The 144,179-nt window shown below is 36.2% G+C and overlaps 3 protein-coding genes across 9 annotated transcripts in view; 2 read left to right on the top strand and 1 right to left on the bottom strand.

Moving 5' to 3' along the window:
- Positions 1-38,815: 38,815 nt before the first annotated feature.
- ccser2a (coiled-coil serine-rich protein 2a) lies at positions 38,816-99,600 on the bottom strand. Of its 5 annotated transcripts, XM_056476456.1 has the most exons (13): positions 98,955-99,600; positions 81,154-82,279; positions 78,584-78,866; positions 78,160-78,368; positions 67,749-67,848; positions 65,415-65,520; positions 63,346-63,514; positions 63,095-63,160; positions 60,385-60,483; positions 57,908-58,018; positions 53,243-53,324; positions 50,532-50,571; positions 42,704-42,853 (listed from the first exon to the last, which is right to left on the bottom strand). In XM_056476456.1, the coding sequence occupies exons 2-13, from the start codon at positions 82,243-82,245 to the stop codon at positions 42,793-42,795; spliced, it is 2,418 nt and encodes an 805-aa protein (XP_056332431.1). In that variant the 5' UTR covers positions 82,246-82,279; positions 98,955-99,600; the 3' UTR covers positions 42,704-42,792. The 5 variants fall into 5 exon arrangements, with proteins under 5 accessions (XP_056332429.1, XP_056332430.1, XP_056332432.1 ...); XM_056476457.1 differs by lacking the exon at positions 50,532-50,571 and having other exon boundaries at positions 42,671-42,853; XM_056476454.1 differs by lacking the exons at positions 50,532-50,571; positions 53,243-53,324 and having other exon boundaries at positions 38,816-42,853.
- A 5,483-nt stretch (positions 99,601-105,083) lies between these two features.
- On the top strand, positions 105,084-115,789 carry sparcl2 (SPARC-like 2). 3 transcript variants are annotated; one of them, XM_056477314.1, is made up of 9 exons: positions 105,084-105,149; positions 106,044-106,129; positions 109,469-109,541; positions 109,675-109,786; positions 111,457-111,575; positions 111,652-111,806; positions 114,929-115,041; positions 115,426-115,520; positions 115,632-115,789. In XM_056477314.1, exons 2-9 carry the CDS (start codon positions 106,070-106,072, stop codon positions 115,682-115,684), a joined length of 780 nt encoding a protein of 259 aa, XP_056333289.1. In that variant the 5' UTR covers positions 105,084-105,149; positions 106,044-106,069; the 3' UTR covers positions 115,685-115,789. The 3 variants fall into 3 exon arrangements, with proteins under 3 accessions (XP_056333289.1, XP_056333290.1, XP_056333288.1); XM_056477315.1 differs by lacking the exon at positions 105,084-105,149 and adding an exon at positions 105,156-105,254; XM_056477313.1 differs by lacking the exon at positions 105,084-105,149 and adding an exon at positions 105,323-105,422.
- Positions 115,790-133,669: 17,880 nt separating this feature from the next.
- Positions 133,670-144,179, top strand: part of ndnfl (neuron-derived neurotrophic factor, like) — a 17,666-nt gene continuing 7,156 nt past the window's right edge. The window contains exons 1-2 of the mRNA XM_056477703.1: positions 133,670-133,967; positions 141,195-141,392. Coding sequence (XP_056333678.1) covers positions 141,232-141,392 — 161 coding nt within the window. The 5' untranslated portion in view covers positions 133,670-133,967; positions 141,195-141,231. The remainder of the gene's footprint in view (positions 133,968-141,194; positions 141,393-144,179) is intronic.

The following is a 144,179-nucleotide window of genomic DNA, read 5'->3' as shown; positions in this document are numbered from 1 at the left end:
AAGTTGCTATAAATTTTGCCAGATGGGAGACAGATTGCTTTTGTGACTTAATTATTTTTATACCACAACAGCCACATTGCCTTCACTGTAATAAATTCCCTGAATTTCACAACATGTTACTGTTATTTTTCACAGTAAATTACATTAGTGTCACTTTCCAGGATTTAACTGTTAAATTTTACGTATTCAGAATTTTATTGTGAAATTAGGGCAGGCATCATGATTACAGCAAATTACTGTAAAAATTGCTCTTTCTCTTGCACCTTAGTTATAGGTAAAGCGCAGATATTCACAATTTTCCACAGATATCTGTAGATGTTTAGCCCATCATTGAGTCTATGTATCTACTTGTGTAAATGTGTGTAAAATTATATTTATTTAGTTTTTTAATTAATTTCACTAATGTTTTTGTGATATAATAATAGTAATATGAAAATGTCCATATGATTTATTTACAATACAGTTTGTAAAGTAATATTCTTTTACTTTAATAAACGTTTAGTAGTTATATTATATGAGAGACTTGCTTTGTTTACCAAATAAAGTGGATCTAATTGTATTTGCATTGTAAACATTAAGTAAAAGTTTAAAATATATTATTTTTTATTTCATATATTAAGCTTTTAGGTATGATACTCCTAAAACCATTCTGCATAAATCCGCAGATTTTTTACAAAATTCTCCGCAAAAATAGCACAAAATGTCCACAGATTCTGTCTGACCCTAGTAACTTTTATGCTAGTACATGCTTTTTTGATATTTAGAAATATTTACAGAAATATTGTTATTATGAAGTACCTCACAGTAATTTACAGTGAATTTATGTACAGTGCCTTACTGTGAAAGTAATGCAATTATTAACCAGTAATTTACTGTAAATTTAAGGTCAAATATTTTACAGTGTTGTATTGACACTTAAAGTTTGCACACTTGAAATGTGTTTCCAGAAATGATTTTTCACAGCAGTTCAAAAGAAGAGCAATTTTGGTTCACCAAAGAACCTTTCACTGAATAATTCTTTAAAGAAAGATCTTTTTATTGTGTGTTGAATAATTTCTACAAATTGCAAAGGTTCTAGATCTACTGAAGACAGCAAAGAACAGTTATTTTCAAGAGCAACTCATATTTACATATATATTCAGTACACTCACCAGCCACTTTAATAGGTACACCTAGCAAGTGCTGAGATCAAAGCTTCTGATCCATGTTGCCATGAATGAATCTCACAGTCGGCAGCACATCCATAATGCAAATCTGCCTTTCCACCACATCCCAAAGGTGTATTATTGGATTCAGATCTGGTGACTGCAGAGGCCATTTGAATATAGTCAAGTCAATGTCATGTTCAAAAGGTTTTAAACGAGCAGCAATACTTAGTTAGGCTGTAGTGCCCACACATTTTTAAGATAAAGGGGCCCAAAATGTGCCAATATGCCAGTTTGAACTGCTAATACAAAACATGATGATCATTGCTTTCATGTTGTGTAATGCGTGAGTGTATACATACCTGTTTGATGCACATTGTAAGAATATAAAGTCTATGAAAATCTACTAAAAAAAATAATAATAATCTAGAAACCCAGGTTAAAGTATAGCGAATGATGTGTGGCTGACAAGGGTCCTAAAGATTAAAGGCTGGGCACACACCACAAGATAATCAGATTGTTTTTTGAGCCGATTTCTCCCCTTCCGACAATCCTAGGTTATATACTGATTATCTTGGTGGTCCTAAAGATTATCTTATTAGATTTTCCTGTGGTGTGAGGTGTTACGGTTTGCGAGCCTACAACATTTTTATTTTGTCACTCTCAGATCGCAAACCGTAGGTTGAATATTTACAATTCATGATCATCACGGATCCTGATGTGTGGGGGGAAGCCCTAGAACCAACGTGCATATGAGCTGGGGATTATAACATGAAACCAAACAACAGCCAATCAGAAGGCAAGCTTACAGAAGATGGAATCATAACAGACATATGAGCAGAGTCATATGGCGCAGTACAAAGTGAAATGGATATAGACAGCAGAGATAGAGGATCAGCTTGTTGATTTGATTTGAGACTTGAATGTTTAGTTGCAACATAGGCTCATTCTGAAAACAAAGCCCTATACTGTATACGCGAAGAGATTGCGAATTATGTAGCCAGAGCTACATATGGCTGCATTTAGTCCTTAAAATTAACGATACAGAGGCGATATGATGCCGTTCCTTTTCTTGCTTACCAGCTGACAGCTCACCTCCCTATGGACAGCTTTCTCACTGTTACCAGTTTGTCCGGTAGCTCGACATCAAACTTGAGACGCAGAGCGGAGTTAACCACGTCGATGGGGTTTGAGTCCAGTGAAGTTTGGTTCCAGAAAGCAGGTAAAACAAAAACTAAACAATAAAAAAACAAGTAAATAACAGGGTGAGAATGTGGTAAAATCTGAAAACGTGGTAAAAATTAGGAGGCTTTTCTTTTTCTGCATTGCTTTTTAAAATACTGCGGTTGGGTTTAGGGAAGTGGGTGGGCGCTGATCAATCTTTGCTTTTTAAAACACTATTGGTTGTTTTTAGTGAAGGGGGAGGGTGGGGATATCGGTCGGTTGGTCAGTCAGTAAATCAGTCAGTCGACAGTGACCTCTGGTGGATTTACATGAGAAGAGCGGGCGTGAATGGCACTCGTGAGAGAAATTTGAGATCTGAAAAAGAGTACACAGCAGCCTCTGGTGGATTTACAAAAACAAAAACTGCAAAAAATGTACCCCCTGGGACGTGTTTTGCTCTCTCCAGAAATGTATATAGGAGTATGTAATGTTGGGCAGTAGCGTCGCTACAAGTAGTGACGATATTAGATTAACTACATTTCTCAGTAGCATGGCATTTTTAATCAAATAGTTTTTCAGTAGCGAAGCTATATTTTTTAGTCAAGTAGCGCAGTAGCATCCACAAAAGCTACATTTACCAATCACAGATCAATAAGTGATGGCACCGACATTCACGGAGTTGTGAGGCCAGTGTCTAGACGATGTAAATCCATATGAAAGTAAATCCATATGATGGCAAGAATGATCAACAACAAACTTTTTAGTGTGTTACTGCCACCTCTCGTTCCAGTCAGTGACATGGCCAACAATATAGGCTAACACAAGAAATTTGCTTGATGGAAAGATGAATGAGGGGGAGGAGTTTTTTCTAAAGCAGGATTCCTCATACATATATATATATATATATATATATATATATATATATATATATATATATATATATATATATATATATATATATATATATATATATATATTTTTTTTTTTTTTTTTTTTTTTTTTTTTTTTTTTTTTTTTCCTTTAATAATGGCCATTAAATTTCAGAAATTTACTGTAAAATAACAGGGGTTGAATTACAGACATTTACTAGAAATTTTAATTTAAGTAAATTTCTGTCATTTAATGTCCATTATTTTACAGTACATTTCTGAAATTAACAGCCGTTAACAGAAATTAAGCCATTTACAGTGGATAATCTGCTTCTGTTTAGTACAGCATATTATTTGCAGTAAGGTGGCGCAGTAGGTAGTGCTGTCGCCTCACTGCAAGAAGGTCGTTGGTTCGAGCCTCGGCTGGGTCAGTTGGCGTTTCTATGTGGAGTTTGCATGTTCGCGTGGGTTTCCTCCGAGTGCTCTGGTTTCCCCCACAGTCCAAAGACATGTGGTACAGGTGAATTGGGTAGGCTAAATTGTCCGTAGTGATTGTGTGTGAATGGGTGTGTGTGGATGTTTCCCAGAGATGGGTTGTGGCCAGAAGGGCATCTGCTGTGTAAACCATGTGCTGGATAAGTTGGCGGTTCATTCCGCTGTGGAGATCGACCCCGGATTAAAAAAGGGACTAAGCTAAATGGAAAATGAATGAATTATTTGCAGTAAATAATTGAACTGAACAATTCTGCCTCTAGTTTTATTGATCACTAACATATGATTGACTTGGATTTATGTTGCTTCGATATAAAAATGAAAATTACAAAAATAGCTTAGATGTAGCCAAGCTATTTTTGCCAAGTAACTTTTAGCCTAGCTTGCTACATCTCCCAGAGGGTAGCTTTTAGTGTAGTTTAGTTACATTTTAAGTAGTGTAGCGAATAGCGTAGCTCACTACATTTTCCAAGTAGCTTGCCTAACACTGGGGATATGTAATCAGAATAAGCCTGGATTGTTTATTTGTTTAGATATCCGCCATGTTTATTCTCAATGAGAGATTTTGTGAGACTGTATTCACACTCTGGTTGAATAATTGTAATATCACACTATTGTAGGATTATTTTGAACATAAATCTTTTAGTTTATACCCAGCCTAAAGCCAAAATCTGTACGCAATCTTCTCTCATGTATATTTTGCTTCGTTGTGATTGTGACTATATAAACAAAATGCTTTAAAGATAAAAGGCATGCATCCCCTATGATTCCCATTTCTTAACAACAACTACTGTAAGCACTTCAAACTCATAATTAGGACTTCAGATAGCATGTGATGCCTCTGTTCCATGCTATCTTTAATGTCTCCTACTCCTCAGTACTCCAGTAGTGCTTTTCTGAGAGAATTTCATCTGAATACTGTCAGAGCGCCAGTGCGGCACAGCATGGGATCTCCTTGAATCCTCTCAGTCTCTCCTAGGGGTGGGCAACTCCTGGAGCAATACTGCCCCAGATAGAGGAGACCTCCGCTGTGATGATGGAGGAGATGACACCTGGGAGGACTCTGCGTATTCATATCTGACAGACACTCCTCAGACCACATTCATTTACTCTCATTCATCCTGCTGGGACTGGAGGATAGGGGGTGTTTGTGCATGGGATCGCATAAATTTGTGGGCCTATCTGGAAGCACTGGTGTATGAAACACTATGGTGGTGAGAGAACGTCCCTGTAGTTCTTAATATGTTGGTCAATGCCTCTTCCTCAAACGAAGCATTCAAAGCTGGACAAGCTGAATTGGCTGCATTAAAGTGTTTATCCACTTTTACGAAGTGCTTAAAATCATTAAAGATTAAAATGCTTACTGGACCAGTTGTTAGAAAGCCAGTTTTCTGTCTAAGTGCTAGAAATTATCCAGTAAGTATTTGTGTTTGGGTTTAATACCCACCTAAACATAGTCATCTTGGCTAAAACAAGGTTATAGTAGAAATGAAACTAATAAGCATCAAGTTAACAGGAATGAATGACTTCAAATGTTAAGTCTCTCTAATCTATTTGATGACTACTAGTACATTTTCACTGATAGACCAAATTTTGCATTGTTTTAGCCAGGATGACTATATTTAGATCTAATTAACAGAAAATTGCTTGGTGGGTACATGAAAATTAGTCAGAGAATTGCAAATGTAAGCTGTGACTGTTCACTTTCTTTCTTGATCCTTATTCTTTCTTGCTTTTATTCATTTTTTCTTTGTTTCTTCTTTGTTTATTTTCCTTTTTTTTCTTCCATTCATTCTCACTGAATTTGATTTATTCTATTTCCATTTCCTGCTTTTTTAATACCTCCCCCCTCCTTATCCCAATGTAATATAATGTATTGTGATGTGTGTATTTATGTAGCGCATTTACCGTGTATGGCCATACACCCAAAGTGCTTTACAATCATGAGGGGGGTCTCTCCACACTACTACCAGTGTGCAGCATCCACTTGGATGATGCGACGGCAGCCACAGGACAACGGTGCCAGTGCGCTCACCATACACCAGCTTTAGGTGGAGTAGAGAGACAGTGACAGAGCCCTTTCAGTGGATGGAGATGATAGGGAGGCCATGATGGGTAGAGCCAATGGAGAGAATTTTTCCAGGACACCGGGGTTACACCCCTTTTCTTTACAAAAAGTGCCATGGGATTTTTAATAACCACAGAAAGTCAGGACCTCGGTTTAATGTCTCATCCAAATGACAGCATCCACTAATAGTATGGTGTCCCTTTCACTATACTGGGGCATTAGGACTGGCGCCCTCTGCTGGCCTTACTAACACCACTTCCAAAAGCTACATAGTTTTCGCATGTGGTCTCCCATCCAGATACTGACCAGGCCACGCTTAGCTTCAGTGAATAACTGGCCTTGGGCTGCAGGGTGATATAGCTCTGGTATTACCACACAAATTTTCCTTTCTTCATATTTCTTTTATATCATGAAGTAACCATTTTGAAAAGAAGAAAAAAGAATGAAACAAATCTATAAAACATGGATTTTTGTATTACTTTAAATTATGCAGTAATAATAACTGTAATAAACAAAAAATGTAATATAACAAATACACTGAGAATGTGAGCGTGTTTTTCTCTAAAACATTTCTAGTGGCATCTGTAGTAATGCATGATTTTCTGTGAGTAATGCTACAGGTTACAAAATCTAATCACATGGATTTCTTCTCCATTATCTAATGCCTCAAATAATGCAGGATGGACTGAACAATTGTATACTGAAAGAATCCAATAAGGTCATTAGGTTTTCTCAGTGCAAAATGCCTCAGAAGTTTGTAAGTTCTACTTGCTTTGTGTTAACACTCTTTTGTGACCAAAACTTTGAAAACGGTACGCAAAGATAAGAAAAACCAATACAGTATACTGTCAATAGACACTAAGTACAGCTGTTTACTTAATCAGCCAATCACATGGCAGCAACTCTGTCTTAAAAGGGTGTTTTCACAAAAAAGTAAGGAAAGTGGGTGTGTCCAGCAATGAAAGAGGGAAGGATTTGCATGAAAAGGGGAGTTTCATTACGTGCAGCAACCCAAACACAGACACAAAAGAGATGGACAGCGGTTCAGTGAGCAGCATTTACAGCGGATCTGAGAGCTGTGTGGATGTGGAGGATTTCTCTCCACCAGATTACCCTCAGTCACATTATCTGGTTGATGACAGTGCAGGACCACTGCCTTATCATATTTAACCTTTCAACACAAACATGCTCGTGAATGCTGGAGAAAGTGAAGATGATCCTGACAAGGCGAATATTGAAGTCTCTAAATGGTGGTTATAATTCCTAACTTTGTTGAAATAAACAAATAACTAATAAATACTGTACGCCATTGTGCCTGCCACAAATACTGCATTGCACTGAAAAAATTGGAATGTTGTAATCTTAGCATGCTACTTCTATTGTGATAACATCGGTCTGGCACCCAACCTTACACCCCGCACTTCGGGTTCAGAGGATGGATGTAACTGTTGTACAACCATTTAAAAAGACACAGAACAAAGCATTTTCAGTCTATAATATTGTAGTAATATTACTGTAAACTACGTCGTAACTTCAGTCTTTTCACTAAGGAATGTCTTCAAAAACTGAAAGAGTACTGCTGACGATACTAACTGACTTTACCATCTGGAGAAATATAATCAACGGTCGTTGATCGTACGCTTACCAAATCCGTAAAGACAGGACAATCAACACGAACTGGAACCATGTCTTTTTTAAAAAGAAGATGATTGGCAAATCCGGATTTCACTATTTCCAAATTCGAAAAGCTCTCTAGAAAAAAAAAACCTTTTGTCATGTGTTAGCAGACCACTGTAATCCACACATGTGGATCCTCATGCCAGCTGTGCTTTCATCGCGGGGAAATGGAAAGAAAACTTTTGTTTTGACACATTTAAAAACGGAACACTGATGACCCATTTCTCTGAACAATTCTTCTTCTTCTAATTCGTTTGAAGTATGGTTGGCAACATAACGTGGCATCTCTCTGAACACTGTAACAGATAAAAAGAGTCTTCGAAGCTATATTGTGCATAATAATGAAGTTGAATTTCATTCACAATACAGCGCGCTGATTGGTTCGAAATAAGTCTTTTTCATGAATTATTGCTGAAAACTCAATGACATCCCTTTTTACTGGCCGGTAAACATCCAATCTCCATGCTGGAATTTACACAATGATCTTATTGTCCGTGACGCAGCTTCAAAATTTCTTTTCAAACCGGTAGAACGAGTTTGCTCAAAACAACGCAAAAACAATCAATTTTCACTTTTTAGTCAAATACAGTATACGTGTGCTAATAGTGTTTTTAGAAACATGGGAAAGATATATGACTGTCAACATCTCGAAAATTGGGTTTTTGGTGTTTCGTGACCCATTAAGCATGTAGGTCACAGCGAGCATCAGAATGGGCAAAAAGGTGATTTTTTTAAACATATATATAAAGTGTTACCTATATAAATATAACTCTAAAGTGTTACATTTTCTGACAATATAAGAGCAACAAGGAAACAAGCATGCAGGGTAAACAGCTTAGAAAGGTCAGGAGACCAAACAGAGGAAGAGGTGGAAGAGGTCAAGGATATAGGCAAGTTTCAGATTAAATAAAGATTACTCTGGATTATGCTCTCAGTCAGGACTTACACTGGCTAAGTTGGGTCAAAAGGTGCACCGAAAAACTGGAAGAACAACACCAATGCACTTGTACACATCCACACAAAATCTCTCAATTTAGTTTCTTTTTTGTATGAATTTTACATTATACAGAAAATATACTTGAGTTTACAGTAACAAACTGTGTAATATATACAGGATATTGGCATTTGTTTATATCTAAATCTAATCTGTTGTTGGCCATTTGTAAAGTGTAAAGTTCAATATTTTGAATTTCTTGCAATAAATATTTTACATACATTAATATGCAAAATTATGCTGTTAAAAATGATAATAAATATGTGATAAAGAAAATGTTTGGATGTTTTCAGTCATTGTCATCAAACCTTTAGTCAATTAAGAAATACTGACAAAGGACACTTTTCTAATGACAACATATCCAAGCGGGTGGCAAGGTGGCTCAGTGGTTATCACTGCCGCCTGACAGCCAGAAGGTCACTGGATTGAGTCGCGACTATACCAGTTGACATTTCTGTGAGGAGTGTGCATGTTCTCCCCGTTTTGGCATGAGTTTCCTTCGGGTGTTCTGGCTTCCCCCAAAGTCCAAAGAATTGGATTAAATAAATTGGCCATAGTGTATGAGTGTGTGTGTGAATGAAAGTGTGTATAGGTGTTTCCCACTACTTGGTTGCAACTGGAAGGGCATTCACTGTGTAAAACATATGCTGGAATAGTTGGCAGTTCATTCCACTGTGGTGACCCCTGATAAATAAAGGACTAAGCCATAGGAAGATAAAAGAATGAATATATCCAAGCACTTTGTCTTGTTGGAGAACATTGACTCCACAACTAACAGTTTGCAAATGTGAAGGTGGACCTTATAAATGTTCTGAACTGAGAAATGATCTAAAAGCCAGCTTCTAAATGACGTATTATAAATCAATGTCAGACAAGATAGATTGAAAGAGAAGTGTTTATTCAGCATTTAGTGTACTATAGCCTGCTAAAATTTCACTGGCTGTTTCATTTCTAAAGGACAGGTTTCATTTTTTGTCTCAGTTTCAGCCTTCATTTTAAAAATACAACCATCACAGCGGCATACAGTCACACCATTAGGGCCACTTTTACTGTGCTGTCAGCCAGTCTGCTCAAGGGGCCATCTGGATTCAGTGACGGACCCCATCACCTATAAAGCCCATTACAGCAGGCAGAAGCAGCCGCATGCAGAGTGAGATATCGATTAGTCATGTCCTAGCATGAGATTTACAGGAAACCTATCTACAGCTGTCTGCTTCCGCTCAGCGATGCCCAAAATGAGATTCTGTCTAGGGGAGGTTCAGTCAACACCTGGGCCATCCCGGATCCGTAGGGGTGGAGGAAGTGGATGTTTCACCATCACAGCACAGGGCTCAGGGGCTCTGACACATAAATGGGTGACAGGGTTCAGGCTCACTGGTGAGTTTGCCGTCTGTCATGGGTTTGGGGAGTGTTAAATGATCAGAGAGGAGAAAAGCTCAGCGGTTGGTTATTTTTGGTGTTTATCAGATGGCTGAATCACTTCACAGGGAGCCTGAGAGCAACTGTGCTGTCTGTCTCTCGCTGGCTCATATAAGTCTGCCACAAACACCCTCTGAGACTAAAAAGATATTTCAGATATGCGGAAAGAGCTGAAAGCACTAAATGTCATATTCTACGACTATCTGCTGAATTCTCCATATTTTTCTGCATCATGTGTAAATGTAAATAAAGATACATATATCTGAGAGGGACAGCAAGAGGAACATTTCAGAAGTTCCTGTCACAGTATACGGGCAGGTTTTGGTGGATGGGTGGATGGATGGATAGAAGGATGGAGATCTAACAGATACTACATGGATGGATGGATGGATGAATGGATGGATGACAAAGATACTATGGATGGATGATGGATGGATGGATGGATGGATGGATGGATGGATGGATGGATGGATGGGCGGGCTGTTGGGTGGATAGGTGGGTCAGTGTTTGGACAGATGGGTGCGTTGGAAGGGTATATGGATAGGCAGATGGATGGATGGATGGATGGATGGATGGGTGATTGGTGCATGGTTGGATGGATGGATGGATGGATAGATGGATGGATGGATGGATGGATGGGCAGGCGGGTGGGTGGGTGGGTTGCTGGGTGGATACGTGGGTGGGCGGGTGGGCGGTTGTGTGGATGGAGGGGTGGGTTGGAAGGGAATATTGATGGGCAAATGGGCGGGCGGATGGAAGGACAGATGGACGAATGGATGGATCGATGGATGAATGGGTGGTTGGATGGATGGATGGAAGGTGGGTGGGTGTGTGGATGGATGGATGAGTGGGTTAAAAGATTATATTGATGGGTGAATGGGCGGACAGATGGGTGGATGGGGATGAATGGGTGGGTTGGTGGATGGATGGGTGCATGAATAAGTGGGTGTGTGGGTCAGTGAGTTGGTTGGTTGTAAGGTTATATGGATGCGTGGATGGATAGATGGATGGATGGATGGATGAGTGGATGGGTGCATTGGAAGGGTATATGGATGGATGGATGGATGGATGGATGGATGGATGGATGGATGGATGGATGGATGGATGGATGGATGGACAGACAGACGGACGGACGCATGGATGGATGGATGGTGGGTGGGTAGGATGGAAAAGATTAAATAAATATATGATATTATATTCTTTAGAGTGACAGATCATTGTAAAGGCATCTTTGTTCAAACTATAGATATCAAGGCATTTTTAGCTGATTGTTATTGGCTCTATGAAGTCAGATCCTTTATGTCAGCTGTTATACAGTGTCTAGGTTTACAGTGTGCAATTTTTAATGTTGCAATTAATAGTTAATGCAATAGTTAATGCAATTTTTTTAATTGTTGCTTGTCAGATCTAGAACAACTAAACAGAACAGCACAATCCCAACACTTGTTTATATACAGTATATATACATTTGGCCATAGGAGGGCATAGGAGAAATGGTCGTGCCCAACCGAGCCTGGTTTCTCTCAAGGTTTTTAATTCTTTAATTTCGCCAATTGGCAAAGTTTTTTCCTCACCGCCGTCACCACTGGCTTGCATGGTTCGGGACCTGTAGAGCTGTGCATCGATGTATTTGCTCTTCAGTGTTTGGACTCCCAGTAGTGAATATTAAACCACACTGAACTGAGCTAAACTGAACTGAACTCAAACTGAAAACTGAATTGTTTTAATTTACTATAATCTTCTATGTAAAGCTGCTTTGACACAATCTACATGGTAAAAGCGCTATACAAATGAAGGTGAATTGATATGAATTGAATGTACTGTAAGGAACAGGTTGGACTTTCTTTAGGTGCACCAAGACTGAGAATATAAAATGTTATTGGGTTGGGACTAGGTAAAGCAGATAAATATTAGCTACATACAGTACATAAAATGTGTCCTAAATATGTTTAAAACATCTGTCATGAAAAGTTATGAAGCCACTGACTAAATTGTCATAACAAATTAGCGGAGACTATTTCAGTTTTAGACTTAAATAATAATGTTAAAACTGGCTAATGTGAAATCTATGTGTTTGCATACAGTCTTTCATTTGAGTGTTTATTATGAATAGCAATGGAATTAAATAATCAGGCTCTGTTGTTGATTCTAGCCTTTATTATAATAAGAAGTATACAGTTAGCGTAGATTGTAAGAACAGTTTCATTAAGATTTGCAAAGAAATATGTGCATTTGTCAGAACAATTAGAACCAAGCATGTAACTTACTCAGAATCTTAGTTGATCTATCAAAAGGATTTGTCAATGAACATATCAGTGCCCTCAAAATGGCAATAGGTTTATTCACAAAGAAGATAGTCAAAATACTTAGTCACTTTGTCAATACTGTAACAGTGTTTGTTACAGTAACTCTGTTTGTATTTCCTGATATAGCAACAGCTTAGATGCCAGCTACTGGGTTGAAATGCAAAAGCTGTACTTGTAGGTTATATGTCCATTTCAAAAGTAAAAATTTACACACTGTATGTGGGATATTGATTAATAGAGACTGCATAGGGTTCATGGTTATTTTCATTAGTGGTAAATCAAAAGACACATGAAATATGTCATTGTGGTGCAGAAAAAGAAATATAGGCACAAAGGTAAACATGCAAATGTAGAAAAGCAATCACATATTAGGAAGAACTTCCCTTCTGCATGCAGCACAGTATATGAGGAATTGCAGTGCATTAGGTCTACACCTCTTCACATGACATTCCGTCAGGGCACTGATTCTCATCTACATCACAACCTTCACCATTCTAAAGCCACGATTGACAACATGGTCTTTAGTGGCCCTTCTTTCATTTGATATGCCTCTATGTCCCTGAACCACTCTGTTTTGCCTCTGTACCCTTCCACTATTCATTCTTTCTATTCTTCTTCCGCCTCTCTGCTGTTGACCCTGATCTTTTCAATAAATGTTCATCCATTGTCTGAATCTGTAACTCATGTGTTGTCCTCTGTCTATGTGCTTCTAATTGAAGATGCACCTTTGAGCTATTTCATAGAACTGGTTTATCTTTAGATGATAGACATTCCCTTCAAAATGTCAAGATTCACCCACACAATTCATGGCAAACTCCCAAAAAGCCTAATAGAAATTAACTAAAACTTTCTTCACAGTTTATGATAATTAGATCAACCATTTTGCGATTAAAGACATAGGGCCCTATCATACACCCGGCGCAAGACGTGTTTAGTGCGATTTTTGGCTATTTTCAGCACAACACTAATTTTGACATTTTGCACCATGTTATTTAAATAACATATCCATTTGCGCCACTTTGTGGACTTATGGGTGTTCCAGTCTAAAAAGGAGACGTGTTAAGGCGCATTGTTGGCGCATTGCTGTTCTGAAGAATTGAAATAGACTGCACCATTGACCAACTAAAACCTGGTATAAAGTCTAGAGTGCATAAATTATATACCTATGCAGGTCCAAAACGCTTAAACATTGCTTACACAGGATGTACAGCGATACACAAATATCTTTACATATGAAATAAAAGATTAAAATGTTACAAAAATTATTATTTTCTACATGAATATAAAAAACACTGCCTCTATGCTTTCTTCATCTCAGGGGGCTTTTTTTCAGTTTATTCATGACAGTTTGCTTTTGTATAATGTTATTATTATTAGCAGTATTATTTATTATATGCATATTTATTTTTGTTTTATAAAACAAGTTTAGATTTGTCCACCTGTCAGGTTTTGGACCATATGGGGCATAAGAATTGGACGTGTGTTTGGATATAACTCAGTTTTTTGACCACACCGTTAATATTGTTCATTTATTTTATTATCTGGAAATTAGAACTGAATTTAGAAATGATAATTTCTAAATTAAATTAAACATGTAGACATCGTTTCCTTGTCCACAAAAGTAAAGGAGTAAAGTAAAGGGTAAAATTTAAATAAAGAGAAAGTAAAGAGGCCGAATGGAGGAGGCTCGTTCTTTATCCTCGTGTTGCAGATGGTTTGTTTATTGGTTTTCTCACTAGTGAAGCGTTAATTTTTTCCTCTTACAAAGTACACCATGTAAATAGCAAATGTGCCATGGTGCGACACAACTGACAATGGGAGATGAGACTCTGATTGGTTTAATGAACATTATGCTCAAAACACACAAATAACTCATTAAGAGAATAAGCACAACCCTGTTACACCATGCGCCAGGGCCAGTGCTTAATTTGAAAATTGCGAGGTCCCGGAACAGATCGGGGTACCTGATCCGGCATGTTACCAGAGGAGGGAGAGGTGTCGTGCAGACGAAAGTGAAGGCTGGGGAGGGGGAGTGGTTGGGGTGTGGCGGATGAAAGTGAAGAGCAGAGGGTGGAAGGGGGTTGTAGCGGATGAAAGAGAAGCTCAGTAAAATGAGGAGCCGGATCAGATTTCAGGGGTGCCGGATTCGGATCTGGCTTGTTCCGGCACAAATTAAGCCTTGACCAGGGTGCAAAGTGTATTTTTCCATCCTTAAAATAGTAAACGTGGATTCGGACAGCACCCTTAATGCTAGACTTTGCACCTAGATCATTAAAATAGAGCCCTTAATGTGCAATGAACTGTTTTTAGGGGTTAAACTGTGACACCTGTTCATTTTGAGCAACATGATGATATGGATGATGTAGCCAACCATAATATATACTGTAAGTAATCAGTAGCAGTAGCAGTTTTAAAATGCATTAAAGTGACTGAGAAAAACTGCATTGCTTCATTTATTTAAAGATTTTATTAAAAATAAAAAATAAAAAATAAAAGCTTTTGTTGCTGTATTTTGCAACCAAAAAACCTACCAAACCATGACCTCAGAACAAAAGTATGTACATCTTTTGTGAACCGAATAGACAGACAGACACTCAGTGAAAGAGCAGAAGAAGCTACAATGCTCCTATCATGTGGATTACAGTGACTGCACATTTGTACAGACCAAAGCTTTACAGCAGTGATAAAAAAGAAAATCAGAAGAGTGTTAGCCTGTCATTATCACACACCCTGGATGTGTGTAGAGTCTTTTATAAACTCTTATTGATCTGTACAGAAGTGCTCAGGGACAGGGAGTTTTTCAGCGGCAGGGACCCGTTTCTGTGGCACTTCTGAATGCCCTGCCTGCCGTTTGATCTCTCACTTTGAATCCTCCAGCTGAAGCTGCTAATTGGGGGCCAAGCGTTCGATTATAGTGGGCTCAGAGGAGAACTGTGGGCTTGGAGGGTTTCGTTGTCTTCGTCTATGCAACTTCTGTTCACTTTATTGGCTCAGCTGTTTATAGAAATGATGGAGGTTTGTTTTTATGGAGAAACCGGCACTTGTGTTGTGTCTTGCTTTCCAGATCATTCTAGTCACTAACATTCCTTTTTGAAGATTTCCCTTTAAGACACTTTTAAGCTGCATCTACTGTTTCAGGTCAATAGTAGCTATAAATTCACCACACTAGAAGCCTTTGAAATGGTAAAAAAATGTATTTATCAAAGTCTCTCTGTGAGGGGGAGGCAATCTACTGTATATCTTTAATAGAGTCAAACTCACTCAGCCAAACACTGGCAATTCATCAAAACCATACAGAGGTTTATGACTGTGATGAAAAAAACACATTTATTCACACTGATAACTCTCTCAAAAGATAATCAAATTTCACTTTCGCTATTTGTCTTCCAAACGCTCCATAATAATAATAAAAAATACAATTGCTATGAAATAATGAATGACTATTCAAACATTGATATCAAAAAATGAAAGGAATAAACAAATATTAAATGATTAATATTAAAATGATTAGCATTCTAGATTATTGTTTCAGTCCTGTTGTTTTCATATTTATATATTAATTATATATTAATAATAATAATTCCTTACATTTATACAGCACATTTCTAGACATTTAAAGCACTTTAAAAGGTTTGGGAAGGTGTCACCTCATGCACCACCAGTTTGAATAAAGCCAATTATTATATGGGGATGGTTAGTCGGCCATGATGGACAGAGGTCAGTGGGCAAATTTGACCAAAGAACATACACTGTAAAAAGTCAATCTGTGGCCTTGTAGATTTCATAAAATGTAATATGTACACTTTATTTAATACAATTCATTTCCTGTTTTCAGGTCATGTTTTTGCTTTAAAATTAATTTTTAAAAAATCTAATCAATTTTATTATAAGAATTTAGCTATTATTTTGAATCATTTAAAAAAGAGAATATATTGATTAAATCCAACGTAATTAAAATGAGCATTTTCAAATTCACAATATTTTTCTGTTACAACGATCATAACACTAAACGATTTCAAAGTCAGAGGAACATGTCAGAATGTCTAGCTGAGGAAAGGCTGCCCTCGCCGGATACACAATTACTGATTGCCCATCGTCACCTGGAGGCATCTCCGCAATTGTCAAAGGACATTTTAAAATACTTTATTCTTATTGTTAAAGTCAGATATTTGTCATATTTTCGTTGGTAAAGAAAAAAAGAAAATTGCGATTTGCACTTGTTCTGTTCTGTTCACTATTTATGGCATATTATATGACGTATTGTCTATTATGAGATTGTTGTTAATCTGTTTTGTGGCTCCACACTGCAGAACAGGCTCCACTAATTTGAGCTAAATTTAATTAATTATTAAATCATACTTGTTTAATTTAATTAATAATATTGCTTATAATCTGTTACCTCAGTTTCATTGTGTAGATCTAGAGTATTATTATTTTTTAGAGCTGATGAACAGGCTCCACAAAATTTGTGTTAAATCAAAATAAAAACATTGAGTATTATACATTAACATTGTGTTGGTTTTTCTGTTCAGTTAAATCAATATTTTTGTTTAAATATAGCTTATTTGCTTATAAGTACTGCTTGCAGTTACTCGTTTTAAATGACTAATTTTAAATAAGCCAATTTAATTAGTTGTTACTCAATGCATATTTGTTAAATGTAATTAATAATATTGCTCAATTTTATTGAGTAGATATAGGGTATTATTTTTTACAGTGTAGGACATCCTGTGACTTTTATTGACCACAGAGAGTTAGGACTACAGTTTAATGTCTCATCCGACAGACGGTCATCAGTAGGCCCATCAATATACTGGTGCATTAACACCTCTTGTGGCAGCAACATATATGAGGACTCCCATCTGACAAATCACAGCCCTGCTTAGCTTCAGTGGTAGGCCATGTGAGAGCTACAGACTGCTATCTGCTGGCCTCTTTGAAGACAGGCAATACCTCAAGTGTGTATTATCTTTTAATAATTTAAAGGAGCAAAGTTAATTTGAAGGTTTCCACACTGTTCAGATGTTTTAATCAGGACATTTATCAGGTTTTTGTTCTTAAACAGCTCCTTTGTGTAAAAACAGTTTCTAGAAATCGTTTTTCTTTCTGTTTTGTATATATGTTGTAGTCGAAATTATTCAGCATCGTGATCTGGAACTGTAATGAGGCCAAGACCTGCCTGAAACTAGTTTTGCTGTACGGTTCTCTTAAAATAAAGGCACACCTTAGAATGTTCATCAGGCAGTCAGAATCAAGTATTCAGCAGCCCTATTGCATAAATACAATTATATAAATTTAAACTTTGACAACTGTGCTGGCCCATCCTGGTAGAGCACTTGTGTATGTATGTGACATGGCCACTCTGTTGCCTGGCTGCCAGTTTCATGTTTTTCAATTCATGTTTATTTCTACAGCGCTTTTACAATGTAGATTGTGTCAAAGCAGCTTAACATAGACATTCTAGTAAACTGAAACTGTGTCAGTCCAGTTTTCAGAGTTGAAGTTCGGTTTAGTTCAGTTCATTGTGGTTTAATTTTCACTGCTGAAAGTTCAAACACTGAAAAGCAAACTCATAAATGCACAGCGCCACAAGTCCCGAACCAAGCAAGACAGTGGCAACAGTGGCAGGGAACAAAACTTCACCAATTGACGAAAGAGAAGGAAAAAAAAACTCAAGAGACCATTTCTCCTCTGGTCAAACTTCTTGTGCAGAGCAGCAGTCTGTCGCAGGCTGGAGAACACTGGATGTCCATTGTGGAGAAACTGCAAGTGTGAGGTCACTGGCAAGTGTTCAGACTGACCCACAGTTTCATCAACGCTTAAAGTATATAGCAAACTGTGCAGGATTGGCACGGAATGAAATAGTTAAGCAAACAGAAGTGTTCGACCCGATAGTGGAAAGAGGCTTGTGTGGTCTCAAGAACACAGATGTGTGCTTCTGCAGTGAAATCAACCAACTTGTGAATATGCACAAAATATTTGTGAAGAGATAGCTAACATGTATTACTATGAGCTGTTCCATGCCCATGTCATTTACATGCACACACATCAACTTTCTCACGTGTGCACTCTTTCTCTGCCTCTTGGAGATCGGACGTGCTGTAGCTGACAAAAAATTCATTGTCATTGTCATTGTTAAATTCATGATGCAAATGTCATTTGCATCATGAATTTAAAATCATTTAATGCAGAGCAATCCAATGAGTATACCTTACTTATATAATGTCTAGCTCTGTAAAAGATTCTGCACAGTTTTAAGAGTCAAAAAGTTTCTTTTGCACTCTGTATTTATTACCTACAGGCCAAAGTCATAGGTTACATCATTACTTTTGCAATGTTAAACTGCCATACACCTACCTGAGAAAACAGAGAACTCTTTGTAAAGATAGTGTGAGTCTAAGTTGATCATTACATCCAAAAAGATGTAATAAACTTCTAACATGTACTGTATGAACATGCTACCACCATAAAAGCCCATTAAAGCAAAAAAAACTAAATCAGCAACTCTTACAATCCACAATTTAAAGTATAACTTACAATTACTGGAGTATAGACTAAAGTGCAACAGAGCATATATAGAAATTGACCAGTTCTGAAACGCAAGCCAAGTGTGCTCAAGAGGAACCTGGTTGCTGGATTAATGCCATTGATTATCCAGAAACCTATAATCGGATCAAACTACAGAGCTAATCTACAATCCATAAATGACCAACCTGATATAAAGGCACTGTGTGAGTTTCTGCTCGTTTTAGCTGTGAATGCTAATGAATGGTACTGCAGACCTCCTTGTTCGAAACCATCAAAGCCTCCTGCAGAGAATTTTTTTCCTTGAACAACAGTGAATGATTATGTGCTTTTAGGTGCTTTAGAAGAAGAACCAAGTGGCAAGGAAAAATGGAAACATAAACAGGCAAAAGTTTTGTCTGTAGGGGTTTTTGCCACAGGCTTTGTAATCCGCCTTTGGCAAGTGCAGGGAAGCTATGATTAAACAGAAGCTCGCTGTGCACTTCTGAAACACAAGGAGAAAGAACTAAAGAGAGGCGAAACTAATTATAAGTAAAGAATAGCTTTGGTAAACTATGAGAAAGTAAGAGCTCCCGAGGACAGAACAAACATTTAAGAGGTACAGACTCAAATATCCTGGTTGCTCAGAAAGGGCCTTGGAGGAAAGTGAATTACAGTTACACTTTTAAAAGATCTACAAAATGTGTTGTAATTGTAAAACAGAAAACTCCATCAATCAATCAAAATACAAAAAAGAACAATTCTGCCATTATTTTCCTCACCTGCTTCATGCTGTTTCTAAAATCCTGATTTTCTTTTGTGGCACCCAAAATGAAAAATTCTGAATACTGATATGGTCACTGTTTCGCTAATAAGGCGCAAAAGCAATATAAACCAATGCAAAAAGTCGCTTATGAATCAAATACAGCAGCCAACAAATCTCTAACAAATCTCTCATGAATTATCCAAGGAGAACTAGGTCTGACTTCTAATCAATAATGACTTCATTTTTGGTTTGTTTTTCACACAAAGCAACCATAAGATTACAGAAGACTTGCAATGCAGCAAAAGGACCACTTTTATGGTACTGTTTTAAAGTTTTAAACATCCCAGTCCCATACATTGCCTTCACAGTTTTTTGTTCTGTGGAAGAAAAACAGAAAGGCATACAATGTTGGAATGATTTCAGGAGGATTGTTTCTGGAAAAAAAGTAATTTTAACATTCTTATTCAGTTTTCTACTATATTTATTTATTTATGTCATGTTAGGGCAAAAGATGTATGAGAACCATAAATATTGATCTCTTTCAGTTTTTTTTTTCAAACAATAAACTTACACCCTGTCTGACTGAGTTATTTGAATCAGTGAATCATAACTAAAAACCCACTCTGACCACATCAATTGAATCAGTAAGTTGAATCAGTAAGTTGACTTAAAAACATTCAACTGGATAAAATCATGAATGAATCATTAAATGTGGTTTGCAGACTAATTTAATAGTTATCTGAAAAATCTGCTATTTCGTGAATCGGACACCAATATTGTGTCTCAGAGCAGATAATAATTTAATATAATAATTTCTCCAGTTCAAAATAATGAGAACAATGTTTTTTTATTTAGAGCAGAAAAAAAAGAACATTATTTAACCAGAAATCTTAAAACCTGTGAAGATAGGTAAAAATATTCTGAAATATACTTAAGTACAGTAACAAAGTGAAAAATACATGCTAATGCGTCCACTAATGCTCTACTAAAAGTAATTACAAATTATTTCCTATAACTTTAAATTCACTGGTATTTTATGTTTATTTGCACTTTCAAATTGCAGTATGGAATCTTGATCTCTGCTGTTGTGGACAATTTTACTCTAAGGTTTAACCAAGTGATTTTATTGACGTTGTAATAATTTGAAACAATTTATATACAAAAAGGACACAACAATACAGTATTCAGTATACAATAATAAACAGATATGAATTAAACCGGTGTTTCTCAACCATGTTCCTGGAGGACCACCAGCTCTGTCTCCTTAATCAAACACGCCTGATTCAGATCATGAGTTCATTAGCAGAGACTAAAAGACCTGTAATGGGTGTAAAGACAAATGAGACATCCAAAACATGCAGTGCTGGTGGTCCTCCAGGAACGTGGTTGAGAAACACTGCTTTAATTCATATCTGTTTATTATTGTACACTGAATACTGTATTGTTGTGTCCTTTATGTATATAAATTGTTTCAAATTATTACAATGTCAATAAAATCACTTGGTTAAACCTTAGAGTAAAATTGTCCACAAAAGCAGAGATCAAGGTTCCAAAATGCAATTTGAATTAAAGTAAGTTCAACTTCAATGATTGTCAGAGAAGAGATTAAAGTCCCATAACGCAATTCATGCGCATAAATAATCTGAAAAAAGCCATCAATCACAAACTTGTGATTGAAAATGTTCAATTACAGAATGAAGAATGTGTGGAGTGCAGCAATGTGACCAAGACAGGACATCGCACTCTAAAATATAAATAGTATAATAGCGCAGTAGTATTAAATAGTACAACGGCAAGATGGAATGATTATAATTTAAACTGTTGGTACAGAAAATTTATTGTGATTTGTAGGTGATGTTGCCACAGCAGTGATTGTTATGCTTCTGTTTCCTACTAACTCATTTTCTAATTGGACATTGTTCAGATCTACATGACAATCTGCAATGCATGTTTGTTCTCACATTACAGGATTTCAGATTGTGTTGGATATTTGCATCATTTTCAGGATCGTGAGACCCTAACATTCTTCCAAACATTTTCAGAAAATCTAATTAGATAATTGGTTAAACCATCAAAATAATCAGGACTTTGCTTTTTCAGGACTGTCAGGAGGGAATTGGCAAGTGTCATGTAGCTACAAATTTACATTAGCTGCCATAGTACAAAAATATGATTCCTAACATGATCAATTTCTATAATAAAAAACACTTAATTATATTTAATGGTTGCAGTTGCATGTCTATTTCTTAATATGAATACATAGTGGGGGGGGGGGGGGGGGGGGGTACTTTAAGACAGGCTTTAGATTGGATATCAGGACCATAAACTGGGGTGCAGAAATGATGTCAGGACAAGGAAGAATAATCTGACATGGCTGTGTTTAAAAGTAATAATATTCTAAATAATGTTCAGTGTTAAGAGCCAAGGTTAACTCACTCCTAGCAGCCGATTAACTTGCATTTTCTGAACATCCACAGTTTCAGCTAAAATCTTCTTTAAAGTTCTGTCAACTACATCTTGGATGGGCTGAAGATGAGAAGTAAATGTTTATTTTTAGGTGAACTCTCCATTTAAGCCTTTTTGTTTTGTCAATAAATGGTAATAAATGGGGGGAATGGCAAAGCCTTGTGTTTTTAAACTAGCATAGAAAAGTGATGCACAGTTAGTGGACAGTGAATAAATTAGAGCTCTTTAAATATTTGCACCACTGCAAATCCTCCGAGGTTTCCGGCAACAGTGATTTTAAATAAATAACCAACTCCCACACATATTTACACACCATGCAGCCACCAATTTAATAAAAATCTCTTCAGTTGAAACTAATTTCAGGAGATTTCCTGCCAAGCAAAACAGTCAATTTTTCATCCTCAGTGAAATGAGTAGACTATATCCTGTATGTAGCTAAACTGTAAATGCAACTGCAAAGATGCTGATTGAAATCTGTTGATTTGATTCTCCACGCTTCAAATCAGATTTTCATACCATTTTGCACCTCAAATGATCTGCGGCTCACTAACTGTCAAGCAGAAGACAGATGGTTTCATTTCTAGTGCACTTCAATATGAACTTCACATAAAAACTCAATTGAGAAGTTGGGTTGGTGTTATGTTTTTGGAGGCTTTGGTTCACTGAATTGATTTCATCCTCCTGTTCTGCTCCCCTTCACATCTGTGTTGTTGTATTTACTCATGGAGGGCATGACTGAATATCACAAATTGTTTTCAGGGCATTGTTAAGAAACATGAGTGTCGAATTTGAATAAAACGGCTCTTTCGCACTACACCATTCTCTCCACTTGTTTGGTCACTGAATGAAACCAATTCAGCTCTGTCGAGGTAGTGGATTATACCTGTGCGCTGTGGTTTTGTGATTTTATTTTTTCTTTTAATTCATTTTGCCTGGAGCAGAATCCATCCCTCAGCAAAATGCCGGAGGGAGACTGTGTGTCTCTTAAAGAGAGCAAACTGAGCAAGCGCAAATAAACTTCATCAGCACAGCCAGTAATTCCATCCCAGCTAGAATAATACGATTACCCTCTGATTCTTCTTAATAACCATGAGTTAGTAAGTGATGAATGAGAAATTATGTCTCACATAACCTCTGTGTATGTTATTATAGTGTCACTGATTCAGATATATCTATTCTCAAATGCGGTTGTTATGGATGTGCAGTTGAGTTTGTATTATTTTAACCCTCACTAGACCTTTACGAGTCATTTTCAATCCAACCGATGCCTTGAGCTGATACAATATTACACTATATCCTTTTTGAAAGGAAAAGCTTGTTGATTGTTTTATTTTTTTTTTAAAAGAAAGACTAAAAGCTGATGATTAGACAAGCTGTGCATGTTTGATATTGAATTTTGCTAAATTGTTTATCGTCTTAAAGGATTTGCTAGATTTGTTCACAAAAACAGCCTTACAACAACACATAATCCCAGTTTCCAAGTTAAGTCTGTAAAAGAGAGGAAAAGGTGCATCGCAGACAATCATCAATCATTTGTTATTCATCCAAATTTTTGATTGGAGCTTATGACCACTAAAATATTCATTCAAAGGTTACTGATGGACAAAAGAGCATTAATGTTTCATCAAACACTGATGCAAACTGACTTTAACAATGACGGCTGATTCGTCAAGGATTAATCTGACAAAACAGCCATTAAAAATAGATCATCCGACAGAAATACAGAGGTAATCATTAATAACTCACTATCAATAAAGGATGAGACATGGCAGCGAAGGTTGTTTGTGTGCTTTTCAAATATTTATATGCTGTATAAATGATTTACTCATTCAAATATGTAGTTTTCAAACCTAAGACAGCCGTCTAGATCAATATTTTTCATCTGGTTTTACTTTAAGACAGGCTTTACATTGGACATCAGGAGCATAAACTGTGGTGCAGAAATGACAACAGAACAAGGAAGAATAATCCGACATGGCTGTGTTTAAAAGTAATAATGTTCTAAATAATGTCCAGTGTTAAGAGCCAAGGTTAATTCACTCCTGGCAGCCGATTGACTTCACCAAGGACAGTTTCAGCTAAAATCTTCTTTCAACTACTTCTTGGATGGCCTGAAGATAAGAAGCGAATGTTTAATTTTAGGTGAACTCTCCATTTAAGCCTTTTTGTTTTGTCTTGACTGTGCGTGATGACTTAATGTTTTTAACAATTCCATTCTGCTGTTCTCATTTGCATATTTGTATTTTGCACTCCATTGTTTCATTGCGACCCACCATTGACAACTGCTGTTCTAAAATTCATCAGGCTTGAACTCCTAAAGACCCTGAATTCACAATGAATAAAAGCACTCAGCTGCGTGTACGACATATTTTAGACATCAAGTATGTTGGTCTAGAACGGCACAGGTTACTAATCTACAAAACAAAGGCATCTGGCAAACTGCCATGTCGTAAGAAAGAAACATTCAGCCTGTGTGTATTTTTTAACATGATGGCATAGCACTTGACTGAATACATACAGCAAGTTTAGAGGTGGGACTATACTGAGACAGATTTGGAACAAAATAGTGGTTAAAGCTTAGGGCTGGTAAACATGAGATTGCAAGTCTGATCCCTACAGGGAATCCGCTTGTCCTGTTGAACTGTACTTGGATAAACAAAAATGTTATAAATAGGATTACTCCTGACTCAGATATGATCTTTAGAAAACATCACAAATTCTGAGGAAAAATGGATCTAGTGCCTTAGTTACAGCAGTATAGTAATATACGGTTAGGCCTGTTTCAACTGTGACAACACAATTTCACCCCTGAAATTCTTATTCACTCTTAAATACTCATGTTATAATATTCTCTTTTAAATACTCATTCACACTGAGCTTCTAAAAACCCACAGGAATGGGTTTTAAAAAAGCGCAACGTAGCGCAAGGTCTACGTGCCTTGATATTTTGAACAATGGTGTAATCATGGAACCATTAGAAATTGGAAAACAATATTATCTTGTTAATATAATACTTAAAAGTCTTACAATATAAGACTTTTAAGATGTAAATACTGTCACTTGACAGATTCACAAGACATCGGTGAGCAAATCAAGGTAAAGGCAGGAGTAGCTCGACTAGTATATTCAGTATTGAGCTCTATTGTGTTATAAATAGGATTGTTTGTGTTTTTACTATAATAAGTTGATTATAAAATGTTAAATAATTACACTGCATCATCATTTAATATGTTTTAAGATCTTTTTTTTTTGTTATTTTTACATAATAAGCAAACAAATGAGCAAATTTTAGGGTGCTTTCACACTAGCACTTTTGGACCACACCCGAGTTTGTTTGACGTCAGATTTCGGTACGTTTAGCTAGTGTAAACAGTGTCTTTTTTACTTGGGTGCACACCTACAAACCGTACCCGGGTCTGCCTGAAAAAGGGGGTCTGCGGTGCGGTGTGGTGCGGTGCGGTGCGGTGCGGTGCGGTGTGGTGCGGTGCGGTGCGGTTCGCGTGAACTCTGCTCCGGTTCACTTATGGTGTGAATGCAATCGTACCAAATAATGTAACTGAACTGCCAACTGTACAACAAACTATCGTTTTCATAATGTTCATTCGTGTGTGTGTGTTTGTGTGTCTGTGTATCACGTACTGTACCTTGGTGACAAGTGGGACTGAGCCAGGGCAAACACAGTGACAACATCTGTATTACGTGATGTTCTGAATGTTTATAATATTGTTGCAGCAGACAGACATGAGTCGCTTTCTGTATGTTCATTCATTCATTCACCATTTATTAATCTGGGGTCACCACAGCGGAATGAACCGTCAACTTATCCAGCATATGTTTTACGCAGAGAATGCCCTTCCAGCTGCAACCTATTACTGGGAAACATCCATACACATTACGAACAATTTAGCTTACCCAATTCACCTATACCATGTCTTTGGACTTGTGGGGGAAACTGGAGCACCCGGAGGAAACTCATGCAAACATGTGGAGAACATGCAAACTTCACACAGAAATTTCAACTGTCCCAGCCAGGGCTCAAACCAGCGACCCTCTTGCTGTGAGGCGATTGTGCTAACCATTGCACCACCGTGCTGCTGCTTTCTGTATGTTCAAAATCAAAAGATTCCATAAAAGCAGAACGACCGCAATGTGCGGACGTCTTTCCATTTTGCCGCTTTGCTTTCATGTCCGTCACCTAGCAAAAGCTGTACACACAACAGCAGCTCGATGACGCAATCGTACCGGAGTTCAGAAGGAAAAAAGACGGTGTGAACACAAACCAACCAAGGACAATCAAACATGGGTACGGTCCAGGCAATTGAACCAAGTGTGAAAGCACCCTTAATGTAATAGGGTTTGGTATATTTAACTTCCACCCACAGCCCTCAATCAAGTTTGGTTTTTGGCTCTTTATAAGAAAAAGTCTGGGCACCCCTGCACTTGAAGATACATCATTTGTGACTCGATGTCTAGACATAACCACAATGAGCATCTACTTCGCAATGAGATAACAGTAAATAAAACTGTTGTCATGCCAACTTTCTACTCTAAAAAACCTTGCAAAGCTTGCCACGCCTCCAAACTCTTCTGATTGGCGCACTGCTATCGGATCTGCCAGTAATGAGCAGCGCTTCAAACGATGCGAGATGTGTGCGTGGTCAAACACATCCATCAAGTGTGTGTTTACATTGAAATACAATAAAAAAGTAGCATGTTGGAAAGAAAAATGCATTACGACTCTTTACAGTGTGAGAGCTGGAGCTCTGATAAGAAAGTTAAGTAATTTCTGGGGTACTACAGTACATTGAGCATTACATTAACAGTCCATAAGTTGTAAAAGTTTCAAGGAGTGCTCCACTGAAACATTTTGTTAACTTTGTTACATAAAATAAACAGGGTTAATTTAGTCTTTTTTACTGTGTTTGAGAGCAAAACTAAGTATATTGTAATTAAAATAATAATATTGCAATCAAAAGTCTTATCAAAACTGTTTTAAATGTTTAAAAGTTATGTTATTTATTCTCTGTTCTGCTGTTATTTTTTTGCAGATCTAATTTTTTTCTTTTTTCTTTTGAATCCAAGAGATGTTGCATCTCTATTTGGCAATATCTACCTGCCAGGATGAAAGGTCACTCTACTGGTCACTCTTGATTTAAGTCACAATTTGTAATTACATACACTGTGGTAACCACAAATGATCTGACACCTTATGCAGTTGGTATTCACAAATTTTGATCATGTAAAATTAAAGCGAACAATGACTTGTTGTTGCATTTGCCAATTTTCACCAAACCACATGAGAAAGAGTCTTACATTGTGTTCATGCCTGAAAAGCTGCTTTACAAATCACAGAGCATTCTCTTCAAGTGTTTGCTCAGATTTATGTAGTGATTAAAGTGGAAATGTGGTTCCGCAATTTTAGGTATTTTCATTATAAGATTTTTTTTTCTAACAATGATCTGGCAACACAAATGAGTCAAGACTAATAACTGTATTAGGAATATAAGTTTTGACTTGAATCTTTAATGCAACATTAAGGTCTATATACCAGTGACAAGAAGTGACTTTTTAAAGCAGAAAGATATTTCATTCATTAATCAAAGATGTCAAGTAAAAAGCAACAGCGTGTACATTTAAAAGTTGCCAGAAATAGATAATCAGACCATCACAAAGGATTTTTTAATGATTATTTTATTAGCTTTTTTTTCTGTACTTTCAACATACAGTTTTTTACAATAAAAACAGGTTCAAGACCTCCATGGAGTTGGCCCCACACTCAACACAAAATGTCAGTAAAATGGTCTCATCCATTCGTGCTGCAAAAATATTTGTTTGTGCTGGTTTGGTTTCTGAGATATTAAAATAATATTTTTAGGTCATTCAGCGGTCACGCAGCTCCTCCACATGCTTCAAATTCACCCCAAAGAGTCTCATTCATTTGTGCTTCATTTGTGCCCGTGAAATTTCCATTTGTGCTGTTTCTGTTATTAAAATATTATCTTAACATCTCAAAAACCAAAACAGCACAAACAAAACATTCACCGGCAACGAACAAGACTATTCTGGATACAATTGGAGCATGTCGGACGGCTGATGACGTCATCATCCAAAATTCAATGTGTAATATTGTAACATTCACTGGCACAAATGAACGGGACTATTTTGGATAAATTTGGAGCATGTCATGGGGCTGGTGATGTCATCGGCCATAACTAAATGTGTAGTATCTTATTAACAGAAGCACAAATGGAACTTTCATCGGCACAAACCAGCACAAATGAAGCACAAATGAATGAGAATCTTTGGGGGGCTGCGTGACCACTGAATGACCTAAAAATATTATTTTAATATCTCAAAAACCAAACCAGCACAAATGGAGCACAAACAAAAGAGACTATTTTGCAGAAGTTTTGTGTTGGGTGGAGGGCAATTTACCTACTTTTCAATGGGCTTTGATTTTATAGCAAAACATGAATGACAATATAAAATTACGATTTACTTTCATGTTTTAGTCAAGTTAATTTTGCATCAGATATAATGTGATTTTCAGTAAACAAGACCCATAATCATCAGCTTTAGAGAGTGATTCAAGAACAATTTACTTAGCATAGCAATAGAGTGCAGACACTGAAGTTGTGTTGCAATAAATTACCATAAATGTAGAAAATAAACTATTTTAACATACTACCATCATTTTAGTTCTGTTTCCACCTATTGTCAATCCATTACATGTGGGTTTTGTTTGAATTTTTTAATTCAGTATCTCCTTGTATTTGTGTATTTAATATAATGTGTGTAATAATTCTCATTTCATTTGGTACCTGCTGCTCTGTTTCCAATTGTTTGGATTGTTTAGATGTTGTATCAAAGGAATTTATAGTGTTTTTTAGGGGGGAGTTACCAATATTGTAAACATTAAATTGGTGGTCCAGAGTGTATTTTTAAGGCTTGGCTGTGTTTATAAGATGCAAAAGCTAAAAACTGAACTACACTGTTCCAATTTACTATGACCTTTTATGTGAAGCTGCTTTGACACAATCTACATTGTAAAAGCGCTATACAAATAAAGGTGAATTGAATTGAATTGAATTGAAAGCAATATGCACACAATATTGTAAACATTAAAGGGGTGGTCCAGAGTGTATTTTTAAGGTTTGCTGTGTTTATAAGATGCAAAGCTAAAAACTGAACTACACTGTTCCAATTTACTATGACCTTGAAAGCATTGAATTAAATTGAAAGCAATATGCACACATTCTTCATTTTTTTTTTTTTAAATCACGTGATTTTTTCATATATCTTACTTTAATTATATACTGCTACTCAGTTAACATGAAAATGACTGTCATATTTTCTATTTCCTCCAGAAGCCTGCCCTCAAGAGGCTCTGATTAGTTGGCTGTACAAATACTGTCAGCGTAGCCGTGTCAGTGTGAGCCTGAAGAGGACATAGCTGAACCTCACGCCTGCTCTCTAAAATAGAATCTGATATGTGTCTTTCATATATATATTCGGGTTATAAGCATGTGTAAGTAATATGAAACGTTAACATATCTTTTGCGAGTTCATTATTTGAGAAGCAGCCGCATAGAGAGACACTGCACGCGCTGCTAAAGATTGTGGGTGTTTACAGGGGGTTGACGGATAAATATGAATTCTTAGCGAAATTGTTAACGCTGCCAAAAAGCATTTCCCATCGTTTACATCCTAGTTTTTGTCCTTGCTACAACATACCATTAACGCTAGAAACTGTGCATGTAAATGATCAATTTTAACTAATAAAAATACTTACAGGTCGTGGCTCACGATCCACAGCTTCTGCTATTATGATTGGAGCAGCTCTTCTTTGAGGAGTTTTTAGCCAAATCCAGCACTGAACTGGGAGAGATTATGGAAGCTGTCCTTTGTCAAATGCTAGCTATATTTTGTATAATTCTCTGGAACATAAACAAAATTAAATTGTAAGCACTTCTCTCTTTGTGTCGTGTCCTTTGGAAGCCCAAATACAGAAACAGAAGAAGCTCTGTGGAAATAGCAGCGTTTGGACGGCATTTTAGCTTTCTCTTCTATAATATTACAACGCCTTTGACCACGCCCCTTCACTGCGCATTTGTGAATGCGCCCCTGCTGAATGTGCATAACCTGAAGCGTTTGGGATCTCACCAGCCCGGATGTATTTTTTTGTAGTCCCCAAACTTTGTTTGCTGTAGGCTTTGCTAAGCTAACACTGTAAATGCCAATGTCTCCCTTTGCATTGAACTTGGAGCGTTTTACATTCAGTGAAGTTGTTTATGTTTACACATCTACATTACACATCAACCAAAGTTTAAAATATGATATCATAATGGACCACCCCTTTAATTAACCAGTTCCTGAACTGCATTACTGTCATTCTCAAATCTACTCACATACCCTCTTATGTACCTGAATACTTTAATATCACTACTGTATATGAGTACTTTTTGCCTTATATTACATAAATACTATGAATTCGTACAATCTACTCAGCTCACTACTGTTTTTTGGTCTACTACAGAAGTAGAAGTTTAACAAATAGCTGTTGCCATTAAGATTGTGTAGACACCTCATGAAATTTTTGTTTCTGCGGTTGACACTGTCTGAATTTTTCAGCAGTTAATTTGCTTGTTGAATGAGGCTGTCACTCCCATGAACTACTGAACTGTGTGTGTACACAACAGGATTAAACACTAAAAGGTGAACTGACAAACAAATTTAGCTTCAGTGCATAGAGTCCATTATCATGTGCCTTTACAAAAGCTTCTTCAAAAACATGTTTTCTACTTGGCTCAGCATCTGAAGTGTGGGAAAAAAATGTTAAAATGTAATAACCCTTTAAAATGGATATCGTAAGGTGTCCAGGCTTCATGAGGTTTATATAAAAAAAAAAGCTTTGCTCATGTTGACCTCCTTGAGAATGTTTGCAGGACAGCAAAACCTTGTTGAATGAGCATTGAACACAGAGCTGTGAGTGCTGTCTGACCTCTGTGCAGCATGTATGATGGGTTTAAGTGCTCACTCCAGTGATTGCATGGTGATGAAGAACAGGGGTTCAAGAGGGGCATGTCTGAGTGCTTGATACTGTTCTTGTGTTCCTCTTTTAGGACAGGACGGGACAGCCTTCAAGCAAGACGATATGCATTGTATTTTTAAACATTTTATGAGTGCATGTGGACAAATAAAAAACCTCAGCATTCGCTATTGACTAATTCATGCTGTATACAAAATAAAACACTGTAAAAAATGCTGGTTCACAGTTGCATCAACACAAAATTATTAAGTTAACTCCTTTTTTTTTTACAAATTTAAGTAGATTTAACAGAAAACAATGAAGCTGTCTCTAAAAAAATGTAAAGAATTTTGTTTCAGCTCACTCTATACAAACAGTTTGAACAAGTAAAACGCTTTGTGTGTGTGTGATAAATAAATGGAAAAGCCTGCATATCCTGAAATTTTTTTAAAGCAATATTTCACGCAAGACTAAAAATTACCGCATCATTTACACTCCCTTATGTGGTTTTAAACCTTTATTAGGATATTTCCTCTGTTCTTTACAAAGGAAGATATTTTGAAGAATGCTGGCTGTTGGGAGCCATCGACTTTCATATCAGAAAGCAATTACAATGAAAGTCAATTGATGATCTTTTATGTTCAACAGAAGACAGAAACTCAAAAGGTTTTGAACAACTGACAGGTGAGTAAATAATGACAGAATTTTTATTTAGGTGAACCATCCTTTTAAGGCCATACCATTCTTAAATTGTACCTTAAGCTGTTCCCTATGTTTAATATGCGTTTCCCCAAATTATTCTTATTTATGCATACATTCTGTGAGACAAACTTTCATAAGGTTGGTCTGGAACACACTTTATAGGCTATACAGCACCTCATGACTACTGACAGCTCACTCCACTAGTGGCCACTACTGTGCAAAAAACTATTTTCTAAGTCTACGGTATATGAATCTAACTCTTTAAGTTGTAATACACCCAGTGTTTAATTAGGCTAATTGAAAAGTTGGCCTGCAAAGATTAAACTTGACATTACGCTGATAAGTGTTAAACTTGTAGGTTTATTTAAAGAGAATGATTGGAAGTTTGGTGGCAGCAACAGCACTAAATGAAAAGAAGGCACGTATGTGCATATTTAATCAGAGACAACTACCTTGACAGAATTTGCACCATCACCACCACTTATAATAATAATAATAACAATTATAATAAAAACAATAACACAGCTTTAAAACGTTTTTGATATAACATTGTTGAGAATAACGACCCCCTCAGCCCTGAAATTCTGCTTCCTGCTGCTTCTTTTTCTTTTCTTTTTTTCTTTTTACACTACCGGTCAAAAGTTTTGGGTCAGTAGGATTTTTTTTCCTGTTTATTTTATCCTTATTTCATCAAAAAAACAGTACAAAGTGTAAAATTGTGAAATGTTATTGCACTAATAACGGTTTAAAAGTAGTTTATAATTTAATCATTTATTCCAGTGAATTTAAAGATTTTCAGAGATGATCCTTCAGAAAACACTCTAAAATCAATTATTATTCTTATAATTATTATTATTAATAATATTATTATTAATGGTAATACTATTAAAAGCAATAATGACTGGTGGAATAATTACATTTGAAACTACACACAATAAGAAAGCAAATATAAAAAATTTAATAAATATTTAACAATTTTGTTACATTTAAAAAATGAAAAATAAAAACTGGCCCCAAACTATTACGGGTAGTGTACATTTTATGTGTTGCTTGCTGCTTGTGGGACAAATGCTAATCTTTTGGCCTAATACATATTTTACAGTGTTTTGTTCACATTTTCCAAAGACATGTTTCTTGTCTTCCTTGGAAAAAAAAATGAAAAACACATTTTGCTTAACAGCTGCTAATCTCATTGCTAAAAACTTATCTCGTTAAATATTCTCCCCTTACACATAGAACCTGTTGAGGACATCCAAAGTAAAATTGAACACAATCCTCATTTAAAAGTGAATACTCTGCATATTAATAAATGATATACAAAATAAAAAAGTTGCAAGAGCGGACTGGATCTGAATTAAACTGTTCCTGACAGTTCTACCATCCATATCCAAGAATTCAGCCCCACAGCAGTGCCAGCACCTCGTAAATTTGCATGTTCAATTCAATTCAACTCATGTTTATTTCTATAGCGTTTTTACAATGTGGATTGTGTCAAAGCAGCTTAACAGAAAAGTTCTAGTCAATTGAAACTGTGTCAGTCCAGTTTTCAGAGTTGAATGTAAGGATAACTTATTCAATCTCTTTAAGGTACACAGTAGTCAGAATTTTAAGTGGATCAAAAATGTTTTTCAAAATTGTTCGATTACAAGAATGGGTGTTGTTCAATACTTTCAGGACAATTTTGATTAAATGTTTTGATCCACTTCAAACGTTGACTATGTGTAGTTTATTTATAAACAAATTTTGGGTGGATCACATGCTTATGATTGACCATGGCTAGTCCCACATTAGCTATCACACCATTTACGAACCCAAACATACAATAAATAACCAGATATTCTCACGTTAGCCATCTTTATATTGAAGAATCCCCCATCCACCCCTACTCCTCCCCCCGTTTCCTAGATTAATCCAGGATAGGGCGGCACAGCAGCTAAGTGGTCAGCACTGTTGCTTCACACCAAGAATGTCACTGGTTCCAGTTCCAGCTGGGCCAGTTTGCGTTTCTGTGCGGAGTTTACTTGTTCTCCCCGTGCTCATGTGGGTTTCCCCTGGGTACTCCGGTTTCCTCCCACAAACATGCGGTATAAGTGAGTTGAATATACCAAATTTGCACCATATATGAGCATTTAGTACTAAGATTTCAATGCATAAACTCTGACAATCAAAAAATAAGCCAAAAGAACAAATTCAGAGGAGCTCACAAGACCTCCCCTTTCTCCCGTTGAAATGTGAGGGAGCCCCGGGATTGAGGATCTTCAGAGCTCAGGGCTCTCTGCAAGGGCAGCTTAGCGAATACATTATTAATCATGTGAACTCTTGAATATAGTTTGGGGAACATGTCTAGAAATGGTATACTTTTTGTTAAGATGGTCTTTGTAGCCGGAGACAACATTATCAGGAAATAGTTGATTAGACACGTGAGTGTAATGTCGATACGTCAGTGTTTATTTAGCAAATGTGTTTCAATCTCCCATTACTCTCATTAAACCTTTTTCTCACAAGTTCAAAACCACCTCAAGCAAACTTAAAAACACAGAGTGATGAAAACCCAGCTAGTGTTGTTCCTTCTCTCTCCTCAATCTTCCCAACGTTCCCCTCTGCAGAGCTTCATAACTGGGAAATTAAAATACCGCCAGTGCCATTGTTTTGGACTGAAGTAAACAAATGAACATGCAGAAAAACAAACACGCTCCAGAGGTCCGGATAATCACAGACAACAATTATGTAATTCATTTCTTTCACACTGCTTTCTCCAATCTCTTCTTTGTCTCTCTTTCTCACATACACACACACTTACCCAATTTATCCAGTCAAGAGACTATTAGACACGCTGAGCACCGACTACAAAGACACCCATCAACTTTCTTGACCTCTAGAGTACAGTATTGGAGGGGCAGATGTGGTCAGAAGGTCAACACTTTGCTTGGCACGAATCCACATGAGCCATACATTCAATTCCGATCAGTGCAACAATAGCAATCAGTGTCGTACTTGAAGTTAACCTTCCTAGACTCAACTTCAAAGCCAAATACACTTCAAACGCACATATACACTCTCTTAATGGCTGACCGAGCAGCCCAATCTCACCTAAGCAGGGCCCTCTGACATTTCCTAGTAGATCAAAAGAGAAAACAACTTCACCTATTGAAAAAAATCTACTGTGAAAAAATAAAATGTATATAAAAAAATAAAAGTCTCTAACTTTTTCCGAGTAGGGGATGCAGAGGCAGTTCCCAACAGAAGATTCAGGCTGTATGTCAAAAGCGGTAGTGTATAGCCCTGAAGCGCTGCAGGGAATTGGAGGACGCAGCATCTTCAGTTCAGTGCACTGAGAAACGAGAATGAGTCGCTGGCAGCAGCAGCAGCGCGGCTTCTCTGAATCTCTGCCCTTCAGCGAATCTTCACACCATCATCAACGCCCTGAGAGTAGATACAGGCTGACAGCAGTGAGACATCGGAGACAGACAAAAGCACATGTCTTTCTTTCTATCCATCTATACTGTCTGGAAATACAATGGCAACCACATGGCAACAGAAACACCCTCAGTCTGTATATGAATTTACATTGCTCGGACTGTCAGTCCAAATCCCTTACTAATTGGAATCTGATCTAAATGGTTAACTGAATCCGTAGTCTATCAATGACAGCAACAACAGAGATTTTGAACTCATAATCTATTAATGACAGCAACAACAGGGATTGCAGTGTTAACTTACATTTTGACATCATGCTACAATTTTACTGGAATACATTTGGCAGTGGCAGAAACATAGTTTGCACACACAAGATTGTGTGAGCGTGTGTTGCCATATTCACTATCATCAACATTTAAAGAGGTTTGGACAAGCCTGATTAGCAGCATGTTGTCAACTTCCACTCAACTTCTACTTCACAACAACATAATTTTTCATAATCAGATACTAGATTGTTTATGCTTTACATCAGGGGTGTCCAAATTCGGTCCTGGAGGGCCGGTGTCTTGCATATTTTGGTTTCAACCCCAATTAAACACACCTGAAGCAGCTAATCAAGCTCTTTCTAGGTATACTAGAAACTTTCAGGGAGGTGTGTTGAAGGAAGTTGGAGCTAAACTATGCAGGACTGAGTTTGGACACCCCTGCTTTACGTGGTATTGGAAACCTATTAATGCTAAAAAGCTGTGCATTGTTTCTGCATGTGTTTGTTTAGTTACATATAAATACAGTGCTTAGCATATATAAGTACACCCCTCACGAATCTATCTTTTAAATTCATATTTTAATAGGAAGCTATACAATATTATATTTGTGCATATGCATTAGATTAGTCAGTACTGAAGCCAAATCTGGAGCTTATCTAACCAAATAACTTACAATAACGGTCCAAAAACTAGTACATCCAAATTTATATGTTATTGAAATATATTAAATATAAATTTTAATAAGAGGAAAAATCAAGAGAAGCAAAAAAAAGAGAATTTTAGTTGAAATTTTGTAGACTTGCTTGAATTTAATTGTATTATCTTTCAATTTCTAAATATGTTTGGTGACTAAAATATTATTTGAATAAATATATCTGTCTAATAAATCTGTTTTGCTTAAATGCACCAAAATACATTGCCTATATTCACTGAGATTATTGACTTGGATTATTAAACACATATTGAGGCAAGTGTAATGCTCATGGTTTCGTAAGTCTCTGTCAACTTACAATTTGACAACATACTGTAAACACGAACTTTATTTCCAAAGCGGCTCTATGGTTCACTTCACTATAACAAGATGGTCGGATCATGACACAAATAAACTCAGTGTCTTCAATACAAACAAGCCTAAATAAAATCTAAACAGGTTGGGTTCAATATTAGTTTTCATTTTAATATATGAACAAAAAAAAGACTATAGTGAAAATTATTCTAACTGAATATTCAGGCTACGTTTCTTTAATCAACACTTAATTTAAAAATCTGAGACCAATAGATTTTAAAGATGTTTTAAATCACTTCAATACTGCCAGTTTGTGCCAATAGCTATTGTTAAACAAGTATGTTAACTTAAAACGTGTTATCTGCAAAAAATATTTGGTGGGCGTCATGGTGGCACAGTGGGTAGCACAATCACCTCATAGCAAGGTTGCTGGTTTGACCCCCGGCTGGGTCAGTTGGTATATCTGTGAAGTTTGCATGTTCTCCCTGTGTTTGCATGGACCCACAGTCCAAAGTCATGCGGTATTGGTTAATTGAATAAGCTCAGTGGAGTATATGAGTGTTTCCCAGTGTTGGATTGCGGCTGTAAGGCCATCCGCTGCGTAAAACATATTCTGGATAAGTTGGCAGTTCATTCTCCTGTGGTGACCACTGATTAATAAAGGGACTAGGATGAAAAAAAATGTATGAAGATATTTGGTGCACACTTCAGGTATGCATTTGGATAAGTTTGTGTAATTCTATTTATTAAACGTGTTGAATAATTTGCAAACCATTATCATAGATGTCGTGTTCAGATGTTAATGAAATAAAAAATAAACTAATGAACAGCTTTTAAAATGGAAGGACAGAACAGTTGTTCTCTGAGCAGAAATGGAAAACCTGGAGTGAATCCTCAGCGGAGAGATTATACACCCTCCAGAAATAAAGGTACCGCATCTGTCACTGGGGCAGTGCTTTTTCAAAAGGTACAAATTTGTACCTGAAGGGTTCATAATGGTACCTCATAGGTACCTTTTAGATACATTTGGGTAATAAGAGGCCCCTCTGAGGTACCAATGTGGATTTTTTTGGGTAAAAATATGTATCTTTTGAAAAGGTACTGCCCCAGTGACAACTCCTGTACCTTTATTTCTAATAGAGTACAAAACCTCTTTTACCCTTTAAACATTTATTACAAGAACAGCCAAGAACACAGCTATTGGCGGAAATTTGTTATAGATTTCCTGCAATTAAAGTAAATGCATCATATTGAAAGAATTTTAATCCATGACAAAGAATTCGTTCCTAAAATTGTAATTTTACTATATACAATTAATCTTTTAATAAAATGTGTTGAATTTGAGTTCCAAGATTTAAGTCAGCTGGCATTTCTGTATAGAGTTTGCATGTTCTCCCCGTGTTCACGTGGGTTTCCTCAAGGTGTTCTGATTTCCCCCACAGCCCAAACACATGCATAATAGGTGAATTTATTAAACTAAATTAACCATAGTGTATGAGTGTAAATGAGAGTACAGATGTTTTCCAGTACTGGGTTGCAGCCGATAGGGCATTCGCTGCGTAAAAACATATGCTGGAATAGTTCATTCCGCTGTGGTGACCCCTGATAAATAAAGGCGCTAAGCAGAAGGAAAATGAATGAATGAGTTCCAAGATTTCAAATAATTGTACACGTGTGTTGATTACCAAATGTAACTATTAAAATAAACAGAAAATATAGCCTACCAGTACATTATATTTGCTTCTGTAACACAATTACCAACCCAGACAATACACACTTTTCAAACTACTAAAAACATCAATAAAAACGTCAATATGCTAAACTGTACATTTAAATGATCAGCATTAAAAGTTGTGAAAGCAAAGATCAGGTTCCCATAATGCAAGTCAAAATCGTAAACACTATAAACACCCTTGAATCATGAGTTACTGGCAGTTTCTATTAATCTGTGATGATTTTTACATTGTACACATCTCCAAGATTGCCTCTGGGACTGACCTGAAATGCCTCTATCCATCCAACCATTAATACCCTAGAACAAACTAGGAACTGTTTAGAAATGTAACGACACCTAAACCATCTTCAAAATCAACACAGACGTTTGCCAAAGCAAACTTTTCTTGTTAGAACTGAAATCATTGTGGTAAAAAATAACTATAGACTGTTTACAATGTCTCGGCTGTAACCACAAAATAAAACTGGAGAAATATCATTACATTCCTTTGTATACCCATCTAAAGTTGAGAAAACAAAGCTGAAAGTTTTCTTCAGTGCTGAAGTTCAGGGCTTATTTATCTTTATATTGTCATTGCTGTTTATACACACAGTCGTTGGGACACACTCTAAGAATATTAGACAATTCTTCCACTATGAGGGGATTTACAGTATAATGAACAGGTTGGCATAAAGCAGCTCTGAATATAATGCATTAGGATCTGCAAAGTGTCAAATACAGCAGGATACAGCTGCAATAAGACACACAAATGAATCCTCTGATAAAGGAAAAAATTCACCAGAAAGCATGAATCATACTTCTTCACTTTATTAAAGTATCACACCTTCCACTGAACCAGGACACACAAGGACAAAACATTAAGATGCACAAAAAAAAGAAGTTGCCACAATAAAATGATAGCAAATCAACAGATCAGGTCAAAAAAACAAACAAAAAAGAAAAATTACCAATACCTCCGTCATGGAGGTTGAAACGGGTCATTTAAAGTGCTTGAATTCATTCCTCTGTTAGTACACATCTTTTCTGTGAACACAAACAGGTTGGCAGCTGTTATTTTCATGAAGCTATAATGGAGCGGTGGTTGTTTTCTAATAATGCCACATACAATGGGGTCACAACAGGTGAAAAAACATGGCAAGACATGAAGTCTGTGGAAAATATATATATTTATTTTTTTTAAAGGATGGCAAGTGCCCTTTTTCTTTAAACATTTTCATGCTAGGTAAAAAATATCCCAGTGAATAGGAAACGCACACATGGGCAGCAAGTCATACATGTAAATGTTTTTTATACCAGGTCTTTGTATGAGTGCATTTATTTGAGTTATTCGGAAAACGGACAGCTAGTGTTTTAATTGCGCTTTTAACTTGTTTTTGATGAAGGGTTTTCACATTGCAGGACTGCAGCAGTTATTTGTTAATGGCATCTTTGTGTCTGCAGATATTCTTGAGAGTCTTTTAACAGTATGAACAGAATTTTGAACATTTTATATCAACTTTTTTCTTTATTCAGTGAATGTTTATGTGATCCAAAACATGCTGTTTAACTTTTAATCAGACTGGGTTTTTTTTCTCACCATCATCGCATGGGCAAAGACATTTTGTAAAAAGACAGAAGGGTAATAATTTCAAACACATTTTTTTGGTTTCAATTTTAAATTCCAATTAAACCATGTCTTTAGGGATGTTACTTTTCTTTTTACATTTCTGTCTTATTAATCAACTAATGAAAGAGAAGATGCTCCTGGCTGTAAACGGGCACCTCATTGACACCAGCGATTCACCTCTGCCCATGACGGACAGAATCAATGTACTTCTGTGACTTTAAATTAGCAAGTCTACAGTGGGACCTCTCCTCCTGCACACGTACACGGGCACAATGAGAGACAGAAAGTGAGAGAGAAACACAAACAAAGTGTCTCCAGAGCATTACAAAACAAGCCCTCCATTGATTTTCTGCTTAGTATAACCACAGAGCTGGGTGAGAGCGAACGACACACACACACACACAAATATCCTTCTATTGATTTTCTTTAGTTGGTTTTAGACATGGCTACCCATCTCTGCTTAAGGTGTGTCCAGAAGTATGTGGCCCACGTGAGATTGCGGTGTAAAACCCAAAACCCCTCATGTGGTGAGAAGATGGCAGTAAATCATTTTCATTTCAGACTGAAGTTTTGCGGGGAAGCTATAAGGTGAAGTTCTTGTATATACTGATAAGTACATACACTCTGATACATATATATTGCACACAAGCACTAAGGAGGACTTGAAGCGGGATTTGAAATCATAATATGGAAAATGTATGTGCTTCCATGCAGTTGATCTTGTTGTATATCTGTATATTAGTGAGTATTATGTATCAAGGCATGCCAAAAGCACAAAAACTCACATTTGACCAATATTTGAAAAGATAAGAAGAGTTATGAAAAACTCTGCAAACAAATGCTCTTCTTACTTCGATTTTTTGTCTTGTTTCTAATCCAAATATCTAAAAATTCTTAAATCAAGAAGAATTTTTTAGCAAGCAAAACATATTGTCTTGTTTCAAGATATTATGGCAAAATTAAGAAAGTTTTTCCTTAAAACAAGCAAAATAATCTGCCAATGGGGTAAGCAATCTTATGTCAAAAGGAAAAACTAAATTATTTTGCTTACCCCATTGGCTGATTATTTTGCTTGTTTAAAAGGAAAAACTCACTTAATATTGGCATTTTATTTCTCAAAACAAGACTTAAGTTTTTCTTACCTCCAAAGTGCTTCTTGATATAAGAATTTTTAGATATTTGGACTAGAAAAAAGACAAAAAATGTAAGTAAGAAACGCATTTTTTGCAGTGCTCCCTAAAGAAAAATCATCCTGAATATCCAAGAAAACATCTACTGTGGCCAATATGGACATCAAAAGCAACTTGCACTGGACAAACAGTCCAAAGCATCTATCTTCAGAATTTTAACTAAAATATTACCATGTGTCTTTAATAATTCATGTCTCGCAGAGCCAAAAAATAGTTAGTGCAACAACATTTCCAAAAACTAAGAACTTCATCAAGTGTGTACATCAAGTGTTGCACATTTAAAGTATCTCAGCAAGAGTGTTTCTCTGCCAAAGACAAGGCAAACAAGTTCCTGCAGAATTGAAACAGACCGAACAGCCTAATAAAGGCAACTGTAAACATCTTTATAGCGTATAAATAATTTAAAAGCCTCATAACAGTTGTGTGCGTGACTAATGAGAGGTGAAAAAGCAAGTTAAAACTCTAAGCATGCCATAATCCATAATCAACAAAAAGAACCTCGTTGATACAGGAGGCATGAGGTTTAAATGAAAATCTGCTGAAGCCAAGGTGAAAATAAAGGAAGCGCAGACAGCAGAATGTGTGCTCTCCTGCCAAAACACTGTGTCTGTAGGTCATAGAGACTTGTTGCACTGACAAACAAGATGAACGAATGAGGGGGAAAAAACAATAACCGAGAGCCTGGACTGGTTTATGTGGTGAACTCAGATGTGGATGTGAAATGAAGCATGAACTAATACACAAACACACCAAATCTCAGCAGAATGACAGCTTTTCCTGTGAAAATTGAAGAGGAGACTTGAGTCATGTGATGTACTGACTCACTCCATTCTTAAGACAGGCTCTAGGAGGCTGCGTAGACAATAATATGTGTTTTGCAGTAAAACCTCAGGAGGTCGGTGATGTAAATGTCAGATTCACCCACTAAATGAGTGGGCGTCCAGAGGGCACGGCGCAAGGGAAAACATCCAGACAATGAGGGTCTCAAATAAGCTCCACAGGCAGTCAATGGCACTGCACACACGTTGTCTTTGACGTTTGTTTAGCATCAATAAAACAAAGACTAATCTGCTGCGTTTTCTCTGCTTTTCAGCCTGAATTTCTGTCCATCTTCATTTGTCAATTCATTATGGTGAATATGGAAGATGAGTGGTGAAGTGGAATGAAGATCAATGACTTTTAGGTGCAATGCTTCTGTGCAACAGAAGACTGATTGTGACACTTTTTTGTTGCATAGTTAGAAGCAAAACTTTAGCTGCTTTAGCTTAAAATGTTGTCTAGCCACTAAAAACACCATCTAGTGCAAGCCGCATGTGTGATCATGCGTTTAGGGAGGTAGCCTTATCAGTGTCTATGGCTGCAGCTGACACTCAGTGGATCTTTGGCTTTGCGAGTCTTGTGGAGATACCAAGCGATACTGAAGCGTTGTGTTCTGGGTTAGCTTCTCTCCTGATTACTACTGGCCAAGCCTGGGAGGGCTGGCCATGCAGCATGATGTGGTTTTCTGCACTGAAGCATGGCAAACCTCTGGACGGAGAAGGAGGAAGCTGCTGCTGCTGGGCCTTGTAGTTCACTGAGAGTCTAGATTTTGGGTTTGACCCACTACAGCCCCCTACAGGCAGAGAAGAGAGTGTTACCCGTCTGTGTAGACGTGGAGGCTGCAGGACACGAGGGCTGAAGAGGGACAGGGGGTGAGGTGTTTGCAGCAGTTTGTTTTGATGGCTTTCTAGGGTCGATCTCGCAATCTGTTCTCCAGCCCCCGGTGAGTCACTCTCATTGATGTCTTGTATGCGAAGGTGGGTGCTAAGCAACCGACTCATCTCCTCTGGGTCAGGCAGAGATTTCGACTCCACACGAGGGTCTCTAGCAGGAGGCAGAATTGGATGGGCACAGGGGGCTGGAGGACGGGGCGCGGGTGGCTGTTCACCTTCGGTGCAGGCATCACTGCGGCCCCCTGTGGGGACTGTTCTTGCTAGTTTTTCCTGGATGAGGGGCTCGTTGGGGATGTGACTGATGGGCTGAAGTATTTGAGGCTGTGGAAGACGAAACAGAAGATTAATTACACAATAAACAATTGTGGAATCAATGATCTGCGATCAGGGGCTATGATCAGCATTTTGAACTGAAATCTCTATTTTCAAAAAGTATTAGCTTTTGGGAAAAGTATATGGGAAAATAAGAACCACACCTCCACAGCATTGCAGAGTTTTGACCAATTTAAGAAAAGACTGCAAACTGAAATTTCAAACCAAATCTTAATTAAGAGCAGCTTTTTTTACTGAGAGCAATCTTTGTTCACTAGTTCAGTTCAGAGCAAACTGCTAAAATGTGTTCCAAGTATTAAAGCCCACACTTCAGTCAAAACTAACCTGTGCTTAAACCAAGACACAACTACTAAACTAAACTACTAAACTACTAAACACATTGAAAACTTTTCAAATTGAGATTTCACTCATGAATTTGAACTTTTATATAATTTTTAAACACTTTAATGAATTTTAAACACAAACTAGAAAATGAACTAAAATCCAAAGGTTTTTTTTTGTAAATGACACAGACAGTTTGTAAAAACTGCATACAGAAAAGTATATTCATAATAAATTAATAAATATATTTTGTATTCCAAGGTGATGGGACACTTCATTTCCTACAATGCATTACTTTTGCTAAATTTGCTAAACCACTTTGGTAAGCCTTTTAAATGAAGAGGAGGAAGAACACGGCCCTGTTCTTGACTTCTTTTTAGACTGGTGTGAAAATTCAAATCCAAAAACTAAGGAGATGGTTATTGGTTTTAGAGAGAGAACACAAAGCAAAACTCATCCCACATTAATTAATGGGGAGCAAATTCAGTTAGTAACAAATTATAAATATTTGGGTGTGATGTTGGACAACAAACTTAAGTGGGATGTATGGACTGACTGTGTAAGGAATGAGCTTCAACAGAGAATGTACTTCTTAAACAAACTATTGTCTTTTATTGCTGACAACACATTGTTGATCATGTTTATAGTGCTTTTATCGAAAGTATTGCAACATTTTGTGTCATCTGTTGGTATGGAAATACTTCTGAGGTCCAGAAGAGGTCACTGGGGAAGGTGGTAGCAACAGCCAGTAAGTTTTTGGGAATAAAACTAAAGAGTATTAATAGCGTATACAAAGAAAGAGTACAAAATAAAGCTATCGTCATTGTCAATGATGAGACATCCTTTATTAAACACCTTCCAATTCGTACCATCGGGTCGTCGATATTTGTGTGTAAGAAATAGGACAAAATTATCATTTATACCACAAGCAATTTAAATTTGCTCCCCAACTAAATAAACAAATAAAGGGGACAAATAAAGTTAACTAACAATTCTGAAATGCATTGAGAACTTTATTCAGATTTCATCCCTAAATTTGAAGTTAGATTGTTTTGTTAGATTTGTAATTTACTTTTGCTAAATTACTTCAAATAATGCCACCGAGTACTTTTTCAGCACCCTTGGTACTGACATTTTTTAAAGTCTCATTTAACACATTTTAAGCAGAATCAAACCAACCATCTATGAGGTAAATCATAACATAAACTTTGGTTTTAATAAAAAAAAAAACATCTGAATAAATAAATGTACAAAAAGGACATTGTACTTAACGCATTGCCAATTACATAATCAAAGGCAGAACTATATAACTACCATCTAAACCACAGGTGTCAACTCCAGTTCCTGGAGGGCCACAGCTCTGCACAGTTTAGCTTTAACCCTAATTAAACACACCTGATCAAAATAATTGAGTCCTTCAGACTTATTTGAAACCTACATGTAAGTGCAGGGTTGAAACTAAACTGTGCAGAGCACTGGCTCTACAGGAACTGGATTTGACACCTGTGATCTAAACCTTTTGAAACATTATTTGAAGTTTATCATGAGACAATTAAATTTTAATGAATTACAAATATACAAATTCAAGCTTTCCTATAGTTGATTTATAGTTGTGTAATTTCTAGGGTATATTGAATCACAACGCTCAAGGTTTATTTCATATTACAGTTTTTCCATCAGTGATCTTTTTTTTTGGATCCGTGGGGTGAAACATAGAACTAACAAATGACTAGAAATGTGCATTTCAAACATTAAAGACAAGTAAACAGTCAGCTATAGAATAGGAACATATAAACTAATTAGCAATAGCAGCAATAATTAAAACTGTAGTAGTATTCAAAGACCTACAAGAGTAATGAAATGTAAAAAAACACTAAAATAACAGCATGTGGTAACTTTAAATGGCACCTATTTTACCCCTTTTAAAAGCTGTAAGATAAGCCTTTGGTGTCTGCAGAATGTGTCTGTAAAGTTTCAGCTCAAATAACCCATCAGATAATTTATTATAGCCTCCAGAATCTGCCCATTTTGGTGTCTGAATATGTTAATATGTTAACTGTCATCATTAAAAATCCTTAAATTCATCTTCCTGTAATTCAAAATTGAATTACTTGTGGAGAACTGCCAAATCATATTCACATGGATGAACTGAAAAGCAGGCCGAATGCTCAATTCAGAATTTTGCATGAGCCTGGTAAGATTTTTTTCAACAACAACAAAAAAAGCAATGACAAGTGATATTGCTGCTCTGTAAACACTGCCAAAGTGTTTCGAGTTATATGTGGTCAGTGAGCTGTACAGTTCCGCACAGAGTGTGACTGTAATAGGGTGGTTGCGAATGAATGAGCATGTATAGAGGTAGGTTTCAGTGAACACAACTGTGCACCAGGACACAGGCACAAGTCCTGCTTTCATTCTCATTCGCTCATTTCTTTCTCTCATATGCTGTTTCTCGAGAAAAGCCCAGTTGTACTAAAACCACAGCACCCCCCACTGGCCAGCAGTGGTTTTAATACAGCACGTTACATTTCTATTCAGCAAGAGATCATTTGTAAGGTGTGTATTATCTCCAGATGCCATCACAAAGCAATTTTATAACATGCCCGACCACACAGGGCTGAGTAAATGCCAGAATGAGAGAGTTGTAAGCATTACAATTTGAAACACTACTGGAGAGAGCCGAAAAAAACAACAGCTGAAAAACAACAACATGGTCGTTTCTCAGAATAGTGAATATGACTGCACAGCGGGTGCAAAGGAGTAAGAGTGTGAGCGGGGCTTGGTGCATGAGTGCAGTAGTGTTTGTCAGCAAATTTACTAGCGTGAGACAGTCAGACAGTCACATCCTCTGAATGACGTCACAAAATCTCTGGGGTGCAGAGACGGATGCGGACACCTGCAGATAACACATCCATAATGCAGTCACCTCTGGCTCTTAGTAAAAACAGACGAGTCTCAGGAACTGTAACCTTATAAACCCTGTGAAGACATATACAGCTCCATGCACACTGACAGTAACTGGAGTTCATCACTCCAAATTCTTATAATCTCTGACACCATTTTTCATGCTAACTTTGAGTTTAATTATGTTGACAAATTCCCTAGACTACAGTATCTATTTGCATAACATCTCAACCTTTCTGGACCAGGCCAAATTGCAACTTTGTCATTAGAAATATCCAAGTTGGTCGGCGCAATAGCCTAGTGGTTAGCGCGTCGACATATTGTGCAGTAGCACATCAGGGCGTCCTGAGTTCGAATCCCGGCTCGAGGACATTTCCCTACCCCTCTCTCTCTTTCTCTCCAACTTCGCTTCCTACCTAAATACTGTCCTATAAAATAAAAGCAAAAAGGCCAAAAACAAATCTTTAAAAAAAAAGAAATATCCAAGTTGCATTGAAAATCTAGAATCACTTTCAGTGTTATTGAGAACATGTTTTAGGAATAATTAAAGAAATAAAATTGACATCAATCAGCTGTTATACCAATAATTAATGTCAAAGTTTTACATCTAAAAAGGTTGACCATTGCTCTAAAATGCAGCTTGTAAAGCAGCATGTAAAGTATTTATATTGAACAGTACATTAGAAACTTACTTCCTAATACTGTTCCTGCAATGATGTGAGAGTAAAAAGTCCCTCAAGGTACTTTAAGAGTGATTTTATATGCTTAAGGTAAGTATATAAGGGGCCATGAAACACTAAACTGCATTTTCTAACCGACAAGTTAAGCACCCATTAATTTTAATTATAGAAGATGGCAAAAAAAAAATTTCTACTATTTTCTGTCTTAATTTTAAATCTAAAAAACAATTTTTTAAATCTATCTATTTCTATCTACTGACTTCATAGGTTATGTGGAAGCAAATACCCACAGTAATCGGTGTGGAATAAATGTTCACTATGTTCTGCGCAAAAATGTATCAGTGTGCATCTTGTGGGAAGCTTTGATGTTTTCAACTCAGTGAGTGGCAAATAAAACTATCTAAAGACAGTGTGTGTTAAATGTACTCCTCTTCTCCCTCCACATCACAGCTTAACCACGCCAACGTAGGCAGCATTTTTAAAAACCAGTGAACAAATAACAGGTGTTAAAGCAAGTTTTAGGTACAATATGAATAACCTTAACCATGGTAAAATTACTCTAATGAACGGCCTCACAGCTTTATTAAATGGCAGCAACAGCATTGTGATAAATGACACCAAAGTTCAATAAACAATCTGCACACGATAAACAATTCTACAGCCAAGTAATACAGTTCATTATACTCACTCTAGGCAGTTTGGGGGTTGCCAAGCAACATAGAAAAATGTAATACAAAATTCATCACAGGTGTGTTTATATGGGCTTCTAATTAGAATTTAGAGCTGAAAAAAATGTGTTTTATGATACAATATTAGGAACATAAAAATCAAAAACAATACAAACATGCAGAAGAACAAATAACAGCAACTAGACTCTAAAATGAAAAACAAAAAACTCAAATTGACTCCATGCTGAGCCTTTGTGGAATAATTTAAAACCTTTGTGAGGTCTAAATGGTATAAAGGGATTTCTGTATGAGTACCTGACAGCCTTCCATTAGACTGAGGCCAGAGGTTGTAGATTGAGTGTTTAAAGAATGGGGCTTAACATCAAGAAAACTGCGGGACAGTGTTTCACCTTAAAAATAGAGGACACTTTAAGTCACTATGCTAATATTAATGGAGAATTTACACATGTTTATATGTGTCTGTATAACATTTCAGTTTTTCTGCATAAGGTTTCAGTGCCATTACAGATAACAATGTGTCAAGATTCCAGGATGCTTAAAACACTAACATAAATCAGCATACTTTTGTTTCTAAAACAGAGCATGAATTCAAAGCTTTTGATGTTGTTGCAGAATAGTTGCATAGTATCCTGCTACTATTGCAAGTTAAAAACTTAACTAATTATTTAACTTTTTTTCCCTGTAAAAAAAGTTCCATGTAAAATTTATGTTTGTTTTTGATGGTGGCATAAAAGAAAATCTGAACCTTCTGCCCTAAAGGCTTAAAACAATAATAAGCTCTAAACCAAATCCATATTACAATCAAAAGACTATAATAAATCATTAATTCTTTGCACTTTTTTGCATTTCTGTATAAATAATACTGTATGAATTCAAGCTTTCCTATAGTTGCATTATAGTTGCGTAATTTCTAGGGGTATATTGAATCACAACGCTCAAGGTTCATATCATATTACAGTTTTTCCATCAGTGATCTTTTTTTTTGGATCTGTGGGGTGAAAAAAAATTGTATTTCCTCATCAAGCCTCTCACATTGAACTAACAAATGACTAAAAATGTGCATTTCAAACATTAAAGACAAGTAAACAGTCAGCTATAGAATAGGAACAAATAAACTTATTAGCAACAGCAGCAATAATTAAAACTGTAGTAGTATTTAAAGACCTACAAGAGAAATGAAATGTAAAATAACACTAAAATAACAGCATGTGGTAACTTTAAAGGGCACCTATTTTACCCCTTTTACAAAATGTAAGATAAGCCTTTTGTGTCTTCAGAATGTGTCTGTAAAGTTTCAGCTCAAATTACCCATCAGATAATTTATTATAGCCTCCGGAATCTGCTCATTTTGGTGTCTGAATACATTGTAGCTGAGTCATGCGTTACGTCAGATAAACAGCAGTGTTATTTCATGTATTCGTGGTGGAGTTTATTCAAGCCTTTCTGAAATGACGAGTCTCACACAAATGCCATTTGCAGTACACACCCACAGAGACATGATAGCGTTTACTTTACACCATGCAGTCATGGTGATTATACCAGTATACATAGCGATTTTACTCTCTTTATTACAAATATACTGTTTTAAAAACATTTTAAACGTATAAAACTTATAAAAATCACAAAGAGTTAACAACTATTTTAATCCCAGTTTATTTGCAAAAAAAAAATGTTCTGTAGACATGTGTATACATATTATAGAAACATGGCGCCTGTCAATCAATTTGGTAGGTGGAGAAAACCGCACTCCTATGTCATGTTGCGTTGAGCCTTAAATTCACTGGGATTTGGATCATGTTTTAACTTCAGGAAATGAAAAAAAAAAAAGACCAGCTATGTTTATAGCACTCCAATATGACTGTGGACACACCATACCAATAGTACACACAGATCTGTAAAAAAAGCTTACAAAAGTTTATTTTCATCATAGGTGCCGTTTAAACGTTAATGCATAGACGCAATATACCGATACAAATGGGTTTTATTGCCCATTTATATACAAGGGTATTTTAAAAATATTTTATCTCTACTGGCCTCTACAAGCCCAAGAAAACTTTTAAAACCAATTATATTTATTTATTCAAGCTGCTTTCTGCAAACGGAAGCACAGTTCTCTTTGATAGTTGTTTGATTTAAAAGTGCTTGTAATTTTTGTGATAATGAAGTATGAATCACAGATCAACTAATGTATGATCCATTACACACCTAATAATTTACAGCTATTAGCACAAATTAAAAACATTCTTATTTACTCTTGTAAAAACTCTAATTGATATGCAATTTGGTCATAAGAAAAAAAAAGAAGAAGAAAACTGTTGAGGCCCCAAAAAAGCATCAAGATTGTAAATAAAAGCAAGTAGAATCAAGTGCCTCTGAAACTAGATAACATTCAAAAGACGATTGCTGGGTATTACAACAGAGAGAGCTGTAATAAAGTCATGACTTTAATTCAGTCATTCGTCTTATTTTAAAGATTTGGCTGATGAAATGTGGCCATTCTGATAATAGAGGGGTTTTTAATATCCTGCGACTGTAGAAATGGAGGTTATAATGTGAATCCCGGAGGTGTTAACAGATCGTTTTATTTTAATTGTCCTCTAAAACTGTTCCGTGTCTCTCTGTGCAGTCACAGGACAACTGCACCGTAGGGTAATTCCCTGCTTGCGTGTGTTTGAGATAGTTAAACCCTGGTCCACCTGTGCAGACTGATGACTGTTTGGATAAAGTCTCTGGGAATGGGTGGAGAGAAGCATTGGGTCTCTCAGACACACCAGTAAACACTGCAGTTCCATCAGTGCAAAGAAAGACTTGACACAAGCACAGCAGTCATAGCCCATGAAGGCAAAGATGAAGAAACATTACGATTTATACAGGTGTTTGGGGCATGAAAAAAAATAGTCAAGAAATAAAAATTAATTCTCATGGCAACTGTATTTTTACGCACTTAAGTGTGAAAAAATGAATTCATGCTTTAGAAATAACAAAACAGGTGCAAACAAGCATGCATTGGTCATTTATTTCACATGACCATGCACATGCAAAGGTTGAAGCACTTAGTAGAGGTTACTGTACCACGCTGTGTCGCGGAAGTAATGCACAAGATGCTCCACCCCTTTCCAAGGGTATTATGGGATAGGCAGAGTGGGAGAAACAACACAGAGCACAAGTTCATCCAATTAGGAAATTGAGAAAGAGAAAGGGAAAAGACAGAGAGGAGAACATGGAAAGATGACAGAACAGACAACGTAGTGGATTAATAACAAAAGAGAAGAAAGAAAGCGGAAGACACTGAACGAAGTCTGATATCCGCTCTATATGAACACATCCTCATAAATGACCAGTGAGGCCAAATAATTAAATTGCTGCAAACAATTAGTGTGAATTTTATTTTTGTTAAATAAGTAGTATAAGAAGGGTTTGGCTCATTAGCATGGATGGGAATTGAAGTCAAAATAGCAAAGTAGTTTTTTGTTTCAAAGTAAATAATTCCTATCTCTGAATGCTTATTTGAACAGAAATGTGACAATGTCTTTTAGCAATTGTGTTTGTGACATACGCCAATGTTTAAAAGCAAACATATTTTAATATGATGGGATATCAGTAGCGATGTAGCGATTCAACATGAGTCATTTGTAAATCGATTTAAATATAACACGATTCAACCCAGTACAAATGGTGAATGAATCGCGATACATGTTTTGAACAGAAGGGGCGCTGTGTTTACAGGTGCAAGCTTGCAAACACTATCTGTGTGCAAATACTGCAAAAAGACGTTTACTTATACTAATAGAACGCATATGATGCAGCACTGTGAAAAACTACTGTCACAGATGTCTATACGCAAAATGCCCAAAGATCACTGATTATACCAGAAAGCATAGATATTCTGATATTTCTTTTAAAAATATTTGCACAGTCAAAGTTCTAGTTTGTTTGTATTAAACAGCCTTCTTTGATTTGTATTGCTATTTTTGAATTGGAATTCATTTTAAATTTGTAATGTAGCTGCAGTCAAAGTTTTATTTGTTTATATTAAAGAGTCTTCTTTAGTTTGTATTATTCACTCTTATTTGGATTTTGCTTTAAAATTCCAATTTAGTTGTTGCAGAAAAGATTTTATTTTGTAAAAAAAAAAAAAAAAAAGCATTTGAGAAAAAATATGACAGGGCTCATGTTCACCTTAAAATTGTCTCAAATAATTTTGTTAAAAAATTGTGACTAAATCGTGGATCGTGAGATTAGTATCGTGAATCGTATTGAATCGAGAGTCAGGTAAATCGTTACATCCCTAGATACCAGATAAATTATTCCTCATTTTACATGTTAAACTCAAGCTGTCCTTTTAAATAAGTGCAAAAGCAAACTTCCAGACTCATCCAAAGATAACGCACATAGACATCTATAAAGTATGCTATCTATACTGCAAGTGGACTTGATTGCTTTTGCAGCAGCTTGTGTGGTCTAACGTGTAATCTAGCTCATTCAAGCGAGATGAGGTAGAACTATAGCCACCTGTTTGTCCACTGCCGATTATATTCAAAACATTCTCTACACTACAACAATTAATTTTGCCAAAGCAAATGTAAAACAGTCAATGAGTTGAACTGCAAATATAAAAGAGCTTCTTCTTCAACAGTGAACTCTCTCCTTCTCACGTACAATCTATTACAGCTGCTTCAGACAACAAATGCTGGCTCTTCGACTGACCGCACTGGTGCACAGCAATGTGTATCCTTGAACAAACACACCTGAAGACAGAGTTGTAGCACGGCCATCTAAACACACACACAGTGTAACGGATGTTGTGGTCTAACCAGTGCAGTGACCCACCAAGACCTGTGGGAGACTCTTCAAAACTGCCCAGCAGGCATCTGCTGACTTTGTCTAACCCTCTTAAACCGCTTCACTTTCATCTGCCTCACACCACATCTCCGCTTCCCTGCTGTCATTAAACTCAAATTCTACTGGCACATCACTGGTGGAACTATATTATGTACAGTATTTATTCTAGAGATACGCCAATCTGGAATGCAGCCAGAAATTGGAATCAGCTGTCTCTGCTCTGAAAACATGATCTGCAACCAGACATTTTTATGTGTTTGTTTCAATTCAGCTGATCTCGGTTTTGTTCTTGCATACAAAACACACTGCAATGATTTAATAGTAGACAGTGTGTAACTGAGCATTAACAGAGGCCAATGACTGAACTCAGATGTACAGTACTGAACTGGCAGCTCCGACGCAACACCGGAATGGTTGAGCAACCATGAACAAATTGTTCAGCATCAATTTAAACAAATACTGATTGGGAGGTTCTATTAAAGTATCCATTAGAGGAACCACTGTTTAGATTATCTCTGAATAATCATGCCAAATACCAGCGCAGCGCTTTGTTCACTACACTAACCAATAAAACATTGTTATTCCTGAATTTTTAGTCAGCTTGTCCACTGTTTTTGTTTTGTACAGGTTTTGTGCAGCATAATTTAACAATGTTAAAAGGCAAATTATGTTTTTACATTATTTTACTTTACTTTTAAATTATAAAGATGTAATTACATAAATAAATAAAATTGATATTGGAGTCTGCCATTTTGCTTGTAAAAAAAATCAGTACTCTGCACAGGCCATGAAAAATGAAGACGGGTGCATGACTAATATTCATAAACCTGCAGAGAAGACAGCAAAGGGAACGGAAGGAAACAGCAGAGAGAAAGAGACAGAAAGAAAGCCGAACATTTTGCCAAAGGAACAGGGTCAGAGGTCAGGGGTTAATGACTCACTTTGTCGGCGTTGAGGCATGCTGGCACGAGGTACAGCCTGGTACTGGCACTGCCAGGGAGAGAGGAGAGGAGTAGGTACAGCCTGCAACACACACACAGAGAAACCGTGACGCACACACGACACCCGCACAGCTGCGCAGAGACACAAACCCCTGTGAATCTAGACAAATACGGTTTAGAAAGACAAACTCTTTCACAAGTAATCTCACGGAGAAACAGCGCACAAACATACACATTTCCTCTCAGAAGATATCCGTGTCTGAATGTCAGACTAAAAGATCAGCGAGAAGGCAAGCACACTAAAGAGACACAACGCAATATCAAAATTCCTCTATAATCTATCTGATTATTTCTTTCACGTGTTCACTAGGGAATTTTTTGAGATAAGAAGTCACATCTATTCTTAAACAGGTCTGCCTTTACTTATGAAAATTGATTGCATGATGTTTTTTTTGCCAGATAAAAGCAAGCATCAAAGTATAAAAGAAACCTGATGCACAGAAGATGAGAACAGCCTATGCAGCATGTTGTTTTTGTGGAGAAAATCTTAATTTCAATTCTTTTCATTATAAAGCAAACCTAGAAAACTCAGTATGTAAATGCTCAGTCATAATGAAGCTAAAAGCATTCATGTCTTTCTTTATTTTTTTGCCCTTGTTGTATTGTGCTCATCTGTTCAAGTATACATGAAAAAAAGCATACAGTGAATGAAAAACCGAAGGATCCTTTGGAGGAACTGCACAACATTAAGGCCAGTTTTATTCCAATTATCATGTACAGACAACTATTTGAAACTTTGAGGTCAGGAAGATATTTTTCTCTGCAAGAAAAAAATACTTTTTATTCAGCAAAGAGCAATTTTATTCTCAAATGCAAAAGAAAAAACGAATGACATGAAAAGATCCTATAAAATCTAGCTTTGAAAATAAATGCTGCTCTTCTGAACTTTTTGTTCTGAACTTTGTATTTGTGTTCTTGGACAAAGGTGTCCAAATTTCCTTTTACTTTCCAAGGTCCCAAAACCTTTTTCAAAATGATTCCTTAAGGATTATTTGGCAGTGAAGACTAAAAAAAGACTGCTGAATATTCAGCTTTGCCATTGCAAGAATAACTCAATTTAAAAGGATAGTTTTGCTGTTATTCTAACTGTAACAATTAATCACAATATTACTCTTTATACTCTTAAATCTACTTTTGCCAAAGAAATGCAGAATTTGTTTCAAAATCCTTAAAAACATTTGAACAATAATCATGTAGAATATGTTTTACAATGCATTGTGATAGTAATGTGAACTATTCAAAAAAGTTATTTAAAAAATTATGTCATTAAATTGGCTCATTACATACATACAGTTTGGTTGTGAATGAAGTACCATTATATATATATATATATATATATATATATATATATATATATATATTTTTTTTTTTTTTTTTTTTTTTTTTTTCTCCCTGCTGAAAAAAACAGCTTAAACCAGCCTAGGCTGGTTTTAGCTGGTCGACCAGCCTGGTTTTAGCTGGTCAGGCTCATAAATGACCAGCTAAAAACAAGCTAAAACCAGCTTGACATGCCTGGTTTTAGCTGGACATAGCTGGTTTTCGCTGGGCTACCAGCCTAGCAAGGCTGATCAACTGGTTTTAGCTGGTTATCTCCCAGCCTGATTATTAGACCAGTGAATTAATGAATTAGAAAAAGATAAATCAAGAATGAGTAACTCTGAAAGATAACTTTTTAGAATTGAATTGTGATTAATTGTCTATTGAACAGTAGTTAGGATGCTGGTCAAAATGGAGCTACCATCTCTAAAGGGGTAGGTCTGTGAAGTTGACTACACACAAACACTAAATTAGCTTGATTAATATAAAATAAAAATGTGGGTTTGACAAGCCATTTTTAACTTGTGTCTTTAAAACTATCTGCATTATTGGACTGACAAACCCATACATTGAGACTCTTGCGACATTATTTTAATGCACAATTAAATCCTAAATGATCAATTTTAGATTTACCTGCATCTAAACAGAGTGTAACAGCATGATTCTTCCTGTCTAAATGAATTGTTCTTTGCCAAAAAAAGCTGAAAAGTGTCCCAGTCCAAACCCTGACTCAGCAAGACTCATTAAATGAACAAGAGACAGCACATTACTGAGTATGCACTCCAATGTAGTATTCACATTAGTATGCTACTCGCAGATTTCTCCTAAAAAAAAAAGCAGTGTCGACAAGAACAACATATATTAGCTGTTTTACAAGACATGATTGCAGTAAACAAAAGATGATATGATATCTTGTACATAATTAATGTACCAGATATCATTTGCACTAGTAGGATGTTTTCCTGGATCAACATGCTTTGCTGGTTCCTGATACAGAAACCAGTGATTGCCCGCTAATTTTAGCCTTCCGTTTTGCATTAGGAAATGAGTGCATGAAAAGAAACTTGTTCCAAGGACAACAAATGAGTCCATCCAAGAATGTCACACACAGATTAGGCAGAACAAATATTTGAGTGTTTGAGTTATGGTTAAACAGACATCCATAGATTAAACATTGCGTTAATATGTTATACATTGTAGGATGCTTGCATAAAGACATTATTAACAACTGTTCACAGATAACTTTAAATTAAATTATGCAAAGTTTAATTTTAAAGGTGCATGTATATAGTTGATGCATTGATATGTTAGATTGTTCTCTGACATCTACATAATAGGTATGTGGCTTAGGCAAGTTTAAAAAACTCTCCAGAAATGTTTTATATGCTCATTTATGACCCTGGAAATCACTCCTACAATTTAAAGTTCAGTTGACCATATATGGAATGGTTGTAAATGTTAATGAGCTCTGTTCTGATGCTCAGCAGCTCATCAGTACCTGCTTTCTCATAGACACACAAACATACACAGCATTAGCCATGTTTCCATCCAAAGATGCAAATTAAATTTATGCGCAAAACTGGAATATCGCATATAAGACATGCGAATAAAGCAACGTTTCCATCCAACTAGTCAACAAGAGAACAAAATCATCACTTCCTGATTAACTGGTGCTAAATATCAACAGTATAAATGGAAATTGCTGCAGTAGAAGTTGTGTTAGTCTTTTCTTTATTTAATAATTTACTTTATTACATTTCTGGAGATAATAAATAATATAATAACGCTAATACTGAAAGGGTTACTGTGTTTTAGAATGACCAAAACAACATTTTAGATGTTTTACCATGTGCTCAGCCTGCTGGTTTGTCCATTCATACACATTTTTTCCTCACATGATCTCTTATAACAAAATCACACAACATTTTTAATGCACATACAGGAATTTGTTCAGTAAAAGTGTTTTCATTGTAGTTTATGCACATCTTTTCTTATAGAATAAAAAGTTTGTCCTACTCAGTTATGCTCAGTTTTTTTATGCGAGTTTTCAAAATTTATGTGCATCTTGCCATTTCCATAAACCACTTTTTATGAGCATATCCAAAATGCGCATAAAATAGGTGGATGGAAACGTAGCTACTGTGTACTCTAAAATACACAAAAGCAAAATATTTTTTAAAAATGTTAAACTGAGCACTGTTAACTCTTTTCAAATGAAGTGGTGATGAGGTATATTTTAGCTGTAAGAATTGAGTGAGATATCTTTCAGCCACCAGAGTAACCAATTTTGTTCATGGGTTGTGTTGTGGATGAAATTTCTATGCCAAATAATAATTATTCTCAAAAATAGAAACAGACAGAGATGTATTTTAAAGTTGGATTTTGAAGCTTGAACGTGAAAACAGAAGTACGAATTAAAATCAACCTCTGTATAAAGAGGTTTTTTTAAGTGTATTGCGTCTAAGTGTAAGTTGCCTTTTCACCCAAGAGAAATCACTGAATGATACGGCATGATGCACAGAATACCACAGAAGAAGGTCATACTGATAAAGAAAATAGTAATCCCTTTATTTTTCAAACATTAACATGCACACAAACTGAATAGCAGTCTTCTTGTCCAAGATCCTTGCTAACTTTCGTTCTCGTCCTCATTTCCACTTTCAAATTGTCATCCATCTCTTGTTACCTCCCTCACCTCTCTCTCTCCTCCCTGTAATCTCTCCTGACTCCAGTCTTTCGCCATGTGCCGTTAGCTTTGCTGATTGTGTGCCGGTCTTCAATAAGAACACGTCCCCCTGTGAACATCTCAGGCTGGGGCTGTGAAAGCTAAACCACCGGAGTGGCTGCAGCGCGGCTTCACTTAAATAGGAGATGACAATCATTCTGCACTCTCTAGTAGATGCCCGTTTTCCCCTAGCAGCGGCAAATTGGCCAAATCGGCACCTCGGCAAACGAGGCTCAGCTCAGAGCGTCCCGCGAGACTGCTGGGCTATTTCACCATGAAAAACGAACGCATTGGAGGGAAGGACAGAGGAGAGGAAAAGAACAGAAGGAATGTGTTGTCTGATTTGTCAGTCCTGACAACACATTTGCTTCCCCTTTTGTAAACAACTAGCCACCTATAAAGCACAGAGAGGTTGAGGGGGAAGCATGAAATGAAAACTACGGCTCACTAAGACATACAAAAGATACACTTGTGTTGCTGGCTTAACATTTCGGGAGAGTTTTCTGGGTGATGCAGTCAAGTAGACATGCATGTTTCTGGACAGATAGTGAGAAACGACTCACAGCAGGGTGATGATGGGGTGGTCGCCACACCGTCTGAGTGGATTTATCATGATGTGTTCTCCTCTCACCTCTGACCCCGGGCTTATGCTGATGACAGTGACATCTCACTGGCTAAAAAAAGAAAGCGATAAAAAGAAAAACAATTACGACTTTACACTTTCTGAAGACAATAAGAGAGATTTTAGCACCTTGGCAATTCAAAACTAGTCTAGAAGTAGTTTCCAAGGCATTGCTGGAAGAGATTTTTCTTCTTTTTTAATAAATATTGACTACACTGATTTTTTATGTTATGACTAAAAATCCTGTATTAATTTAACATGTGACAGCAACTACAGTAAAACTAATGCATTATTACTATTATTATTTAATCCCCAGTTACAAATAATAATAAAAAATAAAATAAATAATAATAGCATTAATGTCAAGTTTAAATAAACATTTATTTTGTTTTGTGTAATTTATTATTCAATATTCATGCCCTTTCTGAATTTCTCTGATATACACTCATCTGCAACGTTATTAGGTACACCTATCCAACTGCTTGTTAACGCAAATGTCTAATCAATCAATCAATGGCCGCAACTCAATGCATTTAGGCATGTGGACATGGTCAAGACGATCTGCTGCAGTTCAAACCAAGCATCAGAATGGGGAAGAAAAATTTTTTACGTGACTCTCAACATGGTTGTTGGTGCCAGACACACTGGTCTGAGTATTTAACTGCTAATCTACTGGGATTTTCACGCATAACCATCTCTAGGGTTTACAGAGAATGGTCAGAAAAAGAGAAAATATCCAATGAGCGACAGTCCTGTGGGTGCACATGTCTTGATGTCACAGGTCAGAGGAGAATGGCCAGACTGGTTCGAGCTGATAAAAAGGAAACAATAACTCAAATAACTAGTTGTTACAACCGAGGTATGCAGAAGAGCATCTCTGAATGCACAACACATCCAACCTTGAGGCGGATGGGCTACAGCAGCAGAAGACCACACGGGGTGCCACTCCTGTCAGCTAAGAACAGGAAGCTACAAATTGCACAGGCTCACCAAATTGGACAATAGAAGATTGGTAAAAACGTTGACTGGTCTGATGAGTCTCGATTTCTGCTGCGACATTTGGATGGTAGGGTCAGAATTTGGCATTAACGTGAAAACATGGATCCGTCCTGCCTTGTATCAACAGTTCAGGCTGCTGCTGGTGGTTTAATGGTGTGGGGTATATTTTCTTGGCACACTTGGGGCCCATTAGTACCAATTGAGCATTGGGTCTAAGTATTGTTGCAGACCATGTCCATCTCTTTATGACCAGAGTGTACCCATCTTCTGATGGCAACTTCCAGCAAGATAACGTTCCATGTCATAAAGCGCGATTCATCTCAGACGGGTTTCTTGAACATGACAATGAGTTCATTGTACTCAAATGGCCACCACAGTCACCAGATCTCAGTCCAATAGAGCACCTTTGGGATGTGGTGGAACAGGAGATTCGCATCATGAATGTGCAGCTGACAAATCTGCAGCAACTGCATGACTCTATCATGTCTATATGGACCAAAATCTCTGAGGAATATTTCAGTTCTGAAGGCAAAAGGGGGTCCAAAACAGTACTAGTAAGGTGTACCTAATAAAGTGGGAATTAATAATAATTTTCTAAATCCTTTAAACTGAAAATTCCACATGGAAGAATACTAATTTCCAAGACATTGTATTGTGCAGGAGCACCTAACAGCCAATGGAAGGGATTGGTGTCTAAAAATTTGGTAAATTCAAATAATAAATTACATTTTTTAAAATGATAATACAGAATCACAAATGTGACTTAAAATAAATAAACAAATTAGTAAATAAATGGAACAGAACTGTGTAAAGAAACAACAAGGTTGCTTAAAAGAAAACAAATACATTTAAAATGTTATTTCTCACCATCAATTTTTTCAAGGATAAATGAAATCTTATGCAAGAAAATATATAGAAGCCTTTTAAATTTTAGCACAATAATCCCTTGCGCAAAAATGGTCAGGTGTTCTATGTGAAAATAAGGTTGCTAACAGCACGTCTCTTTATCGACGTGCACAACTTGCAGCATTTTTCATGTTCTAACATAAAGAAATATCATTTGCAATCAGCATAATGCAAAAGATGTAAGTTTATTAGAGCTAATGATGTAATTGCCTACTGAGGGTGATAGTAATTGGGAGTAAAGGGTAAAGTGCACATGTTGATGATTCACCATTTGCTGTTTTTTCTTCTTGGAACAGGGAGGTTAATGAACAGCATGAGATGTGCATTTGTTCTGAGAACATCTCATCCTGATTTCATCTCATATATGCAGACATGGAGTTAGCATGACGTTAGCATCTTAAAGCAGACACTGCAGGCTCTGATTAGCCACTCATGTATTATGCATTTTCAATCAATACAAAATTGTCAAAATGAGCATGAGTGCAAATCTGTCAGGAATGGGCTAAGGCTCACCGATTCCTGATGCTGTTGATGAGTGAGCCGTGTGATGATTTTATCTTTATTTTTCAGCTCTTCTCTGAGACGAGCCACCTCCTTCATCAGCTCCTCCATCTGACAAACACAAAAAGAGTAAATATTAAAAGCATCTACAAATAATATTGAACCATATCGTCCACACATTAATAATACATGTCTACCGAATGGAAAAAGAGGTGCATAGAGCTGTTGACTTCAATTTGTAGGCCAAAAGCGAAGACTAATTTACCATGGGTCCCCACAGGAATTACTAATGGCTTTTTAGAAAAGCAGTTTGCAATTTATGAGCATAATAAGGTCTGAGGTAAACATTACTAGAGATATATTAATGTTTTGTTCTACTTCATAAATTACACACAGCTCAAAAGTGAATTCAGAAAATTGTGTGCTTTAAAAACACAGGTTGCTGCATTAGGATACATAAGTAGTTTTATTTTATGTCCCAAATTACACGTTGTTCATTTAAACTATAGACTATTTACTCTCCTGTATAGTGTACAGGTTTTATAAAATTATTATTTCAGAGCATGATAACCATAATTAAAGCTGAGACTATTGAGTGGATAAAGTGTCCAATAATCCAGTCTGGATGTATTTGAAAAAGACCTCCATTGCCTTAAAAATGACACTATTTGAAAGGACAGCCATTTGTTGTGGTGTCCGAATCCAGTTGAAGCCATCAAATGCATCTATTGAACCACTAATGCCCTTCAATAACAAGCATTCAACAAAAATTACGACTTTTGTGTAAGAGCTATGACTTGCACCTCCTGACCACTGCAAATTCTATTAGTAAAATTCCTCCCTATGTTTAGGTGTTGACGGTGTTGCCACAAAAATATATGATTTCAGGTCAGAGAAAATGAACAACTCTTAGTAGAATGTCACCATATTGACATCTCAAACTCGGTAATCATGAGACAGTATGAACACAGCTATAGTTTAAATAAGGTTGACACACACTAAAATGCATATTTTCATGTCCTAATTTACTCTCGTTTCATTCACTGCATCAAGAGCACTACATATGTGGATTAAGTTTTTCTGATATTTCTAGATAAAGGTGGTTGTGAGTGAAAACCCCAGTAAATCAAGTTCAACGTCACTTATTATATCATTTATGCAGATATTTGAAAAAAACATGCTATTGTACATTCTGGTTTATCTGAAAAACAATGCTAAAGCCCGATATTCTGCTTTGAAAATGTCTGTTGCATGCTGCAATGTTGTCTTTGTTTGATCCCTTTAACCCGCCCAATGCCAGTTTAGCCAATTATATTTCAGCAACCTGGGATTTCCTTGGTGAAAAATTGCATATTTGATTCATTCAGTCAGGAAGGCTGTCAAAGTGTGCATCCACGAACGAAAGGCGAGCTCCGGTGGACAGTAGCAGACCCCGAAATGAGACACAGATTCAGAGTTCCACCTGAGGTGGTTATGAATTAGCAAATAACATGAATATTACGAAAGTAAACATTAGCAGGTTATATTGTAAGCCTATGTCCTAACAACACACTACATGATGAGATACGCAGTGATAAGCAATTTGGCTGTTTGCACCAGACGAAACAACAGAAATTTTGGGAACACAGAATAGTGCACTTACTGCACTTCAATGAAATGGTAAGGTTTATAATCTAATTAATACATATTAAACCTCTTAAAAGTTATTAAATGTACATGCTGAATCACAGATATGTGTTGGATTGAGTCACAGTTCTAAAGTTCAATTTCAAACAGTTTATTTTATTTTATTTTCAAGATCTGAGTTGAACTATCTGCTGATGCTTTCAGTAGTTTGGTAATAAACATCTAGTAAAATGCCATTCAAACTCGCATTATTAGAATTTAACACTAAATAAAAGCACATGAGGTGTACCTGAAGTTATCATTGTCATCATTTTTTGTTTTTCAGCTGCAAGAAATAGAAGCCATTTCTAATATATAAATTTCAGGTGTTGGTTAGAACAAAAACTTCTTTTAGAATGAAAATTATGAAAAATATTAAACAAACTACTTTTATTTAGAACACGATTTAAATCACCCTTTAGGCTCAACATTCAGGCTCCCTCCTGTAGGTGTCGTCAATCTGGCTATCTGTGCTCGCGAGTGTTTTGAACCAGGAGTGCAATACCTAGTTCAACCACTGGGTGTCAAACTTACATACTGCACATTTAAAATAACCAAACTCTTTGAACTTCAGCTGATCATCACCAAGCAGTGGAGCAGGTTTACTCAAACTGCTAGTAAGTGCATGTAAAATACATATGTAAAAATTATTTGATTTAATACTTCCCTTACAATATTAAAAGATCTACATTATGTGCATTTTTACTTTTTAGTAGAAAATGCTATTAATAAAGTAAAAATGTAGAATCTCTCAATTGCTGGCTGCGCCTTTAGCCTTTACGTAACTTCTTCACAACAGGCAATCTTTAAGCACACAACATTCTCAAAGTTCATATTTTAAGATATGACTGGAATTTATGCCATCATTTATGTCATAATTTAACCTGGAAAATAAAGCAGGAAAGTCTCTTCTAGTACAAGCATTTAGCATCTGAAAACCACTTTTCTAAAAACACATTAGACATTCCTAAGGGACCTCATGCCTTGAAAATGCTAATTTCTTCTTTTTAGGACTGAACAGCTCTATTCAGGTGGGTGTTTATGGGATGTTGCGGACCTGCTGGGTTCTGCTGTCATCTTCGCTGGAATCCAAACTCTCTGGAGTAATCTCACCATCATCCATCTACATAAAATGACAATTTATTCAGGAGATGAAATGCTCATGTTTACAGTTTCTCTCTTCCTTTTATTCCCTTTCTCTCTTTTTGTTTTCCACCTACACACATACTGAAACTTGCTCAGAGGCTAACAGCTGTGTTTGCATATGTAAGTGTAAATTTGACTCTTCCGGCTGTATGTGTGTGGTACCTGCAGCAGACTCTTGAGTTTAAGCAGCTGTGATTTGACAGAGGAACAGTCTTCTGTCATGTGCTTGAGAGTGAGCTCATCTAGCGCCACTGTGTGACTGTCATGCTGAACTGCAGGATGGAGGGTTCGATGGCCTGTACGACAGGCATCGTAATGAAACCCGGCCAGCCTGAAAAAACAAGTTCAGAGTTCAGACTTAATATAATTTAGCAAAAGAAGCACAACCTCAGCAGACAAGCAACCATGTCATGAAAAATCTAATTTTCTTGATCTTTGAAATCAAAAGTGATGAAAACAGACTGGAAGCCAAAACTTTTTCTTTCTTTTATTTCTTTCAAACCTTTTGTTGCCAGCAACAAGAAGCTGACTGACATCCTTATTTACACATCAGCAATGCCCGTTTAATATGTAGGAAAATGCAGTCATTGTGAAGACATTGGCATTAAGTTGAACATACACTATAACTTGTATGTTTATTTTTTTATAATAAATGCTAATATTACTATTATATAGTAACACATATTTTAGATTAAATATATCCGTAATTGCCAAAGTGATGAGATAAACATTAACAAAGTAATTTTCATCATGTTAGCATAGAATTAAAAATGATATAGAGTTGCAATCAAAATTATTAGCCCCCATGAATTATTAGCCCCTCGTTTATTTTTTTCCCTAATTTCTGTTTAACGGAAAGAAGATTTTTTTCAACACATTTCTAAACATAATAGTTTTAATAACCCATTTTTAATAACTGATTTATTTTATCTTTGCCATGATGACAGTAAATAATATTTGACTACATATTTAAAGCTTAAAGTGACAATTAAAGCCTTAACTAGGTTAATTAGGTTAACTAGGCAGGTTAGGGTAATTAGGCAAGTTATTGTATAACGATGGTTTGTTCTGTTGACTATCAAAAAATATATAGCTCTAATGGGCTAATAATTAAAACTGCTTTTATTCTAGCCAAAATAAAACAAATACGACTTTCCCCAGAAGAAATAATATTATCAGACATATTGTGAAAATTTCCTAGCTCTGTTAAACATCATTTGGGAAATATTAAAAAAAGAAATATTGTTGTTTAATTTAGCATCCTCCTGGTACCCCTCAGTGAATTCACTTGTTTAAGGAAATTATTTGTAAGCACATAAACATCAGTTGAGTCTATATTTTCTTTCCTTGCCTAGTACTAAAATATTAAAGATATTTTAATTAACTTCTCTATTTTAAAATGGAGAGATCTAATCCTGAATGCTGAATATAGTACTCCATTTAAACTAAAATAAAGATTTTATAATGATATGATAAGAATGTAATTTAATGTTAAATTTAAAGTATTAAACATGTCACCATTTTTCTCAGAAAACAAATTTCTAAAGGTGCTGCTGATATTTCACCAGATGTTGATAACAATCAAAGAAATACATATATGAAAAACAAATCTAATTAATTTACAAATTAAGTTATGTGTAATAAATAATAAATGTGTAAAGACACAGAAAAAAAGTATCGAACACACCAAGAAAGGGAGGTGTAAAAAGGCAGTGAAAGCCCAGTCAGCAACTAAAATCTAAAGAGTTATTCAGCAACTCTCTGCCCTTCATCATTGTAAATTCAGCAGCTTGATATAGATATAAACATAACCACTGATGTAAACCCCTGCTCGATATGTAATACCCACTACCTATAGTCCAATGCACGTCAGAATTTTGCCAAGTTTGATTCAATCCTGGATTAACATCTATGTTGATCCTGGAACATCATTTTTGTTGGAAAATATAATCCATACCTATTCCCTACCCCTAAACTCAACATTAATTGTAAAATATTCCCAAAATCAGAGGTGAATAATAGTTGGATAACACATGTAGAAGCGCATAAACCAAACTCTAAGCCTAAACTTAACATAAACGGTAAACGTATCCCTTAATTCTGATTGGAATTCCAGAATAATTGTAGGACGAACATACAGTAGATGTTAATCCAGGAGCATGCCCTACTTGGTTAAAGTCATGTTGTTTATTTTCAGCTTAATAGAAAAAAGTATAATCTGACTTGTTCACCTGTTGTCATTATGAGTATGATCTGCTCCGCTCCACCTCTGCTGCCTCCTCCTCCATTGAGCCGGCCGGCCTCCCCTCTCAGAGTGCTCGAAGTGGGCCATTCCTTCTGCATACAGGGGTCAAGCTCAATCAATGACAAATAAACAAACACACAACCCCACTCACTTTCAAACGCAGTATTACACATTCAGTTAGTCTCCGAGACACAAGCTCGAAAACAGACACGCACTCCTTCGTGAAAAAAAGAAGGTCATCTTTCTCTGGGAGGTTGTGAAGCGTCCTTCCAAATGCTGAGCTCTTAGAGTTTCGACACAAAGCTCTCACACTGCCCGAGGCGAGATATCAGGGCAAACTCACAAACACACACTGAAGCATACGAAATCTTGCCGTCTCACACACAAGCACTCTCTCGATCTTTCTACACACTTCTCGCAAGCACAGAGTAAGACAGCAAGTGGAACAGACAGAAAACTAAGCTCCAAAACAGACCTGCTACATTCCTCTTGTCCTTGCTGTCCGGTTCACCGCCAGAGCCTCAAAACAGACTTGAAAAACAGTCCAAAAACTCCCTCACACGAATACAAATACCCTTAGAACTAAGAGCAGGGCTGGTCTGTTTTGACTGACAAGTCCAAAAGAAAAAAAAATCCCCAAGTTTGAAATTCCAAAGTTGTGTGAAAAGTATGTAGAAAACTTTAACAAGTTGTGTCAAAGTTCCTAAGACTTTCTCACTGGCCACTCGAGCATCTGCAAATCCAAACTTTTCCGCCCTGCTGGAACGTGGGTGTGTGTATAAATTCTGGGAACTCCCTAGGAGTTTTGACCAGATGAGACGCACACAGCTGTAAATCCCAGAGCCACGGGGCCTTCAGAAGAGAAGGGGAACTGGCGATGTTGTCGGCCGGGTCGGCATAGCCTGCAGGCAAGGTCTCCTCTCTAGTCACGAGGAACAGCGTCAAAACAGCAGGCCTTCCTGCCAGCCAAACCGACAGATCTACCATGGAAGGAATGAAGGAGGGAGGAAGACAGAGGAAAGGGGGAGGAGGTCTGAAGTCATCTATTCCCTCCTCTGGCTCTGCAACCCCTCTCACATGACTGCAGGGCATAATGCCCATGGCTATAAATACAACACACACACATACCACACACATGCGGTGTGAAACTGACTGATTCCTGCTGATGGCATAGGTCAAAATACTGAATATAAACATGACAAAGACAAAAACACAAGGAAAAACAGATGCCCAAAAGAAATGGCATCAGACTGGACGGTCCCAAACAGGAAGGGCTTGTGTGTGTCATTCTTATTTACAGAGGATGCACTTATTCATTTGAATGTCATCTGAATTCTTTTGTTTGGCTATTTCCAGGGGTGGAATTGGTCTACGTGTACCAGAGTTTAGAATCTGCAGAACCCGTAAACACCCTGTGACTCCACTTACAATTTCTAAGCACACACGCTCTCCGACTGAGAGAAAACAGGAATAAGTTTAGTATGTTTGGCACTTACTGGTTGTAATATACAAGAATTTGTTTACTTCAAAAGTTTAGGCTTAATGTTGTTGAAAGTCTTCAGCACTTCATGCTTGCATTTTAAATAGATTCAAAATACAGAAATATCCTGAAATATTATTAATTTAAAATAACTCCTTCCTATTTTAATGCATTTTAAAAAATAGTAATATTTGTCACATTAAGCATGTCACTTTAAAATTCACTTGTCCTTGCTCAATGAAAGCATTCGTTTTATTATGATTGTATTTGCCAGCTAACATGACTGTGACCTCAGCAACGTCCTCCAATGCAACATTTTTCACTATCTAAAACTATTTTTTGACATTATTAACAGATTTCTACTTTGGATAATTATACTACTATACATGCACTTCTTCTCAGATGAATGGCAGCAAACTATGACTTGGCCATCACATTCAAAGCAGTGTCTACCACTTAAATTTTGCAATAGACAATCCACAGAAGGATTCAAACTGATCAGCAAAGTATGATTTAACAGGCCAAAGGTAAATATAATGCTGATTTTATGAAAAATTCTATTCAAGTAATGTGGTTATCAAGGTTTTGTCAAATTTCTTGTTCAGAGTCATTTCTTTTCTAAAAACATCTAGAGCTGGATTTGGATTTACTCTGTTAAAAAAGTTACATATAACAACAGAATAAAACAAATACCTTACATACTAAGCAGTGTACTCAGAAATTGTCAGACGTCTTCAAAGTGTGTTGTGTTTAGTTAAAAGATAGGATAGAACGGTTTGCACAGAATAAAAATATCAGTAAAGCACATTATTGTGTGCATGTGTGTGTGCGTTTACTAACCATTGAGTAATGCTGCATCTTCTGGCAGATCTACATCAAGCATGAGGTCATCATCTTCCAGGTCACATGGGCCAGTATTATCCAGGTTGTTCAGAATGTCCTGTGCACAAGAAACAGCCAGTGAGGGAGAGGCAATGAAATAATGATTAAAAAAAAAAAACAGTATAACTCCTAAGTTCATGTTAAGATGGTCATACAAGAGTAAAAAAGGATGCACAGTCACTTGTAGATACATGAATAGAAAACAAAATATTGTTTTGCGTCGTACACGAGGAGCGTCTGATTATTTGAAAATGCAAAAGCACGCCAAGGTGAAAATCAATACACCGCAACAAAACCTCAATTTGTCCTCAGAAAGAAAATGAAAGGACGTTTCAAGCTGTGTGGCAGACACGCAAAGGGGCAGTTATCAGCTATTAGGGTGCTTTTTAATGCATTTTAAAGTGATTCTACACATTGAGTCTGGCACCAGGAGTTCAAAAGAAAATAAGCTCTTTGAAGAAAGATGTTCTCCACATTTTTATGCGCTTAAGTATTGGTAAGAAATACCATAAAACAAGGCCTCACGGCTTAGCCTTGATTTGTAGCAAGCAAAGAAATTGCTCTAATGTGACTCATCTTAAGATTCGTTCTGAAGAACCACTTTGAATTGATTTTAAGGATGGGAGTAAAACTTGAAAAAAGCATTACAGACCTGCAGCCAACAGAAGTGATATTAGCTTTAATACATCATTTACCATTTTTTTAATTATAATTAAACTATAGTTATTTTATGATTTGTGTACACAAGAAGCACTTGACAAATTTCTCGAAATTGAACTTACTCTTCTAAAAGTAGAACATCTAGAAAACAATTGTTTTTTTTAATTTATTTAGTTACTTGGCATTTAACAAATTAAAGCTGCCCTAATTGCAGAGACATCTATAAATCAATGCAGGGTTAAGTGTCTTACTGCTAATGAATCTCAGTCAACCTTCAGTTAAACGGGTCATTCCTACTTTAGCTTAAACCTGGAACTTCTTTCTTGCCAGCACAGTGATGGACCATTACTTAATTTTTCAATAGAATATTATTATCACCGACACAATGTTAAAACTGAAGACTGAATTAATAACTGCTGAAAAATCAACAAAAATAAGTTGTACTGTTAAACTGAAAAACAGTTGCTTGAATAGTATGCTTTACCTGCATTTCTAATCAAATAAAGTCAACCTTGGTAATCCTAAGAGGCTTCATTCGAAAACTAACAGACCCTTAACTTTTGAATGGCAGTGTGCAGAATATTACATAGAAATAATTAATAAAACAATAAAAATTGATTATTTGAAAAAAAAAAAAAAATCTCAAAAATACATTTTTCTGTAATAAATCTAAAATGAATAATAACAACATTAACTTTATTTTTAGAATTTTCATCTGTGTACATTTAAAAAGGAATACAACTGAAATTCAACTTGTAGAGTAGTGATCACTTTAAATAAATTAATAGAATGTCATTAAATTGTCATGACACTATTAATCTAAACAAGTTATTATAAAAATGTATTTGACAAAAAAAAAATTAAACTAGAAAGGGGTAGGCAGGAAACATAAATTGAAAAATAAATTAAAACCAGATAATTAAATTCAAGCGTGGTCAACTGGTCTGCTTTTTAATAGGTATTACAAATTGTATATAGTTATTAACACTAAATTTATAACCTTATATTGTTGTAGCTCTTTTAATTATAGCCCTAACATGAATCATATGGACAATAATTTTGTCATTTAAGTCCTTAATAGTCCAGATCATCATTCATGTTCATTACTGAAAAGCAAACCCTGGGATATTCTTCAAATAAGGCCCCTTACAGAAAAAAAGAGTGTGGAGTAAATGATGACAGAATTTTCATTTCTGGCTGAACCATCCCTTCAAGCTAAATTAAATGCATGGACTTTTCCAAATAGTGACTTTTGTGCAAATACAGTACGTTGAGAAAGTTTTCTGCATAATGGTCCATATTTCATATACAGCAGGCAGCTGTGGAAAGAGTATGAATAAGCTCTCAGCAAACTTTAGAAAACATTATCAATCATGTAACTGCGATACATTCACAGAACAAAAACATCTCTTCGAGTCATCCAAGCTGACAGCACACTCTCAAATCCCATCCATCATATGAATATGTGCTTAAACAGAGACAGGCCCTGCTCCTGGACATCAATACGCACACACACACCCTACCGACTTACAAGTGCACAAAAAGTGTATTGAAAGCAGCAAGAGTTCATACACTTCACCGACACACACAGTCTCTCAGGTTGCTCTCTCTCTGACTCTCTCTATGTATAAAGGAGCTTAGTCACGGCAGGTTGCTTCAGAGGAAATGACATTTCACTGCGCCGGGCGGCAGCTTAGACACGCAGCCCAAGCCCCATCAGCTCTCTCCTCCTGCGCTGAAAGAGCCGGAATAACGCAACCCGTTTCACACAGGCCAGCACGAATCAACCAGGAAGATCAGATTAAAGGTCTCTTTAGAGCTGGACCGGTACCGACCGAACCTCAGATAACATTTAAAAAAGGTCCTATCGGACAAGCCCAGAATCCTGATCACATTTCACACAATCTGAGCGCCGCCCCGGAGTGAAACATCATATTTGAGTGGGTAATCAAAAGGAATGCATTTGAATTCCAAAGCTACATCCAAAGCTAAATTACTTGGACACCTGGATATACTCTGAATTAGGGCTGCACAATATTGGAAAAATTGTGATATTTTTTTATTCTGATATATATATTGCAATATGAATAAAATTTCACATGCACATTGCATATGCAAAACATATAAGAAAATAAACAAAGATAAAATCAATAAAGAAAAAATACAAAGAGAAATGAAAAGAAATTAAATAAACTGTTTTATTGAACTGTATTAAGATATACCGTAATTAAATAATCAAATGTTTAATAATACTGCATAGTTTTTGATTTAGAAACAATTCAATAAAATGTATTGTTTTAATTTGTCAAAGTAACAAATGCCACAGTTTCAAATGGTTTTAAATATTTAAAAGCCTGAATGCTTTTAAAATCCTCACAGTCACAGGCCTCAAAAACACTTATGAAATGATCAATTATAATCCAAACTCAACATTGCCTATACTCACGATATGAATATTGTGAATGATCACATTGCGGTATCAATGCTGAAGTTATATATTGTACAGGAAATTTTTAATGGCCATGAAGACGAAAGGTCAATATGCATGGACCTAAAAAAGTTAACTCAAAAACTAATATAAATTAAGTTTATATAAATAAACTTTTTAGTTTAGCATGGACAAGCTCAACTGTTAGATAAAATTTTACATAAATATTTACCCCTTAAGATTGGTTTGTCCAAACTTGAACCAATTTTGAAACAACCCAGCATTTTTAGAATGTTATGTTTTTTTTTAATTAACTGCAAAGAAATTTATATTCTTTTTCAAGCACTGAATTAGTCAAAAGTGACTTGATATGTCACAAAAAATATGTTTCAGAAATACGGTTTGATCATTTAAACACAGATTGGATGAAGAAAATAATGCCTCTATATTTATCAATTAGATGATAAATTGATAATGTGTGCTAGCGATAAGATCACATCATTCACTAGTATTGTGATTCTTGAAGTGACCATTTGGTTGTGTATGGAAATTTAGGTTCACTGTTTCACACTGCTGCTTTGAACTGCATATAGAATGACAGTTGTGCCAATTTGCCTGTCTAACGGCATTGCCATTCACTTCCATATAATAATTTTTAAATGGCAAATGCACCAAAAGTGGGATAAACAGATCACAACACTGACCATTTATTATAGTAGTTCAGCTCAAAAGAAAAGAGTAAGTGCATTTCACAACACTGACCAGTTGCATATCATGACCACACTCTGGATCCCAACTCATGCTCCAGTTATTCTCAGCTCAAGCTACTGTCATATAAGAATTTCTCAGTAAAAAGTTATGTTATTAATATTATATGGATAGCACTACCAAATCAGGTGCTGCTGCCACCAGCTCTAGAACTCAGAGTCACTAGTATGAAATATTAGTCTGGAGCCAGAGATATCCTTAAAATAAAATGGCATGTTGTCATTTCTGTAGGTCTATTTAATAAGAAAAGCATCTGTCAGTAATACAGCTGAAATGGGGAAAAATGTAAATAATTATCTTGCAAGTCTATTTTAATTTCCTTAAAACTTTCTGCTTGCTCTCCTAAAATTTCAGAAAGGGGTTATAGAGATTGTTGAAAAAAAAGGTCCCACGCATCCCCGGTGCCAATGCCCGTCCATTTTAATGTATTCTTTTCACATTTCCAAGTTTCTCAGCAGCGGAAGTCATCTAAGTTGGGTAAACTTGCAGAGCAGTGACTGGGAGAGTACCACAAATAAAACAGTTTTGCATTCCAATTTGCTCAAATACAGTAGCAAAAGAAAAACACTGTAGTGTTTTCTAATAACGACAGTCAGAAGAAAGAATAAAATTCAATTTACTGTCCCATAGGCATGGGATGATAACGGTTTTCAAGGTATACCATGGTTTGGAAAAGTCAAGATTTTAAAACCACCAAAATTTTCTGTAATACCATCGCTAAGGTATATGGTAGAATTTTTATTTATTTATTTTTTTTTTACTTTTTATTGTTGTTTTTTAGGACAACAGTATCTCCGACATAAAAGATATCCAAAGACTAAATTGTAAAAGACATCTGTGTTTTTGAAACTAATGAAGACAGCAGAAGTCAAAGAGTCATTTAAATTATTTAGCCAGACATGTTTACTGCTCCAAAATACTTTAAATGTTTCTCAAAATAAAATGTATTGTGTTCAAAGGGGAAAAAAGTTTTACCCAGACATTTAAAAAGAATATATTATAGAGCAGTAATCACAATACGTGATATTTTTATCTAAGGTTATCATACCGTCAGAATCTTATACCGGCCCACGCCTACTGTCCCAGCCATAACTGCATTAGAAAGTGTTATTTGTTTTTGTAATTTAATGCAACGATGACGTAAGAACAATAATAGCTTTATAAAATGTACGTATGTGCAAAATTTTAATATTAAAAACTTAAACAAGGATTCAAAATGTGAAAATGGTCAGTTTACAATTACTTGATTTATTTGTTCTTAATTATACTATCATGAAAACATTACATACTGTATGGATAAAAAAAAGTTTCTGCCACACAAATAGATTTCAGAGTGTAGATGCCTTTGTGCATGATAAGACAGACTAACAATAATAAAATATTAATAGTGTTGTATCAAATAGCTCAGCTTTCATGAAACTTTGATCTAAGCACATTCCATATGTAGAATGAATTACTGTTGCTAATCATTAACAATAATTTATGGTTAAATATTAAGAACTGTTGTTTATATGTTGTTTAATAAATCGGTTTAATTTTTAATTAAATATAAATTATGGCTTACATCTCGAATCCCAACACACACACTACAGTTAGCGGCATCTGACATTCTAGGACAGAAAATTCAGTAACATTAATATGATGAAACAAACATTAAACCTATTTCTAAATTTGAAAACATATTAGTTAGCTTAGTTATTTCAATATCATAGTTATTTATCGGTTTAGTCTGAATCATAACAGATACATCTAGCATATGTTAATATCATGAACTCCACCACCATCTATAAAAATACAAACATAACAAGACACTTATCAGAGTAAAAGTTTCTCATCTTTCAGTTGTTGCTCCTGTCACCCTGAATGTGTGCATTAGATTCAATTTCACATACTAGGCAGAGCCTCACTAGCATCAGTGAAGGTGTGCGTTGTGCACATGTGTGAAACAACTCTCAAAAGTCATTAGGAATCACAAAGAGATTTAGCGAAATAAGAAAGTATCAATAAAGCAGTCAAAATGAATTAAAAGCTGATTAGGCAGCTTAAATATTGAAGCTAAAATTATTCAAATCCTGTTTACAGTATAACTAATGTCAGCAAACAACAAAGCTTAAACAATGCTTTATAGCTCTCAGCTAATTAATACTGAAGCAGCAGCTGATAAAAGCCCGTCTCAGAATCATTTACTGCATTGAAAACAAAGGCTTATGCACCTCCATCATTTAGCAGCTAATGAATTGGCCAGTAAATGCCTCCTGCAAGACAGACTATATTTAGAACAAACAGCTCCTAAGTCTAACAGGAGATGCACTTTGTAGAAGTAATATGGGAGATTAAACCCACTAGTATACAATAAATAAGAGAAAACCAGATACAGTCATACCAAAAACATTTACTGTGTTTCCTAAATCCATAGTGCCCCCTTGTGGACTTAAACGCAAACCATATTTGTTTTTCCTCATTTAATCATACATTTTATTTTTTATAATATAGATTTTTTAGTAATTAGAACCACCGACCTATCACAAAAATACACAAAAACAGCAGATTAAAATGAAGGATTTAAGGATTCCACACCCAGCTTGATGCTGGCAAAGAAATCTCTGTCAGTGAAAATGGGTAACAAAAATAATAATAGTAATAGTATATTTAAAACATATAAATTAATAGTAAATTTTAAGATTTTAATCCTATCTATGTGTAACCTTTTGATTTCATTTTGAAATTTGCATTGTATACTAAACCGAAGATAACTAAATTCCATATAATAATGCATTAAAATGTATTCAGACCAAAACTGTAACATTTTAGCAAAGACTTTCAAATTAGTTCCCGTTGCATAAATAATTCAAGCCACAGATTGGCATTACATCACTGGCTGAAGGTAAGATCAGATGAGATCTAAATAAAGCTCAGTCTCCATTTCAGTATCCACGAGACCACAAGAGTCTTACGTTAAAGATAGGCAAGGAACAGGGATCTAGACGGGAGGAATACAGGGTAGGGTTAATCACTCAAACACCTTGCACGTTTCAGGCACTCTGGTCATTAAGAGGAATATAACAAAATCACTTTAGTGTTCCCACTTTAAACCAAATGTCAAATTCCCTGGCATTTTCTGACTAAAAAACTGAATTTCCATGACATCTAATGAATGGAAAAACAGGCTGATGTTGTCCTTATACATTAATAATATAACATTGAAATAATATGTTAAAATAATATCATGAATATCATTTCGCAAGACTTCAATAGACACCATGTGAAGAACAACAATGGGTAATTTAGCTCAGATTTTAAAATCTCAGATTACATTTTTTTGTTGGCTGTGGCTATGAAGTGCTTCTCCCATATTTGATAGCTCAATAAGTAGTTGTTTTACAAATTTTACATTTAGCTTTTCTCACTGCTTTTTAAAAACCCAGCTCTTAAGATTTACATTATCCCAAGAAGGCAAGAAAACAGTGTAATATAAAAACAAACATGGTAAAGAACATTTTTATTTGATAAATGAAAACTAAAATTTAAAGTGACATCCCTGATATTTAGACATGGGACGATAACCTTTTTCAAGGTATACCGTGGTTTGGGAAAGTCAAGGTTTAAAACCGGCAAAATTTTCTGTTATACAGTTCCTACGGTATGTGTGCGATTTTTTATAACGTTTTGTTTTAGTTTTTTAGGACAACAGTGTCTCCAGCAGAAAATATATAGAAAGATTCGGTTTTAAATTGTAAAGAAATCTGTGTTTTTGAAACTAATGAAGATTTAAGGAATTCAAAGATTTATTTGAATTATTTAGCCTGACATGTTTCTCAAAATAAAATATATTGTGTTCAAAGGGGAAAAAGTTTTAGTTTTTTACCCAGGCAGACATTTTAAAAGAACGTATTTTAGGGCAGTACACTTACAATACTGTCAAAGTGTGATATTTTTATCCAAGGTTATCATACTGTCAGAATTCTATACCGGCCCATGCCTGCTGACATTACATGACGTAACGTAACAAAACGTAACTCCTTGTCTTTCGATGTCTAGAATAGAGCTTTTTTCAATTCTGTAACATCCCAGAAATTCCATGACCTGTGGACACAGTCTATTTCAAATCCAGAAAAGGTGCACAAGGTAATTTACTACTTTAGAAAATAGGTTTGAGCAAAGCTCAAGTATAAGCAATAACTTGATGAAACATTTTTTCAACTATAGTGAAACCACCAATGCAAAATGTCTGCAGTACCAACAGTGCACCACCAGATGTCACTCAAAGCCAAGCTCAATCTAAACCACAGCAAATTACATAAACTACACATAACATAAAATTCCATTCAACTCCCTCAGAGGAACAACCCAGTTCTGTATGACAACAATGACTCAGCCATGCTCAAACATATACATGCTGAAGTTACATAATATCTGAAGTCAATGTCAAGTTAGCGTGTGTGTGGGTACATTTGTGTGTCTGCTACAAAGGAACACTGGTATTTCAAATCTGATTATTACTGTTTGAAATCCTCTTGGTGATTAGACATCATGAATCACTGCGTAAAAACATCACAGCCTGGATCAAACACTGGAATGTTAAGTAGGGTTGTTTGTCGATCAGGAACTTTGGAAATAGCTGAGACAGAAGAGGAGCTGTTTTCAGAACGCCAGGACCTAGAAACATGACTCCTGCAGAGTCACGAGTAACAGCAACAGAGGCTAATCCTTAATTAGCAAGAAGATAATTAGCAGGATTAGGACAGAGAGATCGTGACACACACAGGCACACAAAGAAACCAGCAAACTGAATTATCTGGGACTTTTAAAAACTATAATCTTAGCAAATGTACAATACAGCTGCATGTATGAAGTAGAAATAGTTTTGGTGTGGTTAGAGATCGGATCTAATAGTGGAAAAGTAGCTTGCCCAAATCCACCAAAAATTATTATTATTATTGGCAAGCAAAAAAAAAAAAATGTTGCAGATATTATTATTAACTATTATTTGTAGTAGTAGTCAATTTAATTTTATAATATCTGTAGCTCTGTAACATCCTTTTTTGAATGCAAATAATAATTATAATAATACCAATAAAGTAGACAAAAAATATTGCTGATGTTTCTATTATTATTAATGTTTTTGGCAAATAAAACTTATTTTAAATCAGCAACAATTTAAAGGTGCTGTATGCAAGTTTTAGACTCTTCTAAAGCATAAAAATACCATAATATGTTTGCACATATTTAAGAAACATGCCATGTGAACATTCTTGTTTATTTTGTGTCTTTGTTTTGGTTCTTTAAACCCCCCCAATCCCAGTTTAGCCAATTATATTTCAGCAGCCCAGGTTGCCTGGTTGGAAACCCGCTTATTTTATTCATTCATTCATGCATTCAGAAAGACTTTTAAAGCATGCGTCCGTGACCAAAACGCAACCTCTGGTGGACAGTAACAGACTCCGAAATGAGACGCAGATTCCAGATGAGGTTATTAATTAGCAAATGATATAAATATTACAAACATAAACATTAGGTGATCAAGTTACATTGCAACCCCGTGTCCTAACAACACGCTACATGGCGAGATTTGCAGTGATAAGCAATTTGGCTGTTTCCACCAGACAAAACACGACAGCAATTTAAATATAGCAATTCAGAAGCACAGAATATGCACTCACTCACAAAATGGTAAGGTTTATAATCTAATTAATAACATTTTTATATATTTTATATTTATTTTCAATAACTTTAACATTATTTAATGTAGATGCTGAATCACTGATACAGTATGTGTTGGTTTGCATTGTTTTACAGTTTTGAAGTTCAATTTCAAACGGTTTATATTACTTTCAAGATCTGAAGTGAACTGTCTGCAGCTGCCTTCAGTAGTATGGCATAAAAAATGGCATATAAACTCACATTATTAGCATTTAACACTGAATAAAACACATGAGGTGTACCTGAGGTGATCATTGTCATTTATCCTGTTATTCACCTGTGAGAAATAGAAGCCATTTCTAACATATCAATTCGAGGAGTTGGTCAGAATAAAAACTCCTTTTAATATGGAAAATATTCCTTCTATCGAGTGGCGTTGCTTTTATATAGAACAGATTTAAATCAGCCTCGATTAAAATCGACTCGCTCCTTTTGGTCCTCAATCTGGCAACCTGTGCTTGCGTTTGTTTTGATCCAGGAATGTGATAACAGGTTTGACACCCAGTGGTTGAACTTACAAACTGCACCTTTAAGTTAGCTACTAATTATAGTTAGTAATAGTTTAGAAGTAGCAGCACTAAGTTGACATTATCATAAGTATTATTGTTAATTATTAGTATCATTTATAATTTCAACTGTTACAGTCTTTCCAGATTCACTATATCATTTCTTTTTTTTTTTTTTTTTTAATGCTCACTGTACTTTGAAGCTTTCAGACCAATGCATCTCATGTCAGTAAGTACTGCTCTTTATTTTGTTGCACATAACCTCGACACTCTGCAATCTTATTTTTGGATGTATGTGTGTACTCACGACGCTGTTGAGGTCTGACTCAAAACTGCTGCAGTGGTGCATGTGTGTGTTGTGTCCCAGTGGCTCCATGCCCTCCTCATCCCACATGTATGTCCCTCCAGAGCTGTTAGAGGGTGAGAGCTCCAGAGAAGAGACCGCATGGCGGTCCACTTCAGGGGACATGAGCGGTGGACCACGTAGTGGAGCACTCTGCATATCTGCCTTACCACCTTAAAAAAAAAAAATAATTGACACAGCAGATCGACATGCTTACCACAACAAGAGTTATCAGCCACTACATCTCAAATGGGCCATTAAAAGCAGGAATATCAATAATAAAGTATCAGACCCTTTTCTGCCATGCTTTACTCAAGATTTTAATGTTTACAAGATATTGAACTGATTGACTTTTAAATGGCAGAAATAAAAGCTATGTTGGCTATACCTGCCAGCCCAATCCCAGCCCAGTCCATGGTCTCATTCAAGAAGCTCTGCATGCGTATCCGGGTGGCTGTGGCCACAGGATTTTTGTTCTGCAGGAGACCATTTTGCGACTGGTCCCCTAGGTTTTCAAAGTCATCTAGGAACTCCTCACTGGTGTCATTTCTCTCCAGAGATGATGCAGAGGAGAGAGACATGTCCTCAGCTCCCTCCCCAGTGTAGTGAAGGGTCCCATTCAGGCTCAGCTCTGTAACAGGCTCCTCTGGGGAATCAGTAAAAGCTGAAACCTTTTCACAAACACAAAATAGAGGAAAACATTATGTTGTTATTAATTTAACTGCAGTTCAGTCATGTTTAAAATTCAGCATTGTTATTATAGCTATGCAAATATTATTATGATTAGAACAAGTACTCACAACACAGAATTTTATTTTTAATATAATTATCTGCAACAATAACTAAAAGATTAAACAATAACAAAATGGACTTTATGAAGACAATAATATTTGTATGTTACATACATCTTTAAAATTATTATTTTAATTTGTTAGTAGTAGTAGTAGTAGTAGTAGCATTAGTTGTAGTAGTATTAATAATTATAATAATAATAGTAGTAGTAACTAGTAGTATTATTAATAGCAGTAGTAGTATTAATAGTAGTAGTAGTAGTAGTAGTAGTAGAAGTAGTAGTAGCAGTAGGATTGCAACTAGTAGTAGTATTAGTAGTAGTAGTAATAATAGGGTTGTAACTAGTAGTAGTGTTAGTAGTAGTAGTAGTAGAAATAGGGTTGTAACTAATAGTAGTAGTAGTAGTAGTAGTAGTAAGGTTGTAACTAATAGTATTATTATTATTATTAGTGGTAGTAGTAGTAGTAGTAGTAGTAATAATAGTAGTGGGGTTGTAAGTAGTAGTAGTAGGGTTGTAACTAGTAGTAGTAGTGGTAGTAGGGTTGTGACTAGTAGTGGTAGTATTAGTAGTTGTATTAGCAGTAGTAGTAATAGGGTTGTAACTAGTAGTAGTAGTCTTAGTATTATTATTATTATTAGTAGTAGTAGTAGTAGTAGTAGCAGTAGTAGGGTTGTAACTAGTGGTAGTAGTAGTAGTAGTAGTAAGGTTATAAAAAGTTTTAACTTTGGTACCAATCGATACTGAAATGCATTTAATTCAATTTCCTGCTAACATATTAACACTTTTGAGCATGTTCTTAAAGTAGTAGTAGTAGGGTTGTAATTAATAGTAGTAGTAGTAGTAATAGGATTGTAACTCGTAGAAGTAGTAGTATTAGTAGGGTTGTAACTAGTAGTTGTAGTAGTAGAAGTAGGGTTGTAACTAGAAGTAGTAGTACTAGTATTATTAGTAGTAGTAGTAGTAGTAGTAGTAGTAGGGTTCTAACTAGTAGTAGTATTAATAGGGTTGTAACTCGTAGAAGTAGTAGTATTAGTAGGGTTGTAACTAGTAGTTGTAGTAGTAGAAGTAGGGTTGTAACTAGTAGAAGTAGTAGTACTAGTATTATTAGTAGTAGTAGTAGTAGTAGTAGTAGTAGTAGTAGGGTTGTAACTAGTAGTAGTATTAATAGGGTTGTAACTCGTAGAAGTAGTAGTATTAGTAGGGTTGTAACTAGTAGTTGTAGTAGTAGAAGTAGGGTTGTAACTAGTAGTAGTAGAACTAGTATAATTATGTTTATTATTATTAGTAGTAGTAGTAGTAGTAGTAGTAATAATAGGGTTGTAACTTGTAGTAGTATTAAGAGTAGTAGTAGTAGTAGTAGTGTTTTAACTAATTGTAGTATTATTATTAGTAGTAGTAGTAGTAGTAGGGTTGTAACGTAGTAGTAGTAGTAGTAGTAGAGTTGTAACTAATAGTATTGTTATTATTTTTATTATTAGTAGTAGTAGTAGGGTTGTAACATAATAGAAGTAGTAGTAGTAGTAGGGTTGTAACGTAGTAGTAGTAAGGTTGTAACTAGTAGTAGAAGTAGTAGTAATAGTAGTAGGGTTGTAAATCAACTTTGGTACCAATCAATACTGAAAGTCTATTTCTGCTAACATTTTAGCACTGTTGAGCATGTTCTTAAACACTGCTGATTGGCAACTGTGTTCACAAGCTCAACGGATAAACAGATAGACTGATTGACTCTATAGGTCATCGCTTTACCACTGTTCACAAAGCGCAAACTTAATCTTGGATGAGGATGTCTGTGCTCAATTGTTAGCAGGAAATGTCAGTATCAATTTGTACCAAAATCGATACTTTTGACATCTCTAAGTTTTTGACATCTCTGAGTTTTTGAATACATATTTTATGTTTCACTTAAAATATCAGATAATCATGAAAACAATTAACATATATGAAGGATTTATTGATTTATAGCTTGACCAATAGGTGGCAGAGTTACAAATTTTATGTTTTGTGGTCAGTGTTCGGTGACAATAATGAACCTAAAGTTTGGTATCAATATAAACATTGCAGAGAGACAGCCTCGGATGCAGTTTGGCATTATACCAGCACAATTAGTTGTAGCAGTAGTATTTTCACAGATTACTCATAGTAAATACTCAGAGTCGGACACTTACGTTTTTTGTGGCACGGTGGAGCTGCTCTGGTGTGAGCGGAGGAGTTATAATGTCACTTTCCACAGGGCTTCTCCTAACCACTGGAGGGCACTGCGGTTTGGCAGCAATTGGTCGACTTAGCCTGTAGGCTTGTAACGAGGGTTTTGTCAGCACAGAGTTAGGTAAAAGCTGCCTTTTTGTGGAATTAGGCGGCGTTAAGCTGTCTGAAGAGGGAGTCCCAGCAGGTAGTCTGTCTGTTAAGCCCTTTCCAAATCCCAGTGCCCCCAAACCAAGCATTGGTCGGCCCTTGCTGAGGATCAGTGGAGATTTGAGTCCAAGTGTTCGTGGAGGACGCAGCTGGGTATTAGCTAGTGGCTTGGCTAGCTCCACAGCCTTGTTGAAGGAGAAGGAGCGCGTCATGGGAGCAGATGTTGGCGATGGTAATTGTTTAAAGTGGGTGAAGCTCTGAGAGCGCACCATGTGGTCAGGCACGACCGAATGTTTTGAGAGGCTGTCGTTGGATTGGGATAAGCTAGAGGTGCTTCGCGAAGAGCTAGAGTTTGTCCTCGGTCGCTGGAGCCCTGAAGAGATGGCTTGCCCTGGTGAAGACCCCAGAGATGCAGTTCCATTTTGAGTTGGCTTTTGTTGGGATATGTCCTGACTTTTAGAGGTTGTCAAGATCTGAGAGTGTTTGGGCTTTGGTTTAGGACTTTGGATGGATTTAGAGGATTTGGGTACAGGTTTGGGGCTTCCACTGGATAATGACGAGGCTGACCTGCGCACTTTAAATGCAGGAGTAGAAGGGCTTTTTAACTCCTTACTTCCTGGAGACTGTAGAGACCTAGGTTCTTTCTTCTCTTCTAGTATTGTGCCTTCGAGTGGGTTTAAAGTGTCCAATGAGCCACCATTTTCCTTTTTCCATTTCATGGAAAAGGAGGAGGCTCTGACTACTCCATTTGGCCTGACAGGGGGATTCTTACCCTCTTGTGTGACCACAGCCTGGGCTGTACCATTGGGAAGGGATGATGGGGTACCACTGACAGGACGGGCACCAAATTTTGGCAGTCTGGACACCATGGGGGACTTATTGAGGACCTTCTGTTCCATCAGCATATGGCAGAGTCATGGATAAACACTAAAGAGACACCTAAAAAGAAAATAGAGACTTTTTACATTTACAGGTAGTTTACTTGAAATCCTTTGTCCTGCAATGTGATGTAAACTAAAGACGTGCGTGTTGATTTATTAATGAAATACTGCATGAAATGAAAAATCAGTTTAAGAGGAAAAAAAATGCAAGCAAAAACATAAGAGATGGAACGTTGATTTACAAGGCGCTATATTTGTATTTTGATACATGCATTGCATTGTGTTCTCTTTAGGGTTAGGGTTAAAGGAAGCAACAGAAAATTGCCACAAAAAAAATCTCACAGTGTTACTTCCGTTGTATTTCCTGTAGTATATCCTGTCTTTAACCTTTTATTTAAAAAATGGCCTAATAAACAGACCACTGATAAAATTATTATTATTATTTTTTTAAAAAGCAAAAAAAAGTGGTGGCTGGGTTTTTCTCTATTAACCTTTTTGTTATTTATATATTAACTTTTGAATGGAATAACCCTTATAAAGTCCTTTAATGATCTGACAGGAAAGTTTCACAGCATATGACATAACAGCTAATTCGGATCAGGATAGAGGATGTGTTTAAATGGCTAAGGACTGAAGCGCATGTGCCTTAAAAGTTAACTGTCCTCCTCGTGCCTGATCATGTGTAGGTGGCATTGATGTCACTGCACAAAATACACTGGTTGTTTTAAAACATTTTAACATTTTGTTCTTTTTTATTACTGAAAATTGGCTGCTGAGTATAAGAATGAATTAAATCAATGTTTTGAATTAAATTTCTTACTCTTGCATCATATAAATGTTTTTTTATTTAATAAATAAACTGAACTACAAGTTTCGATTTAATGACTGGTAAGAAATTAATTGAAGTTAAATAAATAGTTCTGAATTATTCACGCTGTAAATAAAATGTCTATAACACATAAATGCGCACACACACACACACACACAATGTGCACGTAGTGTAGGTTGCAAAACATGGAGAGGTAACGTTAGGTTAGAGAGTATCAGGAAGAAAAAGGGGAAAGTTTTCACTTCACTCTTTTCCGTATTGATTTTTTTCTGTGAATTATGTCCAAGACTCACGGGAAACCAAAACAAGTAAATTTGAGAAAGGGGAGGGGAGTTCTGGGCTAAAAGCCAAACCCTGTTCAGCTGAATGGTGCCTCTATAACGTTTCACTTTATTCTGTCCTAATCTGGTTTTATTCTCAGAAATCAGTTCATTCTTTTACACAAGCCTTGTTCTAAAAGAGAATTTCTTAAGTGGTAAAAGAAACAATAATCTATATACAACTTCATATATTAATCTATCAGAGCTTCAAAATTTGAATGAAGGGCTGGATTGTTGTTTATGACACAAATGTGAAGCATGCGTAAAAAAAAGCATTGGGAGGAATAAAGGAGTGCATGCAGTGATCTTTATTCACACACTGACCCACATTCTGTGATGAGAGATTATACTAGTAGTCACACGACAAATGGACAGGCAGAGAGAGAGAGAGAGAGAGAGAGAGACTGACAGGCTTTATAATCCTCTTCATTCTGCCAAATCAGGTCAGCCATAACACATCTCCCAAAGCCTACCCCAGCCCAACACCAGCAGTTATTTTCATATTTTTGCCAAAACCAATCATCAATGCAGAATATTATATAGATTTTTTATATCTTTGTGTGAATGTGCAGACTTCTGATTCACTGGCCTTTACAGGGAAATAACAAGAATAACAAAGTGCTCTAAACAATATAATTGTTTGCACTACAAAACTGTGTATTTATGCTCATTAAAATGATAGTTTTCAATATTAGGCAACATTACAAGCTTTTTTTACAGCTATCACTGGAAGTGAATAATAGGAATAAAAGCAAATGTTTCTTTAGAACCAAATCAGCATATTATTATTTGTAAAGTATCTTATGACACTGAAATGCATAAAAAATTATTTGAAATCGTGATAATGTCACATTATTACAGTTGTTATTGTATTTAAGATCAAATAAATTGGTTGAGCATAACACTTTTGAAATTATTAAAACAATCTTAAAAACCTAGCAGTGTATGTTTGATTATAGTAGAATATACTTTAAGCATTGATTTTGTATGCTTGATTATAATATCTGAAAGCTAAAGTTTATATGGTGTTGTTGGTGCACTAGGCATGGGCCGGTATAAGTTTCCAACGGTATGATAACCTTTTACCATTTCACAGTATCCCTGTATTGTGTTTACAACTGTAAAATAATTTCCTTTAAAATGTCTTGGTAAAAAACAACAACTTTTATAATGTTTTGAAACAGTAAACACGTCAGGCTACATAATTAAAATAAACCACTGACTTCTACTATCTTCATTAGCTTCAAAAACACAGATTTTCTTACAACACATAAAAAAAAACACTTTAAAAACCCTTTAGATATACATTAGAAACACTTTAACAATATATTTTGGTGTTTTTAACACCATGACTTTTCCAAACTGTGGTAAACCTTGAAACCAGTTATCGTCCCATGCCTTTACTTTTTAAATGATTCTTAAACACTTTGTTGCTCAGTAAAAAGCAAAAAATACAAAAAATTCTAAATAATTTCAGAGCTAGTTGATTTGGTTCGAAGCTTTGAAGACTGTGTTAAAAGATCTTAGAAAAAGACTGAACGCATCTCGACATAAATCTGCATAAATGTAAAATACATTCAAAGGGCAAAGGAGGGTAATTGCTGAAGCCTGAGGTCAGATGATGTCATAAATGAGGTTACTATGGCAACACTCCAGACCATCTGTCAACTGGTTCCTTCCCACACAAAACTCACTCGACTAGAATGAAAGTCACAGAAAAAACCTCTGCATTTTTACCTGCATCTCAAAACCCACCCACATGCAGTATACACACATCAGCAGACATCATTCTGATTCCAAAAGACATTCAGACAAGTTCTATGGGTAACTAGAACCAAAGAAGAAAAAGAGGAGTCACTTCAAATCAAACACAGCAGGATGTGATGTGATGTCTAAATGTGATTTTAAATGGACTCGGGTCTCAGCAGAAAACCCCTCCCAATGTCCTCAGACAAACTTAAACACATTGTTGTTCCTGTTAACAACTAAATGACAAAGAACTTCCAAAATCTAACAACAGTTACACCAAAATCATTCAAAATGAAAAATTAGGTCATTCTGTCACGGATAGCCCAGAAGTATACAGTAGAATACACATGGTAACAAAGGCTTTTGCATCTTATAACACAATTTTATTTCATGTAGAGTGGTAGTTTGGAATATAAATATAAGCAAATGGTATAATTACAGTACCTGACAACAAGGCAATGATGACAATGATAACAACTGAGCTGACCACCGTAACACAGAACATATCTCTATTCCTAAAGGACCAATTCACACGGAAAGTGTTTTTCCACTGAAAAACCATGTAATTGAATGGAAAAAGCTCAAGGTTATGAGGCGTGGGTTGAACCTTTTTTTTTTAATGATGTGCGAAATGATTGCAAAACAAACTCAACCCTCACACCCATCAACCACATGTTTGTATACAAGCATGTGAAAAAGCTAGTAAACTTTATTGAATTTCATGCTTTTCAGTATCATCTGAACATAATAAAATAATACATGGTCCTTGGCAGGTTTTCAAATTTGGAAGATAACAACCCAGATGAACAACATCATATGACAACTCACACCACGTCATTATTTATTTACAGCAACAAAAAAAGCCAAAGAGAAAAGCCACATAGGACACCCTATGATTCAGATGAGTGTAGATCCACTTTTAGCAGTTTTTACTTAAAGTAATGATTTTCTGTGTGATTTTCTCATCCTCTAAGATTTTTCTGGAGGAGTTTTTTGCACAGCTCTTGGCACAACCTGACATTTCAGTCAGAATGAGTCTGGACTATTGCACCTTGATTTTTCTAGCTGTTTAGCTGTTTGCATGACCCAATTTTGGCTTAGTTTTAGCTGTTGGATGGACATTGTGTTGACACACACCTGAAGGCTCCAGACCAACAAACTGCTAAAACTACTGCAATTAGCAGTGTTTGACTCATGATCTAAACCTATTTTTGCTAATGCTGAATGTTGTTGTTGCTCTAAGATTTAATATCCAAAATTTTCAGACCTGCAAATGATTAGATTTTTGTCCTGATATGGAATTTAATAGGGTGTCCAAACTTTTTCACATGACACTATATAGAAAAATATAACAGAAATGCATCTAGTCATTTTGAACTCAATTTAATTTATTCTAAAAGACTCTTATTCTAAAAGCATTTTCTCTCTTAATACTATGTACAAATATACAGGATGTATAAGTCAGTGCCTTAATTTTTCATGGACCTTTTCTGCAAAAAAAAGTATATATTAAACCTACTGACTGACAGTATAAATTTAAACAAAATATGGTTTGCAAGTTTTAGAAGGTACACTGAAAATGTGTTGCATGCAAAACTGTTGCAAACTATTTATTTGTGTTGAATTTAAAACAAACAAATAAAATGGAGCAATGTTCAACTTAATTTGTTTGTTTAAATTCAGCCCAAATAAATTGTTTACAACCACTTAACGTAAAAAAATTGAGTAAATCCAAGGAATCATCTTTGAATATTTTTTTCCAGTGTGTAGTGAATGTTACTTAAATTGTATTGTACTTTAGCTCAAAAATTAAACATTTAAATCTAAGGATTCAATCTTAAATCTGTCAAGCATTCAGAAAAAGAAAACCACCTCATCACACAAAGCTCTAAATAGTCTGTAGTAAACGCTCTGAAAAAATGTTCTATAAACCATTTACACTGTGTATGCGTCTCTTGGGTTAAGAGGTTAAGAAAGAACAAGCTGACCAATCTTTTATATATCCGAGGCAGCTAAACAGCAAACAATGTGTGTGTGTGCGTGTGTGTGTGTGTGCGTGCGTGTGTGTGTGTACAGCATGCAACGGCCCGACACTAAAATCAATTAGACTTTCTGTCGGACTGCTTCTCGGTAGTGAATCTGCCTGTCCTTATTGATGGAGGCGATCCAAAAGTGCTTATTCCTGCAGAGCACATGGTATGAAGTAAGCTGCTGTTTGACATTGCTGCTTGTTTTCTATCTTCAGCTCAGCCGGCCTCAGGTGTGCACAGGTATGGATTTGTCACAGAGAGCAGCTTACTGAGATAAGGCAGATCTGCTTGAGGGCTGGATTAAATGCATTACAGTCCAACTAAACACAGACAACAGTCTTTGTGGTGTGTCCAAATGGGCTCTCCGTCTGACAATATTTCTCAATGTATTTCTTTGCTTTGGGTTACTGTAAGCTCAGACTAACAAACTAAAGCCAATTTTCTCCAACGCACTGTGTGTTTATTCCAGACAGAGACGTATTCAAGCACCCAGACAAACATTCACAGTTATATGTCTGCAGGAGAACGATGGTCTCTGGAAGTCTGTTAATATTTGATGGGTTATATCTGTTAGTAAAATTAAAACATGATAAAATAAAAAAATTAAATATCAAACATGCATTCAGCATTGATTTCAAGTAGGGATGCTTCGATCAGGATTTTTGTGGCTGATACAGAGTATCGATTCATTGTCATGGTGATTGGCTGATACAGAGTACCGATTCTGATGCTTCAAGCTTTATAATAGATAAAGCACATTTTCAGTCCAAGTATGACACTTAAGCTTAAGATACTTAATTTAGTGTGGACATGTCATGGTCAGAAGCAACTTTACAGAACAAAACAGATTTTTTTAAAAATGGCAAGAAAAATCACTAATAAAGCTATTTGAAAACATTGCAAATCATGGAAGAGTTGTCTAATGCAGTGTTTCCCAACCCTGTTCCTGGAGGCACACCAACAGAACATATTTTGGATGTCTCCCCTATCTCACCCATTCACTTCAGGTTTTGGAGTCTCTTCTAATATTCTGGTGAGTTGATTCAGGTGTGTTGGATTAAGGAGAGCTTGAAAATGTGTACTGTTGGTGTGCCTTCAGGAACAGGGTTGGGAAACACTGGTCTAATGTCTAAATGAAGTTTGGAGTGCATATTTGATGCATAGGGAGTTAAATTGCACACCTATAAATCTATTACTTCTTTACTAAAAGGAAATAGATCCATGAACTACTGCTTACTACAATACATATTTCACAATCAATTAATTTATTAAATTATTAAATATTCAAGTAAAAAAATACCTAATATTTCTAGCCAGGATTTAATGAACTTGCAATATTGTTAAAAACAAAGAACATTCAGTTCTGATATGTAAAAAGATTTCAGTTCTTATGTGTTCTCTGCTTGTAAACATGTAAACAAACAACTGTAATGGGTTCATGAGATCGACCAGATTAGCGAGTACCAATCAAGTCATGAAATGTGATTATCAGCCAATACTGATCTCTGGCCGATCGATCGGACCATCCCTAATTTCAAGTACTTATGCTTGTTCTGCAAATCCAATTTTCAAAAGAATATCATATAGGCACTATTAAATATCAATGTTTCTCCTACCATAGTATAAGGTGGGTGCTTTCCAGGCTAGAACGCATACAGAATGCATATACTGTACATATACAATGTATTCCTCTAAATCTGACAATAATTGTATTTTAAATACAGATATAGCAGCAAATTTTGGAAAAAGACTGCATAAAATCTGAATGAAATGAAAATATACCCCCTATTCATTCACTCTAAAGTGGTTATACACATTTATGAGTTTATTTTTTATTTAAACACCTGTAACCATTGACTTTCTACTATGGGGAAGTCAATGGTGCCTATGATTTTCAGCTTTCTCAAAACTCATGAAAGTTTGGAACAAGTGAAGGGAGAGTAAATGATGACAGAACTATCATTATTAGGTGAGCATGGTTCCAATTAAACTGGTCTGTTGCAAAGTCAAAGTGATTTTTTTCTTTAAATAAGGTAAATAATAAACAGTTCAAAATAAGACCATAAAAGTTTGTTCAGATGCAAAAGGGGTTAGTCAATGAAGAGTATTCTGTTGATTATGCTAAATAACATGTAGTATGGGCTTCCAACACAAAATAAAGTCTAAGTTTTAGTTTAGTTAGAACTCCATAGAGTTGGACTTGGTCCTCATATCTGCTGGCCTAATGTATTCTAGTCTAGCAACTCTTTAGCCAGACACTCTGAATCGGGTAACATTGTGATGTTAGTTACAGTAGCCCTAAGCAAAGTCCTTCATATACTGTAGATCAATGTTGTACAATGACAAAAAGCTCAAAAGACCACAGCTGTTTGTGTATAGCCTGGGGTTGTCAGTGCTAACCCTTCCACATATACAGTAGAATATGGATTGACACAGTCATCATAAGCATAATGGTACATCAAATGACACAAATCAAATGACAATCTAACAAGATGTACCCCCAAACATTAAGCACAACAAAGAAAAAGATCAGACAGCAGATCCTTGAAAGCAATCACAGTAATGTGGGGTGGTCATTACAATGAGCATGTGGTGATTAACTGTGATTACCAGCAAAGAAAACTTACAGCAGCAAATCCTTACCCTGCTTAGTAAAGTCACTTGATCAGTATGAGCATAAAAACTACACTGTATTGCAGAGAAAAGATTAATTAGAGCATTATGAGTGACACAACAGACTATATAAATATAAGGCTCTGTGAAAACAGATCTCATAGAACAGTTCTGAGCTCGGCTGAAACTCCCTTTATTGTTTCTCAATCTCATCTTTCAGCCTAACAAACCTAATCCACTTACGTTAATGCAAAATGTCCTTCCTGTTAATGCGTGCAACAAAATAAAAGAGTTTTCAGTCAGATGACTCGGCGAGTCTCTTGTACTTTCCAAGCCACTCAACATTCACATTATGTTCTGTGTTTAATTCCCATGACCTGGTTCATAGGGACAAGAAGCAGTTTATAAAAGACACACACAGTAAGAGACAGAGAGGGATGCATTATTCAAGGTGGCCATGTTTAATGACTCAGCTCTACTCAAAAACGGGATTATAATTTACACAAAATGAAACCATAATATTTAAAATAAAATGTTTGAAACATATTATAATGTAATGTAAAAGAGGACAGAATTAATTGAATTATTTCAAACAATAACAATTTCGCTTAGAAGAAAAGAGAAATTCAGAGGTGTGCGATATTCTCTGCAACATTTCACTTCATCATGAACAACAAACAAACAAACAAACAAAAACACTTCTTTGCAAAAGCATTCACTGTGTGAAAAAGCCTATTAGAATAATGAACATTATTAAAGAAAATATTTATTTTTAAATGATTGGATTTATAAAAAGTTAGTATTGAGTGACATTTTAAACTCCTTATGGTTATTGTTTTTTCATTGCACCAATGAAAATAATTCCAAACAAAGCCAGAAAGCGAAACATTTGTGCACTTAATGTTTCATTTATTTTCAGAATTAAACTCTTTTTGGATGAATCAAGTGACTCAATAATTCAGTTGTTATCTCAAAGAACGTCACTTGCTTTTTTAAATAATTTGAATGAATGATTCAATTATTCACTCATTAAAAGAGGGATTTGGTATCACTGACTGTCAGTTTTAGTGTCATATTTATAAACCCATGACAGGCCTAAACGAGCCAATATGCCAGATACAAAAATGCATATAGAGAAATATAGTTTCATTCTTGATGTTAATGGACCCTTTCACAAACCTGTTATGATGTGTTCAACGGTCATCAGCATCTTAAATCCTTTAAAGTTTTTAATATTTAGATTTTTTTTTAAACGTATAAACATTTATATGTATTTATGTATGTAGTATATCATCTGTGCTTCAAATTACCGATTGTGCGAGGTCTCTCTCATGCAGCGTCTATGGGACAGGACAGTAAATTTGATGTAATTCTCTCCTCTGGCTGCCATCATCAGTCTCACACAATTCGTTTCTTTTTTTCTGAAAGTCTTTGTAACATCGTCATATTCTTTAATTCACTGCGCTCTAAGTTTTTCCAACTATGACAACTTCCGCTATTCTGAGAAACCCGGAAATGTGAAAAGGGTCTATAAAAAAAACTGATACTGTATATAATTTTTGTTCAATATTTTACACCTCTAACTCTCATTTTGTGCGCGTGTGTGTGTTGGGGTGGGCAGATTAAACCTAATATGTAAACAGCCCATTTGAAAGTCAAACAGGCTAAACATGACATCAACCTCAACTAAACAGAAGAGCAGACACCAAGCTGATACTGTAGCTATCCCAGACAGACTAACACACAAACAGATCTGCAAATCCCAACAGAAACAGATTTTAAAATCTCAGACACACAAGTATTCTTCCATGTAATACAACTATGGAAAACTAGGACTTCTTTGTAAGTGCTTAGTGAAGTTTACTTGATCATTGTCTTGACATGAATCCAGTTTTACACCTGACTAGAGCTGCTCCAACAACTAATCAATAAAATCGATAATTATCAATAATGAAATTCATTGTTAATGAACGCCATTATCGATAAGTGGGGATACACGGCTTCTCACGCAATGGAGGGTACATAACAATGTCTTGATATTATATATTATTCTTTATTGTTTTTATTGGTCTCTCTTGCACACATTGGTCTCTCTCGCAGACACATTCAAATAGAAATATGTTATTTATTATTTCTAATTTTAAAGTATTTCCCAACAAATTAATTATTGAAATATTCGCTAGTTGCAGCCTTACACCTGATTGAAGTATATTCCACAGAATTAGCATACATTTCTAAACTGTGATAGCATCTTTTATAGTGGCTTTTCAGAGTCTTTATGACTTCCTGTCTATATTGACTCTGTCTCAATCATACATTAAATTTTAATGACTCTCCAACCATGATGTCACACAGGCAAATAGAGGAAATACTAACAGCATATTCAAACCAGTTGAATCACATTTATGTTTCCTGTTTTATTCAAGAAAATATGCAGTCTAATCAATGCCAGATAATGACAGACACTAAAATAAGTTCTCAGTTTTCAAATTATTCACAAATTTACTCACAAACAGGGATCTGGCCTGATGATGATGATCTGTTCATACAGATACAGTCTGATTTATTCAGAGAGAAGTGTACGACAGATGCACTGCAGAGAGCTGCATGTTTAAACAGCAGCAAAAATACAAAGCCATATGCAAACACACAACAAATAGAAAGATGATATGAACATGAGGATGGGCTTTCTCTACAGACACTCCAATAATCAAGAAGCCTATGAAAAAGATATCTCAGCATCACATGAGGACACTCACACACACAAGAAAGCTGATATTCATGAGAGTATTTACAAAATAATGTGGGAGTTTCTGGGAGGCAAATCTGCTGCCACAGTTGTCATCACCAAAACATCAAAGATCGGTGTGGGAAATATCCCAACAGACAGAAACACACGCTTCGTGAGTAACTGTACTAAGTAGATCATTTAAAGATCAAGCTACATTTATTGATGCTTTTGAAACGAGTCTCTCACAAATGCTGCATTTTCTGCTCAGAAATAAAGCAGTCACATAATCACTTAAATATCAACTTTAAGACATTTTTAATATTTGATAGATAAAACGTTCAAAAGAACAGTATTTATTTGAAGATCTTAACATTATATACTTTACTGTCACTTTTAAACAATTTAATGCTGAATTACCCCAAACTTCTGACCGGCATAACATGTTTATATATTATTTAACGTTTATAAGAGATGTATTCATTTTTTTCTTAAGTTGGAATTGGATATTGTTATTTTATTGTTATAAAAATAAAACAATATTATAACATATGTTGTTAATCACTCATAACTCCCTTAATTGTATCATATTCTCACTTACGTATGACCCTCACTTAATTCTGAGCAAAACCCAAAATGGATATAAATGTCTAGAACTGTACATTATAATTTGCTGATCTCATTTAAAATGGCTGCTTTCAGTTTTACTGTCTTTAAAATTAAAATACCTGCCATCTACAACTTATAAGCCATAACATAAAAATAATTATCGAATTAACAGGTCTCAGTTTTAATCCTATTTCAATGATGCAAGTGTACAGTAATACATGCAAAACTAAACAACTAAAGTTACCACCGAACAGCTGTCTGGCGCTGAGGACAGATATTTAGCTGCCTGGATACTTCTCATAATACTAAATTACATTCACTGGAATGCAATATGAGAATCTATCTCATGGACCGGAGCTCCCAGACAGGCCTCAGGATGATCAGCTAACAGCCACTGCTGTTCTAAACACCGCTTCCAAATAATTGACGCTAGTCACGAGGACAAAACAGCTATGGGAAGAATTTTATCGGACAGTAGTTTGATAGAGGAGTTTAACTAACAGACACACAAACACACATGCTTGACAGCTGCTGAAACAGTCAACACACACACACACACATGCAAACCAGACCAATAAAGAAGAGATCCTCGCACCTGTCACGAACACACACAGTCTGTCAACACAAGTGCTAAGTGAGGACTTTTAATTTTGGGAGGGGTCCGTACTGATGCTTCTGGCTTAACGCAGTCTCGTCTGCACCTCTGACAGTTCATGGCCATTAACATCAGCACTGACTGACATCTATGCCAACTTTGTCAACAGAAAGAATGACAAGTGTAGTGGGTGGTGTGTCCACACCCCGCTGCCAAATGACAAGATGACAGATAAATGTTCATTACTAACATGATTCAGTCTTGATCCAAATGTCCAAAATAAGCCATACGCATTGTATTTTTTTCTAGATATAAGGTAGTGTGTTAGCATTAGATATGTAAGAAACTATTTTTACAGTACAAGTAAACACCTCAATACTATATTTGGTGTTTATAGATCCTTTATTGTTTATATCTGAAACTAGTTCTTATCTCAAGATGGCAGTTTTGTTACCTCTGAATGTAAAATGTAAAAGAATAGAAGAATGTAAAAGAAAAGAAAAAGAAAAAGAGCATTGCCGCAGTGTTAATGTTAGCATTGGCAATTTCAAATTTCATTAATGGCGGATGAAAGAATTATATTCACTTTGGCTGCAGTGGGAGCCATTTTGGCCTTCACTTTGAAAATGCACTAGTAAGGAGTGAGCCAATCATATTGTTGCAAAATAAGCCATTAAGGGCCAAAAAACTAAGAAGGCACTTAACATAAAAGCACCATTTGAGCTGCTAAGGAATGATATTTAGGTGGATGTGTGAATTCTGCATGAGTACCGTGTGTGTGTCATTAATCTCAATAACAAAATAAATGCACAACAAAAAATGACAGTGATGGGAGAACATCAGTTAAGAAAGCATCTGGCAATGTGGAAATGTTTGCATAAGCTTTGCGATTTAGCATTTAAGTCACTTCACTTTTTTATATAACAGTTTATATGAAAGCTTGCTTTAAAGGTGCTGTGAGTAAGTTTTTAAATAAAAAATACCATAATATGTTTGCAGATATTTAAGAAACATGCTAAGTGAACATACTTGTTTATCTGAAAAACAATGCTAAAGTCAGATATTTTGTCGTAATAGGTGTCTTTGTTTTGGTCATTTAACCCACCCAATGCCAGTTTAGCCAATTATATTTCAGCACCCCGGGTTGCCTTGGTGGAAAACTGCGTATCTCATTCAGAAATACTCTCAAAGCATGTGTCTGTGACCGAAATGCAACCTCTGGTGGACAGTAACACATTCTGAAATGAGACGCAGATTCAGAGTTTCACATAAGGTTATTAATTATCAAATAATATAAATATTACAAACGTAAACATTAGGTGAGCGGATTGTAATCTTGTGTCCTAACAACTTGCCATGTGACGAGATTTGCAGTGAAAAGCAATTTGGCTGTTTACACTAAATGAAACACGACAGCAATTTAAATACAGCCATTCAGAAGCACAGAATATGCACTCACTTACAAAATTGTAAGGCTTATAATCTAATTAATACATATTAAACCTCTTTAACATTATTAAATGCACATGCTGAATGAATCACTGATATGTGTTAGCTTGCACTGAGTCACAGTTCTAAAGTTCAATTTCAAACTGTTTATTTTATTTTCAAGATCAGAGATAAACTGCTGCTTTCATTGTATGGCAATAAACGTCTTGTAAAATGGCATTCAAACTTACATTATTAGCATTTAACCCTGAATAAAGCACGAGGTGTACCTGAGGTGATCATAGTCAGTTTTCTGTTTTTCAGCTGCAAGAAATAGAAGCCATTCCTAATATATCAATTCGAGGTGTTGGTAAGAACAAAAATTCTATCATGTGCTGTTGCTTTTATTTAGGACACGGTTTAAAACAGCCTTTAGGCTCAACAGTCAGGCTCGCTCCTGTTGGTCCTCAATCTGCCAACCCGCGCTTGTGTTTGTTTTGATCCAGGAGTGCAATATCTAGTTCATCCACTAACATACTGCAACTTTAACTCAGACGATTCAGAGTAAAAAAAAATGAAAACTGTGCTAGTATTGATTTTACAATGTTTTACAATGATTGTGCAATCTTCAATTTCATTTGATTGGAAAAAATATATTGTAAACAGTGTTGTGATGTTGGACGTTACACTCACTAAATGGACTATGCATTTTCTGTTGACTGGTTTATGAATTAATATACAGTCAATTTTAATTTCTACAGTATATTAGTGAAGTTATATAGTGAAGTTCTAATATATAATGCAATATAGAGTCTTGTTACACTTGTCTTGTTATTGTAAAATATCATAGCATCACCAGAATATTGCCAATACACAGCACTAGCTGCTGGCATGCATTAAAGTGTGCTGCAAAGCATTTTCAATCAAGGCTTAAACTAAGTAGACATCTAAGAGACATGTCTTAAGAAGGGTGATGTTACTCCAAAAGCATTATAATAATCTCTGGTAATTTCCAGGGTTGGTTGCTGAAAGACAAACCATAGAGGAAGCCATTATGTCAGAGATCAAAGTCTTTCTAGGCCTCCACAGTACATTTTCCTATAATACCCTGTGCGTTTCATCACGTGTCAGATATGCACAGGTGACAGCATCACATGTGCTCAGTGGATTTGATTACGAGCATTTAACATTCAACAAATCCCTTAAGAAACTGAAAGAAAAACATAGAAGACTCCCTTTTTCAGAAGTGAAAATGCCCTGAAATCTCTGAAAGACCCACTATAAAAATTCCCTTAATATATCACACCCGGAGAGTCCCATTAAAGGCACATTTCCATTAACATGAATGCACATTTGTGATGTACTACATTTTTTAAATTACATAAGTGAACTCAACACGCATATTTGATATGGTCCAGTGAATATATGAAAATCTATTAAGTCACACTATCCTAAGGCTGTGTTGCGTAAAGCATGTTATCTGTTCTCTCTGCTACTAAGATGGACACCGTTGAAAGAGCAGTAGCCGTCTGAGGGGCAAAGGTCATCTCTATTCTCAAAATAGCAGTTCAGTTCAACATTTGCATGAATAATGTCTGGACTGAGCTGAGCAAATGTGGAAAAATCAAACAAACCGAGCTAGGTGGGTCAATAACAACTTTATGGACCAGTAAAAACATTTCATGGTTATGCACATCATACACAGTGCAAAGTTCTTTATCCATCACACCACAAGACTGCACAGAAAAAAGTTAAACGACAACTGATATGATCATTTTGTTCTTATATTCAACATTTATGAGATAAATAAATATTTAGCAGGTCAGATCTATTAGGGAACAAATTGGGGGTGAGGATTGAGGAACCACAAATTGGTTATTATTTACTGTAGAAGTTATCTTTGTTATAGTGCTGGGAGATATGTAGGCTCACACGGAATCTGCACGCGCATAAATGCACAGATTTTCAGCCCATCATTTAGTCTATTTATGTAGTTGTGTGTAAATGTGTGTAAATTTATATTTATTCAGTTTTTAGTAATATTTTAGTAATATTACTCACTAATATAAAAACGTTTATATGATTTACTTACAATACAGATTGTGAATTAATAATTTCTGTCTTTAAGTAGATATATAGTAGATATATTATATGAGACACTTGCTTTGTTCACCAATTAAATGGATCTAATAGGATTTGAAATGTAAACATTAAATACAAGTTAAAAAAGCATTATTTTTAATTTAACATATTAAGTTTTTAGTTACGATACACCCAAAACCATTCCACATAAATCCACAGATTTTTCTCAATGTTCTGTGCAGAAATAGCAAAAAAATGCTTGCAGATTCTGTCTGGCCCTAGTGATACGGCAAAAATGCAAACTCAATAATTATTTTCCATATTGAACCATAACAATATATATTTCCATGTAAGATGTTAATGCTTTTAGATTTAAAGGTCTAAACCAACATTGTCTCAGGCCACGAAAACTAGAGGGCCCGTTAAATAACATATTTTTGGACAATAAATTTTCAGTGGCCAAAAATTCGGTACATCTCTAATATCAACACACTTCTAGATTCCGATTGTTGCACATTTCTGCTGTGTGATTGGCTCTTAGATCAATATAGAGTAAAAAAAAGTCCAGAGCTTATCATTAATATTGACATAAATGCTATCGCAATTCGATATAATATTGTTTAATGGCCAAGCCCTAATTTGTTAATTAATTTAATGATTTATTTCAAGAAAACTGGACTTAATAGTTTACCAAACAAGCTTTCTTTTGCAAATGCAGAACACCATATATTACTCTGATATTTTCTGCACTGCTATTCAAAGTATTATTGAATACTTACTAGCCAATATTTAGATGCTTTTTATTAAAAAAATTATTTACTGTAACGGTTAAGTATACTAAATAAAGTACATATATAAATACATATACAAGTATTGCATGATTTCTGTTCAAATACGTTAGGTGGAAGAAATGACTCATAAGGTTATTTTGTGACCTTCTAGCAGTGAATCAGGCTGAGAAGTACCTGACTCACTTTTACATAAATGAATGGCAAACTATTTTATTCTTTTAGTATTATTAAAAATAATTGCGTGTTGTGCTACATTTTGTAATAGTACTGAAAGCATTTAACACAATGGTGACTTGATTTGTAATGTTATTCTATCCAGGGGCGGACTTTGCCAATAAGCGAGGTAAGTAACCCGGGAAAATAGGGGGCCCCCGACTAATGTCAAGAACCTATATTAATCATCCTAAAACTAGTTTATAATTTTTTTATCATATGCTGTAAAATCTGTCTATAATCATAAAACTAAATTATTACTTATTTTCAAAACCCACAGGCCCCACAAATAGTGGAACGATCCTTCCGTACTGCACATGCAAATATTAAAATCTAATCACAAGTATGGCTAATTAACTGTACATAGGTTGTGAGCTGCTTTTTATTTGCTAATATATTGTATTTAATTTTAAGATTCTAATTTTAGGACGGTTACACTTAAAATATATTTTTCATGCAGTTCATTTAAAAAGAAACCAAATATCTATAGAGAATGAGAGTTTTTTAAGTTTCAATGGCAGGGCCCCATACCTGGAATTGCTTAGGGCCCCCAAATCACCAAGTCCGCAGCCGATTCTACCCAAATTATTATTACTTTTTTAAACATTTACATTTATATAAACGTGTTAACAGAATAAATAGTTAATGAAATAGTTGAAGAACACGAATTAGAAACAGATTCCTTCTCTTCCATCCCTGTAAGTGTGCACATAAACACTAGATTAACATTAGCTCATGTGACTCACCTGTTCGATGAAAATCAGCCGCGTCTATCCATGATGTCAACGTCAAAGCTCAAGAGTTCACGTTCAACTTTAACTCGTATTATAACACAGTCCATGGCTCGAGTAGTCAGCTGACTTATTCTATGTACAAGATCCTACAGTACTCAATGTACCCTATACAGCAAGTACGTTAATTATATCAACCAGGAAAGGCTTCCTCTTACTCAGCGCGATTATTCCAGAGCATCGATTAAAACGGTTAACTACCAACACAAACAAAACAACGGCTTTACAAGCAGTCCGAAAGCAAAAGCGCCAATACTCCTTCTTAAATATCGATATTAAGCCTTACAAACTGCGACTTTAAAGCGCGAAAGCAGCGGCAAAACAGTGATGCTGTATTGAAGTGAGACTCCATCATGATGTTTGCTGTGTTTCGTCACTCATTCCAGCATCCTCTCTTCTTCATCTGCACCTTGCTCGGTTCACTTCAGCTTCCAAATTAACGCGTCGTGAACGGTAGCAAAGCACTAAACAGCGGTTTACTCATAACGCTAAAGCAAGCTAGTGGTCTTCGCTTGTGTATCAGAAAAAAAGCGTGCGCTCAGCTTTTGGCCCGCGCCTACAAACAACCTCCCTCAACCCCACCGAGAGCAGCGACCATACTCTCGCTCTCACGCGCGCTGCAAGTGTGACTCGGTGACGTAGGACGTGATTCACAGTGCACGAGCTGCCGGGAGCGCGCGCGATTCTTGAATGACGGTGCTGACATGTGATGTGCGGCGTTTATTATGTTTTATATAAATGTAAGGATGGTTATGTTCATCATCAAACAATTGTTGTCAGCCTTATTGGATATGTCCTATATATTTGTTTATATAGATATGTGTAGTTGGATTGTGTTGGGCCTAGTTTTCCTATTTTTTTGCTTAAGTCAATAGATTGTAGGACTAGTTTCAATTAAATGTAAACATTTAGATTACTTTAAAGGATGTGTTAACATAAATATACATATACACACATTGATATTAATACACACATCATAGTAGATGGGAAGTGCTGGGCAAAGCCTAAAATGGATTTATTCCCACATAGTGCCAGTAATATCCGGTGTCTGTGGCAAAACCTGAATCCTGTTTCTTTAACTCATTCAGAAAGAAAGAGGAAGAGAGGGCTCAGTGGCAAAGTTGATGTTAATTTAACATACCCCCTATTTATTTCAGAAATGCAATTTTTTATCTTGATGTCCATTTTTATTTTTTATTTTTATTTCTTCAAAAGAACATTAAAGTCGGCGCCAATAGCCTTGTGGTTAGTGCATCGACACGTGGCGCCTAGGTGTTCACGGCGACCGAGTTCGATTCCTGGCTCGAGGTCCTTTGCCGACCCTTCCTCTATCTCTTCCCCAATACTTTCCTGTCTCTAAATCTCCACTGTCCTATTACAATAAAGGTGAAAACCCCTAAAAATAATAATTATATAAAAAAAAAGAACATTAAAAAGGTTTTTGGCTGAAACCGTGGTCCTTAATAATTCATTATTTGCAAGTACAGTTTTAAAGTAAAAAAAAATAATAATATTAAATAACAGGCTAAACAGAATCAAAACCTGTAGCTCCTGATGATACGATGATGTCTTATGAAGTGAAACATCTTGAATGGCCTCAGAGTAAATATACAGCAATGCTTTGCTTTTTTTAGGTGAACTGTCCTTTTCTGGTGGCATTTAGGCTTCTGAACTTCACCAAATAATTTAGTTATGTTTGACTTACTGTATTCTGTTAAACACAAAATAAGATATTTTATATTTTGTTTTTATTTTGTTTTCATTTTTAGTTTAACAGAAAAAAAAGAAACTCATAAAGGTTTGGAAGCACTTGATGGTAAGTAAATGGTAAGTTAATTTTCTTTTTTTGGGAGAACTATCTCTTTAAACCCTGCAATTCATTCTATGGCAGCATGGTGGCACAGTGGGTAGCACAATCGCCTCGCAGCAAGAAGGTCGCTGGTTTCAGCCTCGGCTGGGTCAGTTGGCATTTCTGTGTGGAGTTTGCATGTTCTCCCCGTGTTCGAGTGGGTTTCCTCCGGGTGCTCTGTTTTCCCCCACAGCCCAAAGACATGCGCTAGTGGTGAATTGGGTAAGCTAAATTGTCCGTATTGAATGAGTGTGAATGAGTCTGTATGAATGTTTCTCAGTGATGGGTTGCAGCTGGAAGGGCATCCGCTGCGTAAAACATATGCTGGACAAGTTGGCGGTTCATTCCACTGTGCAGACCCCAGATTAATAAAGGGACTAAGCCAAAAAGAAAATGAATGAATGAATTTATTCTGTGATGGCATTAAGATCTTCCTTAATGCATTAAATTCCCTCGACTATATATTTTTTCTTTTACAATAATCATTCATTCATTTTCTTTCAGCTTAGTCCATTTATTAATCAGGGGTCACCACAGCAGAATGAACCGCCAACTTATCCAGCATATTTTTTACACAGCGGATGCCCTTCCAGAGGTAATCCATCACTGGGAAATTTTAAATAATCTGTTTTACTTAAAAACATCACAGTATGAAGGAAAAGATCGGCTACTTTTACATCAGCACTTTAATACTTTATACCTGCTCTCGTATTACTGGCATGTTATGTGTGTCTGTTTGTAGTTTCTAGTGATTTGTGTGCCATCCAGGATCACCATGCTGAAGGTTTCCAGTGTACTTGTGCACACTTGACTCTCCAAAGCTACAACACCATTCAGTTTTTCTTCTTCCTTGATAGACAGGCAGAAACTCTAGCTCTAGTTATTAAAATTTCATCGGCTGAAAAACCTTAGAGATTTCAGAGTTTCAAAAATTGTAGACTGCAGAAGTATAAAACAGGCAACTTTTTAGCAACAAAAATGTTGTGCTTTTTGTTCTCCCAAAAATCTATAGCAGTGCTTCAGTGGGCCCACACAGCCTAAAGGCTATGGAATGATATACTTTGATGATATTTTAAGAAGAAATTCATTAAATATATAAAGATGTCATTTGCATTTCAAGATTTTTTTCATTTGAAATAGCTTCTGTAGTCTTTACATTCACACAGATTCATTTGATGAAAGGAAAGTATAAAAATAAGACTATTCTTTGGTGAAGGAAAAAACAAAAATGAGTTGTTAAAGGTATAGTTCATGCAAATATGGAACATTTTCTCACCATTTACCTAAACTGATTCCAAACCTTTGTCATTTTTTTCCTTCTGAGCAATAAAGAAGACATTTTTTTTTTTGTTGGAAACCAGTAGCCATCATCCAAAATAAATACTGTGGAATTCCATGACTATCAGCTATCAGTATTCTTCAAAATGTCTTTATACTCAATAAAGAAACTCAAACTAAATGAAAATCTTCATTTTTGAACTGTCCCTTTTGGGTGAAATGTCCACATTTACAAATTGCTTAAGCCAAATAAGGTTGCCACAGTAGACAATAATGAAAAGTACAATTAAACTAACTAAACTAACTACCAGGTACACTAGGTAAAAGCACAAAAACTCTTTTTAACTGAACTGAGATAAATAATGACATTACAGTCATGTGTAACACTGCTTTACAGCCAAAGTTGCTTCATAAGTTTAAAGATTCTGGTGAGTTCAGGTCAGTTGGGATATTTTTTTTGGTCATCTCAAATGGCAAAAAGTGTCCCAATTGACCTTATTTAAAATCTGGTCGAGCTGAAAGTTGCTACAGACTTTTATTTCAGTGTGATGATGATGATTTTTATTTTTTGCACTCCTCCTCTGATATTTCACCTATAGCAAATAAACAGTTGGGGGTGTGGTTAAGCATATTTCGCCCAAGCCATTAAACTGATGTTATCAAAGAAGTACTGCCATTCCAGAACAGAAGCAAATGGTCAGCTTTGTTTAAAGATTATAACAATAAACCTTTCCACTTATTAACTTAAAGGGATAGTTCACACAAAATGTAAAATTTTACTCCCAAACCTTTATAACTTTTTCTTTTGTTGAACACAAAAGCGTCATGATTGGGGTGTAAAATACATTTGTGTAGATGTTATAATTACTTTAAAATTTAGTTTGTTAGACTCTCACATCACAAAATATGAAAGAAAACAACACTGTACATTATTTTCAGATTTTCACAACATGTTACTGTAGTTTTTCACAATAAATTACATTAGTATTACTTTACAGGAAGTGTAAAAAAATCACAGTAATGTGTTGTATTCATAATTTTATTGTGAAATTTATCAGGTAGCATAATTACAGCAAATTATTGTAAAAAGGGCTGTATCTTTTGCATGTTATGAATTCAAACTTTTTATTTCATTCTACATAGACATTAATACAAATGCATTCAAAACTTTTATGCTAGCATTGGCATTTTTTTGATATTTAGAAATAATAGAAAATTTTCAATTTTTAGGTGCACTGTACCTTTATTTAATTTTATAAAGTTAATATGAAAAATGAAATCATTTTAAATGAACATAACTTTGTGCTTAGCCAAAATTGTAATAAACTGGAACAAAAGTAATTGATTCATAAAACCAAACACCGTTAAACACTCAAAATGATTTCAAGGTCAGGGTAAATGTCAGAATGACTAGCCAAGGAAAGCCTGCTTCACAGTAAAATATAGCTAATTCTACAAGATAATACTGTGAAATTACAGTAATGGTCTTTACTATCTGATGTGAAGTTACACTAAATGGCTGTAATTTCACAGTAATTTAATGTAACAAAACCACAGTAAATTACTGTGAACTACCTCACAGTAATTTACTCTGAATTTACATACAGTTTTTTACTGTGAAAGTAATGCAATTATTAGCCAGTAATTTACTGTAAATTGAAGGTTAAATGTTTTACAGTGTATGTTACATGTATAATTTATTCCAGGTATTTGTTGGAGGCTCCCAAATTTCCTAAGCCCCCAGCGGCTATACTTACTTAGTTTATTGGTTGAATCCGCCCCTGATTGTATGTGTATTTTGATGGATGAATGATGTTACCTGTTGTTTGTTTGTTTGTTTGTTTGTTTGTTTGTTTGTTTGTTTGTTTGTTTGTTTGTTAAACCCATGTGAACTCTGCCAAATCTTGGTGCAGGGCGCTCTTGTAAAAGAGATTTTTAATTTTAATGTGCTTTACCTGGTAAAATAAAGGTCATGATGACAGGATTTTTAGTTTTGGGTGAACTATTCCTTTAAGACTAACAATGTAACCTAGCAAAACAAACATGCAGACTTTAACTAAAATTAATCAAGACTGAACTGACTTAAACTAAATTATGATACTATCGTTTTCTGTAAAGCTGCTTCATATCTGAAATTAAATAATGCTTTATAATTTGTGACCTCGTAAAATCAACACTGTTATTTCACCGTTTACTGCAGCTTTGAAACTATATACACCGTATAAACTAGTGCTAAATATTTAAATGTGACTTCACATCTAAATTTCACCTTGGAAGTTTACAAACTAAACACCAGATGGCGCCATAGAACAACTTCATCGACTCACGCTCTCAGCGCCACCGCTGAGGGCGCCATCACTGCACAGTTGTGTTTTGTACACATAATGGGAGCCCTTGTCTCCTGTTTATGCTAAATTAATAACATATGAACAAACATGTGGAAGATCTCCCACACATGTAACAAAAACAAAAGCAGAAGTGATGAATGGCAAACAAACTGTCCTGCTGACTTCATTCATGTTGAGGTCAAAGGGCACAGAGGTCAGATGCTTTAGACGACAGGACACCACAGAAAATTATTTATGTATTGCCTACGACTATAATCAAAAGCGTTTGAAACCTCAGACGCATCAGCACCTGCAAAAGCTTGACTCACAGAAAATCAACATGCGCATGTAAACACCGTTTTCCATGAAGATTTGTGCAATATTGTGACTTCACATACACAACAGTTTTGTTTTGAAATTCAAAGCATAGTTTTCGACTCATGCCATCCGGCCCAGTGCCCTCGATTTCATGTTTATGCGCATGAGAGGGAGAGAGAGACAGAGATAAAGAGAAAGTGAGAGAGCTCTGGTTTTCATTGAGCTTGGCATTTTTCCACAGACAAAAAGATTTACAGGCCAAAGAAACAGATGGATGAGCGTAATACAGAGTAGGAGGAGAGAAAAAAGAGAGAGAGAGTTCAGGTTCACACTGTGTCTTTAGATGTTTTTCACAGCCCATGTGTACAGTAAGTGGAGGTGAGTGAGTGTGTGTGCGTCCATGCTGTTAATGGATTGCTAATTAAGGACTTCTCAGGTGAAGCCAGGAAAAGTAGGAGAGGAAATGGAGGATCGGAGTGCCAGGTAAGAGGAGAAGGTAGAAATAGTTTATCAAAAAGAGAGCAGATGAAGAGGGGGGAAAAAAGACAAACTTAAGGAGGGGCAGAGGAAAAAGAAAAGGTATGTGGCTGCCTCATATAGTGTGAGAGGGAGTACGGAAGCAGGAGAGATCATAAGAGAATAGAGACTCTGGTAAGAATTTCAACACCAATTAAATGGAAAAGCAAAAGGAATGAAAGGGTGATTCTGTCAGTACGACTGCTCTGTTAGTGTAACTCTATCTGCTCTGAGCCGTAACATACAGTAATGACTTCCTAGTGATGGGGCCACTACTTTCTACACACACACACACTTCTAATGAGCACTCCGGGGCTTATACACAATACTGAGACTACTGTGAGTTATTTAAAGAGAGGAGCGATCAGACAGAATCAGCTTTGATCCAGATTTGCGCTTTAGGGACTGTTGTCTTCATATTTATAAGTATGATATTTTACGCTTTTGATTTTTTGACATATAACGTTGATTTGATAGCATTGATGTGTTTACAGGAATGTTTTTTTTCCTGCGTTTCTCGTGTTTGCAGTGTTCATTAGTGCTGTGTTTTCTTGATGAAATGAAGAATGTCTCTCAGGATGTCCTACAGAGGATTGAAATCTTTGGGAGAAATTGATTAATTTTTAAGTGCAGTCTTCAGTCACTCGTGCTCATTCTGAGAAGTTTTAGTTTGTGAAGGAAAAACTTTACATGTCTGAGTGCATTCTGGGTGAGATCTTGAACTTTAAAAAGGCACCTGTTGAATGAATGTTACAGATCCATCAACGTCCGTTCTGTGAGCCATGCAGCTGCTCGGTCAACTGTTCTGCTTGACTGTGATGCTTCACCTTGGTGTCGTCATGGTAAGTGGTTTATAGTTGAAATAGTGAGAACATGTTGCTAATGTGCTTGCATTTTTAAAACTGTAATAAGAAAAGATTATGAAAAGCCACTTTAAAAATTATGGCAATTTGAAATGGTTATGGTAACCATGGTTATGGAAATGGTTATGGTATTGTTTTAATGAAGTTTTATGACATGAATTAAAAGCATAGTACACAAAAAAAGAGAATTCTGTCCTTGTTTTCTCTTCTTGTTTCAAACTTATTTGACTTTCATTCTTCTGTTAAAGACAAATGGAGATATTTTGAAGTAAGCTGGAAACCTTTAATCAATTACTTATGTAGTACTTGTTTTTCCTACTATGGAACTCTTCTCATCATACTATGGAATTTTCTTTTGTGTCCAACAGAAGAAAGAAAGGTTAAAGGATTTGGAACAATTATAGGGAGAGTGAATTGTGAGTAAATTCTCATTTTGGGTGAACTCCCCTTTTTTAAATGTCAAATTTAGAAAATAATTGAAGGTTTTATTTTACTGTTACATTATATCTGCTATTGTGGAATTACATACAATTTAAAGTTGATTTAAATTACCTATAGAATTCATTTCAACCTACTGAATTTACATTAAATCAACAAGTTAATTCTTGTATAACTTTTAAAAATTAAGTTGAGACACGATCAACTTATTTTAGCAACATCGAAAATTAAGCAACATAAAAACTAATGTAAAATGTCTTTTTTACAGTGATTTTATTAACATACTATAGTGATGTTTCTGAGTTAGCATTTAGTGAATCTGCTGGCAGTGGTGTAAAGTAACAAATTACAAATACTCAAAGTACTGTAACTGAGTAGTTTTTCTCAGAAATTGTAATTTACTAGGTAGTTTTAAAAATGTGTACTTTTTTACTTTCCCTTGAGTACATTTTTAGTGCTGTGTCGGTACTTTTACTCCACTACTTTCCTTCAACCTGCAGTCACTGCTTTTTTTTTTATGTCTGTGGGGATTAGAAAAATCTGTAATCCCTGTCCTGTGATTCCTGTCGCATCATAATAAAGTACCTCAAGACATGGGTGCTTTAAAATTGCAGCAAACTGTTTGGAAACGTTAAAAGTGTCCAAGAAGATGTCCAAAATCTTAACACGTTACCACTAAGACGTCTATCAGATGTTGGATTTTGGTTGCCATACCTGATGAATAAATATCAGTATTTGACATCAATATGACGTTGGTTTAAGTTGTTGGTTCAACGTTGGATTTTGGTCAGTTTCTAACACAACCTTAAACCAACCAAATATAAGCATAATAAGACATTGTTTTAGGACATCAAAATAACGTTGTCCTTAAACACTGGCTAGTCATTGAATTTTGGTCACCTGACATCACAACCTAAATCTAACCTAATATTAACATGTTATGTTATGTGCCTGCTGGGCAATAAATAAATGCACTACAGAGTGTTACGTTTACACACATCCACAAATTAGATGTAAATGCATCAGCTTTTTACAGCGCAATCCTCTACTTATGTCTACTTTTTACTCATACTTAGAGTAATTGTCACAACATATACATTTACTCTACTTGCACTGCATTTTTAGACAAGTAATGGTACTTTTACTTAAGTATGATTTCTTTAGTACTCTTTCCACCACTGTCTGTTGGTTGAATCAACTGTTAAAGTGATCAACTGGTTAAGTGAACAATTCAACAATTTGTTCAGAAACTCTGTCAACGATTGCCATCTACTGGCATTTAAACGTGGCATCATTGTGATTGGATTTAACAGAAAGAAATATTACATAGGATACTATTTGTACAAAAGACTTCATTTAAGTACAATAGAGATAGGTAATGTTTACAAGTGAGTGCAGAAAGTGAAAGCAGGAGTCTGTAAAAGACTCTTTCACACTTACTGTGCTGTAATGGTTAACAGACTACAGTAAATGTGCACATTTTGACTCTTGCTCTTCTACATGTCTTTCCCCCACTCCCTTTAAAGATATTCTTGCACACATGCTGTCGCAATATGCCTCCCATCCATCAAGTCCTAAAATGCTCAATAATTCTGCCAAATTTCTGAAGAACTCAAAGATCAAGAAAAATGAAAAAAATTGAGTCAATTGAAAAATGATTAACAGCTATTGTTTACCATAAAAGCAGTCAATTTAACAGACATCATATAACTAAGAATATCCCTTTTTTTGGTTGCCAGATAGGCCAGAACTCTGTGCTTTTGGCCATACCTTGCTTGCAGATGTTTATAATAACAGAGTTTATCAATAGGTGGTTCAGTATTTGATGTTAAAGTGTAAATTCACCCAAAACAAAGTTAATCACCCTCATGTCATTCCAATCATCTTGATTCAGACCTTCAGAATACAAATTAAGATATTTTAGATTAAATCTGAGTGCTCCCTCATTCCTCTATACAGCTTCTCAACTCATTCAAAGTCCAGAAAAATACCAAAAAAACATGCTCAAAATTGAGCATAATTGAGGATACTTTTGTGCAGACAAAAAACAAGAATATTCAACAGTTTCTTTTCCTCAGTGTCAGTATAGAGTGCATGTTCACAAAAGCATGTATACTCAAAGCAGTCAAATAAAAGCAATGTGCATCGAAAGAATATGCCACAGACATGACACATAAATGCATGCCCTAAACTGACACTGTGGAGATGAACCTGTTGAATAAAGTAGTTATTTTCATATTTTGTTCGCAGAAATTCCGACTGAACCACTGAGTAATTAATAACTTGATTTTCAATTTTGGGTGAACGAACCCTTTAATACATTCATTGCTTTATATGTAGGGGTCATTCAGACAAGTTTTTTTTTTTCATGCAGATTGAAAAGTTTAACTTAATTTAAACTGAGACAGGGCCCTCAGAACATAACATGCTGAAATACTTCAATTCATTCACTCTCTCTCACTCACTCACTCACTCGCTCACTCAGAACAAAAACATTAGTATTACAAAAAATAATGTTTCATAAAAAATGTTGAACGTTAATCAATGAATTCTGGAGGGGAGTGGATTTCAATACCTATGGAAAAAGATTAGGAAGCACAACTCTTTTCACCATAAATGTTTCTTGAGCAGCAAATCAGCACATTAGAATGATTTAAATTGCTTTAATATTTCACAAATAGAACTGTATATTGGTTCGAATAAATACAGACGTAGTAAAATTCAAGACTTCATGCTCACACCGAACATCTGACAATACTGTGTTTATCTAAAAATCTCCTATCACATGCACATGCAGTAAACACCTAAAAAGTAATGATATCAGAGACAAACCATGTGACAAAACATGTGAATGACCATGTTGTATGTTTACTTTGTAAGGGTGGAAGAGCCCAGCGTAAACAGCGGCAGGCTGAAGAGAAGTTAAGGCCATATTTGGGCAGAGTAGACCCAGGTGAGCCTGAATTATTCCATTCTATTCTTATATAATGACTTTGTTCATCATTTATTAAGTATAAAAAGCTCCAGCTTCCTCTTTCACTATTAAACTCCCTATATATTCTTATCTGTCTTTGTGTTCTCTTCAGAATCCCTATGCCAGTTGTTGAAATGTCACAGTCCTATCGGTTCCTGGTGCCAAGTAGTGAAGGAGGAGGGAGTTCTCACCCCTAAATGTGTGTGTCCAAGTACCTGCCCACGGTAAGACACACACACATGCACACCAACAAATTAATAACAATTTTCCAAGACACCTGAGCTGATTTCAGAGAAAGCTACAGTGAGCTGTACAGTGAGCCAGCGGCATGAACAGCATGGCTCAGATCTCAGTGTCATGATTAAGAACAGAATAATGACGTAACACGCTCTTTACGGCCCACAGACTCCTTGGAATCAAACCAGCAGCCCAGATATTTAACTACTGTTATATTCGCTCTGTGCACTTTAATGCCGATAAAAGCCACATGCAGAAAAGATGTGTTTGAAGACTGAAAAAAATGCTGATGCAGTTCAAAAATGTTATATTAAAACATTTCAACATTCAACTTACTTGAAAGGCATACTTAGATTTTTTACTCAAACATTTTAATATTCATTATAGCTAGATTTACTGAATTCTACACCAAATGGTGATCCATTATTAAAAAAATAAAAGTAATTTAAAAAGCATTTTAATCTAACATACACAAATATATTAATATTACTGATAAACACAACAATAGAACCCATAACAATGACAATTTTGGTTTCTAAAGGTCTCTTACGATGGTTTCATTCCAGTATTTCACTTCTCACAATGTTTGTGGATGATAAACATGCAAAAGATATTATTATATAAGCAGGGGTGAAGTCAGCAATTTTAGGCCCTATGCAGAAACATTTTCAGTGGGCCCCTTCATTCATAAAGTGAAGACGGGGTACTGGCAACTGGCGAAAGAATGGGGGTGGGGGAGATGGGGGAGGATGTTGGCCTTCGCTCTTGCACTGTTTATCCCACCACTGGCAACAACTCTGTATATAAGCGATAATAATTACAAATCTATTACTGAAATTCAATAATATTAACTTACCTCAAAAAATATTCTAGCATTAAATGCTAAAAGTGGATGGCACGGTGGCTCAGTGGTTAGTACTGTCGCCTCACAGCAAGAAGATTGCTGGTTCGAGTCCTGGCTGGGTCAGTTGGAATTTCTGTGTGGAGTTTGCATGTTCTCCCTGTGTTGGCGTGGGTTTCCTCCTGGTTCTCTGCTTTCACACACAGTCCAGAGACAGGCGCTATAGGTGAATTGAATAAGCTAAACTGGCTGTAGTGTATGAGTGTTCATGATTGAATGAGTGTGTACAGGTGTTTTTCAGTGGTAGGTTGCTGGAAGGGCATCCGCTGTGTAAAACATTTGCTGGATAAGTTGGCGGACCATTCTGTGGTGACCCCTGAAGAATAAAAGACTAAGCCGAAGGAATATAAGTGAATAGATGCTAAAAGTTCCCATTTTCTTTTCTAAATTTCTCTTCTCATAGTTTCACGCCAATAATTCACACTTTGTGGTTGTGTTTTTTATCTCTACTAACTATTTTTTATCTTTACAAGGGAGTTTTTGTGTTGTTGTTTTCTTTTTTCTATTGTTTGTGCATGCTGGCATCTGCTGAATTTGGCAAATCTTTCATAAACTGACAGATGAATTCATGCCAGTGTCTGACACAGTGCAGCCTGTGATGTCAACATCAAACGATATTAAGAGGAGCATTTTCTCTCTCAAAAAAAGAAATAAAACGGCTATTTTTAGACAATTATCTACAGTAATTACCTGCTGTCCCAAATTCTGAACATGAGCACTTTGTGATGTGTGTATGTGTTGTTTGGTTTACTGCAGGCAGAGGGCACCAGTGTGCAGCGTTTTGGGAAGGACGTACAGCAACGAGTGTCTTCTCCACAAAGAGGCCTGCCGCAAAAAACGACGCATTGGCAAGGCACATAATGGAGCTTGTCTCGGTATAAAGACAAATGCCCACTTACACGCTCATCCACCAGTAATGCTTAAGCTAATAAGATGTGGTTTCTCTTTCAGTAAGTGAGACTGGATGCTCTAAGGAAGAGTTCGGGCAGTTCCCATACCGTCTGCTGGACTGGTTCTTACTCCTCAGCCGAATGGGAGAGAGATACACACCAGCAGCACCTTCACAAAGCTGCCTCTCTCACACACAGCGAATGCAGCTCGCACAGGTGACACAAACACACAAAACTCACTACAGCAGATGCATGAATATTCTCTTGTACATACGATCACACATATACAGTAAGTTACATACTTGTATAACTATTTTCGGGGGATTTCCCATAGATGTAATAGATGATGTTTATAAAATCTATCCCCTTACCCAAAGCTTACCATTAGACGGTCCTCACAGAAACCATGCACTTTTACATTTCTAAATACTTATACTGTTCATTCATTTTCCCTCAGCTTAGTTCCTTTATTAATCAGGGGTTGCCACAGTGAAATTAACTGTCAACTTATCCAGCATATGTTTTACCCTTCCAGCTGCCACTCAGTATTGGGAAACATCTATACACACTCATTCACACACATACACTATGGACAATTTAGTTTATTCAATTCACCTATACCGCATGTCTTTCAATTGTGGGGGACACCGGAGCACTAGAGGAAACCCACACAAACACAGGGAGAACATGCAAACTCCACATAGAAATGCCAACTGGCCCAGCCAGGACTCGAACCAGCGACTTTCTTGCTGTGAGGCAACAGTGCCCACAGCAAGAATGTCAGAACCCACAATATGTCCACATAAGCTCAAACATTTCTTAGTTTTACTATACTAAGGCACATTTGGTCCACATAATGTAGAGAATTCTAGGTGCACACACACGCATTTCTTCTTATATTCCAGTGGGGACTCTCTCATAGACAGAATAATATTTCTACTGTATCACCCAACACTACCCCTAAACCCAACCTTTACAGGAAGTAATCTGCACATTTAAAAACTTCCTCATTCTATACGATTAGTAAGCATGTTTATAAGTGGAGACCTAAATTGAAGTCAACATGGTGACACAAGTTCTGATAACTCTGTGTGCATTCAGGTTTAATCACCACCAGGATATGAAAACAAAATAATAGCACACACTACTTAACTACTTTCTTATAGGTTGTTTGCAATTACGTGGTTCTGGTGATGCGAGAAATTCAGATGGAAGGCAGGAAGTAAATAACTAAATGGGATACATAGAGGAAAGTCGTTATTTTTGTGATTTATACCATATTTCAAAGGAGATATAAATAGAAAATAAGCACATATGTTGGGCATGATCCTTATATCATGAAGAGGGCAGAGTTTTCTACTGAACTAAAATATATTTGCCTGTCATCGAGGTGGTAGATACTGTATAAGCTATGTTACATTAAAAAATACTATAATAAATGCTATAGTGTTTGGAAGCATACTATAGATTGTTACTTGAATTAAACTGTCGTAGTAATTATATTGTTGCTGTGGTATGACACAACTGTAGTAATAAACTAATTAGTTTTCTATAATCACAATGCACCACAGTTTACACTAAAGTTACAGTATTTATCACAGTTTATCAGTTTACTATTCTACAGTATTCTGTAGCATTCACTAACAAAGAGTTGTACACATTACACACTTTACTATGTGATTCAAAAACATGTTTATTATAAATTACGATAATTTTCCCCCATGTGGATATCTAGCAGACATCACAAAATAACAGACAGAAGCATAAAAGTGGTCCACAATCATAACCAACATAGGCACATTCTGAAAAAGTAGCCCTATATATATACACGTTTCTGGAGATCGCTAATTATGTAGCCAGAGCCAGGGAAGAATGGTTCCAGACAGCAGGTAAGACAAAAACTGTATCCAAAAAATAAAATGAACAAGTAAATTACAGGGTGAGAATCTGAAAACATGGTAAAAATCAGGTGAGGGCTTTTCTTTTTCTGAATTGCGGTCGGGTTTAGGGAAGAGGGTGGCTGGGTCAACAGGTGCTTTTCAAAATACTGTTGGTTGGGTTTAGGGAGGGTGGGGGGATCGGCCGGTTGGTCAGTCAGTCAGTGAGTTAGGCAACAGCGGCCTCTGGTGGATTTATGTGAGAAGAGCAGGTGCGAATAGCACTCGCGAGAGATCTTTGAGATCTCAAAAAGCATACACAGCGGTCTCTGGTGGATTCACGAATTAAAAAACTGCAAAAAAAAAAAACGCTCCTGGGACGTATTTTGCTCTCTCCCGAAATGTATATAAGGGTACATATCTATAATGAGCCTGGGTTGATAAAAAGCGTCTAGTTTTGTCACAAGGGTTGCATTTCTTTTTTGTTCTGTCAATAAACTTACCAACAAACACTCACCGCTGCTGCGCATATAGACCTTAACGTTACAGTTGTTTATTCTGCCGAAACGCAGATTATTGGGATATTGCTAAACAAGACGGAGACCTCATTGCAGTGATTACATAGCAGGGTATGTCTCCTGGATTTTGTATAAGTGTGGTGTTGTTTGTATCTGATTTTTATATATCACATTAACATATTTACACACAGTTAGGCCTGTATATAATCTTTATTGGTGCTGTCAAACAAATTATTGTGTTCAAAAAATATTGTACACATGGATGTATTAGTAAAATGTTTCTTGAACTTTCCCCTCTTTATAACCAAAAACTTTTGGAAGTCTATCAAAGTTGTTCGACATTTCTTATTACGGCAATTTAAACAATTATGAACAACACAAAATATAAACATTTTGAGGTTCTTCCTGCCCTCCATCTGAATTTCATGACGACATGTGAAACCAACCTATATATTCTGTTGTTATGTTACATTGTATATATTATGTGTATGTTTAGTGCATTAAATGTAATTGTGTTGGTTTAAGAATGACTCTTGCAAAGTTCCAAACCTATTTCAGTCACAGCAAATATGATTTTCTACTTAATATTATTTCTAATTAATCACCAAATTGAGCGCCTATAGACCATTTCAATGTGGTGATGTCATTGGCCCATGAACATTTCCTGATTGTTATCAAACTATTTCATAACTGTAATAAGAGACAATTCAATCATAACTTCATGTTAAAACAGCTATCATCACATTATTTATCAATATGTGGCTCTTTTTGGGTTCTCAGAAGCTATAGAAATTAAAAATGTAAACGAGAAATACGTTGGGGCCATCGTTATTGTTTACATCTCTCAAAATGATCTATAAATACATAAATAAATGAAACTTCCTTTTTTATATAAAGTTATGAATTTGTAACAAAAGTCCTGATCTTGTCTTTACTTTTTCAGAGGAGGTTTGTTCTGCTGGATCGTAACAGGGATGGGAAGTTAAGCAGGAGGGATCTGAGAAAGCTACACTATAAGCGGATGCCGCTGGAGCACTGCGCTCAAAGATTTTTCCAGTAACCCCACACAAAGATAACGACACACACATTCACATCGCCACTGTGATTTTTTGTAATGCTTTCTCCTGTCTGACCTTCTCTGTATTTGCATAATATTCCCGCAAACCCTCCCCAGCATCCGTCTGATTATAGTACACATGCCTTCAGGATGTCACCCACTCCTCTCACTCATCCTCTTTCAATCTCTCGCTCGTCCTCTCCATCACTCACTCTCATTCATAGCTCTGAATGCTTATTGCCTTCCTACTGTTCTAATGTGAGTGCTGTCCTTTACGGCTGATGGCTTCGGAGAGAGAGACGTAGAGGGATGAAGAAATCAAAAACATGAAAGCGAAACGGTCCACTTGTAGATTTCAACAAAACACTTATGTGTGTGCGCAGGTCATGTGACAAGAACCAGAATAAGAAGGTGACCCTGAGGGAGTGGACATCCTGTCTGGTGAAGCGGTCTGAGCGCTGGTTTCAGGATTTCATGTGTAAGTCAATATTTGTTTCTGAATATGAGATTCTCATGTGTAAGCATGTGCAAACACACACGCACACACACACACACATCATTGTGTTCGTATTTTGTTTCTCTGTTACAGCCATGAAGATGGGCTCTCCAAAGCTGTGTCCGGTTCAAGACAACAATCTTTGAATTGATGTGTTTTTATATGTATATATGGGTGGAACTGTATTTTGAAGATATGATGGAACATAATCTTGATCTAGTCCACTGCCGATTATGAAAATCAGATTTTTTACAAATATTTTAAATCATATACATTTAATTGGATGGCATAACATCCACGTTGTATTTGAAAATAATGTGCTTTTATTTAATTGATTAAAAGATGTAAACAGTAATATTTTATATAGTTTTACAATTTAATATAACTGTTTTCTATTAATATTTTCTTAATATTAATTCAGGCAACACGATGGCTCAGTGGTTAACACTGTCGCCTCACAGCAAGAAGGTTGCTGATTTGAGCCTCAGCTGGGTCAGTTAGCAGTTCTATGTTCAGTTCTATGTGAAGTTTGCATGTTCTTCTCGTGTTTACGTGGGTTTCCTCCGGGTGCTCTGGTTTCCCCCAGAGTCCAAAGACATGCGGTATAGCTGAACTGGGTAAGCTTAATTATCCGTAGTGTATGTGTGTGCATGTGAGAGTGTATGGGTGTTTCCCAGTACTGGGTTGGATCTGGAAGGGCATCCGCTGTGTAAAACATATGCTGGATAAGTTGGCGATACATTCCGCTGTGGCGACCCCTAATGCATAAAGGGACTAAGCCGAAAAGAAAATGAATGAATGAATATTAATTCATTTAAAAAAAAAATGTTAAGTCTTCGATCGAGTCTGATTTCATGCTCCAGTAATATCTTCTAATTTAACCAAGGTTTTTTTTTGTAAACCATTTTTTTTTCAGAATTATTTGATTGTAAAGTTCAAAGCAACAGCATAGAAACCCTTAGATACCTTAGAAATGTCTTTACTGTCGTTTTTTCCCAGTTTAAAGTATTTTTGTTGAATTAAAGTATTAATTAACTCATTAACCCCCATTACTTTGAAGGTACTACATGTACTGTAGTATTTAAGTAACTTACATTAAATTAATCCGACCAAAAACATGAAGAAAAATCTCTTATCACTTAAAAAGTTAAAACATGGTTAACTTATTTCAATAAAAATAAGTTAAATTGACAAAAAACATTCATTTTCCATCGGCTTAAGGCTGGTTTATACTTCTGCATTGAGTAATTACCGTGAACGGCGCCTCCCTTGTGGGTTGCCATGCATTTATACTTCTGCATGCTGTTTGTGTTGCTCTGCAATAACACTTCCGAAACGCCAGCTGGCAGTAGGTTTTTATGTTCCTCTGTGTTTCTTTGCTAATGTTTTGTTTTTTCTGAATGTTACCTTAATGTACAAGTAGCTCAAACTGCAACATTTTGAACCGGCGGACGTGCAACATTTTTATTCATAAGGTAAACACAAAACAAAAGTTTTCATCTGAAGCTACTTCACCGGACTCGACACTTGTAAACACCCGCTCCAACGGATTCGCGCAGCTCTCACCCCCACCAACACTCACCAAGTTGACCAATCCCAGAGCTTGCGCTATGCGTCATTGTGACGTGTAGTGACAATAATCAATATATCGCCTTATCGTCCAGCACATGAACATGACCTCAATCATTTTTGGTGATGCGATATATATTGCGCATACATAAAAACCAATTCTAGCAACATTTAAGCTGATTGTGTAACATTTCTATCTCTATTGGAGGTGTCAGTACAGTTAAAAAAACACTTTAGTATTAACTATAACTTACTAAAGTATAGTATCATGTGTGTGTTTGACAACTGAAAATAGATCTGGTTGGAGATATTGCAGCCTCTCTTACTTTTTACCACTTGTTGTGACCATTTATTATTATTTATTTATTAAGGATATCAATTTTCACGTCACGATTCCAATGCCTGATTATTAAAATGACTATAATTAAAGAAATATTCTTAAGGATAAAATATTATGTGTTCTTTGCAAGAGTGTACTTGCTTTGTGATTCTATTATAGTGTTATTCTGGCATTATATAATGAGTGGCATTAAAATCTGGTTATAAAATGACAATAATATCGTTTGTTGCAATATACTTTGGTGCAATATATTGTACAACAAAAAATAGTTATTGTGACATGCATACTTCCAGCCACAATCCAGTACTGGGAAACACCCATGCTCACTAATTCTCACACACACACACACACACACTCATACACTATTTACCAATTTAGTTTATTCAATTTACCTATAGCGTATGTCTTTGGACAGTCGGGGAAACCAGAGCACCCGGAGGAAATCGACGCAAGACAATGTCAAAACAAAGCCCTTGAAATACAAAGATTTTTATCCCCCCCAAAAATGTGGGGGGTGAACTTATAAAAATGAGAAAATGTGTCTTATGCTGTAGTAGTTGCTTCACCCTACTGTAATTAAAGCGGGATGTAAAATGAAACATGATAAAAGTTTGAATATCTCTGTTGCCTTTTGTGGTGCTTGTGTGTGTGTGTGTGTGTGTGTGTGTGTGTGTTATGACTCGGTGCTGCAATCTAGTTAACAAAAACTGCTTTTTGAGGGACAGCGGGCATGTATCATGGATCACACAAGCAATTACTGCAGAGAGGGACAGAGACAGAGAGAGAGAGAGGGAGAGAGGGAGATTGGGCTATAACCTTAAACAGAGGGATGGAGAGCAGATTAATTGAGGGGTGGTGTTTAATAGGAGAGAGATGGAGAGAGAGATGGATGGCCCATGAGAGAGATAAAAGACTACGTGAGCAGGGATGAGAGGAATAGATAATATGGGAGAGAGACGAAGAAAGAGAAGGACACCGAAAGAGAGAGAATCTCGTAATGCACTCACAGAATGGCACGGGGAGGGGGACAAGTTACAGTAAACCATAGCAAATGGAGGAGAGAAAATAGATTGAAGCATGAAAAATGGATCAGAAAGAGAGAGAGAGAGAGAGAGACGGTGGGGGGAAGGGTGTGAGAGAAAGAGATGGAGTTGCAGAAGGGTGTGATAAAGGGTGGGAAGAGATTGTTGGATGCAGGAAAGTAACTAAATGGCGTCCCACCGCAAAGTAACTTGCCCTTCCAGTACATCATCGATGTCTTCCACTTTTCCAAACCCTAAACGCTTCTAATCATTTCTGCCAAGTGTGAAAAATTGATTCCCATCGTTTGAAAACAAGCGCATCGAGTTTTCCATGTATATATGACCCCAGGAAGTGCGGCAGAATAATCAGATCTCGTTACATTTGTAGCTTTTAAAGTGGGTTTGGTTTCCTGTAGCTGTAGTGCAGTCAAGAATCATCTCATCTGGCAGACGCTCCTGCATTGTTTTGGTTTATGGTGCGGTTTAGTATCTGTCATCGTGGTGCGTGATCATTCTGTGTTGTGACATTTTGGGGTTATGTGTTGTCTTTAATGTGTGCAGAGATTGTTTTGTGCATTTGTGTTGCTAATACGCAGTGTACTTTGCTCTTTTGTTTTCTCAGTAGAAGTTTTCATTCAGACTTGACTATCTGTCTTAAGGAATTGCATTATTGTACTGCTCTGGTCAATAGTGGCACCCTTAAATTAGCTACAGATGGTTAAAACTGCTGGTAAGAGACTCAACCGGTAAGTCATTTAGGTAATGTGTCAAACAAGTTATGTAATTTATTAGTACTTTTTGGTCATTTTATGATTTATTAATTACATATTAATATAATTTTCATAAATGTTAACTTGAAACACTGCCAGAACAAACTCCCAAATATATAGAAAGCAAGAATCTTCCAGTTCTCTACTTCATTTGTAATGCTTTGGTAACATTCATTCCTTCATTTTCCTATGGCTTAGTCTCTATTGCAGAGGTCGTCACAGTGGAATGAACTGCCAACTATTCCGGCATATGTTTTACACAGCAAATGCTCTTCTAGCCGCAACACAGTACTGAGAAGCTTTGGTTACAAATGTCTGGAATTTTATTGGCATCATACTGCACATTCTTTGTATGTGCTGATAACCATATTTTGGTTGAGGATAAATTAAATACATTTTAATTAATAAATGTTCATGTTTTGATTGCTTTTTATTGCCAACTGTGAGAGTTTTTGTACGTCACCCTTTTCTGACACACTTCAGATCATTAATGAGGTGTTTTTCCAATGTATGGTATGATGCGGTTTGGTTTAGCATGGATCATTTTTAGGGGCTTTTTCCCTGTGTTCTGTACATATTACATGGTCTAGTACAGGGGTTTGTACAAGTGGCAGTGTGCCGATTTTCTTTGGATCTTTTTCTACAAATGTTTGTTTTTGATCGAGCACCTGTCTTTGAGATTTTCTGATGTGCGCACACTTCTGTTTTTTACTAGTACAGGGGTTCCCAAACTTTTCAGCCCTCGCCCCCCAAAATAATAATGCCAGTGACTAGTGATCCCCAAATTCTTCTGTATATATTATTGACCACATAAACAAGTGCAACAGTCTAGCAACCATATCATTTTTATAGTTATTTATTTATTTGTTTAATTTAATATTAACCTCAACTAAAGAGACTAGTGGACACAATATTTTCAGCACAAGTCTATTCCACAAGTGGTTTAATTTAGGAGACCACGAAACAGAGATCTTTTTCAATATTTAGTTGTGATCTGTATTTGTTTTTAATGTATTTGATTGGCATAAAAGTGTCAGAAAGTTTAACCTGGTGCTATAAAATTAGTCTGCTGCAGCTTGTTGTTTTTTACTATTAAAAACTACTATTTTTATCTTCTGCCGGTTATGGTTAAAATGTTGTAATTTTAATAATTTAATAAAATTTGTTTGACTTTGGAAATCACCAAGCAAATCCTTGTCATTGTCCACTGATCTAGTCCATAGTACATTGGTTTAAGTATTGTTACCAAAGCACGATGTATACTTTACACACTGCTGAACACCAATTGATCCGAGAGAATTGTCAGATTCCCTATATTTAAATAGTCAGCAGCAGTCACGGCTGTATTGTTGGTTCGCATGACTAAACGTTTTTATACCACTGCAAGAAAAAGAAATCATATCATATCATATCAAATCCTGAAATGGCAGCATTGTGGTCCGCAGAAGAGGTCCAGATGTTCCTCTTGTTGTTAGCCAAGGAGCGGATGGGTTAGGGGGATGAGACAACCCAAAATCCATTGAATTTAGGAAGTCACAGTAGAGACAGTGCAATTATAGCAATAATCCTACCAATTTTAAAGGGATAATTCACCCCCCAAAAAAGAAAAATTCTGTCGTCATTTACTTGTCATCACCCTTTACTTGTTCAAAACCTCTTTGAGTTTCTTATTTTATTTTAAAAAGTGTTGGTTGCTGGCACCCATTGACTTCCATATTATTATATTTTTTCCTACTATGGAAGTCAATGTGTCCAAGTAGCCAGTACTTTCCAAAATATCTTCAACTGTGTTCAACAGCAGAAAGAAACTCATGAAGTTTGACATACAAAACCACATGAGAGAGAATAAACGATGAGGTAAATTTCATTTTTGGGTGAATGATCCCTTTAAGCGGTTCTAAACTGCAGTGGAAATGTAAACCAAGCTGAGACTTGCCAAACCATAACGTACCAGTTAAAAACGGCTGTTTTCTAACTGATTTCATTTTTGTTTCGTGTTTATTATGTTTTTAAAACAAAGGCACAACCACTCGCCCTTTTTAATATTCACCTAACCATTATCTAAACAGGGTGGCATGGTGGCTTAGTGGTTAGCGCTGTCGCCTCATAACAAGTAAGTCACTGGTTTAAGTTTTCATTTCTGTGTGGAGTTCGCATGTTGAGTGTGGAGTTTGCATGCAAGTGTATGGGTGTTTCCCAGTACTGGGTTGCGGCCGGAAGGGTATCTGCTGTGTGAAACATATGCCGGAGTAGTCAATGGTTCATTCCGCTGTGGCGACCCCAGATAAATAAGTGACTATGACCAAATCCCAATTTTGTTTTTGTACCCCTACCCCTTACCCTTAGCCCTTGAATCAGTGTGATAGGGAAGGGCTTCAAAATTTACCCCTAAGAAACAGGACACATACTTATATGTCATTGCAATCTCTTACTTTATATGAGATCAGACGATTGTGACTGCTGTAGTTATTCCAGTTGCATTACTTTTTGGTATTTATCTTCAGGAAATCACTGAAGGCAATAATATCATGTTATCATAACGATATAATGTGGCAATAAGATTGTAACTGTACTGTGTATTTACACTGTGACTATATTCATCTAAACACACGAAAACAACATTAAGCTTATACCAGACACTGTATAAAGGTCATTCCCAGCCACTAGACTTTTCTGACAGGGTATTCGAGTGTCATAGAGTGACAGAATGTTGTGTCTAAAGAGAATTGGGATGCCCCTACCCCTTCACATGAATGTGCAAAATAAGGGGTGGGGTTAAGGGGAAGGGCTAAGGGTCTACTATTGGGATTTAGGGTGCTTTTACATCTGTCATTCGGTTCATTTGGTCCGAACCAAGGGCAACAAATGATACAGTGTAGCATTTCTCTGCTGTTTTGGGTCTTTTTCACACCACACTGGTTGCTTTGGTCCGAACCAGTTGAAAAGAACCAAAATGTAGTCATGTGACAAAATCCACATCACTCATTGGCCAGATGTTATTGAGCGTATTTCCTAAACTGCTTTTCGATTTAATCAGAATTAACATGAGGGAAAATGCCAATGGAAGTCCCGCAAGTAAACAAACCGGCAGACGCAAAATGTGGCTGCACTGGCTAATTGTATCTCTGGTCATAGTATACTATATAGTTCATATACATCACTTTAGACAAACTATACATTTTGAGAGTGACGCTCAGCTGCGTCTGGAAAACAATGTTTTAATGCATTGCAAACAGCAGGAGGAGGTGTGAGGAGGTGTGAATTAATTTAGCTAAACTGCGACATGGTAATCTTCCAGAAATACCACCAACAATCCATCAGGTAATGTTCCTCTCTCTCTCTCTCTCTCTCTCTCTCTCTGTTTAAAACTGTTGGTAAAGCGCTGTTCTCCAAACCCCATAAGATGGGACAGCGCATCAGACTACAGCAGCTGGATTAGTGCAAAAGGTGCAGTACTTTTTGCGGTTGGGTCTGTTTTAGTTCGGATCATGTTCTCACCACAAACGAACAACTCCAGGGTTCGTTTGAAAGCGTACCGAGACCACCTCTTCAAGTAAGTCTCGGTACGCTTTTTTTGGTCTGCTTTTGCTGCGCACTTAAGTGCGATTGCTACATTCACACCTGCCCAAACAAACCGCACCAAGAGGAAAAATGAACTCTAGTACGATTCAACCGAACTAAAAGGAAAAGCACAAAAACTCATCCTGATTTTACTTTTATGGGTGAGCAGTCCAAACATAAATATGGATACATACTGTAGATGCCTCATTAGAGACTGCAATATGAAACTGCTGAAAACTAAAAGATGACAAGAAGAGAGACGCCTAATAGTTTATTTTAACTTATTCGACTAATATATGTTTGTTGAAAAAATAGTTTGTTGTGTCGGTGCCAATAGCCTAGTGGTTGAGTGCGCCGTCATATAGCACCAAGGTGTTCACGTGACATGAGTTTGATTCCCGGCTCGAGGTCCTATGCCGATCATTTCTCTCTCTCTGCTCCCAATGCTTTCCTTTACTGTCCTATAACATTAAAGGTGAAAACCCCTAAAAAATAATTATAAAAAAAAAAGTTTATTGTATATTAAAAAAAATATTTGTCTTTCCTGTGATCACAAAACTCAATTTCTAGCATCAAAAATGCTAGTTAAATGAAACATTGACAGAACTGAATAGAAATGTATGAATAAATCACGTTTGCTCCCTTGTTAAATGACTGTGTGCACTAATGTCAACAGAGCTTAATTTGTATTTAACCCAGAATCTCCTTTTTTTGGGGTGTGTATGTTCAGGAATGGGTCTGGTCTGCGCTTAAGAAGATGAAACCCATTTTAATGGCTCTATTTTCAGTAACATTTCAAAGCTTGGCAGATCTTTAATGAATGCCTGTGTAAGTCAGAAAGGAAAAGGAGAGAGGGAGCCTTTTTATCTGTAAAAAATGAAATGAAATGAGGTCTAGTGGGGAGACACGACCCCTGGGGTCAAATCAGGCCCCCCACAGATCTCTCGGGACCCTCCCCCTCAATCCCTCACACACACATACTATCTCATTAACAGATCTATTGTCATATGCTCTGCTTGAGACAGTGCACACACCACACACACACACACGTACACCTCATCTGTGGTCAGATCTCTAGTGTCTCTCTGAGGCCACACAGACAGATCTCCCGCTGTCGTAATGGACACAGATGCAGAAATAAGAGTTCCATATGGAATAGCTGTATGGATGAGATCATGTACACATGTCGTGCACTGAACTCCCATTGGAGCAGAGATCATAGTGACTGCATGACCTGCTGCAGCCGTGACATCACACACTGGGAGGTCAAGCCGAACTCTGGGTAACAGTAACGTGTTGATTGGTTAAAAAGACAATGCACGTGACAGCTGAAGATTTATGAGGGAATTCTTTCCCTCGTTCGTAACTGGTTTTTTCTTTTCCTTTCAATTTGAATGTGCTTCATTGGTTAAAAATACATTTAAATGAGCAGATTTTAACGTTATCTGCTCTTTAATAATGAACTTAACAAGTTAGCTTCACTATCGGAAATGATTTATTCAGACTTTAATTATTTCAGTATGTTTAGAGAACATTAAAAAGTAACATTTCCATAATTCCCCCGGTGGCACAGTGGTTAGCACTGTCGCCTCAAAGCAAGAAGGTCAGTGATTCGAGTCCCAGCTGGGTCAGTTGTCATATCTGTGTGGAGTTTACATGTACACCTCGTATTGGCGTGGGTTTCCTCCGGGTGCTCTGGTTTCCCCCACAGTCCAAAGACATGCAGGGGTGCGTTTTCAAAAACCATCATTAGCCAACTAAGGTTGCAAGTTCTGTTGTTACAAACATAGTTTGTTGATTTGGTGTTTCCCAAATCCATCGTTCCAACAAACATTCGCAAACTACATCGCAAACCGCTAGAGCTGTAGTTAAGCATTGTTCCTGGTTGTGTTCTATTACCAGTTAGCCCCCTATGCCCTATTCATTTACAACGTTCCAACATTTAAACTCGGAATGAAAAAACATTAAAGTCATCTCTCTTAGGTGTAATTTGCATTCAAAGTATTAGCAATCTTCATATTGACAGTTGCATTCCCTTCATAGTGCCCTTTTAAAACATTTATGGCATTCTAAACGCAGCCGCGGCTCAAGATAAAAGCTATAGGTAACTATTATTAAAAAGCGGAATTTACATTACATTTACATTAATGCTTTTAATTTATAGTAGGTTATTTATTAGGAAATGTGTCTGTAGCCTACAGTATATGACATGGTCCTGTTGGTTAGAACATTTCTTCAGGGGTGGAATGTGTCACAGTTGCAAAAGTAGACTTTTCAAATAAATACAAATACATTACAAATACAAATACTTGGCTGGGTCAGTTGCCATTTTTGTGTGGAGTTTGCATGTTCTCCCCGTTTTCGCATGGGTTTCCTCCGGGTGCTCCGGTTTCCCCCACAAGTCCAAAGACATGTGGTATAGGTGAATTGGGTATACTAAAACTGACCGTAGTGTATGTGTGTGTATGGATGTTTCCCAGTGATGGGTTGCAGCTGGAATGGCATCCGCTGCATTAAACATATGCTGGATAAGTTGGCAGTTCATTCCGCTGTCGCGACCCCAGATTAATAAAAGGACTAAGCCGAAAAGAAAATTAATAAATGAATGAATACATTTAAATGGTTGGAAAATAGCTGAATGCAATAATAATAATAAAAATCAAAACATATAACAGAAGATGAGTAATGTGATGCGTTGCTGACAACGGAGGTGCAGATCCAAATGCAGATTTATTAACAAGAATGGTCATGCAAGCAAAGGTCAACACAGGGGCAAACAGATGTATACAGGAAATCCAGAGTCATGGTCAGTAAACAGGCTGATGGTCAAAAGACAGAAAGCAGACAGGAATTCACAGCAAGGCAAGGCAAACGTTGTAATGTCACAAATACAGTAAACAAGACTCAGCACTGATGTGTGTGTGTGTGTGTGTGCTGTTTATAAAGTCCATCTAATCAGTTCATGAGCAGCTCCCAGCCCTGTGTGTAACCAACTGAATGAGGAACAGCTGATGGTGAGTGGTGCATGACTGGAAATGTAGTTCTTTAAAGTGGCAAATTTGTAGTTTTTTCAGTGATCTGCACAGGCTAGATCATTGGTGACCATGACAAGATGCAATTATAAATTTCAAAGGTCACATTATTCGATTAAGCTAAATTTAGTCATTATTTAGTCAGCTAAAGTTTAAATAATAACACTAGACTTCTCAAACGGTGATGTAATACTATTAAATCAAATACACTCTCTCAGCTCTCTGTCTCTCTCTCTGGAGTATATCCAGTTTTGTATGGGCAGATGGACAACTGTTTGTCATCTGCTATTAAAATGCAGACCACTATCAACAGAACACTATCACTTGTTTCTTCTTTCTGTCCTTTTTCTATGTCTGTGAGTGTTGTGTAACACAGCAGCTTGCCCTGAGCCGCAGAGGTCTTCTCATCATAACCACTCAACTGGAACGATATACTGCATTATTACTGTCTTTACAGGACTAATAGGCTGCTTTGTGACAAACCTTTAACCATGAGTATGAATAATTGATAAAAGCTAAAAAAGCAATTATTTTAATTAAAGATCTGTTTTAGGTTTGTGTGTGTGAATGCATGTTGTACAGAGAGTGAATCATCCAGCAAATATAGGGAATGAATTATTAAGAAGAACACAAGAGAACTGAAATTCTGCATGGTTGAGGGAATACAAAACAGTGAAAGAGAACGAAAGCACGAGTAAAGGAGAAAACCAGAGGAAGAGAAAGCTGGTGTGTGTGTGTGTGTGTGTGTGTGTGTGTGTGCATTCATGTACATCATGTGTGTCATTTTTTGTATTTCTGGCGAAATCCAAAAGGTTAATCAGTTATAAATCAAAACTTCAAAACCGCAGCAGTATCAGAGAGAGCCAGACTTCAGGCAGTTCAAAGAGATTTTCAAGTGGGCCAGACCCATTTAAAGCCCTCATCCAGCTCTCTAGGGGGGACAGGAGTGAGGGGCCCACCTCCAAACACCCAAAGATTTAGCACTGGCCCCATTAAAACATTACACTTTAAAATATAGATCTTTTGGGGAAGATGGTGAGACTAAAATATTATAACTGCCGATGTGGATAAATGTAAAAGCATGCAAAATCTGTTAATGCCAAAATACATGTAGAGGTGTACAGAAGGCACTTGGGAAACAAAATACTTTTTATATATAATATTACTCTCTATATTATATTACCTCTAAATATAGAGTACATTTTTTGAGTGATCTGCGAGTAAAGCCGGATTCACACTGTGCAAATTTCTCCACAACTAGATTTCAGACATTTTTCTACAGTGGGACTTTTCTTACGACGAGCGTCAAAGCAACAACCAATAGGAACACTGAACCTGATGACTCAATAAGCATGATAACTTCAAACCACTTCTGGGAAATGTCGAAAGTTTTTTTTTCTGGGTTTATTATCAAGGCATGTTATGAGTAAAACCAATGTGACAGATGTATTATATTTGCTGCAAAGAAAAAAATTCAGAATACAGCTTACTAAACATGTCATGGATTGATGATGTCAGACAGATTGATGATGTGAGTATTAAGTGTCTGTCTTTGGCACACTTTGATTTGTCGTTTTGTTATGATAACTGAGATCTGACAAGCTACAATTGTAAAGGATTACTAAAAATCGTATAGTGTGTGTCTGGTTTAAAACAGATGAATTCTCTGAATTCACAAATGGCTCTTAAACATTAGATTTAATAGTTAAATGTGTTTGACTCCAGTATATTTGATTAACGCAAAAAAAGACTAACAGGCCATGTTTCTAAAAATAAATCCAACCTAGGCTCATTCTGAAAATGTACCGCTATATACATTTCTGAAGAGCACCAAATACGACCCAGGAACTACTTTTTTGCCATTTTTGTTTTCGCGAATCCACAAGAGGCCGCTGTGTATGCTTTTTCAGATCTCAAATTTCTCTCGCAAGTGCCATTCGCCCCTCCTGTTCTTATGTAAATCCACAAGAGGCCGTTGTCAACTGACTGACTCACTGATTGACTGACCCACCCTCCTCCTTCCCTAAACCCAACCAATAGTGTTTTCAAAAGCACCAATTGCCCCACCCTACTTTCCTAAATCCAACCTACAGTTTTTAAAAAGCAATCCAGAAAAATAAAAACCCTCGCCTGATTTTTACCACGTTTTCAGATTTTACCACATTCTCACCCTGTTATTTACTTGTTTATTTGACTTTTTGGCTTCTGTTTTTGTCTTTACTGCTTTCTGGAACCATTCTTTGCTGGACTAGAACCACATTGTCGTAGTCAACTCCTCTCTGCATGTCAAGTCCGTCGACGTACATGGTGAGCCACTGGACAAACTAGTAACAGCGCAAAAGCTGTCCACACAGAGGTAAGCGGTGAGCCGGCAAGCGTGAAAAGGAATGGCATCATACTGCCACATATTGTTCATTTTAAAAATGAAATGCAGCCATATGTATTTCTGGCTACATAATTCGCGACCGCCAGAAATGTATATAGGGCTACGTTTTCAGAAGGAGCCAATGTTGAAATCATCATTAAACGTGTTCCAAAGCATTTTTAGCCAACTTCAATACAGATATTGCAGGTTCTTTTCTCAAATTTTCCAGTCATTGGTCAGTCGGTGGAGCTTAAGCATGATTTGGAGGCACAGGGTTTACTAACTGAGACACTTTGGTTGCTACAAATTGGAATCCACAGTAAGTATTACTTTACTAGTAATTTATGCAGCATTTGGGAGCAAGTGTGCTTTAATTTCTACCAATTAACTTTTGGAAAATACAAACACAGTCATTAATCCAAAGCACATTAATCCAAACCACATTAATTATGTCAAAACAGCTTAACGATTTACACAAAAATATCTTCTGTTCTGTTCATGTTTCATAGCTTGAACGTGTGCTCTGAAATGTTTTTGGACTGCTTAGAATGTCCACAAGTTGTCAATACAGAACTAGAGTGCTATTGCATGCAGACTGTTTGCACAGACCGAAAAAATGGGCTGCAAAACCACAATGCACTTTGTGGAACATGGGCTTTACAGACAGGGGGAAAAATTGCAGTCTGGGGCAGCAAGTTCTCATTGATAGAAATCAATTTCCCCTCAGCTAAAACTTAAAAAGCGTATGCATTCAGAGTAGAGGGGCACTTATATAGTATGACCAAAAGATTTAAGTATATTTAAGACTTTTTAAAACATTTTTAAAACCATTATGAATTAAGTTTTAGACTTAGAGGGCTAAATGCTAAGGATTTTTTTTTCGAAGACCCCAGTTAGAAAAGATTTTCAGTTGCTCTGTCAAAAATGATTTCTGTGTGGTAGGGTAAATTGTCCTTAGTGTATGTGTGTGAATGAGTGTGTATGGACAATTCCCAGTGATGGGTTGTGGCTGGAAGGGCACCCGCAGCGTAAAACATGTGCTAGATAAATTGATGGTTCATTCCGCTGTGGCGATCCCAGATTAATAAAGGGACTAAGCCGAAAAGAAAATGAATGAATGAATGAATGAAGTTTTATTGAGATTGGGATTGTTAGTGATTGTATAGGTGTTAATGGCCGGATTGGGTAGCTATACATGAGCAAAGGAAAATTAAGAGTTGTTAAAAGATTTAAGACTTACAACACAATATTTCAGTAGATTTAAGACTTTTAAGGCCTAAATTTAGTCTACTTGATGGTAATAAAAATAAAAAAACTGAATGCAAGCAAAAGTTTACTTTACACATCTCACCATGACCAGGCCTCACAATCCACGTTTCTCCAAACACTCTCTTTTTAGCACAAAAACTGCCTGAAGCAGAAGTTAATGAAATATAATGATCAAGGACAACATGAAACACAATCTGAAGTGTTTCTAGATGAATTTTCTCTTTTCACATTGGATTAATCATGACCAGAACAGTCCAGAACATTGTAGATTCATTAGGAATCTGGTTGTCAGTCATATCAGGTTGCTTTCGTCACTCTGCTAAGCTGCTGTCCTGATCTGAACCAAAGCCACCAATGATGAAAAATCACTTTTTACTGGCCAAACATGTCTACTGGTCAAATAACCGAGTCCTGGATGAACTCATACACACACGCACACACACACGCACACACACACACGCACACACACAAACACACAATGAGCAGATGGGTGGAGTGTTCTCATTACTTCAATAGCATTGCTGAAGCACCCATAGAATACGTTGAAAAAGGCCCAAGAGACATGCTTAACACACACACACAATGCAAATAGCTCTTTTCATTCTGCAGTGAAGGATGGACAGAATGTGAAAGAGGGGTGGAAGATGGAGAGATTGCATTGTGTGGAGGAGAGAGGCACAGTGTCGAGTTCGGGGAAAACACTTACAATTACATGTACATATTCAATCTCTCTGAGAAGAGCACTTGACCTTTAGAACAATACGTACACAAACATGCACACACCCACGCCTCAGGTGGGACTTCATGTTCTGTGATCATGTATTTATGATAAATATAAGCTGATATCAGAATATCAATTTCTGTACTTATGATTATAAAGCAACAGTGAGTTTTAAACAGGACAATGAGAACTTTCTTTTATGAAGCTCATGTTAGAAAGGTTCATATTGTTTCCATACTGTTCTTTTCATGGAAAAAACACAGATTTTGCCCTGTGATTACATTCAATTTATTTTTTGGGTTGTTCTCATAAACGCACTGTAAGAATCCTGGTTGCCTTACATTTTTAAGCTAAATCAAATTAACCTTATTAGTTTATTGAACTTAGTTTTTTTATGTTTCAGCCTTATTCCAAAATGAATTAAATTCATGTATTTCCTTTAAACTCTACACACAATACCCCATAATGACAATGTGAAAAAGATTTTTTGAAATAGTTGCAAATTTATTAAAAATAAAAAACCTGAAAAATCACATGTACATAAGTATTCACAGCCTTTGCTCAATACTTTGTTGATGCACCTTTGGCCGCAATTACAGCCTCAAATCTTTTTGAATATGATGCCACAAGCTTGGCATACCTGTCTTTGGGAATTTTTGCCCATTCCTCTTTGCAGTACCTCTCAAGCTCTATCAGGTTGTATGGGAAGCGACGGTGTACAGCCATTTTCAGAACTCTCCAGAGATGTTCAATAGGATTTAGGTCTGGGCTCTGGTTGGGCCATTCAAGGACATTCACCGAGTTTTTAATTGAGGATGTCTCTGTACATTGCTGCATTCATCTTTCCCTCTATCCTGACTAGTATTCCAGTTCCTGCTGCTGAAAAACATTCCCACAGCAGGATGCTGCCACCATCATGCTTCACTGTCGGGATGGTATTAGCCTGGTGATGAGTGGTGACTGGTTTTCTCCAAACGTAACGCCTGGCATTCACTCCAAAGGGTTCAATTTTAGTCTCATCAGACCAGAGAGTTTTGTTTCTTATGGTCTGAGAGTCCTTCAGATGCCTTTTGGCAAATTCCAGGTGGGGAGTGGCTTCTGTCTGGCCACTACCATACAGGCCTGATTGGTGAATTTCTGCACAGATGGTTGTCATTCTGTAGGGTTCTCCTCTCTCCACAGAAGAACGCTGGAGCTCAGACAGAGTGACCATCGGGTTTTTGATCCCCTCCCTGACTAAGGCCCTTCTCCCCCGATCACTCAGCTTAGATGGCTGGCCAGCTCTAGGAAAAGTCCTGGCGGTTCCAAACATCTTCCACTAACGAATGATGGAGGCCACTGTGCTCATTGGAACTTTCAGAGCAGCAGAAATTTTTCTGTAACCTTCCTCAGCCTTGTGCCTCAAGACAATCCTGTCTCAAAGGTCTACAGACAATTGTTTTGTCTTCATGCTTGGTTTGTGCTTTGACCCTGAGACTTTATACAGGTGTATGCCTTTTCAAATCATGTCCAATCAACTAAATTTACCACAGGTGAACTCCAATTAAGCTGCTGAAATATCTCAAGAATGATCAGTGGAAACAGAATGTACCTGAGCTCGATTTAGAGCTTCACTGCAAAGGCTGTGAATACTTCTGTACGTGTGATTTTTCAGGTTTTTTACTTTTAATAAATTTGCAACTATTTCAAAAAATCTTTTTTTCACATTGTCATTATGGGATATTGTGTGTAGAATTTTGAGGAAATAAATGAATTTAATCCAATTTGGAATAAGGCTGTAACATAAAAAAAATTAAGAAAAAGTAAAGCGCTATGAATACTTTCCGGATGCACTGTGCACTGTGTAAAACAGCTTGCGAAACTTAAAATATTAAGTTAAAACATGATTAACTTAGTTTAATAAGTTACAATGACTTAAAGACATATGCTGTCAAGATTTATTGATCATATATTTTTTACAGTGTGGAATTTAATATATACATATTTTATTATTATTTTTACAAATTTTAAATATTAATATTTGTTAAATAAAACCATTTTAAAAATTCATTGGTGCTTTTTTGTTAATTCTTTGCTGTTGAAATGTTTAGCAAAGTGACTTTTTTTGAAAATGTTAGTAAACTAATATTTAAAAACTATATGTTTGTATATATTTAGTTATATAAATAACATATTGTTATATAAATTGCAGTACAATTACAGTATAATTATTTTATTTTTTATTTTCTTGTTTATTTTATTCTCGTTTATGTAAAGCACTTTGAATTACCATTGTGTATGAAAAGTGTTATATAAATAAACTTGCCTTTGCCTTTTGCCTTTACAGAAATTGCAGTAATGAACTGGCAGTATTCGACTTTTTAATATAATGTTTATTTAATATTTATATAGTAATATATCATATATATTTTAATGTAGTTATTATTTAATAATGATTCAATTATTATTGAGGCGGCACAGTGGCTCAGCGGTTAGAACTGTCGCCTCACAACAAGAATGTCTCTGGTTCGAGCCCCGGTTGGGTCAGTTGTCATTTCTGTGTGGAGTTTGCATGTTCTCCCCATGTTCGCATGGATTTCTTCTGGGTGCTCTGGTTTCGCCCACAGTCTAAACACATGCTCTATAGTTGAATTAAATAAGCTAAATTGTCCATAGTGTTTGAGAGTGTTTGAGAGTGTTTGTGAATATTTGCGTATGGGTGTTTCCCAGTGGTGGGTTGCGAATGGAAGGGCCCCCGCTGTGTAAAACATATGCTGGAATAGTTGGCGGTATATTTTTCTGTGGTGACCCCTGATGAATAAAGGGACTAATCTGAAAGAAAATCAATGAATGAATTATTATTATTATTATTATAAGTAGTAGTAGTAGTATTAAGCTACTAAGTGAAAATTAAATCAGTTTATCATATAAAGTGATCATGTCATTGGATTAAACTAATCAATTAATAAATGGATCAATGATTGAGTTTGTCTGAGTTTTAGGTGAATATTAATCTAAATAAATCTCTCAGATATTAATTTGTGTTAAAAAGATGAATCAAAGTGCCAATGAATGCTTAATGCTCAATTTTCCTCTCAAAAAACGATATAGACTTTAATCTATATGTAAATAAAGGATATTTATAGACATTTGCATTGAAATATGACCTTAAGGTGTCTTTAAAAAATGTTTTATTAGTATTAATAAATGATTACTTTCCTACTTTTCTCCATTTTTTTCTGTTTATAGTGAAGTTCTTGGTTTGGCTTTCTATGAGAACGAATGGGAAATGATCTTTAGCATGATCCCCAAATGTAATTAACACATCCCTATGTAATCTTCAAAAACACACACCCTCCCCAATTCTCTCTGCAATTACACACACACAGCGACAGCCCTCACCAAGACACTTTCTCCATCATCCATCTCTTCCTCCTCTCCTCTCTCAGATGCGCATGTGTGTGTGTGAGTGTGTGTGTGTGTGTGTGTGTGTGTGTGTGTGTGTTTGACTAGAGCGCCTCAGTTATCAGACTGCACTGATCTGGGTCGGGGGGAGAGAAGAGAGCACAAAAAAAAGCAGAGGAAACGAGAGAAGAGCGAGAAGAAAGAGGAGAGGAGAAGAGAAGGGTGGGAGGGCTTTTCTCTTTTTGTTTTTCTTTCTTTCCCTCTATCCTCGGGACTCCAGCAGCAGGACAGGGGAGTTTGTGTGACTCTGAACACACCAGAGCCATTTACTTCAGCTCTCCTTCGCCTTTCCTGCTTTTTTACTTCTTCTTCTTCAGAGTGAAAGTCTAGACTGAGGTAAGTGTGTATTTGTGCATCTGTGATTGCATGTTAAGGACTCAACTGGTACAATGCAATGCTTGCAACTCCAAAGTCAAGGCTTTGATTCTGATTTAATGTAAATCTCCAATGCAAGGAATGATGTGTGTTTTGGTGTTATGGGAGGTGTTTTTTTAGACTGTCTCTATTTGCTTTTTCTCATCAGTTTGTTATATGAGACTGCGATCGTCTCCCATCTTTCAGTCTCTTACTCATGTCTGTTTGACCACTAAATAGCCCTTAAGTACAGCAGCGAGATGGTCTGTGGTTTGGGATGGTGGTTCAGTTTCAGGAAAAAATGCAAAACGGCTCAGAAGATCCTCACAATATGGATGAAATTTAAAGTTCATCAGAGTTTTTGACTTATTTTTGACTTTCATGTCTTGTTTTTGACTTTCATGTCTTTTTTCATCTGACATGATTACATTTTTAATAAAAAACTAATAATTATATAAAACAAAAAGCAGAATATTAATTAAAATGTTAAATATTTGAGCCAATCTGGTCATGGTATTGTTTTAAATTTGAATTATTATAGTAAACAAAAAATCTAAACATATGATTAATTAAAAATGCTAAATATTTCAGTAATTCTGCTAACACTGAAGGTTAAATAAAATATGTTAATCATATAAATATTAAATCATATTAAACTGGCAATTATTTGTAGAAATCTTGAATTATAGATATTATGTCATATTATATTATATTATACAATCGCAAAATTTAAAAATGACTTAAAACATTTTATTATTTTTGATAACATTAAAATATTTTAAACACGAAAAAATTTATTAGAAATAATTGATAACATTAATGATAACATTCTAATTTCATTGTAAAATAATAATGTGCATTAATATAAAAAGTAAAATATGTACATGTGCCTCATTTTGCTTTGACATGATTTTAATAACATGGCTATGGCTGATCTGAATTCAGTGCAATAAAACATTTAAAATATTTGAGCCAATCTGATAATGTTCATGTTTTTAATTATTACAGTAAACAAAAAATCTAAACATATAATTAATTGAAAATGCTAAATATTTCAGTAATTCTAACACTGAAGGTAAATAAAATATTTTAATCATATAAAATATAAAATCATAATTAAAAATATTAAACTGGAGATTATTTTTGCAATTTTGAATTATATTATATTATATTATATTATATTATATTATATTATATTATATTATATTATATTATATTATATTATATTATATTATATTATATTATATCATATTATCGTAATATTAGAAATGACATAAAACATTTTACTATTTTTGATAACATTAAAATATTTTAAATATTTTAAACATGAAAAAATGAATTACAAATAATTGATAACATTAATGAAAACATTCTAAATTAATTATAAAATATTGCATTAATATAAAAAGTAAAATATCATGTACATGTGCCTCATATTGCTTTGACGCAATTGTAATAACATGGCTATGGCTGATCTGAATTCAGTGCAGTTCTGAGGGTGCAACAGAGACCGAAAGGAAACAGAGACAATGCAATTAGTGTTACTTCACTTGTTGAAGTTGACAATTAGATCTTAAGTTCATAATCACCATATTTCTGCTCTGTCCATAATTTCCCCCAGTCTTTCATCAACCCCTCTTTCTTTCTCTCTGTCTGTTTACCCCCTACGGCCCACATCTTTGCACGACTTCTCGGTTTTCATTCTATACCATTCAAGTTTGGAGCCTTTTCTGTCTTTCCTTCTCTCTTTTCCACCTCTCCCCCTTTTCTCTCTCTCTCTCTCTCTCTCTCTGGCTTTATCTGCGTGTCTCCTGGGAGCAGTCGGGACCCCTGCAAAGAGCCTGTGTCACATGACACCAGAGCCACCAACGCCAGAGCCAGAGAGACAGTGTGTACAGTAACATAAGCTCCACCAACACCGTAAACAGAGATACAGAGAAACAAGATTTACTCAAATCACTGACTTACTGATATACTATAGAGAAACTACACTCGAAAATGTGTTCAATTATTCAAAGTGTTCAAATATCATCAATATTTCTATAATTTTATATATAGTATATATAGTACAAAGTAACATAATATTAATCCATAAGAGTATCATTTATTTCATAAAACATACAATTAAAATTATATTAGGGCTGCACAATACACATTTTCCCATCGATATCGCAACGTGTGTGTCCGTCCTTGCAAAATCAATTCAAAAAATTATTTTTTTAAAATCTTTTTTAAATATTTCCCAAATTATGTTTAACAGAGCAAGGAAATTTTCACAGTATGCCTGATAATATTTTTTCTTCTCGACAAAGTCTTATTTGTTTTATTATGTTTAGAATAAAAGCAGTTTTTAATTTTTTTAAAACCATTTTAAGGTCAAAATTATTAGCCCCTTTAAGCTATATATTTTTTGATAGTCTACAGAACAAACCATCATTATACAATAACGTGCCTGATTACCCTATCCTGCCTAATTAACCTAATTAACCTAGTTAAGCCTTTAAATGTCACTTTAAGCTGTATAGAAGTGTGTTGAAAAATATCTAGTAAAATATTATTTACTGTCATCATGGCAAAAATTAAAGAAATCAGATATTAGAAATGAGTTACTAAAACTATTATGTTTATAAATGTCTTAAAAAAATCTCTCCGTTAAACAGAAATTGGGGAAAAAATAAACAGGGGGGCTAATAATTCTGACTTCAACTGTAGTCCTAGTACAAATTTTATTAACTTTAAAAAATGTCTAGTGCAATTTAAATGATATATAACATTATAGACTATATAAAACAGTGACCAGACAATTTACTTTACGAATGGTCCATTTTTAAATGGTTTTTACCTTCCTTAATGCAAAATATTTTCCTATTTTTTCACTTTGCAATAAAAAATCGCAAGATCATCCTTGACTCACCACTCGATTCACCATGCCACTTTATGACCACCACCATCCCAGCCTTCCTTCCCCCTTTCTCTGCATTTGCGCACATGCACGTGTCAATTTATCCATTTTTTATCCTTCACTCTTCCCTCCATCCATCCCTCATTCTCTTTCTCTCTCACCTCCTACGCCCTTGTTCAGCTCCTCCCTCCTCCCTCCACTCTCCCTTCTTTTTCCCCTCCGCTCCTCTCTTTCTCACCTTCGCTGTCTTTTTTTCACCTTTCTTAATCCCTCTCTTCATCTTCCTGGACATTTTCTCGCTCTCTTTTCTCTTCACACTTTCCCTGCTTCCTCCTTCTTCTCCTTCCTCCATCCCTCCATCCTCTCCTCAGTGTATAACGAGGGCCTGTTCAGCAGTCACAATCACAGCAGAGGGTTTTTTTTCTCTAAAAGAGCGCCTGTCATCTGATCTCCTGCGACAACCATCGCGTGTTGTTATAGGGACACTTTTGAGCTTTGATCGCCGCCTCTCTCTCCCCGGGGACCTGAACTCACATCACTGGGCCCTTCAGCTGCAGATAAACACCGACTGAACATCTGAGAGTCTCAAACTTACTCAACTCTCTCATTCTCTCCCCCTCAGTCTTCCCATTACCTCCAGGTGCTCGGTTCTTCCGTCTTTTTTTTTCGGCTTTTTTCTACAACTGAAGCAGCCTGCTGTTCGTACATAATGAGAGGAGTTGAACTCTTATTTCCACGGTAAACCAATTTTGATGTCGTCTGATAAAAATAGAGGCAGGGCTTCAAGTGAGCGTTTGGCGGGCTGAAGTGCCGCTCTCGTCTCGCTTCTGTGTGTGTGGAGTGTCAAAGCGGAGAGCAGCGAGTGTTAGCGGATAGCACATTTTCTTTGCTCGTATAAATAATTCTCTCTGAATAAAGGCAAATGTTTCCTGCTATCAATGAATCATCGGCTGGGATGAGGCTAACTTTCTCCCCCTCTTGCGTTTTTTACTTCTCGCTTTCTCATCTTGCCCTCACAACAATTTAAATGACGACGTATATCATATTGAAAGAAAAAGTTGAGCTAAGTTTGTGATAACTTGCAAGTTGTCTTTGTGGAACTGATCAAATCTATGATTCTGATTGATTATCATTACTTTTAATGTATGATGTTGTTTTTTTAAGCAAGTTGGTGTTAAAATAGATCTGTGAAATTGTTGGAAAAATTAGTAATTTTCATAAGATTATATAATTTAATTTTTTTATATTTAATTTATGTAATTTGTTATATTGAGGGCGGCGCGGTGGTTTTGTGGGTAGTGCTGTTGCCTCACAGCAAGAAGGTCGCTGGTTTGAGCCTCGGCTGAGTCAGTTGGCATTTCTGTGTGGAGTTTGCATGTTCTGGCGTGGGTTTCCTCCGGGTGCTCCGGTTTCCTCCACAAGTCCAAAGACATGCAGTGTAGGTGAATTGAGTAAACTAAATTGTCCATAGTGTATGTGTGTAAATGAGAGTGTATGGGTGTTTCCCAGTGACCGGTTGCAGCTGGAAGGGCATCTGCTGCGTAAAACTTATGCTGGATAAGTAGGCGGTTCATTCCGCTGTGCATGGTGACCGCTAATTAATAAAGGGACTAAGCCAAAAACAAAATGAATGAATGAATTTGTTGTATTGTCTACGACACAATTTGTAATTAAATGGATTATCGAAAATCAAAAATCTCTCTCTATCTCATCATGCCCTCACAAAAACTTAAATGGGATTTTATACCACGATGAAAAAAAAAGCTAAGTGTGTGATAACTTGCAAGTTGTCTTTGTGGAACTGATAAAATCCAGGATTCTGATTAATTATCCTTATTTTTAATGCATGATCTTCTATTTTTTTTAAGCAAATTGGTGTTAAAAAGGGATCCTTTGTGAAATTAATGAAAAAGATTGGTATTTTTCTTAAGATTACATATTTAAAAAGATTTTCGTAATTTGTTATGTCATTTCCAATGCAATCTGTAATTAAATGGGTTTTCGAAAACCAAAAATCTCCCTCTCTCCCTCTTGCTCTATCTCATCTTGCCCTCACAACAGATGGAGTGTGAGAATCAACTGATTGACTGATAGCTCTGTTCTTCGCTTGTCAGCCATAATGAATAACCTTTGTGCTGAATGTCTGTAGAAACACAAGTGAGTTTGTCAGCACCTTGGGAGATAAATAACAGCGCTGTCATCTAGCACATCAGCCCCGAGTGCAGATCTTCCCAGGACTTAGCCGGGGAATGTGAGGTTTTTTTCAGTCATCAGAGTTGGATTTTGACAGGTTTTAGAAGATTTTAATCTTAATTTTAATTTAAAGTTGGCAGTTTATCGGCAAGTTTCACATCAAGGACAAGGCAGATGCTTAAAGGATGATGGATTTGCTCTTTGTGGAATGAGATAAAGTCAGAATTCTGCTGAATTATCAGCTCTTTTGATACTTCCAGATGTCCTCATTTGTCTTGGAGCTTTCATAAAACACAGTACGGGGTTGTTGGCAATCTAAATTGATGGACTGACAGACAAGATGTGGTAAATCAACTCTACAGTCTGTATAAGATGCTTTCCCAGTATACAGTATGCAAATGAGTGTACCCTCTTTAAAATAAAGTTTCCAAAATGACATATAGAAGAAACATTTTGGTAATGGGAAAGTTCCACAGATGTTAAAGGTTCTTTAGAGAATCATCAATGGTAATAAAGAACCTTTATTACACAGTTGATCATTAATTTTTCCTTCAGCTTAATCCCTAATTTATCATGGGTCACCACAGCAGAATTAACTTTCCACTATTCCGGTATATGTTTTACACAGCGGATGTCCTTCCAGCTGCAATCCAGTACTGGGAAACACCCATACACTCTTGCATTCACAAACACTTTACACTACAGCCAATTCTGTTAATTCAATTCACCTATACCATATATCATTGTACTGTGAGGGAAACCGGAGCACCCGTATTAAACCTGTGTGAACACTGGGAGAACATTCAAACTCCAACATAGTAGATGATCTTTTAATATGATCAAAATGGGGGAAAGTATGTTTTTTGTTGTTGTTGCGTACAACTTTCCTCACTTCAAATTCACTCTGACGAATAAACCTGTATTATAGGGATGAGAATGGGACACAGCCAATCTCTGGATGACACACTTTATATGTGGAATGCGGAAATCTACAACCAATGGACATTATACAGTATATCTCATAATTCCACAGAAAAGCTATTTGGTTTCTAAGGCTGAACAAAAACAACTTTGACTTTGAATTTGTCCTTGCACTGTACAAGAAAACATGGTACATTTTTAATTGATCAGTTGCATTTATACAGTAGATAATAAACTACAAATGATATTCCTGGTGGCCTGACGGTCAATCGTGAATCTGGCCAAGCCCAATCCCCCCACTTTCCACAGGGATATGTGGCCTGAAGTAAAATTATTCCCGGGTGAAAATACTGTCCCAGTCAGCCATTGGCTATTTCGTAGTGTATGCTTGAGGACAAATGCGTTCAAGCAACCACCAAAGACCAGCTTTTTTAACCTAAGTCTTATATGTGTTTAAACTTCTGCAATTGTAAGTTTGGTTTGAAGTTAAAAGATGTAAAAACGCACAGCAACTCTTTCCCATCCGGATTCTAACACAAACCCACAGCATTCTGTGTAGTTTTGCATTGAAAGGTCAGAAAAGTTAATATAAACATAAACATATCTTAATGCCAAGTGTAAGGAGCGCCAGTAAGGTCAAGAACATACAGGTCAACAGATTTATTATGTACTAAGTTCTCAAACGCATCATGTAAAGTTCTTAAAGGGATAGTTCTGCCAAAAATGATCTCTGTTGAACACAAAACAAGATACTCTGTCTGAACAATGTTAGAAAAAGCAGCTATTGCCTTCCATATGGATGTCAATGGCTGCTTTTCCCCAGCATTCTTTAGTATATCTTCCTTTGAAGAAGGATAGAAGTCAAACATGGTTTGAAATAAAGGGAGGATGAGTAAATGATTGGTCGAATTATCACTTTAATCAAATTCAGCACATGCTATGGAATTTCATATGCAGCTAGAGTTTTATGAGAAAACTAACCACAGATCTATAATCTGTAGTTAATACTCTCAATCGGCTTTAATCTTTCTCCACCAAGTCATTTAATGTGATTTTCAAAGTTAAACATAAAGAAATCCCATCATTGTCCTTTGCATTAATCCTTGTGGTTTCTGGTGGAATATGGAATCTAAAATGTATATACTGTATAAAGGCTCTACCTCTTGATTTAAACAACATTCTCTGTTTCCCAGGCAAGTGTAAGTGAGTGGCCATTTGTGCTGGACAAGGATGGCTTTTTCCTGGTGTCTCTGCCTGGCCGTGGCTCTGTCTTCTGGTCCCGGCACCATCCATGCCCTGGCACCTGAAAATGAAGTGACGTTACACCCCACAACATGGCTGAGTGAGAACAGGGTCATGCCGGTGCATCTGCCTAAAGGACGAGCTCGCAGGTAAACACGCACACAAACACACATAATGTGCCTGTTAAAAAAATAGAGAAAGTGAATAAGGACTATGATTGCCCAGAGATCAATCATATGCACAAACACTGACTGTTTTAAAGTTTCTATCTTGAGTAGAAAAAAAAATGTAAGAGTGGAAGAGTTTAAATCAACATTGTCTTCCTCCAGAGAGAGATCACTAATACTGCATAATCACTTAGCAGGGAACAGACTGAAAGTCACAGTAAACTGATATCTGTCCTCCAGAACGTAAGGTTTAAAGCAACCAGTAAGAGAGACATAATATTAAAAATATATTTCAAATATTTAATAGGAAATATTTCTTGAAATTATTTTTAAATCTGTAAACTGAAGTAAAAGATAACAATAGATGCTTCAAAACAATGAGCATGCCCAAATTACTAAATAATACGATTAATAAATAGGGATCAACTACAAACACAAAATGATTTAGTTTTAAGTATCATCAAATAACTACAGTAGTTTTCATTCATGGTTTGAAAGTTTTAGTTTTTATTAAAAATTTTAAGTTGGAATTATTTTCTTGTGCTTTATCAATATTATAAATTGTTGTTTTTAAAAGTGCCTAAATAGTAAATATGTTTAAATGATATTTTAGTTTCTTTCTTTTTAAACTAAACATGCCTGAAATATGTACACTACCTGGAAAAGTCTTGTCGCCTATCCAAGGTTTAGAAACAACAAAAAATAACTTCTAGTTGATCATTTCGTATCAGAAGTGGCTAATATAAAAGGCAAAGGCGTCTAGACTACAATTTTAAATTGTATAATTAGGACAGTAAGATCTGACTTTGCTTAGACAAAAGTCTTGTCACTTAACAGAAATAATGTACAGTACAGAATATAAAGTCATGGTGCAGTGGAAAAAGAATTAATATTGAGTATGACTCCCATGAGCTTGGAGGACTGCATCCATACATCTCTGCAATGACTCAAATAACATATTAATAAAGTCACCTGGAATGGCACAGAAAGCATTCATGCAGGACTCCCAGAGTCCCAGATTCTTTGGATTCACCTCAATGCCCCCTCCTCCATCTTACCCCAGACATGCTCAATAATGTTTATGTCTGGTGACTGGGCTGGCCAATCCTTGAGCACCTTGACCTTCTTTGCTTTCAAGAACACTGATGTGGAGGCTGAAGTATGAGAAGAAGCGCTATCCAGCTGAAGAATTTGCCCTCTCCTGTGGTTTGTAATGTAATGGGCAGCCCAAATGTTCGCCATCCACTCTGCAGATCTCTCGCACACCCCATACTAAACATAACCCCAAACCATGATTTTTCCTTCACCAAACTTGACTGATTTCTGTGAGAATCTTGGGTCCATGTGCGTTTGCAATAGGTCTCCTGCAGTATTTGTGATGATTGGGATGCAGTTAAACAGATGATTCATCTGAAAAATCGACCTTCAGCCACTTTTCCAAATTATCTACAGTATGTGTATGAAGTCAAGTTATTATTTGTTGGTCTTGAACTGAGATCGATGATAAGACTTTTGTCAGGTAGTGTATTTTTTTTTCTTTCACAAGTGAAAAACTAGTTCACATAAACAGTATTCATGATACCCTGAAATAAAATATGAGTCATTTACTTAATCCAATCTGTTTGATTCCTCCTAATTCTTCAAATCTATCTACAGATTCCCCACTTGCCTCTCAATCAAACCCACTAAATTCCGACAGCTAAACTTGCAGCCTTGTCTTTCCATTAGCAACACCATAACAGAGGTGGTGTCAGACTTCAGACCGAACACAAGAAAACGAGAGACGAGCAGAGCGTTTCAATGCACGGCTGCAGGGCAAGAGCTGCTCATAAATCAAATTAATTAATCTACTAAAAGATCATAACTGTACCCTCCACATAAAACTCTCACAAAGAAAAGCATTAAAACGGTAAAAGCTGAAACATATCTGCCAGAAATCCCTCAAACAAAAACTATATCCTTTCTATTTTATCATCAAGGTCAAAGTTAAACCTGATTACCAGAAGAATGAAATCAATATTATGATAATGTGCTATACTGGAGAGTCAGCGGCATGCAAATAAGAGATTCAAATTGCATTAAACAAACGCCGAGTATTAAATCTAATGTCTGACTATTTCCATACAAATAACATAATGAGTGACTGAAGATGCTGAACACCCCTGACTGAAGGCAGTCAGTCGCACAAGCCGGGTTTCAAGGTCAGAGGAAGTGTTGCTTGCCAAATGGTTGGTGTTACCAGAGGGAGGTTCGCCAGATTCTGCCCAGTGTGATGTTATTCACCAAGGGGGAGTAAATGTGTTTCCTGCCGCTCCAGTGATGGTGCACCTGGCATCAGCTGTGATCTGTAAACATTGGGGCTTGTGGAGATGCATATCTGAGCTGCGACGATGGATCGATAAAAGCTTATCAGAGATCAGTCATTCTGGAGTCATTGCTTGTGTTTCTTCTCACCTTCATTAGCAGATCAACCTGTGCAAACAACAAGCCTGTCAAACTGTCCCTGGGAGAAGCTTTGTGGCATGTTTGTTTAAAGCGTCAAGTCTACTTTTAGCTATTAATTTTCTTGGGGCGATTTTACACTGCACAGATATGGCTTTCTGTTTTCACAAACATTTAAACATTTTTAAATATAGATACTTTTACTTGACATGTAAAGTGCTAAAATACACTCACCGGCCACTTTATTAGGTTCACCTGTCCAACTGCCCGTTAAAGCAAATTTCTTATCAGCCAGTCACATGGCAGCAACTCAATGCATTTAGGCAT

Source organism: Danio aesculapii, chromosome 17 (genome assembly GCF_903798145.1).
Source record: "Danio aesculapii chromosome 17, fDanAes4.1, whole genome shotgun sequence".
Classification (NCBI taxonomy): Eukaryota; Metazoa; Chordata; class Actinopteri; order Cypriniformes; family Danionidae; genus Danio; species Danio aesculapii.
Note: the sequence above shows the minus strand (reverse complement) of the source record. Positions and strands in the feature narration are given on the sequence as shown.

Excerpts from the sequence above, each read along its gene's own strand:
- ccser2a (XM_056476454.1), bottom strand. The coding sequence starts at position 82,245 with ATGCTGATGGAACAGAAGGTCCTCAATAAGTCCCCCATGGTGTCCAGA. Across the intron at positions 60,484-63,094 it reads ATGACAGCAGAACCCAGCAG|ATGGAGGAGCTGATGAAGGA; the intron begins GTCCGCAACATC and ends TGTGTTTGTCAG. Across the intron at positions 42,854-57,907 it reads CACCCCATCATCACCCTGCT|CCTCAAATACTTCAGCCCAT; the intron begins GTGAGTCGTTTC and ends CGTCTTCCACAG.
- sparcl2 (XM_056477314.1), top strand. The coding sequence starts at position 106,070 with ATGCAGCTGCTCGGTCAACTGTTCTGCTTGACTGTGATGCTTCACCTT. Across the intron at positions 109,787-111,456 it reads TGTCCAAGTACCTGCCCACG|GCAGAGGGCACCAGTGTGCA; the intron begins GTAAGACACACA and ends GGTTTACTGCAG. Across the intron at positions 111,576-111,651 it reads ACATAATGGAGCTTGTCTCG|TAAGTGAGACTGGATGCTCT; the intron begins GTATAAAGACAA and ends TTTCTCTTTCAG.